At 44.4% G+C, this 144,179-nt stretch overlaps 2 protein-coding genes across 6 annotated transcripts in view; both read right to left on the reverse strand.

Annotated features, from left to right (window-relative positions):
• Window positions 1-1,487: 1,487 nt before the first annotated feature.
• Window positions 1,488-70,092, reverse strand: DGCR8 (DGCR8 microprocessor complex subunit). Its single transcript, XM_082259094.1, has 14 exons — window positions 70,021-70,092; window positions 44,928-45,909; window positions 44,463-44,622; window positions 43,799-43,941; window positions 41,422-41,686; window positions 35,244-35,441; window positions 28,692-28,793; window positions 25,219-25,317; window positions 25,048-25,130; window positions 11,698-11,798; window positions 8,265-8,371; window positions 8,030-8,157; window positions 7,517-7,630; window positions 1,488-3,054 (listed from the first exon to the last, which is right to left on the reverse strand). The coding sequence occupies exons 2-14, from the start codon at window positions 45,648-45,650 to the stop codon at window positions 2,971-2,973; spliced, it is 2,307 nt and encodes a 768-aa protein (XP_082115220.1). The 5' UTR covers window positions 45,651-45,909; window positions 70,021-70,092; the 3' UTR covers window positions 1,488-2,970.
• Window positions 70,093-127,013: 56,921 nt separating this feature from the next.
• Window positions 127,014-144,179, reverse strand: part of TANGO2 (transport and golgi organization 2 homolog) — a 281,037-nt gene continuing 263,871 nt past the window's right edge. For 3 of the 5 annotated variants that reach the window (XM_082259111.1, XM_082259112.1, XM_082259110.1), the window contains exons 8-9: window positions 133,595-133,699; window positions 127,014-127,909 (exon numbers count right to left, since the gene is read on the reverse strand). In XM_082259111.1, the coding sequence (XP_082115237.1) occupies window positions 127,789-127,909; window positions 133,595-133,699 (226 nt within the window). In that variant the 3' untranslated portion in view covers window positions 127,014-127,788. The remainder of the gene's footprint in view (window positions 127,910-133,594; window positions 133,700-144,179) is intronic. The other 2 variants (XM_082259109.1, XM_082259108.1) reach the window with 1 other exon arrangement.

Below are 144,179 nucleotides of genomic sequence, written 5' to 3' on the forward strand. Positions count from 1 at the left end.
TGACAGGGTACCCAAACATGGATCGAAATTCGGCTGGTCTCTACTGAAACGGCCAAATTTTGATCATAGCTGGCTTTACACTTATCCTTTAAATGTGATGCTTTAACACATCACTGGTTTTATACAAACTAAAATGTAATCATATCAGTACAGAACTTTAGAGATATTATTTACACACACAATGAAGATAGGTGCAGGCTTTAGTCCTGTTAAGGCTGCTATTACTAGAGACTGCTGGCTAAGTAATTGAAAGAATTATTGTCATTCCAATATCAGAAGTTAACACGCTCCTAATTTCTCATTTAATGAACAGATTCAAAAACGTTATGTGTATATAAAAGTTATTTAAATGGTTTAAAATATTAAAACCAAATAAAAAATGTAAATGAAACAATGCCATTATTACCATAGCATTTCCATTGCTGGTTTGTATCAAAGCTGGTCATAGCCTTCACAGTTCACAATGTAATCACTAACTACTTCATGTAAGGTAAGTTGTATCTTGTGGTTCTTTTACAGCAAAGTAAACACTGAACAGCAATATTATGTTACCCAGAAATGGGAGATTAGAAATTCAGCAAAAAAGTTGTCCTGTGTCATTATCTGAACAGGTCAATGGAGTAAAAAACACAATACGCTCTGTGCCACTAAATGGACCCCTCAGTCGCATGACAATTTCTACTAAGGCTGGTACTACATTATATAATTTCCTTCTATAGTTTTTGTTTAGATTTACCACAACCATATAATAGGAGGTGAAACCTAACACTTTCAATTCATATGCAATCAGGCAGGCCTTTTCAAAACATAGTTGAAGGTAAATCTAAAGGAAATTGAATAAGAAAATTGTATAATATATGGCTAGCCTAAGTTGTGAAACATCTCACAAACCGATGAAGGTAACCAAAGAATGAATTACTTGTGACACATTCACAGCATTCAATAGGGGTCCATTTCACACCTTTTTTTGGGGCTTATCACATTTTTTGTATGGTTTCCACAAAAATCGCAAAAAAAAAAAAAAAAAAAAAAAATCACCTTCAGCAGAGGTGAATTATGACCTAGTTAATATGCTTTGTGCCTAAATGGATTAAAAATAGTCCAAATTCACAACAGTTTTGAAATAAAAAGGCGAAAAGATTCCATAATATTCCCATCCATCACATTTTTTTTTCTTTAAAGCATAAACATATGGGCATAGAGAAAATGGCACAGAGATCCAGAATCTGTTGTTTTCCCAGTGTCTCTACAATTGGGAAGCACGAGGTACAGCAAAAACCTTACCCACATAAATGGTGAGCAGATCTGGCATGCCTCAAGAGGTTCATAAACCACCAGGACCTCACTGCCCATCACAAAGCATTGCTTGCCACTATGCTGAACATAAAATGTTTGGAGAGCTTGTCAAAAGAAATGGCAGCAACTCTGTGGGCTAGTGAAACTTCCTATACATTCCACAATACGTGTACATAGAACTGACAGCTACATAACATTCACTGAATCTTTACTGGATAGGCACAAAATCAATTACATTTTAATAGCTTCTTGAGGATTCTCCCCTATTGTATAATGCAGAAAAAAGAAAAAGAAAACAACGGTAGTATCTTGTTACCCTGCATTTTTAAAAGAAGCAAAAGAGTAGAATGAACATGGCCTGACAGCCTCTATTGCCTTTGGTTCACATAAGGCCTTACTAAACACACTGCAAAAAAAAAAAAAAAAAAGGTCACAGTAAAGAAAAGCGTACAATGCACGACAAGTTCACCAACATTCATATTTGTAATAGTGACAGGAATCCACTAACACTTACTGGCTATCATTCAAATCTGGTCAGACATATTTGTTAAATAGAACTGAACAAAGACAACATAAGCAGCTTGCAATATTGAACTAGGAATACAAGTAGAAAAAATGCATTAAATACAAGCACATCTGTCTTTAAAACTAATACTTAAAGCCTCGGTTATTGAGGAATATTAAATTGCTTTCTAAAAACATATTGATGCTCAACAGAACTAAACAGAGGTTTCAGATAGGGTTACCTTTGTAATTCTGAAAGAGCTTGTCCCCTTTTGTGTGCTTAAAAAGTGAACATAATCAGACAGCTTGAGCACCCTTAATGTATCTTCCTGCTCATGTGACTTCTACAATTCAAGGCAGTGTGACTGCACAGGCCCCTTACAGTGACAGAGTAGTATTTGCATTGCAGACTGATGCAGCCATTAAAGGGCATAGGACAATGGCATACCATTTGCATACGGGATGTGCTTTCAAAAACGTCCAGTGAGCAAGTATTCTTTACATGAAAAAACAGCAGTGTATTACAATGAACTTGCCAATAAATAGAAGGCACATCTGCAGCACAAAGCATTCAGTGCAGTAGATGCGACAGAGCAACATTTTGTTTAGGATGGAACAAGCAGCTGAGATGTGTGCAAAGCACTAATACCAGATAGCCAAGTATGTGCTGAATATTGTGCTCTCTGTCTCACTTAATTCAGTCACACTTATGTGCAAGGATCTTACATCATGGTTCAAATATTTATTGTGTATCCATTGTGTGTGCAGTAACCACAATGAAAAATATTGCAGTGGTTACTTAAGCATGAAGCGGTCCTTCAAATGTTGTAACAAATTGATTGAAGTTTCATATTACAAGGCCAATCAATGGCTACCAGATTTGTCCCTTGAAAGGGGAAAGTGCTTGATGTCCTAAACATAATGTATAAGCCTATTAGATGTGCACATCTCAGCAATGCTCTTTTGGACCACATACAGAAATCAAACAAGGTGAAATGGCACACAATTTCATAAGGGAGGTAATATCTCTGCAGTGTTGTGCAGACGAAGAAAAACTGACTATGCATAAGGAAGCAGCCCTGTTTGCATATCACAATCATCTTCAGCATCCTTTGAACAGTTTATTAAAGCAAGCCTCCCAAGTTTCTTATTGCTCCATCAGTACAGTAGTCAAACGTCTACTGTGCACAGGGGTTCATTTCCAGGCTGTGCAGATTCAACAATTGTCATCTTCGGCTTTTTCCTTGTCTCCTCCTAAAAATAAGAAGATAAACTGTATAAACTGTATTTAAGAAACAAATGTAAATATTTGATCTCAATATCTTCAATAGTAGGGGAAAAAAGGAGACAGGGTGACAAAACGATGTTGTACAAGCGGTGGAAACTCATATCTAGTATGATTAAAAATTAACTTTCACTATGCTACAAAAAGGTTTTTTTCAAATACAGTAAAACCTTGGTTTGAGAGTAACTTGGTTTGAGAGCGCTTTGCAAGACAAGCACATTTTTTAAATAAATTTTGACTTGATATACAAGCGATGTCTTGATATACAAGTAGCGTCATGTATAAAAAAGAAGAGAGGAGCCTCTAAAGTGTAGCATGATGGTTACATTTAATGAAGGTTCAATATTTAGCAACTCGCATGGTTGATGATTAAAATAGGCCCATCTAAGTATGCAGGCATCTGGGGTAAAGCTGTCCACATAGACCATCCTCTGCACAGCCATCTTCATCATCCCTTCCCCGCTGCACTCCACGAGTGATTCAAAGCCTCACTTTCAGATCACTCTACTGCAGGCTATTCTTCCCGGTCAGGATTGCAGACTGACAGTGGTGAGAGTCGGTGGTTCAGAAGATGGTCTATGTGGACAGCTTTACCCTGGATGCCTGCATACTTGGTTGATAATTAAAATAGGCACACCTATGTGAGTTGCTAAATGTTGAACCTTCATTAAATGTAACCATATTGCTACATTCTCATCTCTTATATTCTGTAGCTCTGCTAGATTTTGCTTCTAATCCCCTTGGGAAGGCTGCATATTGTGGATGGACATTTTATGGTTACACAACCTATCACATTGCTATAATCTTTGTATATAGACTATAAACTGAAGGATTTGTGGAACGAATCATTTGAGTTTCCATTATTTCTTATGGGGAAATTCGCTTTGATACAAGAGTGCTTTGGATTACAAGCATGTTTCCAGAACGAATTATGCTCGCAATCCAAGTTTTTACTGTACCTTTTATTAATTTAATGTGGAACCACTCTGGGCAGTTTTAAGAAAAGTTTGTTACATTTTTCTAATCATTAGTTTTAACCACTGTAGGGGGAAAACTTGAAGGAGCAGGATGGAAAACTTAAGTGAACAAATTTCTTACAGTGTATGTGGTTTTCATTAAGGAAGTTACATTCGTTCCAAAATCAAACGTTGAAAGCAAACAAAATTTTAAATTAAACAGAGAATGATAGTAGCGCTTGAAACAATATTTAAAAAGTCTCTTAAAATAAACCATAGAGATCCCCCAAAATGCCAGTCTGGTTAGTGACAAACTCCTCCCAGCATTTGGAAAATAGTCCCACAAGCTTATTAAATGATGGTAAATATGAACATCAGTCCCTTTAGACTCCAAAGCTTCAACAATTCACAAAACGCAAATCATTCGTGTAGTCCAACAGGGTCACCGCTATTCCACCACCAAGTGCAGGGGGATAGTAGGAAATGGCCACTCACCAGATCACGATGCTCACTTCCTCTCATAAATGAGCACACCTCGCATGTGTATAATAGATGCCCACATAAAGTAGATATCAGCAAGGATAAATTCCAAGATCGGTTCAGTGACTCTCTTCCTCTCAAACTCCCATGTACGTGGAAAACACAAAAACATTCTCCACTAGTGCAATACGTCTGATACCAATTTATTGAAATAAAAGCACAGCATACATTGCACTCACTTGTGATAAAAATAGTAAAAGCTTATCTCGTATAAATGGCAGGTTCGGGTCCTCCACTCCTACTCTGATTTGGCTCCACGCCAGATCGGGTAGTCCCGGAAGTCCTCCGCTGCAGTGATCCACGATTGGGTGCGTCGTCTGGCCACAAGTGAGTGCGATGTATGCTGTGCTTTTATTCCAATAAATTTGTATCAGACGTATTGCACTAGTGGAGAATGTTTTTTGTGTTTTCCACATACATGGGAGTTTGAGAGGAAGAGAGTCACTGAACCGATCTTGGAATTTATCCTTGCTGATATCTACTTTACGTGGGCATCTATTATACACATGCGAGGTGTGCTCATTTATGAGAGTAAGTGAGCATCGTGATCTGGTGAGTGGCCATTTCCTACTATCCCCCTGCACTTGGTGGTGGAATAGCGGTGACCCTGTTGGACTACACGAATGATTTGCGTTTTGTGAATTGTTGAAGCTTTGGAGTCTAAAGGGACTGATGTTCATATTTACCATCATTTAATAAGCTTGTGGGACTATTTTCCAAATGCTGGGAGGAGTTTGTCACTAACCAGACTGGCATTTTGGGGGATCTCTATGGTTTATTTTAAGAGACTTTTTAAATATTGTTTCAAGCGCTACTATCATTCTCTGTTCACTGTGTCATCAAATATATCCTATATTTGTTTAAGTAGCTGCTCTATTGGTTTAAATCTTTTACCAGCTGTGTGCTGGTGCATCCTGGAGCGCGGAGATTATTTCACAGTTTAGGCCTAAGGCTGAGAAATAGTTTACTTTTATAAAATTTTAAATTACTTTAAAAAATGCCATCCAGTCATGAAATGGACAATGATTTTTCATCTCATTCTATTACAAATATTCACATGAATGTTCATGTGAAGTCTAGTGTATAGCTAGCTTTACTGAGCTGTGCTTCCCCTCCCCTGCATTCCAGTGACTGTACTCGTCTCTGGAAAACACACATCGAAAAAATCTCTCTCGTTAGTGCAGGGTTTTCTGAAATGAGGACTGCATACAGTCACAGAATTTCAAGCTAGAGAAGCCACAAATTAATAATGAGAAATCCTTAAGGAGCAGATCTCCTTCCACCCACCCAGTCGCTCATATTTTTCTGGCGAACAAAATGACTATCGCAAAGGCATGGCAATCGCTTGAAATAATACTGCTGCAAGGGAGAACAAAAATGCATAGATAATGTTACACGAAAAGTTGTTTAATATTCTTTGAGACAAAAAAATAGATTTGAAAGGTTTGTAATTCCTGGTTAAATTCCCACAATCCACTGCATAGATTCAGGGCAGGGATGGGATCCCGACCAAAGGAGGCAATTATCTATATTCTTCGCACTCTTGTTTCTCTTGGTCATTCTTTTATCTTTTTCCCTCTTCTTTCTATCCCCTCCTGATGTTTATTTTTCTTTACAAGTCCCAAATTTTTATACACTTGAAAAGTAAAAGGTTATATTATGGATGCTATGCCTTTTGTGAATATTGATCACTTGTTCATGAATTTATGCTCCTGGAAGCTAGGCTGTTACAGGCCCTAGCGGAGTCCAAGTACTTTGGAGCGAGGATGAATGTGTATGCCATACATGCATGTATTGTATGTGGCTCAAGGCTTCCAACTTATGGCAGCTTGTCTCCTAATTGACCTCAGATATGAACAAACGTTTGCATGATGGTTTGTATCGGTCCTATTTAAGAAATAATAAAAACGTAACGAAACAGAAGACCCATGTAATGAATGTGAATTAGTCAGAAAAACAGGCATTGGATCTACCAGAAGGATAAGAGGATCAAGTGATGGGTAACATAATCAAGGCAGTCGCGGCTGAATCAGTCTACTCTTCACTGGTATACTCCTGGGATGTGGACTGCAGAGATCACTACACAGCGAGTTTCCATCTATATTAATTTGGCTTGCTTTCTTCAAAGGCTGCATGACTACTGGTGCCCCCTTAATGGTTGATGTAGGCCACAGCCATGGCATTGTCTGACTGAACCCTGACTGGGTGTCCTCATAGAAAGGCGTGTTGCATGGTTTCCAGGATGTTGATGGGGAAGCTTGGCTTCCACAAGTGACCATGCTTCCTGGACCGCAAGAGACGAAACACTCCTTTCTGGTCAGAAAGACTGGCATCTGTTCATATTTTCCAGTGATAAGGAAGAAAAGATTTAGGTGGATACTCTGGGAGCAGAAATTAGGCCTAAGGGAAGTGCGAGAAACTGAAAATGGCTGTCGCGGCAAAGCAATTGCCCATGTGGTGGAAATGGTAATATGGGGATAGGCATCTTGGATGTCTACGAATGCCAGGTATTCCCCCTGCCTCAGGACAAGGAGGTATTTACAGACCTTGGAGATTCCATGCAAAGTTTTGGAATTTGAAGGCATTTGTTTTCCCAGAGTAGGACAAATAGATATTTGATATGGGAGGGGGGGACACTTCCTGTTCCCAATATCACACAGGCAGAAAGTAGGGATATTTTGACTCTAAATTGGGGTTCTGTCCTACATCTGTCAAACAGAAGGGAGACTAAATCTTCCAAATATGATAAACATGACAATAGGAAGGTGACAGAGGCTGTAACCCTTACATACTTTATCAAAAATGTTCTACCTGGAGTGGAGTTTCATGACTCAGGTGACCTTTACGGAACTCACAAAGTCTCATTACTGACATAAAGCAAAACAGACAATAATTCTCAGAGGTAGCAAGTTCAGGATTTAAGATTACCACTTACCCTCTCCTCTGCAAGCTTTCTCATCTCCTCCTGCAGCTTATTCAGAATATGAAGATTTGGCCTATTCTTTTTAGCATACTGATGTAGTTCTATTACACTTTTATCTGAGTTTTCCTGATTGAAAAAAAAAAAAAAGACCAAAACCAAATCAAGAACTTTACAACACACACAAACTAAGTTAGGGTTGGTGAAAAAAAGGCAACACAATGGTCAGCTTTAGAGATGAGCTCAGAAGTGTTCGAGTTGCTACGTGCCCGATCCTGCCAGGAAGTCGACACTGCACTCCACTAATCACAGGCAGTGAGACATTCAGATTTGTGCAGCTGCGGATCGGGAAACGTCTGATTAGCGCAGTGCACTGTGGGCTTCCTGGCGGGATTGGGCATGTACAAACTCGAACATGCTCAAGCTCATACCTGGTCAGCTTCATTGTAAGTTGAAAGTATATAAGTGCCAAAAAGTTAATTTACATCCTACTTTTATTATTGCTGCACGAACATTGCTATAACTAACCTGTTTCACCATCTTGGTGCTCTCTCTCCCATACATACGTAATAGGGATCCCCAGTTTTTCACATGAGGATGAAGGAGCTGCAGGATTTTCTGTGATGCTAACTGTTTTCCAACCCTCTTATTTTTGCCTAGAAGACAAGACAGAAGAATCCATATTAAGAAATGGACTATCATAAGTTATTACAAAATTACAGAAATCCAAATGGCTGATGAAATAAAAGAACTCTGCACTCACACCAGCCCTTCACAGTATGCTTTCCACAAGTCATAACATATTCACTCTTCTGGTTCTTGCCAGGAATCACTTCAAACTTTATGGATGTATCACCCATTCCATGGTTTCTGCAAACAAGCATAAAACAGTCAAGCATAGTCAGTTTCATTTTTGGGGGGTTGCAACCTTGTCTCAACAGGCTGACTTTTAGGCCTCATGCCCACTGGCCGTTTTTACAGCTGTTTTAGGCGTTTTGTTTTTCCTCCTCAGCATGTTATCCTATGTGTCCAACGCACACATAGGCGGTTAGTTTTTGGCAGTGGCATTTTCAGGCTGGGAAAATAAACCCCAGAACTAGTTTTTGAGAGGAGTTTTTGAGCTGTAAAAATGCCAAAAAATGCAGCTATTCTATATTTTTTTGGGTCACATTTGTATTTTTACTTCACTTATAATTGATTTTTTGTATGGAAGCGCTGTGTTAATCTGGTTTTATATATTCTGAGTTTGTCAGCGTTTTTGAGCTATAGGCTTTTGTGGGAGTATAATTTTGCCAAAAAAAAACGCTACCGCTAAAAAATGCTACTGCAAAAAAACTGAAAAACTCCTTCTACGGCTACAGCTTTCTACTGACGTTTTTGATAACGTCCAGAGTGCATGAGGCCTTAGTATTATTGCCTAAACAGTGGTGCATTTTTTTAACTAGTGTAAAGTACTTGAATTCGACTTGATACTGCCCCTCCCTCTCCCAGCATGAGTGCATGGGATTAGAAGAGTCTAATACCTAATAACTGTAAAAACAGTCAGTAAGGTGGCTTTCATGCTTCATTTTACATTGCCATTACTTGCTATTCCTGAATCTTTTATTTTCTGTACCGAGATCTTTTTGCAACCTGGCAGTAAGCAGCAATCATTTGGGAAGAACAAGCAAGGAGAGGAAGCCTTTATCCCGCAAGCGTAGGTTTTAATTGATAAAAAGATAAAAGTGGGTTTTTAGGGATTACCGTATTTGCCGGCGTATAAGACGACTGGGCGTATAAGACGACCCCCAACTTTTCAAGTTAAAATATTGCTTTTGGGATATACTCGCCATATGAGACTACCCCCCTTCCGAAGCAAGGCAACACCATTGAAAAACATTTTCTCAGATGTAATTTTCTCTTGTAGGTCTCCAAGGTACTGTAAGAAAGTGAGATAACCATTCAAACAACACAGTAGGTGCTGCATGGCTCTGTCACAGTGTGCCACATAGCTTTTGGGTACCGATTTTTTTATTGCTAAACTGTGTTATAGTCTATCATTCAGTACAGCTATAAATTAACAAAGTTAGCACCCAAAAGCCATGTAGCACACTGACAGAGTAATGCAACAGCTAGTGCTCTGTGTCCTAATGCTAATCATCGTAAGGCACTGAGGATTCTACAGTGCGGTACTTAAGACATTAGACATTACAATATCCATTTAGTCCCTACTCACTGTGTGCTGCCAGTGCCATGCTACCCGCCGCCATCAGGATTAGTTTTAAATCTCCCGCTCCCTGCGAGTCACCTCACATACCGTAGTCCGAGTATACCGAGTGCATGACAGTCAGATCACTCCGCCGCCAGACAGAACTTCCTGAACATGCGACGCGGCGCCGATAATGTACACGCGCCCGAAATAGAAGAAAAAGTCCCTGCATTGCTCCAATCTCCTCTCTTGAAGGTACCTTGAAAATGATATACTCGGCGTATAAGACGACCCCCGACTTTTGAGAAGATTTTCCTGGGGTAAAAAGTCGTCTTATACCCCGGAAAATACGGTACATTTTAGGCTAAGGCTCACACTATTAGGGGTTAGGTTACCTTTAAGGTTTCCAACATAATTTATTACTGTATTTACCCTTTCGCTGCCAGGCCCTGTGCTCCAGTTTGAAACCTAGCTGGCCAGGCCATTTTTGCAATTTTTCCATTGTTTTTTATTTTTCCCTTTGTTAAAGACCCCCCAAAACCATATATTTTCTGAAAGCACATGACCAGTAGAATACAAATAAGGTGCCACTGATTTTTAAAGGCAAAACAATATTTGCGCAAATGTTTATCAAAACAATATATTTGCTAAAAATACACTAAAATCATTATTGGCAGATAAAAACGCAGGCCATTTTATAAAATTCCTACTAAATATAAAAGCTAACCTGCATTGAGTTAATAAATAACCACTATTTGTTAATTTTAGATTGCTCCTTTTTTGTGAAATTGGTAAAAATCAAACAAAAAACACACAAAAATAGAAAAAATCCAAATTTCTGTAAAAATCTAGAGGTTTTCATTGTTCCCTTACAGCTTTCAGAGTTTAACCATGTATTTTATGAAAGCACATGATCTGTATAGAATAATAAGAAGGTGCGATTGATTTTAAAGCCCTGCGATATTTGTACAAAGGTTTATCAAAATAATATTAATCGCTAAAAATGATCTAAAATCATTTTTAGCAGATATAAACAAAGCAAATTTTACAAAATTCCTGCTAAACAAAAAAGCTTAACCTGCATCGAGTTCATAACAAATATTTACAATTTTTAAATTACAAATAATTGAATTACATTTTTTCCACATTTTGTCATGTTACAACCCAAAATGTATATGTATTTTATTGGGATGTTCTGTGCCACAGATTCTCAATTGGATTTAGGTCTGGACTTTGACTGGGCTGTTCTAACACATGAATATGCATTGATCTACAACCATTCCATTGGAGCTTTGGCTGTTTGTTTAGGGTAATTGTCCTACTGGAAGGTGAACTTCTGCCCCAGTCTCAAGTCTTTTGCAAACTCTAACAGGTTTTCTTCTAAGATTTCCATGTATTTGGCTCTTTTCATCTTCCAATCAACTCTGACCAGCTTCCCAGTCCCTTGGCTTATATCAAAGCATATTCATGTGTCAGAATGGCCCAATCAAAGTACAGACATAAATCAAATTGAGAATCTGTGGCAAGACTTGAAAGTTGCTGTTCACAGACGCTCTTCATCCAATCTAACAGAGCTTGAGCGATTTTGCAAAAAATGGGCAAAAATGTCACTCTCTAGATGTGCAAAGCTGGTAGAGACATACCCAAAAAGACTTGCAGCTGTACTTGCACAGATGGTGGTTCTACAAAGTATTGACTCAGGGGAGCTGAATACAAATGCACGCCACACTTTTCAGATATACAATTTTCCTTCTACTTCACAATTATGAGCCACTTTGTATTGGCTTATCACATAAAATACATTTAGGTTTTGGGTTGCAACATGACAAAATGTGGGAAATTTCAAGGGGTATGAATACTTTTTCAAGGCACTGTATAGTTTGTAATTAAGTATATGTGGCAGCCATATTTGCTGTTTTTATCGCACATGTTCTGCTTTGCGTTGCTACAAAATGGCTGTGCTTTACTTTTAACAATACAAGTCTACTGGTCTGCACAAGAAATCTACCTTTTAAGGCACTCAAGTAGAATCTGATGTGGTGACAAAAGTCCAGCTTTATTGGTCAACTCATACACTCGTGAATCTTCAATACTGATATGGTTGAAATACTATAAAAAAAAAAAAAAGGAAAGAAAAAGCTAATGTTAAATATTTAATTTAATTAAAATAATTTTGCATACTCAGACACAGGAAACTTCATATGAGAGAGAGAGATTAAACCCACAACTAAGGCCTTTTAAATGGATTGCAAACAATTTTGTATAGAACAGGTTTATACTTACCTGCTCTGTGAAATGAAGTCAGTGTACAGCTTGTATAACAGTGTAAATTTGCTGTCCCCTAAAAACCATGACACTACCTGCCTGGAGTTTGCATGTTCTCCCTGTGCCTGCGTGGGTTTCCTCCGGGTACTCCGGTTTCCTCCCACACTCCAAAGACAAACTGGTAGGTGAATTGGATCCTGTATAAAAAAATTGGCCCTACTGTGTATGTATGCGAGTTAGGGGCCTTAGATTGTAAGCTCCTTGAGGGCAGGGACTGATGTGAATATACAATGTATATGTAAAAGCGCTGCGTAAATTGACAGCGCAGTACCTGAAATAAATAAAATAAAAATAAAAACACAGCCATTAATGTCTAAACCTTCTGTTCCAGGAATGGAAAATCCCTGTGTGGCTGCCATCATTTCCCAGCACTTTTGGGCATGGAGTTTATCAGAGCTTCACAGGTTGCCACTGGAGTCCTCTTCCACGACATCACGGAGCTGGCGGATATTAAGAGACCTTGCGCTCCTCCACCTTCCATTTGAGGATGCCTCACAGATACTCAATAAGGTTTAGGCCTGGAGATATGCTTGGCCAGTCCATCACCTTTACCCTCTGCTTCTTTAGCAAGGCAGTGGTGCTCTTGGAGGTGTGTTTGGGGTCGTTATGTTGGAATACTGCCCTGCGGCCCAGTCTCCGAAGGGAGGGGATCATGCTCTGCTTCAGTATGTCACAGTACAGGTTTGCATTCATGGTTCCCTAACTGAACTGTAGCTCCCCAGGGCCAGCAGCATTCATGAAGCCCCAGACCATGACACCCTCACCATCATGCTTGACTGTAGGCAAGACACACTTGTCTTTGTACTCCTCACCTGGTTGCCGCCACACACACTTGGACACCATCTGAACCAAATAAGTTTATCTTAGTCTCATCAGACTATAGGACATGTTTGCAGTAATCCATGCCCTTAGTCTGCTTGTCTTCAGCAAACTGTTTGTGGGCTTTCTTGTGCATCATCTTTAGAAGAGGCTTCCTCCTGGGACGACAGCCATGCAGACCCATTTGAAATTGTGTCGGGCTGAGCACTACTCAGACATTTAAAAGAACCCTTCTAGTTTTTTAATACAAGGGTTCCACCGATTGGCAAAAGAGGTAAAGATTGTGACAACATCCTCTCTCTCCGCCTCAGCCAATAAGGGAAGTATTGTATTAACTTATAAAATGCAAGGTTTCCTATGAGAATGGTTTAGCAGCACTCAGCTGGACTCAATTTTGTTCCAGGAATGGAAAATCCCTGTCTGGCTGCCAGAAAACTATACTGTATTACCTAAAGCTAAATGCAGTTTATCCAACGCTACTAACAGGCATATCTGTTAAAGGAAACTGTTTATTTGGGTCAGCTTGGCCCAAACAAACCATTTAAAGTCATAGTAAACCTAGGTGTTAACATTTTGGCCAAAAACCCATAACCTCATCAACAAGACTGCGGTTAAGGACATGAGGCTGTGAAATTTAGAGGGAAATAGTTTATAACGATAGTCTATTTCCCATGGTGCTGTGTACAACATGCACAAATTGTTAAGACAACTAGTTCAAATTGTCTTTAAACAAAAAATGCAGCAACACCATAATAAAAGAACTTTACATGTATGAGCGAACAATCATAAGAAGTATGGGAAGTGAGCAAACAATATATTATATATTTATTGAATATAGAATATATTGACAGCTTGTGCCTAGCAAGGCTGGGTACCCACAAAGCTTTTTCACTTAACCCAGCCGGCCTAACCAAAAAGGAGAGGTCACCGTACTAAGCAATGTTAGTTGGGCAATCTTTCCTGTTGTGCCTTTGTGTTACAACAGGGGGACTGCCCCCACCAGAACACAGTGATCAAAGCTCGCAGACATTGGCTGCAAGCTCTGAACGGATGCTGGTTTTCAGCATGTCCCCTTGACAAAAGCTTGTCTTTAGACTAGATTGTTAAGACAGCTGTACACACTGACCAAATGTTGGCCTGTTCCTGGTGAACCAGTGGGTAACCAGCCAAATAAAAATGGTCTCTTGTTTAAGGTGAGTTTTGACCATGTACTTGCAAATTTGTAGGGTTGGAGAGAAAGGGCAAAACAGTAAGCATGAGGGAACTTTGATGGAAGAAAGGCATGAGAGAAGTCCTGAAATGTGTGAGTGCGGGAAAATGGTCAGAGTTGAGGAGAATGTCACTGGTTACTACTGTAAAGCTCCATTCTCAATGTTAAACCTTTGTAAAAACAAACGCAGGAAATGGTTTTTAAATGTACTTTGTAGCGCCAGCTTTTGCTGCAATTACAGCTGTAAGTCGCTTGGGGTATGTCTCTATCGGTTTTGCACATCAAGAGACTGACATTTTTGCCCATTCCTCCTTGCAAAACAGCTCAAGCTCAGTGAGGTTGGATGGAGAGCATTTGTGAACAGCAGTTTTCAGTTCTTTCCACAGATTCTCGATTGGATTCAGGTCTGGACTTTGACTTGGCCATTCTAACACCTGGATATGTTTATTTGTGAACCATTCCATTGTAGATTTTTCTTTATGTTTTGGATCATTGTCTTGTTGGAAGACAAATCTCCGTCCCAGTCTCAGGTCTTTTGCAGACTCCGTCAGGTTTTCTTCCAGAATGGTCCTGTATTTGGCTCCATCCATCTTCCCATCAGTTTTAACTATCTTCCCTGTCCCTGCTAAAGAAAAGCAGGCCCAAACCATGATGCTGCCACCACCATGTTTGACAGTGGGGATGGTGTGTTTAGGGTGATGAGCTGTGTTGATTTTACGCCAAACATAACGTTTTGCATTGTTGCCAAAAAACTGAATTTTTGTAAAATCTTCCCCTGTAGAATTCCTTTCTCTGAGTCCTCCGACAGTCGCCGCCTCCTCTAAGTCATCACAATTGGGTATTGTCCACCTATCCGTAGGAATAGCTAGGCATATAGACTTAGTCAAAAGACATTAGCATGTACACACCCACGGGGGCTGTCCCATCTGGTCAATACCCCCCCTGCATCACCACTCCCAACTCAGTTTGGTAGCATAGCAGTAGGTAATAAGAACCCCAAAAGAGGGGCGGGGGCGGCGACTGTCGGAGGACTCAGAGAAAGGAATTTTACAGGTAAGATTTTACAAAAATTCAGTTTTCTCTTACGTCCTCCGACAGTCGCCGCCTCCTCTAAGTCATCACAATTGGGATGTCCCAAAGCAGTATAGACATGAGGGGTGGGAGACGCAACCGTAGAAAAGGCAATGCAGTACCCACATCAGAGAAAGGAATCTTACACGCACCGTAAGAACCAACCGGGCAACAGAAAAAAACAATGCTCAACAGGAGCAACAGCCCAGGAAAGCAAATGCCAACAGCCAGGGACCCAGAAAAAAATCCAAGGGTCCATCATGGAACAGCCGCACTGAGAACTTTGCGGCCAAAAGAAGCATCAGCTGATGCCAGAACGTCTACTTTGTAGAACTTGGAAAAAGTGTGCACCGACGACCAAGTCACCGCCTTGCACACCTGGGCCACCGAGGCCCGATGCCAATAGGCCCAGGAAGTACTCAAAGACCTGGTAGAGTGCGCCTTAACAGGGAAGGGCGGAACCCGGTCCTTCAAGGCGTAAGCCTGCTCAATGGTCTGTCTGATCCATTTGGCAATAGTCGCTGCGGACGCAGCCATGCCCTTCCGAGGTCCCTCAGGAAGGACAAAGAGGGAATCCGTCTTCCGAAAGGATTCCGTAGACTTCAGGTAAACCCTGATCGCCCTGACAACATCCAAAGAATGCAAGGCAATCTCCTTTGGATGTTTAGGCTTCGTACAAAGCGAAGGCAGGACAATGTCCTCATTAAGGTGATAATCAGAGATCACCTTGGGAAGGAAGGGGGGAGGTGGTCGCAAAACCACCTTATCCCGGTGAATTATCAAGTAAGGGGAGCGGCAAGACAACGCCGCCAGCTCCGACACTCTGCGAGCTGAAGTGATCGGCACAAGAAAAGCAACCTTCTTCGACAGCAGAGGCAATGATATCTCCCTGATATTCTCAAAGGGAGCACGCTGCAATGCGGACAGGACCAAGTTCAAGTCCCATGGAGGTAGAGGCTCCTTTCTGGGAGGAGCCAAATGTCGCACACCCTGAATGAATGTGCGCACCAAGGAATGAGACGCCACAGGGCGTTGGAAAAGGACGCCAGTGCTGACACCTGGCCCTTTATAGTGGCCAGCGCCAGGCGCTGATCCACTCCAGACTGGAGGAAAGCCAAGATTCTCGACACCGAGTAAGAACGAGGGGAAAACCCCCTGGACTCACACCAGGTGAAGTAGGCTTTCCAGGTACGGTAATAGATCTTCCCAGAGGAAGATTTCCTAGCCTTGATCAGGGTAGGAATAACCTCAGGAGATAGACCCTTGTCCTTCAAGACCTGGGTCTCAACAGCCAGGCCGTTAAAGCCAGCGACTGTAAAGCAGGATGGAAGATCGGACCTTGAGACAGAAGATCTTCTCGCAGAGGTAGGCGCCACGAAGGTGCCACTGCCAGGTGAACAACGTCGGCGTACCAGGACCGGCGAGGCCAGTCCGGTGCCACCAGAATCACCATGTGCGGTTCCGAGGCCAACCTGCGAAGGAACCGGGAAAGTAACTGAATCGGAGGAAAGGCGTACATCAGACGATACCGACGCCAAGGGGCCACCAACGCATCCGAGGCGTCCGCCAATGGATCGCGCGTTCTTGCCATGAAGCTTTCCACCTTTCGGTTTAGCCGGGATGCGAACAGATCCACATCTGGGGATCCCCACTTCGCACACAACATCTGAAAAACCTCCGGGTGAAGAGACCATTCCCCCTGGTCCAGGGTCTGGCGGCTCAGATAGTCGGCCTGCCAATTCTCCACACCCGGAATGTGAACTGCCAAGATCGCCGGGACATGAGTCTCGGCCAAAGACAGAATATCGGTCACCTCCCGGGCCGCTCGAGCACTCCTGGTGCCCCCCTGGTGGTTGATGTAAGCCACCGCGGTAGCATTGTCCGTCTGTACGCGAACAGGCAGACCCTGGAGACGGTCCGACCACTGGAAGAGACAGAGTTTTATTGCTCTTAGTCCCAGCACATTTATCGGAAGGGAGGATTCCTCCTCCGACCAAGTGCCCTGGGCAGACAGGTTGCCCAGGACTCCACCCCAGCCCGACAGGCTGGCGTCCGTGGTGACCACTGTCCATACCACCGGGCGGAAGGACTTGCCTTCCGCCACCGCCGGGGACTGGATCCACCACAGAAGAGCCAATCTGGTCTGGCGACTCAAGGAGACATCCAGATCCAAGGACTGAGGAAGTCTGTCCCACCTGGCCAAGATCTCCATCTGGAGAGCCCGCGGGTGGAATTGGGCAAAGGGAATCGCCTCGAAGGGCGACACCATCAACCCCAGGCCCCGCATGCAGGTCCTGAGTGACGAGGACGGATTGTCCCTGAGGGACCTGAGTTCGTCCCGCAAAGTCCGGAGCTTGTCCTCTGGCAAGAACACCTTTGCCTGAGCAGAGTCCAGAACCATTTCCAGGTAGGGAAGGCGAAGCGACGGAGACAACGCTGACTTCTGAACGTTGATGGTCCATCCGAACTCCTGGAGCGTCTGTACCGTGATGGACAGGTCGCGCACAAGGTCCTGGCTGGCCCTCGATCTAAGAAGCAGATCGTCCAGGTACCCCAGGACCGCAATGCCCTGGGCCCGTAGCAGGCCCAGGACCGGTGCCAACACCTTGGTGAAGACCCTTGGTGCCGAAGCGAGACCGAAAGGTAACGCCACAAACTGGTAGTGTTCCTCTGCGATAGCAAACCGAAGGTACCGCTGATGACCCTCGAAAATGGGGATGTGCAGGTACGCATCCTTCAGATCTATCGACGCCAGGAATTCTCCAGGACTCAAGGAGGCCACAACCGAACGGAGAGACTCCATCCGAAACTTTCGAACACGCACAAAGCGGTTCAGCGCTTTCAGGTCCAGAATAGGACGCACTTTGCCCTCCTTCCTGGGCACAGTGAACAGATTTGAATAAAACCCCCGAAACCTGTCCCGATGAGGCACCGGGACAATCACTCCCTGAGCAAGCAGGTCCTGCACCGCCCGATGCAAATCCTGCAGACGCCCCGGAGGCAGATGGAAATTGGAGGGAAAGAATCTGTCCGCCGGCCTGGAAAGGAATTCGATCTTGTATCCCGATCGAACGATTTCCTGGACCCACCTGTCCGAAATCCGGAGCAGCCAAGGCTGGAGGAAACCGCGCAAACGTCCCCCCACCCCTGAAACGGGCTTCTTCTGGTTGCTCTGGGCCTTGAAGGGCTTGCCCTTGGATTGGTTCCGAAAGGCACAAAAGGACCCCTGACTGGATCTAGGCGCAGAACCCCGCTTGCCTCGGAAAGACTTGTTCTTCGGGTTCTGGGGCAGCATAGTGCTCTTGCCCCCCGTGACGCCTTTCACCAGGGTATCCAACGCCTCGCCAAAAAGGCGAGAGCCAGCATAGGGAAAATCAGCAACTGTCTTCCGTGAGGACTGGTCGGCAGACCAGCTCTTCAGCCATATCAGTCACCGGTTAAGCACCGCGACACTCGAGAGGCGCGCCACCAAGGGGGCCTCATTTAAGGCTGCATCACACAAATACATGACTCCTTGGTGGATCTGATCCACCATTTCCAGTCGGGCAGGCGGCACGTCATCAGACACAAGGTTGCTTCTAAGCACCTTGATCCAATCAGCTACCGCCTGAGCCACCATAACGGACGCGAAAACGGGTTTGAGCAACGAACCCGCCACCGTATAGGAATGGCGGGCTAGAGACTCCAACCGCCGGTCCGTGGGATCCCGGAAAACTGGAGTATCCTCAGTAGGAACCAAGGTAGCCTTGTTCAGCACGGCCACAGTGTGATCTACCTGTGGAGGCACACACCATCGTGATTCTGTAGCCGGCGCAAAAGGATAAAGCAATTTGAACAGACTAGGCACCACGAACGGACGTTTTAACGTGCACCACAGTTCATTAACAGTGTAATGAAATTCAGCTGGGCAGGGAAAAACCTGCGCAGACTTGCGGGTCCTGTGCGTCCCAAAAGAGGACACAACGCCCGGAGGATTGGGCTCATCCTCCAAATGCAGGGTTTCCTTAACAGAAACAATCAACTCATCCATGGTCGCCCGTTCTTCAGGTGACCCAGGGGAGGATGTGTCAAACACCCTCAATTTCAGCCTCCCCCTCAGACCCCGGGGGGTCCAAGGATGAGCGGGACCCTGAAAAGGGCACGCTTGCAGCAGCAGCAGCCATATCCCCATCTGAATCAGAAGAGAGAGACAGCCTGGGCCGTTTTCTCTCAGCCTGTTCAGACATCAGCATTTCCATATTTACCACTAAAGTCGCAACCACAGCAGCCAGATCAGGTCACAGCGGAGCCACAGGAGAACTGGGGCCCCCCACTAAAGCTGGAGGAAACTTGCTTTCCTGAGAATCCATGGCTCAAGACAAGAAAAAAAAAAAAAAATTACAGTGCAAAAAAATGATGTACTGTTCCCTTAAATAGCGCTGCGGAGTGCGCAGCCCACCGCTACTGTCACAGCTATGAAGACCCCCAAAAGGAGAAAGAAAACTGAGCCAGAAGCAGTATACAGAAGGAGACAGAGAGATGCAGTGCAGAGCCCGCAGATCGTTGCTACCTGTGTCCTTGCTGCCTGAGAGGAAAAGGAAATGCTGCTGGAAGGGGCTGGCTATAAGCCAGACCTCAGGGAAAATGGCTGCCCATAGGAAATGCATTGGAGGCTTCACTAAGATGGCCGCCGACATGCGGCCGAACCGATCGTTCTACAGCCCACAAAATGGCGGCGGAGGGCGCCAAAACGATCTGTATGCTTGCCCCAGAGGAGCCATAACCATGTGCAGTAAAAAACATGGCGGACCGCGCGAACATACCCCCGCAGCGGTCGCCGCACAACACGCACGTCTATACCCCCAAACATGCACCTAAGGTGACACAGGGACCCCCAGTAACAAAACATACAGATTTGTACAAAACGAACCCCACAGGGATCGTACAGGGAGTCACACAGGCACAGACATGGGGACACACAGCAACACAGACTGCCACCCCAGACAGAGGCCCCACACAGAAAAGTACTTACCTGTACCCGATGGCGTGGGGGAGCCTCTTTGCACGGATAAACCTCTGTCCTCTCCTGACAGGGAGTGCCGTGAGCCAGGGACATGACGCTGCAGTATCGCAGACAAGTCCTGTGAGGTAGCCACCTCATGGCTGCATCCCTGCAGCGAACAGGGATGGGTCGTTCATAATGCCAGGGCGAACCATAGCTGAACGCTCGATGGCGGGCTGGGGGTCCATCTGACCCTCAGTGCCCTGGAGAACCAGGGCGGCCAGTCTGAATCCCAGCACCGCAAGATCCATCTTTATCCGAAGAATAAACGAACACTAAAGCTGACAAAATAAACAGCTAGTAAAGTGAGAGAAAAAAATGACATTTTTCAAAGAAAATCAAATAAAAGATCAGGAAGGCTGAGACTGAAGCCCCAGCACAAGGTAAGCCTGACTATTCCTGAAAGCTAGGCAAACTAAAACTGAGTTGGGAGTGGTGATGCAGGGGGGGTATTGACCAGATGGGACAGCCCCCGTGGGTGTGTACATGCTAATGTCTTTTGACTAAGTCTATATGCCTAGCTATTCCTACAGATAGGTGGACAATACCCAATTGTGATGACTTAGAGGAGGCGGCGACTGTCGGAGGACGTAAGAGAAAGTTTGATTTTGGTTTCATCTGACCAGAGCACCTTCTTCCACATGTTTGGTGTGTCTTCCAGGTGGCTTGTGGCAAACTTCAAACGACACTTTTTATGGCTATCTTTAAGAAATGGCTTTCTTCTTGCCACTCTTCCATAAAGGCCAGATTTGTGCAGTATACGACTGATTGTTGTCCTATGGACAGAGTCTCCCACCTCAGCTGTAGATCTCTGCAGTTCATCCAGAGTGATCATGAGCCTCTTGGCTGCATCTCTGATCAGTCTTCTCCTTGTATGAGCTGAAAGTTTAGAGGGACGGCCAGGTCTTCGTAGATTTGCAGTGGTCTGATACTCCTTCCATTTTAATATTATCGCTTACACAGTGCTCCTTGGGATGTTTAAAGCTTGGGAAATCTTTTTGTATCCAAATCCAGCTTTAAACTTCTCCACAACAGTATCTCGGACCTGCCTGGTGTGTTCCTTGTTCTTCATGATGCTCTCTGCGCTTTAAACGGACCTCTGAGACTATCACAGTGCAGGTGCATTTATACGGAGACTTGATTACAAACAGGTGGATTCTATTTATCATCATTAGTCATTTAGGTCAACATTGGATCATTCAGAGATCCTCACTGAACTTCTGGAGAGAGTTTGCTGCACTGAAAGTAAAGGGGCTGAATAATTTTGCACGCCCAATTTTTCAGTTTGTTAAAAAAGTTTGAAATATCCAATACATTTCGTTCCACTTCATGATTGTGTCCCACTTGTTGATTCTTCAAAAAAAAAATTACAGTTTTATATCTTTATGTTTGAAGCCTGAAATGTGGCAAAAGGTTGAAAAGTTCAAGGGGGCCGAATACTTTCGCAAGGCACTGTATGTTTGGGGGTTCTAAGTAATTTTCTAGCTAAGAACGAAGAATACTGATTTTAACAACATGTTTCAGAAATAGGCTTGGTCATTAAGTGGTTAAGCAAGCTCATGACCATTTCAGGGCTCTGAAAATGCAGCCCTCCTCCATGCTTCTGCCTGTTGCCTGTGGTGGTTCCTAATGTAAACCCAAGGCCACAGTAAATGGGTGTAACTTTGAGCCAAGGAGAAAAAAATGCTCCCTGATCCCCTATGTATCTGCAGAAGCTGGAAGCGACAAGAGAGAAGTCACTTCTGGGTTTAGAGCGGTAATTTCCCAGCTACTATAGCTGGGGTAGCAGCAAGTCAAGTAAGATCTGTCCTTGACTGGCTGCAGTGGGGCAGGGAGATTTTAGGGGTGTATTTTTAATAAATCATGTAAAAGCACCCCTAAATGCAACACACGGCATATGGCGTGCACGTGTAACTAAAAAAAAATAAAAATTGCCATACATATGTCGTATTGTCACAAACATTTTGGTGAGAGCATTAATTCTAGGGCCATAATTCATGGTCAAGTCTCAACTGATAACCTGTAAAGGATTTAAAAGTGTTGCCTATGAAGAATTTTGGGAACCCTAGTTTCACAGGCATACACAATTTTAAGGCTTCACGTTTGGCATCTAGTTACTCGATGCAAACCCATATTTTCATATGATCTTTTATTTTAGTTTGCAACCCCATAATTGTATACATTTTCAAAAAAAAATTATTTCATTGTGTTTGTTTGCACTTTAAAAATTTTTATTGAATTTGTCCCTGAAAAATATGCATTTGATAACAGCTACGCAAATATCATGCTACTAAAAAATTCATCTATCATTTTATTCTCCAGGAACCTTCTCCAGGAGCTTCTGATGACGCCCAGTGGGAGGGGCGAAACGCGTAAAGCAAGGTACTAATGCCATGCCATATATAATGCCTGATACACACACACACACACATATATTATATATACACACACACACACACATATACACACACACCTTATGGCAGATGTCCCCAATGTAACTTGGAATGTTAGAGGACTTGGTAGCCCTTTGAAAAGATCGATGGGGGGGGAATGTGCGCATTTTGTTACACATTTTGGTACAAAGATCCTTCGACTTCCAGGAATTCCAAACGCATGTTGACTCGGGGGCGCTATGTATTTTTATATTGCAAATTGTATACTGTAAATTGTGTGCTTGCCATAGTATATTTTCCTCCTCCGTTCTCCTCAGTGGTGCTGCAGGAACTGGTATCTTTTGTACTTACCAAGCCCATTGTTTCCATCTATGATCTAGAAAACTTTAATGGTATTCTAGACCCGAAAACGGATAGACGCCCTCTTTTCAATTTACGTCCTCACTCACCTTACAGAACTGGGATGGGTTATGTGGCGTATGAAACATCCCAATACAACTCAATTATCAAGCTTCTCTAAAACCCATTCCTCACTCTCCTGTATAAACTTATGTGTGGGATCCGCATCTGCTCTTCCCCCTAGTGAACAAAATAGAATATGCACATAGAGGAGTCTCCAATCAGACCCCCTTGGTGGTGTGGATCAAGGCAAAATTGCAGGTTAATCCTTTGAGAGACAATTGGCTATTAAACGCCTTTTGGCTGAAACTACTACCCTCGGACAATAACATTAGGTCCGAAATTGAAAACTTTGTTTGTGATAACGCCTTGTTACTCCTTGGCCTAACACACTGGGATGCATTTAAGTGCTTTTCCAGGGGAGTTTTCATCTCTACTATAAAGGGTTTTAAGACTAATACAAAACACTCATAAGGAGCAGTTTACTTGACGCGCTCGCAGATTGGAGGAGGAATATATAGCTAATCCTACAGAATGTTTAAATGCCTCCTGGCCGTCTGCTCAAGATGTCTTGACCAAAGCAATTAGTCTAAAGACAGAGAGGAAACGCTTCTTCTCCAAAGTGACTTTTTATGAGGGGGAGCAGACAGGCCACCATTTGGCTGAAATTGTCAACATCCGCCCTTCAGTTCCCACCATTGGGGCTCTGAAATTACCGAACGGATGGATGGTCAATACACAAGATGGTGTCATGGCCGAGCTGGTCTGTTTTTATACAAACTTATATGCCTCCAATGTATTGTATACTCCGGAGAACCTTGACTGTTACTTACAGTCGGTGTCATTGCCCCAGCTTTCAGAATCCGAAAGGAATAGCCTAGACGCACCCCTCATTTTGGATGAACTGCAGGAGGTGGTTTGTGTGTTCCCTACATCCAAGCCCCCCCCGGGGACAACGGGTTGCCAATGAAGGTCTATCAGACGTACTCTGATTTATTACTGCCAAGGTTACTAGAGGTATTTAATGAAGCCAGACTCAGACAACAGTTCCCTCTCTGTGTCAATAGCTAGAATTGTTCAGCTTTTGCAGGCTAGCTACAGAGCCCAATTCCTACAGGCCCATCTCACTTCTCCAGGTGGATGTTAAAAATCCTAGCGAAGGTACTTGCCAGGAGAATAAAACACTTTCATAAATGGGATTATTCATGATGACCAGGCAGGATTTATGCCAAGTAAGTCAACTGCCGTCAACTTTAGAAGGTTGTATGTTAACGTACATACTCCAGGAGACAACGTGGGTACCAGGGCCTTGCTGTCATTAGATGCGAATAATGCATTCTACAGCGTTGAATGGGGATACCCCTGGGCCATATTGGAGAAATTCGGGTTTGCCACCTTCAAATCCTGGGTGCGCTTGTTATTATACCATCAACCGTAGGCATCTATCAGAGAGGGAGGCAAAATATGACAGTTTTCATTTAAGGAGGGGTACCAGGCAGGGCTGCCCCCTCTCAGTGCTTCTATTTGCCTTAACAATAGAGCCACTGACAGCACGCATTAAGGTCAACGATCACATAGTGGGGTTCAGGTATGGCAGTATACAGATGACATTCTTCTATTAGGGGACACCCACACCTCTTTAACAACCGTCATATAAATTATAGTGGACTTTGGGCGATTCTCCAGGCTTACAATTAACTGGACCAAATTCGCCCTCTTGCCACTAGATCAAGGGGTACATCCCCAACTAGGAACATACTGACCAGTGCCTGTAGCGACATCATTTAAATACCTGGGAGTAGTAATATCCCCCACCCACTAGATTTTTGTCACCTAAATATCCTACCCTTCTTGGTGAAATTTAAAGTAGGAAAAGCTAAAACATGGGTGCTCAACCTGTGGCCTTCTAGCTGTTGCGGAACTACAAGTCCCATCATGCCTCCGCCCTTGAGTCATGCCTTGTAACTGTCAGCCTTACAATGCCTCATGGAACTTGCAGATCCGCAACAGCTGGAGGGCCAAAAGGGTGAGCACCTATGATCTAAAACAATAGAAAAAATGTCCTGGGAAGCCAAAGTCTACTTTATAGAAGCGTCTCACCTCCAGCTCATCACTGTCTTTAGGTTTTTCATCAGCAGTCTGCTTTATAAAATCAGGAATAAGGATTTCCAGTGTAGCCCGAGCTGAAACAAGATTACACCAAACTGTTTACTGAAATCTGTACTGAAGCAAGAATTATGGACAATTTAGGAAACATTTAATGGACCTTACCAGCTTTATTTTTTGCCAGTTTTTTGCTGCTTGCTGTCCCACTACCATAGGTCACACCATCTATAATTACAGATGCTCCAAAAGGCTCACTTGGGTTCTCTGTAGAATTTTTTAAAACAAAAAGGAATACAAATCAAACACATACAGATTTGCAAAACCTTTAATAAAATAAAGTAAAAAAAAAAAAAAAAATGGGTGTTGCTATTGCTGACCTCCTGAAAAAGTTCACTTCCTGGCTATTATGCTATTCCTCTGGTAATACTTTTGGTTACTGAACCAGAATAAGCATACAGATCAGGAAAGTCACAGAGAAGAATATCCATGAGCTACTTTTGAATAACTTGACAATCTTCAAAGTGAAGAGTCTTCTTACTGCCCCTGACCCCTATAGACAGGGTTTTCACCCAAATTGCCCTGTGCAGGACTCAAATTAAAAAAGGACAAAAAAAAAAAGTGAAAAAAAAAATAGGAAAAGAAAGGCTAAGAGCCCATTCACACAGGGGCGATACGACTTGCCGGGGCGACCTGTGAAGTCGCGGTGCACAGCGTGCACCGCGACCTCGGCACGACATGCACGGACTTCATATCATTGAAGTCAATGCAAGTCGCCTACAGGTCGCCCCAAAGTAGTACAGGACCCTTTTTCTAAGTCTTGTGTCGCTCCTATTAGAACGGGTCCTGTGCTAATCAATGGCAGGCAACACCAACGCGACTTGTCAGGCGACCAAGTCGCCTGACAAGTCGCGCTAGTGTCAATGGGGACTTAATGAAGCCCTTTAAAAAAAAAAAAAAACCTGTCAACACAAAATCCAAGTAGGAAAACAAGATATACAGTATACAATTTTCAAGTGTGACGTTTACTTCTTCACTCTGAGCCTATGCAAATCATATTTCATTACTGCCTCACTGCTGTCTAACAAAATCTTGAGTAGCGAATGCTACTTTTGATTAAAAAGTTTTATAAATCATTACAGTAACAAAAACATACGGAAAAATACAGAGTAGGTAATTTGCACAGCAGATGATTTCAGAATACTGCTCGCAACAATCATTTCAGGTTAAACAACCCAAACTTTTGCTTGGAATCATTAGGAAAATGCCCTGCTGATGGAAGCATAGGAACTTTTACCTATTCTGAAAATACTAGGTGATTGGCTACTGTGCTAATCTAGATAGATATATTCCACTCGTGACAATGGACATGGTGCATACAAATAAATACTTGATGTGACCAGTGATGAAAAGCAGCTGCTATGGACAAACTAAGATGTATGATAAACGTACGTGTGCCTATTGTACACTTCCCAGAGCACTTGCTAAAAATAAATATAGTTGCATCAATTTGATCAAATTATTGCATAGTGATAAAAAGTCATAAAAACTTTACTTTTCACATAAAAACTTATAATCAATATACTTTAGATATGTGAAATAAATAAGTGTAAAAAAAAAAAATCCCACCCACTAGGAAGATTATTTGGTGGATGGCCTATCTATTTTCCCAATTTTTTGATACACGGAGCACTTTATATGTTTAAGCACTTTGATTGTTACAGACTTTACGAAGCACTTTCTATTAATATACATCTACTTATATACGAAGCACTTTCTATTAATATATATCTATTTATATACATGTATATGCACTTTATTTCACTTGTATGAACTTTTTGGGATTTTTTTTACACTTATTTCACATAGCTAAAGTATATTGATTATAAGTTTTTATGAATCACTATGCAATAATTCAATCAAATTTATGCAACTATATTTTTAGCAAGCGCTATGGGAAGTGTACAACAGGCACACGTACTTTTATTACTGTGCTAATCTGATTACTTTAGTATACACCTCAAGATTCCCAATTTTACTGGAAGCATTCTTGTTTTTCATAGGGGAAATAGATGTATTTGATTCATTAAAGTACAACTAAAGGCGACACTTTTTTTTAGTTTTGGAGTGGAGAGGGATTAGAACCCCTGTCATTTTTTTTACTGCTGTCTGTGCCTTCGATTCAACCTATTTTTTCTGTGTACAATTATCATTGAATTTAAAAGAAAATAAAATTTTGGGTTGTCCCTACAAAGGTAAGAGGAGAAATCTTCCATTGGGGACACTAGTTCTGGTGTCTGGGGGGTCCCCAAGGAAGTCCCTTAATTTGCAGGGATTTCCTCTCACTTCCAGTTTGAACAAAGGAACAGAAAGTGAAGGGAAAGCTCTGCAATAGGACGATGATGGCAACAAAAACTGAGTTATATCCCCCTTTAAAACCTATCCAGATTGGGAAAAAAAATGTGCCTTTAGTTCAACTTTAAATAAAAAAAACATCAACTTGTGTTTTAAAGATAAAAGTACAGAGCAGCCTAAATCCTTCCAGAACAAGCTTCCTTTAACAAGTCCAGTTGAACTACTACTAGCTATTCCATGATCTGGATAAATGAGAAGCTTTCAGACAACCTCTAAACATTTCCTGAAATTTTAGTGCCAGTTCACAACAAAACGTCCTTCAGATCTTTTCCGGATGCGTTTCTGCATGTGTGTTTTTGATGCATTTGCGGATGCGTTCCAGATGATTTTTTTCTTTTTCCTCACTGTACTGAGGTCCAGTGCATTTTTTATGCGTTTTACCTCATTCCAGTATTTCTGTGCAGGAAAACTGCAGCATGTTCTACACTGGATCTGCAAACACTGGTGTGAACTACGCCATTGGAAACCATATAACCTACTTTCTATGCATTTTGGATACAGAAAGAAAAGTGCTGGAAAGCATGTGGTGTAAACTAGCCCTAGGAGCTCAATCTATTTCCTTGAAAAATCGTTTTGATTTGTTTTTTTAGGGATGCACAACTGGGTTGAGGTATGGATTGTGACTTGGCCTTTCTACAATATTAATTATTTTCCTGCTTTATGAGCAAGTCCAGTTATTTACTTGTGTTTGAGCGATGAAAACCAGGCAAAATGGCCACTGTACAGCTTATATGTAATGTGGGGCTACAAAAAAAAAAAAACACACAACAAAACACACACACAAAAGAGGCAGCTGACAAACCACTTCATTATCCCTTTGCCAATCAGGAGCCAATGGTCATACCAATTCCTTTATTGTAAGCACCTCACTCACACCACTACACCTAAACATATGGGGCTGTTGAAGCTGATCCTGAAACATCTCTTTAGGCTCTGCATGCACTGAATTGCTTACAAGTATTCTAGATTATGCAACTTGTCACCTTGTTAGCAGTTTATACTAGATCAACATAGAGAAACAGCACAGCTCCCATAAAAAAGACAACTACAGAGCAGAAGAAGGCATCCTTCCTCAGACACTAGGAGATAATTGGAGGGATTTTAGCCCCTCAGATTTTTTTTGTTACACGTAGCATCCTCCTGTAGGTGATGATACAGATCCAATTGGCTTCTGAATGAGCCGTGTCCCTCAATGGACGACAGAGAAACACGTTTACATTCCTTACCACATTCAAAAAAATTGTAAACAGGGCGAACTTTTAGGACTCTCTGCATATATTCATGGAGAATGCAGACCTCAGACTTTCCATTAGGATTTATAACAAATTCTAGGAGACAAAAAATAGTGGTTAGTTGCAAAAGAAAAAAAAAAAAAGTCAAACAGGTTTAAAAACTCAGACCATTGAAGAATATTTTAAAAAACCATCAGGCAATAAACTCTTTTGCCACCAGCCTACTAGTACATTATACATATTTATAAATGGAACCTCCTTCCTGTAAAATAAAAATGCCCAGCGAGTAAAGCTGTTATTAAATTTGGTGGTATACCAAACAAACAATAAATGTGTTCCTTATGAGGCGCTATTACAAACAATGGTATTCCAAAAGAGCAATATATTCAATATTAAAAAAAAAAAAAAAGAGAACTATGAACATAATGTCCATAGTCTCCTGTGTTTCTTCCAATCACCCCGTGGTTAAAGTGCTTTGAATTCTTCTTAGTTCAAACATAAGGTGCTCATATATAGCGATCCGCCACCTAAATGGGAATGAGCCACTCACCAGATAATCCCAGGCCACCAGGATCCAAACCATATAAACTAACTTCCTTGTTCCCCAAGGGTAGGGTATTTTCCAACATGGATCAGCAAAAGACCATCAAGCCACCTCCTGATAGCCAGTCCAGGACTGGCCTGATGGTCTTTTCCTGATCCATGTTTTACCCGACCCTTGGGGAACAAAAAATGGATTTTTGTAAAATCTTACCGTAAAATCCTTTTCTCTTAGCTCATTGACAGACGTAGTCCTCGGTGATACAGCACCTTCGGGTTATGTTGCCTCCACAGGAGCAGGACTAGACAGGAAATTAAAATGCTCTGGCCACACCCTAGGGGCAGTCCCAGAGGGTATATCCTCTCTCTCTCTGCCTCAGCAAATCAGTTATGTCAAAAAGCAGTCTTTAGAGATTTTAACCCAACCCAACTCCAAAACAGAGGGGCGGGGACTACGTCTGTCAATGAGCTAAGAGAAAAGGATTTTACGGTAAGATTTTACAAAAATCCATTTTTCTCTATCGCTCATTGACAGACGTAGTCCTCGGTGATACAGCACCTTCGGGACGTCCCAGAGCAGTATCACAAATGAGGGGTGGGAAAATGGAAATCAAATCCCAATCTAGAAGGCCCAACCGGTGCCAACTAGAAGTTTACAATGCTCATCCTTAATGATGAGACTCAACAAAAAAGAAATTTTTCAAACAGAAAAAAACTCTCGAGGTAGACCACCGGTCTCCTCAAATTGCGGCCTGCAAAACCTTGCGGCCAAATGAGGCATCCGCCGATGCCATCACATCAATTTTATAGAATTTTGTAAAGGTATGTACCGACGACCAGGTGGCCGCCTTACATACCTGGACCACTGACGAGTGGAGTGCGCCCTAACAGGGAACGGAGGACTCTGACCCTTAATAGAATAAGCCTGTACCACCGTCTGTCTAATCCATTTGGCAATGGTCGCGGCAGATGCAGGCAAACCCTTTCTGGGGCCATCCGTGATCACAAAAAGTGAATCCGTCTTACGGAATGATTCCGTAGCTTTCAGGTATACTCTGATTGCCCGAACCACATCCAAGGAATGCAACGCATGTTCCCGATGATGCTTGGGCTGAGGACACAAGGAAGGTAGTACAATATCTTCATTCAGATGAAAATCTGAAACCACCTTAGGAAGAAAGGATGGCTTAGGATGAAGTACTACCTTATCCCTATGAATCACTAGGTATGGGGACTGGCATGATAATGCAGCCAGTTCTGACACCCTGCGAGCAGAAGTGATAGCCACCAAGAAGGCCACCTTCTGGGATAAAGTAAACAAGGGAATCTCCCTGATGTTTTCAAAGGGAGGTTTCTGTAGAACCGACAAAACTAAATTAAGATCCCAGGGCGGTAAGGGCGCGCGGACTGGTGGAGCCAGGTGCCGCACCCCCTGGATGAAATTCCGCACCAAGGACTTGGTAGCTAAAGGTTTCTGAAAGAAGATTGCTAATGCTGAAACTTGACCCTTGATGGTGCTCAAGGCTAGCTTCTGCTCAACCCCTTGTTGCAAAAAAGCCAATATTCGAGTCACCGAATAGGTACGTGGAGGAAATCCTAAAGATTCGCACCACGCAATATAAGTCTTCCAAGTGTGATAATAGTCGCTTTCCTTGCTTTAATAAGGGTAGGAATGACTGAAGCTGACAAACCTCTGTCCTTCAGTACTTGGGTCTCAATGGCCAGGCCATTAAAACCAGCGACTGTAAAGCACGATGGTAAATTGGTCCTTGAGACCACAGACACTCCCTGAGACGAAGTTCCCACGGAACGTCTGCGACTAGCCTGTCCAAGTCGGCCAGGCCGGCTTGACGAGGCCAGCCTAGAATTTCTAGGACCACTGGTGCTGACTGGATCTGAACCAGGCGTCCCTAGAGCTATCTGGCCCCAACCATCCGAGAAAGTCTGGTCGTTTTCTGTTCCCACACATTTATCAGATACCTGATTGCTATCAGGAAGGGTGATCTTTTCTGGTTGAACCTCAGGGACCGAAGTCACCCGGCTAGAGGCTTCTTGGCCTGTCTGGTCAACCAGATCTGATTCCTGTGGGGAATAGAGACTAATCTTAGGAAAAAGTAAAGGAAAAGATCTATTCAGGGAACGGTGACTACCGCTCCCTGTAGTACTTAAATGTTGGAAGGGAAGAATCGCACCGGTAGTAGTAGTTGATGCTCGATCTAATGTCCTGAATACCGGTGAAAACGTCCCCCCACCCTCAAACCGGGTGGGGGCGCACCTTCAGGCTGTGTACTCCTTTGCTTCGGGTTTGGCTGAGTTGGTCCTCTGTTTGTCCGACCAGCCTTTCTTGAACCCTCCTGGAGGAGTCTTGCCTTTCCCGCTTGTTCCAGCCGGGCGTGCGAACCCTTTATGGGCGGTAAAGAAAGGTCCTCGCTTGTTGCGAGGTCCCTTAGCTTTAGCAGCCTGTGGCAAAAAAGTGCTCTTGCCCCCAGTGGCATCCTTAATGATTTCATCTAGGGTGGCCCCAAATAGACGATTCCCCTGAAAGGGGAGATTCGTCAAGGTCTTTTTGGAACCTAGGTCAGCTGACCAGCATTTTAACCACAGCACACGTCTGAGGATTACCGCTGACATAGATGCATGCCCTAATAGGGCAGATAAACTGTAGCCCTTGTATAATCTGTTCCATCAAATCAGATGTTTCCTGGGGAATATCTTTTCCCCTAAGGTCTTGGCGTACCAATCTCGCCCATTCCGTAAGTGTCTGGGAAACTAGACCAATAACAATTACTGGTCTAAATGCTGACCCTATCAGAGAGAAGATGGTGCGGGACTCTGCTTCCATCTTTCGATCCACCGGATCCTTAAAGGACGAAGTGTCCTCCACTGGGATAACCGTGGCTTTATTCAGCCTGGAAATAGGTGGATCCACCACTGGTGGTACCGTCCATTTCTTAGTGGTACCACCACTCCTATATAATCGGACGCCGTGCCGTAAGGTTCACGCCCTTTGAAAAAGTCGGAAATGACGAAACGCGTCAGCGCATGAACCTTACGGCGACCGGAAGTGCACGGGGGACACGAGCGGCAGCTTTGGAGATCCGAGACACCAGCGTGGAGAGGGTGAGCCGGATCGACACAGCATACCACGGTACCCGTAGCACTGATATCTACTAGGATATTGAAGGCATATGGTTTTAATGCGTTTGTGAGTACATTTGTATTGGGGTTTTTTTGAATAAATTATCTGATGGGTGAAACAATATCACACTAGTGCGGTTCCTTCTTTCCCCCTATGTTCACCATTTGAGCAATTATCGGGAGGAGAAGGGAGACACGTGACTACCCGAGATTGAAATCCAGTAATAGCAGCAGTAATCGCTCCTGAGTGGGATTTGTGTTACAACAGCTTGTTTGCCTGTCCTATGCAAATAGGTGGGCCACAGCTTCTGGTGAGTTGCCATTCCCCCCATTATCACATCGGTGGAGGTGTAGAGCAGTGGTGACCCCAACACTTGGTGGTGTTTCTCACTTGGTGGATTGGACTATTGCTGGAGGAATTAACCCCTTGTTTTGAAATTTTGCCACTGATGGACGTTTAAGGACTATAATAAGATGTGACTTATACCATTGTATATGTTCCAAGGGACGATATATATTTGAGTATACTTCTACACGATTCCTCAAACGGATAGCGTCTAGCAATACGCTTGGAAATAGTAAAGGTACGTTTAGAATGCTCCCATTCTCCTTTAATCTTATTACCAAAACACTTGGGTACAGGAAAAACCTTCACCGTTTTGATGGGCTTGTTAGTACCAAAAGGAATCTCTGTATCAGTTGCTTCTGCCGGTAAAACCTCAAGTTTTACGGTTTCCTGCACTGCCACAACTAGTGCGTCCACCAATGCTTCTTCCTGAATTATAACGGGAGAAGAAACGTCCTCCTCACTGTCTGAGGGAGCTTTACCTGAGGTAACAGCCCTTGCAGAGGGACCTGCAACTGAAGTGACCATCTCTGAATCTGAGTCAGAGGTGTCAGATAATATAGGGGTAGGCGGGGGTCGCTTCATTGACCCTTGTCCCTGACAGGCCGCCTCCACCCGAGCCACCATAGACTCCAAAATTGCTGTAAATGCCTCTACACTCTGTGCACCGGCGGGTCCCGTGGCCCCCTCGAGGGAAACAGGTGGGGGAATTTGTGTGGCAGGGTCCATGATTATTCCAGTAACTTCCCGGATAATATAACTCAAAAATAAAAAACTTTTTTTTTTTTTTTTTTCACAGACCCCCAGCGCCACAAAAGCCCCTTAGTGTTACCTGCTAGGGATCCCTATCGATCGAGAGAGAGAGATAGACCCCCAGGCTCACCACTTGATGCTCAGAGTTTAACTGCAACAGGTTACAGCGCTGTCTTGACAAACAGGAAGTCTTTTGGCTGGCTGCCCAGGAAGAAAGGAGGCGGCTCCGCCCCTCTGCACGCCTTCCGGCGCCTCCCCTAGCTCCACGAGGTGTTTGGATCACCTCAAACATGGCCGCCCCCATGCTGGAGACACAAGGCTACGCCAAAATGGCGGCTCGTGCAATCCAGCAAAAAAAATGGCGGCGGCCTGTACCGAATAGCGGTGTGCTGCAGGGCACACAACACTATCTCTGCATGGGGATTTTTGGCGTGGTTGGCGGTACCGGCCCTGGCGGACCTCATGGCCGTTCGGAAGGCCTGCTATAGCTGGAGATTTGACTAGGAAGGCAGTCTACATGTCCGTGGCTTCTGACTGGTAGGTACCTTATTCTTATCACAGTAAGATTCCCAGACTGCCACTGATTACAATCTTTTAAACATGTATACAATTAGATTGTTAGCTCCCAAACCAAGCCTCCTGGCTTTTTGCACATAAAATCACACTCAAAGTAGGAGGATCTGTGCCATGTTATAGGATAGAGGGGGACTCTATCTTACCATACAGAGAGGGGCCCGCGTTCACCACAAGACTCGTCAGGGGGAAAAGGGGGAACATACTACTCACCATACCGGAACCAGGCGGGCACCAACTCCTGACAGTACCCCTCTCCACCGGGGCGGGAGGGCTGTCGACCAATACGGACGCCGTGACTCATGGTCTTTGGCGTTTCAGCGAGACGTTTAACTCGCGGGGTCAGTCCCTTAATAGGACTTTGTCGCGGCCGACCCAGCGCGGAGCTATGGCCTGCACGCGCTCGTAGGCTGAACTGGGGTGACCACCGGATCTCAACATCCAGCCCGTCGCCCAGTTCAGCTTTCTTGCTTGAAGATCTCACAGGAACACTGGAGAAAAAAGCTGTCTAAAAAATCTTTTTAAGAAAAAAAAATCTTGCCAGGACCGAAGATCCCAGCAAGGTATCTAGGTCCTTACTCCTAACTAGACAGAAAATAACTGATTTGCTGAGGCAGAGAGAGAGAGGATATACCCTCTGGGACTGCCCCTAGGGTGTGGCCAGAGCATTTTAATTTCCTGTCTAGTCCTGCTCCTGTGGAGGCAACATAACCCGAAGGTGCTGTATCACCGAGGACTACGTCTGTCAATGAGCGATAGAGAAAAAAATTTAAGCGGTTTGGGTCCTGGTGGCCTGAGATTACCTGGTGAGTGGCTCATTCACATTTAGGTGTCAGATCACTATATATGAGCACCTTGTGTTTGCACGAAGAATAATTCTAAGCTCTTTAACCACGGAGAGATTGGAAGAAACACAGGAGACTATGGACATTACGCTCTCACTTTTGGAATATCATTTTTTGTAATAGCGCCTCATAAATACCACATACTAGTACATTAGGCTATTGTCTTGCAGGTTTTTTTTTTCCCCAGCAGTTTACTACCGCTTTAACTATACATGATTGGTGGCAGCTTCTTAAATAGATACATTAAAGAAAATAAAAAATGACCTAATCATGTTGGTTTAGTGAAGTACAGGCTTAAGATGATAAAATTTGTGGTAAATACAAATACATGCACTCTTGGATTATGCAAACCTTTCTTTGTTGGCGCATCTTGAACAGCCAAAGTTATAAGTTTCTGATTGGCAGGTAGAATTGGTCTTTCAGATTCCGCTAACTTGCGTTTTACTTCACGATTAAACTGTCTTCTTTCTGCCCATGTCCTGAATTTCTTAACAGTAACCTGTTCAAAGTCAAATCTTTTCTCCAAGTAGCCTCGGAAATCTTCAAGGTCTGATATAGAATTAAACATTTAAGAATGAAAATCGAAACTGACACTTTATTCAGTCTCTTGACATTATATACTTATAAGTAAGAGATCACATTAAAACACCAATGGAAGGAAAAAAGTCTCAGTTTACAGACAATAGGGCATCGATGACTACTTTATTTTCTAAAAGGGAGAAAATGCAAATAGTCATCACACATACAAGCATACACAATCTTACCAACACTGCACAAAGACCCATAAAAAGCACAGCAGGCCATAGGGAACTCTTGAAAAAAAACATTTATTTGAGCTTTCAAAATTCAATAAGATCTTAATATACAGAAGAGGATGGAGCAAAAAAACAGAGTTGTGGAAAGAACCTGTAACTTTGTTCACATTCAGTATTTTGAACCTTGTGTAAACTAAGTGTCTAAGATTACAAAACATTCTTAGGGCTCTTTCACACGGGCGATCCGATCAGATCCGCCTGTCAGTTTTTTAGGCGGATCTGATCGGATCCTCCATGCAGCTCTATGGGGCCGCGGATGTCAGCGGAGACACCTCCGCTGACACCCGCTGCCATCCGTATCCGATCCTGTCCATGAAATCTGGACGGATGGAAACCCTATTTTTCCATCCGTTCAGTGATCGGATGAGAGCGGACAGGCGGTCCGCTCTCATCCAATCCCCCATAGAGGGCAGTGGGGGCTGAGACACCTCCCTCTCCGCTCTGCAAGCGGAGACGGAGCTGTCATCCGCCGGCTCAGCTGGGATCGCTGATCGATCCCCACTGAGCAACACGGATCTGCCTACGGAGGAGGACCGTGTGAAAGAGGCCTTAGTAGGGATAACAAGGTCTTGAAAAGTCCTCAACCAGAATGCGACTTTTATTTCCATAGCAGGGCACATAAACACAGCTGATTAAAGTAAGCCCCCCCGGAATACCAATGGGACAAGGATTTTAAATCCATGGTGGTCAGCTGCCTAAAATGTGTAGTGCAAGGCTCAGGGGGACCCCCTGAGAAGGATTAAAGTCCAAAAGAACATATCCCGGCCGGGGAAAAGGATCATTAATCCGGGTTAACGGAGGGAGCTCCGTGAGCTGCTTCTGCTCACATGCCCGGTCGGCCATGCCCTCCGGATCAGCTGCCTAAAATGTATCCCACAAAAATAGTCACAGTTATATTTTACACTGAGAACCCACTATATTCTAAAGACTTTACAAAATGGGTACCCTTGCTGATCCACTTTGCAGAAGATGCAGGAGAGACCATAGTGACATGATTCATTTAAAATGACGTTGCTCTTTATTGGAAGGATATCTATACTGGAAGAGGGTGGTGGATACACTTCATGAAGCGTTTCATGCTAATTTGCTGCTCAACCTGTAATGTCTTTTGGGAATTCTAAGTGAGGTGGAACCTGAGGAGTACACAAGGGAGGTGTTAACTCATGCCCTCTTCCAAGCTCTTAAACAAATTTTACACTTCTGGAAACATCCTGACCCACCCTCTCACAAGGCTTGGGTAAACTATGCGGTCAATGACATTCTTTTGGAGCACCACATGTCCAGGCAACTTGAGAAACTGAGGGCACTATGGCTTGACACACCGGGTCTAAGTCCGAGGGAACTGGAGTAGGGTAGTGATATTGGTGGTATGGGTGTAGGGTTAAGCAGGGAGCAGAGTACTGGCCTATTGGGTAGGTAGGGTGGCGTCCTGTCTGGAGGTTGGCCAGCCCTTGGGACCAGAGCTTGTAGTGCAACTTTTCAGAAAAAAAAAGTGCTGATGTGTAATGGAAGCCCTAAAGAATGAAGAGGGAGAAGAGCAGGGACTCTAAATCCTGAGAACGCTACACCAGCTAAGTGAGCACTGAGAGCACCACCCATGGGAGGCAAGTACGGGGGGGGGGGGGGGGGGTGGGCGGAGAAATAGTGAAAAGGTTAACACTAGAATCTTGTTCCCACGCTTAATGCAATTGTTTGCCTCCATAGGAGGATGAGCGCAAAAAGTTTTCTTATGCATGAAGATTTAACTGTTTGATAAAGCTTCTCATGGATTTTAAATATTGGATCTTAATAGATTCCAGACCAACACCCACACTAACTTTAGAGCAACTTCACCATATACATATATAGTAATGTTCTACTACTTCTGCAGCCTCAGAAAACTATTCAGGTACACTCCAGCTGTGAATCTGGTGATTAAATTTGGTGCTTGAGTGCTTGATAGCACCTTAATTTAACCAGCTGGAAGTTCTTCTGGGAATACATGTGGAGCATTTAGTCCTAGCAGCAAAATCTTGTCTCATTCCAAACCATCCAAGGTTTTTTTTTTTTTTTTTTAACTCCCAAGACATTCAACACCCTTTCCCACTCAAAGCTACGTGCCTTGTCTTTGTGGTGGAAGTAAAAGAGTGGATAGGAGGCCTGCAGAATAGAGTTTTTTTTTTAGGCAGCGCTCCACAAAATTTTTAAGCATTGGAGGAAAATCATCATGCTCCAGTTCTTAAAAAGGATATCGGGAAAATGGAGAAAGTGGAGAGAAGGGCAACCAAACTGATAAGAGGCATAGAGGAGCTCAGTTATGAGAAAAGATTAGAAGAACTGAATTTATTCTCTCTTGAGAAGAGGAGATATGGGGGGATATGATCAACATGTATAAATACATAAGGGGTCCATATAGTGAACTTGGTGTTGAGTTATTCACTTTAAGGTCAACACAGAGGACAAGGGGGCACTCTTTACGTCTAGAGGAAAACAAATTTAGTCTCCAAATACGGAAAGGTCTCTTCACCGAAATAGCTGTGAAAATGTGGAATAGACTTCCTTCAGAGGTGGTTCTAGCTAGCTCACTAGATTGCTATAAAAAAAAGGCCTGGATTCTTTCCTGGGTGTACATAATATAAATGGGTATTAATATTTATAGGTAAAGTTGATCCAGGGAATATCCGATTGCCTCTCGGGGGATCAGGAAGGAAATTTTTTCCCCTGCTGTAGCAAATTGAATCATGCTTTGCTGTGTTTTTTTTTCGCCTTCCTCTGGATCAACTGCCGGTATAGGATTGTGTATATGGGATTGTATGGTTGGGTTTTCTTTACCGTTTTTTTTTTTTTTTTTTTTTTATTGGTTAAGCCAGATGGACCTGTGTCTTTTTTCAACCGGACTATGTAACTATAGACAGGAGTTGTCTTGAGTTTGAGCGTTATTCCAACTGAAGTGAACAGGAGGATTTCCATTGGTGGTAAACCCAGGTATCCTTTAGGGCAGTGGTCCTCAACTCCGGTCCTCAGGGCCCACTAACAGGCCAGATTTTAAGTATTACCTTGTGGAGATGCAGACTAGAGTAATGCAATCACTGAGCAGCAAATTATATCACCTGGGATGTATTTCAGTTATCTTGCAAACCTGGCCTGTTAGTGGGCCCTGAGGACCAGGGTTGGGGACCAGGGCTTTAGGGTATTGAAAGATTTTGATTCCAGTTAGGGTTAGCAATTATGCCTTCTTGAACCTCTATGGAAAACTTGTGAATCATATGTATGAAAAAATACACCAAGGTATATATTACCTGCGCCAAGGAGTGTTTTAGCAATTATAATAAAGTATATGGTGCAGCAGCAGCTATAGAGTAAGAAGGTAAATTAAAATTTAGCCTTAATAGTAAGGCCAGCTACAGCGCTCGCTGAATGTAACCCTAGTGGTGAAATCAAGTAATGGTTCACTAAACTGACAAATTATTATAAAATAGGCAAATAATATATGACAAGTGATAAATTTCCTAATTTACATCAGTGACTTTTTAAAATATAAAGATATTACAAATTAATCAATATATAGTAGTAATAAACATATAGTGAATGATCAAATATGAATAAATCAAGTCCAAAGTAAGTGACTGTTGTGCCCAAACAGTTTAAATAATAAAGTCCCCGAGTGATTGTGTTTATCCAGTAGGTTCAAAAGTGGGTATCCATAAATCCTGTGACATCGATTTGTTTCACCGTGGTGTGGGTAAATTAAATGACTTACCAGATCCAATGGGTCCTATATGCCTTATGGCATTGGGACCACTCACGCTTAATTGCCCCCCTGGGCTGGGATGGGTTCCCCTTTAGATTTCCAGTGGGCGGGTACATGGTTCTTTCTCTCACCGTCCTCTGACGTCACAGGAAGTAACGAAACATGTTAGATTGGAATGCATAGCGTAATTACGCCACATCAGATGGAACGCAAGCCGGAAGCTCCGCTCGCCACTCTGCAGAGAGGACGTGCAGCTCACTAGCTGACCGCCGTTTTTTACTACCTGTACAATTTTACCTGCTTTTAACCCACATTGTGGGTAATAAACATTTAACCTTACTACACCATCTGGAGCATTTTCTTCTCCCACATACCCTTGGTTTGCTTGCCCCGGTGAGAGGAGGAACCCTGTACCAGCCCAATGGAAATCTAAAGGGGAACCCATCCCAGCCCAGGGGGCAATTAAGCGCGAGTGGTCCTAATGCCATAAGGAATATAGGACCCATTGGATCTGGTAAGTCATTTAAATTACCCACACCACAGTGAAACAAATCGATGTCAAAGAATTTATGGATACCCACTTTCGAGCACCTGCACTTTTGAACCTACTGGATAAACACAATCACTCGAGAATCATTATATACCATTAAATATTAGGAAGATTTGGAGAACTTTACTATTCCCCATCTTTTTACGTAGTGCCATGTCGCCAAGGGGCCCAACAGTTCTTTAATAGAGAAGAGTATTTTGAACCAGAAGGATTCATAAGTTGGGGCAATATGAACTCACAAGTATGGGTGGCTGGGGAAGCACGCAAACTGATAATTGGATTGGTTTTGTTGTAGAAGTTAAAAACTTAACCCCTTCCAGCTGACCGCCTCCCAGACCTTTAATGGTTCTAAAAGCCGGGAGGAGGAAGGCATTCAGATCATATGACCGGTGTGATTGGCTGTCACATGATCGGAAAGCTCCTGATCGCTAGTATGCATCGGGAGCTTTCCGATAACCACCGGCTACCGTTCTGGGAGCACACTCTGAGCACTAAGTAGTTTACACAGGGCCGCTCAGTGTAACGGGCCACACCCCGAGAGACTGCATATATGCATTCACCTGCAGTGAGAACAGGTTGAAGTTTGGCCATTGCTTTCGTTTTTGCCTAATGTGCAGTGCCAGCAATACAGCTAAAACTATGCTAAAGAGGTTGGGTAAAAAAAAAAGGGGGGGGGGGGGAATGTTTAAAAGTATATTGTCAACAAAAGAAACTGGTTTTGTGATGAACTCTTGCCATTTCTAGCCTCTATATCGGGGTTGATTAGATGTCTGACTCTAAAAGGTTCCAAGGCCAAAACCAACAACACTAACAAGAGGAGATTAGGAACAATCGGACACTGACTTTTGTGGGAACTGCCATTATTACACTGATCAATGCTAATATGCACTGTCACTGTACTAATGACACTGGGCAGGAAGGGGGGGGGGATAAAAACTAGAGGGATCAAGGGGTTAAATATGTGTCTAACAAGTGTTTGTGCATATTGCTTTTACTGGGTATCTGCAGGGAATGAAAAAACAACTAGAGCCCCTGTCGATAATCACAGCTCTGTGTTGTTTACACTCACAGAGCTGTATTCTGTGAAGCTCAGAACTGACCAATCACTGGTAAATAGCATGTGCTAAGATAAATACCAGCACAGCCATGTGGGCACCCCCCCTACCCAGAAATGCAGATCAACGTGTATATATATATATATATATATATATATATATATATATATATATATATATATATATATATATATATATATATATATATATATATATATATATATACACACACACACATACGATTCTTCGCAGCTGGCCCACACTGTAGCAGTAAAGCTACACTGTGCAGTCAGCAAATGGTTAAATCAACAAAATTTTCAACCTTTAAAATAATGGTGTCTAAATTAGGTCTAGACTTGGAATATTTAGGTTAGCTCACCAATAGATTCATCTTTGCAAACTTCTACTTTGGCCTTGACTTGTCCCAGGGCTCCTTGTGCAATTTCACTTGTGCGTTCTCTGCCGTCAGGAACAATGCTGTCTGCAACAGCTGGATCAGCTTCCTCAGAATTGGGCTCTGATGACTTTTCACCAACAGACTCTAAGGGGGCAGGGCCTGGTATTAGTTCATTCTTCTTCTCTTCATTATCCTTCATTCTCTTGTAGTGCAAGCAAGGAATACTGCTTACGGGAGGATCATGTCTCTGGAAGCAAACATTGCACCAGGTGGCAAATTAATTATACAGAAGAATCATCCAACCAATGAGAAAAGACAGTAGTCAGCATACATTATCAAAGATTCCACACCTAAAGTGTGTTGAGTAATCTGTGATGAGAGAAATATGAGAAGAAAAATATAAAAATGCAGGGCTGACACTGCTGACCTCCTTCTGCCAGGTTCTGCCTTCAATAACCACCATTGCACTGATTAGGAATAAGTATCTAGCCAGCAAAGTTGTGCAAAGTGATAACTTTTGACCTGAATACTTGTTCCAGGTAAGTGACATTGTCTAAGCCACTGAATAAACCTGACAGTCTGCAAGATAGCATTGCCAATTGTTAAGCAATAGCAGCACTCTCTTTTCTCGCTGAAATGGATTCCTTTAACCACTTAAGCCCCGGAAGATTTTACCCCCTTCCTGACCAGGCCCTATTTTGCGATTCGGCACTGCGTGACTTTAACGGACAATTGCACGGTCGTGCGACGCTGTACCCAAATTAAATTGACGTCCTTTTTTTCCCCACAAACAGAGCTTTCTTTTGGTGGTATTTGATCACCTGTGCGATTTTTACATTTTGGCTCAGCCTTCTAGTGCACCTGTGAGAGCCTGAAACATTCGCTTCCATTCCCTGAACAGCCCAGAACACTAAAGTGGCAGAAAGGAGTTGCTGGCTATCTGATTTTGAGGCGTCAGGGGACAGATGCAGCATCTAAATAATGCTGCATCCACGTAGGCGAATTTTTTTTGTTTTTTTTAATTCTCAAACTTATTCTGGGTTATGATCTTTGTCCATTTTGATTGGCCGGGCTGGGATGAGGTTACTCCTGGTGCATGAGAGGGGAGTCCAGTTATCGGGACAGATGGTAAAATCCTATCGTTGTGAACAGGCTAGAAAACATTATCCTGCCTGTTTATCCACGCACACTATAAGCTAAAAAAAAAAAAAAAAAAAATCCAGAACAACAATGTATGAAAAACGCTCATAATAGCGTTTTTGTGCCCGCGTTTAGCAGTTTTCAACTTTTTTCTGCTTCAAAATTGCGTCTGCACACAACACTTTTTGCGTCTAGAAGCAGAGAAAAAAAAAATGCTCAAAAGCGGATGTTAGGAAAGTTTTTTTAAACTAGTGTGCATGGAGCTTGAAGTTGCAGTTTGGGTCTTCATTTTTGATCTGTGGGTCTTAATTTTTGATGAACTGAACAAACATTAGTAAGGGTCCTTTCACACGAACGATCCGATCTGCCTGTCAGTTTTTTAGGCGGATCTGATCGGATCCTCCATGCATCCCTATGGGGCAGCGGATGTCAGCGGAGACATGTCTGCTGACACCCGCATCCAATCCTGTCCGTGAAATCTGGATGGATGGAAACCGGATTTTCCATCCGTCCAGGGGATCGGATCGGATGAGAGCAGACAGGCGGTCCGCTCTCATCCGATTCCCCACAGAGAGCAGCGGGGCTCTGACACCTCCCTCTCTGCACACAGAGCGGAGAGGGAGCTGTCATCTGCCTACTCAGTGGGGATCCGTGTATCGATCCCCCGCTGAGCAGCACGGAGCCCACCGACGGAGCGGACCATGTGAAAGGAGCCTAAAAGGGCTTGTAATAGGCAAATGCAGTTTGCTTTTAAAATCAGTTTGAGATGCTTCTGAGACCACAATTTAGATTCTGAGATCCAGAATTGCATCAGCTGCTTTTGAATGATCAGGCTGGTATAGGGAGAGAAAAAAAAAAAAAAAAGTGTGCGAGTGAGTCACACTAAATAGGCATATAATGTGAAATTTAGTTGAAACAATCCAATTTGTGTCACAATTACAAAAAGTAACGGAGGGTGGTACCTTTAATAGGTTAACTGCAGTGGAAATAAAAAGCAAGCTTTTGAAAGGCACAGAACCCAATCTTGAAGTTGATAGGCATTTGACATTTACTGTATGTAACAGAACATTAATAGCACATGTGGATACACCTGCTATGTAATAAACAAAAAGGTGCATAAAACAGCCAATAAAGTCTACATTTACATTAACATAAGTCTAACACGTCATCTAATCGTTAAACGAAAGCAGAATTGGAATGAAGTTCCTTGAGAACATACTCTGATGCTTCCAGTTCCCAAGAAGTAAGGTCTGGACCAGGTCACCACTCGCGTTTCTCTGTGCAGGTAGACAGGAATGCCGGAATTATGGAATGTCATTATCCATCCTTCAGGCAAGGGCTCAGTTGGAGGACGTCCACGACCTACATAATGGAATTTAAATAAGAAAAAAAATAAATAAATATGGCAAGTGGTTTAACAGTTAGGCCTCATTCACAGGGATGCTGTGGCCCATAAAGCATGAATCCACCATTTGTTTATGCATCTGGAGTTGCATACGGGGAACATATGTGCAAGCCTGTCAAATTAGGATGATCAGCTGTGTCATAATAGAAATGCATAGGCTGCCTACAAGCAGCTCCAGCCATGAAAATGGCAGATTAATGCTGTACAGACTACGGCACCTCTGTGATGGGGTCTTAAAAGAGTTTACATTTTTATTCCTTTATCCTGTTAAGTACAAAACACATGGAAACATAACATTTAAGAAATGGGAATACACAAGAAAATCTCACTGAAACATTTATGAACCTTACTGCTTCCTCCTCCTTTGCTATAGGTTGAGAAGCAGCTCAGTGCATTCATTCAGCTTCTTTCTTAGTAGGTGTAGAAGTTTCTATGCTTTAGCATTTACAGTTGATGCATAGCACATGAAGTTGCTTACTTTTCAGAACAGTTTTTATCCTGGTTATCATTGGTTGAACACCGGTCTCCCCGTCAGAATGGTGGTCACTGTCTTCATCGAATTTCTCTTCTAGTCTTCGCTTTTTTGGAGTATGAAGACTCTCTTCCAACAGTGCATCCACATCATTATCAAAATCATCCTGCAAAACAAACTATCAGGCACGTCCCCTCTTCCAAAAGGTGGGAGAGGTCAAATCCCCTTTACACTTATCACACGCATGTACCTCCAATCTGGAGCTAGAGATGGCAAAGAATGGGTCTACAAAATGCTGCTGACTGCACAACACTTTGATACAACTGGGAAAATACAGTAAACATATCTGACCAGCGCATGGTTACGATGCATATGACAAAGCACAACAATTCAATACACAGGCAGGCTGCTCAAATAAATGAAATGTTAGTATTTAGTAAGGAATATGTTTGGTTAGGATTACAAACATACCTCATAGTTGTAAATAAGAGATTCATCTTCGATCTTATCCCTCTGTAGGATAGTTTCTGATACAAATTCGGCTCCATCCTCATCCACATCCATCACAATCTCTGTAAAATCCTCAAGATCATCCAGAACAGCGTATTCCACTTTGTTCTCCTGATCGGTTTCTGGGTCTTCATTTCTGTTACTTGCAATTTCATCATTACCCAAAATTTCACCATTGCTACTATCAGCAAAAGGACAAACATGCAAGTCTCCATTGACAGTTTTATTGCTACCTAAATCTGTTGGACTCTCTGAACCTGTTCCAGTGTATAGCACCTTTCTATCTTTGCTTTTACAACTCTCTGTAAAGCTTACACTAATTTTAACATCTTTAAGTAACTTAAGATCAGGGGTAAACCTCTTAACTGGTGGGGCATGGCGAGCAGTTCTGGGGCTTTGGTCACTTTGCAATGGATCTATTATTGTAGGATGGCTCTTGTATGTAGATGACCCTTTAGTAAGTAGCTGTTCTCCGTTGATTAGCTGCAGGTCCCCAGCTGGGGTTTGTGACTGTCCATCACCACCAGAGCCAACGTCCATTACCTCTGCGTCACTGGACGTTTGCAGGGGAGGTGGTGGAGGCTCTTCATTTGGCGGCAGTGGTGGGGGACAAGCAGGTGTGAATTCCATTTCCTTGCATCCAGGTTCATCAGGGGGAGGGGGGATATCCTCACATTGCTCCATGCTTACTAATAAATCTAAAGACTAAACAAAGTATGTACTTAAATTACTAATTTTATCTTTAAAAAGCAAATGTCCAGCTTGTATAAAGCATTTTTCAACTGGGAACTCAGATGATTCAGTTAAGCTGACTACATTGCTCTTTTCATTAATGTAGACAGCCTTCAGAAATACTGTCTCTATTACTGGAAATCACAATGTATTCAGCTTAAGATGAGTAATCATTAGGCAGACATTGTTGTTCTTGAAGCTTTGTTCCTTCCTGTAGAGAGGGAGAAAAAAAGAAGAGGGTAGAGAGAGAAAAGAGTAAAGTATTAAAATTAAAAAAAAAAAAAAAAAGTAAAAACCATATAACATGGCCAAACCATCCGTTATGAAACTAAAATGGTAAAAACAAAATATTTAAAATTTTCTTTAAAAACAAACAATGTTCCTACAGCCAAGATCACCAAGCATTTTTCTGCAGAACAAGACAGAAAGTCTGTTGGTGCAGGGAAAGTACATTTCAACAGTTCATAACCAGAAAGAAAATAGGTACAGGAACTCAACCATGACCCTCCCCCACACACATGCACCACCAAACTGTATTAAAATAGTGGATGTGGTCATATTTCACTAACAGAGAAGCATTTAATACCAGGAGACAAGCTGCCACCATTTGTAAACACAAAAGCCGGACTTTTGCGTTTACAAGTGATAGTGGTAAGTAGGCCTGAGCCAAAGGTGGTGGAGTTCCACCAAATTCCATATTATATATGTATATATATATATATATATATATATATATATATATACATACACACACATACGTGTATATATATATATATATATATATATATATATATATATATATATATATATATATATATAGCAAATTGGATCCAATCTGCAGCACCTTGTATATTTATTAAGAGAGTAAGATACTCAAAAAAGGAGACCTCAAAATAACAACAAATGTGTATGTATATATATATATATATATATATATATATATATATATATATATATATATATATATATATATATATATATATATATATATATATATATATACACACACACACACACACACACACACTTTAATGGGTCCGAAAGGTTGACATCTGTTGTTATTTTGAGGTCTCCTTTTTGAGTAGCTTACTCTCTTAATAAATATACAAGGTGCTGCAGATTGAATCTAATTTGCTATATATATATATATATATATATATATATATATATATATATGTATATATATATATATATATATATATATATATATATACACACACACACACACTTAGGTGGGCAGCACTGGTCCAATACTGCACCTGTCACCCGCTGGTTCTAACTTCTAAGACCAAGAACTGAGCGACCAAACAACGCTGATCGCTCGCTCAGCTCTCAGCCTGCAGTGAGTTGGTGACTGTCAGTTAGCAGCTTCCTGCACCACCCCCTCATCAGCACTCATTGGAGTGCTAGGCTGTGGAGGGGGCAGGAGTAGTTGTCTCAGGCTCTCAGCAGGTAGCTGAGAGACTGAGCCAGCTGCTGGTCCAGGCATCTGGGTGGATCTTGACCATATGGTTGGGATATTTTCAGAGTCTGGACTGGCTCCGACATCAGCTTTAGCCTGCTGTCGGCTGAAAATGGGCCAAAGGGGTCCAGAACGAACTGCGCTCCTGTGATCTATAACCATTCCACTCTGGGGGCAGTAATAACCAACCCACTGCAGGGGGTTATACATGCTTGTTTTTATCTGCGGTACCAGTAACAAAAATCAAAACCAGTTCTTTGGCGCTTGGTCCAGTGCTTGAAGCTGTGACATTACTTACAATACAGGACTATCTGTTCTGCACTGGGAGGACACCGAGGGCCCACCTACAACCAGAAGTGTTGGAAGAAAATACATGAACCAGCTGTCAGAGGAATGAGGTGTAAAGGGAAGTAAAGTCCTTTTTTTTCCCCTGGTACACTAGGCAAGAGGAGCATTTAACTTTTCTCAATTCCCTGGGGTTTAGCTGAAGAAAAAAATACATAATTCCTAACAGAAATATGAAGGACTACCATTACTAACCCCTTTCTGAAAATGCTCACTGTAGTTTTCTCTTCCTGGATTTCCTTGGTCCCCCTTTGCTGGTTCCTCCTGGCTGACCTCCATCTTCCATGCCACTACAAGACACAGCAGATGTCAACATCTGCCTCTAGCATGTCTATAAGGATTCATGCACATGGGTGAATTCGCCCATACAGCGTAAACACACTGACATATTTTGGTGTCTGGTGCAATACTTGCGTGACACAAACGCACACATTTAAGGTCCAAGACATATCTGTGCACACGAGACACTTTAAAACAAGTAGCAGCGCATTGCTGCCTTCAGGCATTCTAGTTTAGCACCAGGAGATTCCAGGCACAAAAATACAAAGTGTTTACTCTGTACAGACGATTGTGCCCATGTGCACAAGTACTAACCTAACCTAACTTAACTTGATACAGGGTCTCCCTGTGCACCAAGACCTTCTAAAGCAGACTGAAGTGCTGCACAACAGGATCAATGTGCTGGCAGCCTGGGCAGCATAAACTAGCGTTAGATTATCTCCAGAAACTGTTTATATTTAGACTGCTGATGAAAAGGGTGGCAAAGAACTGAGAGCGCTTAGAGTGTTAGTTTACCTTTAATTATTCTTTGAAAATTCCACATGCATTACAGCTTGAAGTGTACAATAACGTACTAACCTCGTTTTTTTTAAAAAAATGACCTTTACTTTTAACGCTGCTGCTACCAGAGCTTCCCCTGTCCATCCTGCCTAGATAGCAGGATGCCCAGCTGTTGGATGCACAGCCCAGCACAAACAGGCAATTGGCTACATGAAAGCAGGTTGCTTAACAGCGCATGTGCACTTCACTAGGCACGTTTAGCACTTGAGGGGTAATTTATTTCAAGGGCCAGAAAAAATTGAATTATGAACAATGAAATTAATTAACACCCAAGCGTTTGACGTGACAAAAAGTGTTACATCAGTTTACAAGTGTCAAGTGGTTTTTCTGCTTAAACGCTGCTACCAAGAGTAAAAAGGAGTCTAGGAGAGTTAGCAAAACATACTGTGTGCATGAGACCTAAATAGACATAAAAATGAAAACATAAAAATAACCCGTTACCAACTTAAGAAAAAAACAAAAAAGGATACAAGTATCAGGTATGTTTGCTTATCTTGGAGCATTTTCCCTAAACATTTTTTTTTTAACTAACTTGCTATGGTGCCTCTGAACTTACTAGCCAATTCAACAGGTCAGCTCCCTATCATAGCCACCTCCCTCCTTTCAAATAATAGTCTTCTCCTCTACTAGGTGTGTGCAATAACTGTTTATGCTGGCCCAGCTCCTCCATCCGCTCACTAACACCATCAGAATTTAAGCAGCTGGGGATGATTAAAGTGGCATTCCAAGGAATGTCACTTGAGTGACAGCTCAAAGTCTGCTGGTGGTGCTGATGGCACATCAAAGATAGCAGCATCAAGCAGCAGTCTCACCATTTTTGGATGTCTATACAATAAAAGGTTTTACAATTAACATGCCTAAAATGTGTTAAATATCTATATAATACTTATAGTGAAACCATACACATCAAAATTAAAATTGTTCATTCTGTTCACATACGAGAAACATTTTAGAGAGTTTGTCCTTTCAAAAAAATTGGATTTTTGTTGAACCGTAAAATCCTTTTCTCTGAGGTTCAGTGACAGACACAGCTCATGTCTTCAGACCATTGGGCTTTATGCTGCTCTCTCTTCAAAAAAACGGAAACCTTTTTTTGGTTAGGCCCCTGGGGCAGTCCCAGAGGGTATACCATCACTTCCTGCTATATGACTTCGGTTTGCAACAAGCAGAGTCAGAAGAACATATAACAACCCAACAGAGGGACGGGTGCTGTGTCCCGTCAGTGAACCTCAGAGAAAAGGATTTTATAGCAAGACAAAAATCCAATTTTCTCTTCCGTTCACTGACAGACACAGTTCCATGTCTTCAGACCATTGGGATGTCCCAAAGCAGTGTCAATATGAGAGGTGGAAAAAAACACAGCAATACGCAGAATTCCCAACAAGGCTAAACAAAGTCAACCAGGTAAAAACAGGAGCTCAACTAGTAACAGGAGTGCACCCAAGGAAAAAAAATGACACCCTCAAGAAGCCGAAGCCGCTGCAACTGCAGCCTGCCAAACGCGACATCCTAAGATGCAAGTACATCCACCTTATAAAACTTTGTAAATTTGTGTACAGATGACCACGTAGCCACCTTACACACCTGAACCACTTACACCTGATGACAGAAGGCCCAGGAGGCACTAAGCGCCCTCGTAGAATGCGCTTTAAACAGGGAAAGGAGGAACCTGACCTTTAATGGAATAGGCCTGCACCACCGTCTGCCGGATCCATTTTGAAATGGTCGCAGTAGATGTGGTCTGTCCCTTATGAAGTCCATCCGTAAGAACAAACAAAGAAACGGATGTTCGAATCGGTTCAGTCACTGCAAGGTACACTCAAATCGTCCTTACCACATCCAAGGAATGTAAGGCAATTTCCTTAGGCTGTTTTGGCTTAGCACATAGGGACAGCAACACAATAGCCTCATTCAAATGAAACCCCAAGACAACCTTAGGAAGGAGCGCCTGACAGGGTCGCAACAGCACTTTATCTCTATGAACCACCAGGTAAGGTGACAAACAGGACAAAGCAGCCAACTCCGACACCCGACGTGCAGAAGTAATAGCTACTAAGAAAGCCACCTTCTGCGACGGTCAGCAGAGGAAGTTCTCAAATAATTTTCAAAAGGAAGGCTTTTGAAGCACCAACAGTACCAAATTGAGATCCCACGGAGGCACCAGGGATCGCACCAGAGGAGCCAGATGGCAAACTCCCTGCACAAAAGTGTGAACCAAGGACTTCGCCGCCAACGGCCTTTGGAAAAATATAGCCAAGGCGGAAATCACCAACTCCGACAGCAATCTGTCCTTCAGCACCTGGCTTTCAACAGCCAGGCAGTTAAAGCCTGCGACCGTAAAGCAGGAAGGAAGATTTGTCTCGGAGACAGAAGATCTTCCCTGAAAGGAAGTTTCCAAGGGACGTCTGCTACCAGCCTTAACAGGCCTGCGTTTATAGACCGGCGAGGCCAGTCTGGTGCCACCAAAATGACTGGAATCTCTTCTACTTCGATTCTGCGTAGCAGTCTCAACAGAAGTTGTATTGGAGGAAAGGCGTAAATCAAACGATACAGACCACAAGGGCCACCAGGGCGTCTGCGGCGTCGGCCAGAGGATCCCGAGACTTTGACATGAACCTCTACACCTTCCTGTTGAGATGCGAGGCCAGCAGGTCCACATCATGGTCTCCCAGGGAAAACAAAGTTGATGAAATACCTCCGGACGAAAAGAGTGACCATTCTCCCCGATCCAACGTCTGCCGACTGAGATAATCAGCTAGCAAATTCTCTACCTCCGGAAGGTGCACAGCAGAGAAGGCCAGAACATATTCTGTCCACCTTAAGATACCGGCCACTTCCCGGGCTGCCAGGGCACTCTTTGTGCCCCCTTGATGATTGACAATTGCCACAGCCATAGCATTGTCTGAGAGGTATCCGCACAGGGCGTCCCTGCAGACGATCCATCCCCATTGGGACAAAGTATGATAGCCCGGATTTCCAGGATTTTGATCCACAGCCTGGACTCCTCCCGAGTCCAGACACCTTGGGCCGAAAACACTACCAAGACACCTCCCCATCCAGACAGACTGGCATCTGTGGTGATTACAGTCCAATACAGGGGAAGAAGGGATTTTCCCAGACGCAGGGCTGGGGAGCAGAGCCACCATAGAACCACCAAGAGACTCCCTCGAACCCTGACTCGACAGGATCAAATTGTCTAATGACAGCGGATCCTTGTTCCATTTTGTCAGAATCTCTCTTTGCAGTAAAACGGAAGCATCTCGAAGGTGGAATCCATCAGACCAAGCACTTGCATGAAAGTCCTGAGTGATGACCGATGGTTGGACAACAGGAACCGAACCGCATCCTGTAGCTTCAGAAGTTTAGTCTGAGGAAGAAAAAACCGGGCCAACGCTGAGTACAGCATCAGACCCAAGTAGTCCAGCTTCGTGGACGGAGTCAGTGCCGATTTCTGAAAATTCAGTGTCCACCCGAACGAAGAGTTCACACAGTCGGCTTCTAGAGCAGAGGAAGACTGCACGCAGAAGCAGATCGTCCAGGTAATCCAGTACCGCAATCCCTTTCTGCAGTAGCAAGGCCAGAACAGGGGCCAAAACCTTGGTGAAGACGTGAGGAGCTGAGGCGAGACCAAAGGTCACAAAATTGATAGCGCTCCTCGCCCACAGCAAAACTAAGAAAAGGTTGATGCCCGACATATATTAGAATATGAAGGTAAGCGTCCTTGAGATCGGTAGAAGCCAGAAGATTCAGGATCGGACGAGCCTTGCCTTCCTTCCTGGGAACTGTAAACAGGTTTGAATAAAAACCTTGAAACCGTTCCGACTCTGGAACAGGCACAATAACTCCATGTGCTAACAAGTCCTGCACTGCTTCGTAAAGGCCCTGTAGCCGCTCTTGAGACAGGCGTAAGTTGGAAGGAAAGAACCTTGCCCGAGGCAAGGACAGAAATTCAATCTTATAACCGAACCAACTTGTGGACCCATTTGTCCTGAAAGAGCAAGGTCCACGAATCTGGAAAAAGACAAAGAGGTCCCCCCACCCTAGATGCAGGTGAGGGCGCCCCTTCAGGCTTGTGAAGGCTTGCCTGCGGAACCAGAAGTGCTCACTTTTGACTTACCATTCCAGGGTCTCTTGGAGCCTCCCGCAAAGTTACGAGTGGATCTAGAACCCTTTTCCTGCGATCTAGACGGATGAAAGGGCCGCTTGCGAGCCAAGAAAAAAGGACCACGTTTACGATAAGGTTCCTTGCCCCTAGCAACCTGTGGAAGTAATATACTCTTACCTCCCGTAAGACCCTTAATGATCTCTTCCACAGAAGCACCGAACAACCGGTCACCTACAAACGGAAGATCAGTCAGCACCTTTTTAGAAGCCTGGTCGGCCGACCAGTGCTTCAATCATAACATGCGGCGAAGAATTACCGCCGTCACAGATACCCTGCTGGCCAAGGGGGCCGCATCCAAGGAAGAATCACAAATATACTGTAACCCCTGGATCAACTGATCCACCAGCTCAGGAAGGTGTTGACTCCCTTCCAGATCCTGGCGTAAAATCTTTGCCCATTCCGTTAAGGTCTGAGAAACCAAGGTGATAGCAAACACCGGTCTCAAAATTAAACCACCCACAGTGAAAAGGTACCGGACCAGGGCCTCAGCTCTTTTGTCCACGTGGTCCCTAAAGGATGGAGAATCCTCCACCGGCAAAAGTGTGGCCTTATTTAGCCTGGAAAGAGTCCACCGACGGTGGAACCGTTCATTTCTTCAGAAGAGACTACTCAAAGGGATATCTCCTAGTGAAACACTTAGGTATGTCCAACCATGCGTTTTGGGGAACCCAACTGACTAGTGACAATTTCTTCAAAATAGAGAGGAAAGGGAAACACCTTAGTCACCTTGGAAGATTTGCGGGTGCCAAACTGCACCGGCGTCACCGACTCAGCACTAGCTGAGTCCTCCAACTTTAAAGTTTCCCGCACTGACACAATTCCAGCCTCCAACAGCGCTTTTTCATGAGCGGCTGCGGAAGACGACGACTCATCCTTACTATTAGAGCAATCAGCGTGCGTGGATGCAGAACCAGTGGGCTGACTTTAATCCACGGCGGCCAGATCCACCTCAGACTTTGGGGACGCAGAAGATACAGGTGAAGGCGGGGGACACTTCTTGCTAGGCCTCCTTTGCAGGACCATATCTACTTTGGATATTAGTGACTGCAGGGCTGCCGTCATGGCCGCCAGATAGAGCTGCACGATTAATCGTAAAAAAAATTGAGATCTCGATTCACCCCCCCCCCCCCCACGGGCGATCTTAACATGACATTTGCTTGATTATTTACATAGCTGTGAGGGAGCAGAGAACAGCTGTCAAAGAAAAAAAAAAAAAAAGAGCCTCCCGCAAATGCCTATCAACATTATTCTCCCAGTTAAGTATAAACACAATGAATACAATGTATCTTTTAGTTCCGTCTGCCGCAGGAGGGAAATTTAACCTCCTAAAGATTTAGACTCGGTCAACACTACCGCGACTTGTCATGCGACTTTTCAGCCTGACAAGTCGCGGTCCCTCGCGGTCCATTGACTGCTACAGGACCTGTTCTAGTAGGAGCGACACAAGTCGCTCCGACTTAGAAAAAGGGTCCTGTACTACTTCGGGGCGACCTCGGAGCGACTTGCATAGACATTATATGAAGTCCGTGCAAGTCGCGCCGAAGTCGCGGTGCACGGGACTTCACAAGTCGCCCCCGAAGTAGTACAGAGTCGTGTCGCCATAGTGTTTGCTAGAAAAGTACTTAGAACCCCCAAACATTTATATATATATTTTTTTAGCAGAGACCCTAGAGAATAAAGTTGCGATTGTTGTAATATTTTATGTCACGCTGTATTTGCGCAGCAGTCTTTCAAACACAATTAATACACTTTAACCACTTACCGCCCCCCGTCATATGACGGCGGGACGGTGCGGCTATTATCCTGGGCGGACGTCATATGACGTGACCCAGGAAATGCAGGGCAGGCGCGCGATCGCGGGCGCGCCGCCGTGCACTGCCGGTGTCGGCGTGTCCCCGGGACACAGCCGGTCACCGGCAGGGGGGAAACAGCCAATAGGCATGGCTGTTTCCCACGTGATCGGCTGTGTTCCAATGACACAGCCGATCACAATGGAGGCGCCCGGGAGATGACCGTGCATGCGCGATCGGGAGCGCGCATCGCGGTCATGTCGGTGGCACTGTGTTCCGTAGGAACACAGCTGTCACCGGCGGTAGTAAACAGTCACTGACAGTGACTGTTTACTATGTGATCGGCTGTGAATCCATTCACAGCCGATCACAAAATGTAAATACAGAGCAGTAACTGACTGTTACCACAGTTACTGACAGTTTCCAGTATGAGGAGAGCAGAGCTAGAAATAGTGATTTACTGCTCTGTACACCTGTAAAAAGTAAAAATCACACCAATAAAGGTCCCCACACAGTCCTCAGCCCCCCCCCCAATTGCACCTGTCACCCAACAGTCACCTCATCAGTGCCCAGAAATTGACACCCATAACGTTCACATGTGAGCGCAGCGATCGCGGGCAGAATCACCGCGATTCTGCCCGCGATCCGGAGATCATTGCAAATTGCGGGACGCCTGTGCGTTGCCCGTTTTTTGCAATAGCACCCCAAACGCTGTGCGATGTTGCCGCCATTTCCGCCTGCCGAATCGCGGTAACATCGCGCAAACATCGCATGACGCCCAAAAAAGGTACAAGAGTTTCTTTGGGGCGTCATGCGTTGTTTGCGTGATGTTACCTCGATTCGGCAGGCGGAAATCGCAGCAACATCGCACAACGTTTGGGGTGCTATTGCAAATCACGGGCAACGCACAGGCGTCCCGCAATTTGCAATGATTTCTGGATCACATGTGAACATAGCCTAAAGTTCACCGGTCACCAGAGACTGCCATCAGTACCGCCGTGCACCATCGCCCGTCACCTGTCACCCATCAGTGACCATCGCCCGTCACCTGTCACCCCATCAATCCCCATCACCTGTCACCCCATCAGTCATCGTCATCTGTCACCCCATCAGTCATCGTCATCTGTCACCCCATCAATCATCGTCACTTGACACCCCATCAGTGATCGTCACTTGTCACCCCATCAGTGATCGTCACGTCACCCCATCAGTGATTGTCATCTGTCACCCCATCAATCATCGTCACTTGTCACCTCATCAAGCATCGTCACCTGTCACCTTATCAATCATCATCACCTGTCACCCCATCAGTCATCGTCACCTGTCACCCCATTAGTCATCGTCACCTGTCACCCCATTAGTCATCGTCACCTGTCACCCCATTAGTCATCGTCACCTGTCACCCCATTAGTCATCGTCACCTGTCACCCCATTAGTCATCGTCACCTGTCACCCCATCAGTCATCGTCACCTGTCACCCCATCAGTCATCGTCACCTGTCACCCCATCAGTCATCGTCACCTGTCACCCCATCAGTCATAGTCACCTGTCACCCCATCAGTCATCGTCACCTGTCACCCCATCAGTCATCGTCACCTGTTTGCCATATACATGCAATCACTTACTGACTGCCTAACGACTATATGCGTCGGCCATTAAAAGCTAAATACTGGGGTTATGGCAGCAGATAGCCCCCATAACCCAGGTATTTTTTGAAACGGCGGGCGGTCGGCTTTCAGATGAGGGTGGTCCCAGTGCACCAGAGAGCTTGTTCTTCTGAAAAACACACTTACTGCCTGGATCACCAACTTAAAATAAAAGAAAGCCTAAGGCCCCTTTTACACAGGCAGACCGTTCAGATCCGCCTGTCAGTTTTTTTGGCGGATCTAAACAGTCCCCCCATGCATCCCCATGGGGCATCGGATGTCAGCGGAGACATGTCCGCTGACATCCGATCCATCAAATCTGGACGGATGGAAACCCTATTTTCTATCCGTCCAGCGGATCGGATGAGAACGGACCGACGGTCCGTTCCCATCCGATTCCCCCATAGGGATGTATATGGCTCTGACAGCTGTGTCTCCGCACACAGCACGATCCCCCGCTGAGATAAACGGAGTCCGCCGACGGAACAGAGTGTGTGAAAGAGCCCAAAAAATTAAAGCAGCCATCACATCCAAGTTTAATACCGCTTATATTTTTTTTTAAAAACAAGTGATGCATAAAACAAAACCTATACATACTCTCACGCATCATTCAGCTTTAAAATGGAAAAATGTTTTTGCTTCTCAAGCACCTCAGGTCAATCTTCATTCTGCTGTAATCAATACTCCTGCACTGATATTAATCACAACGGGGGCTGCTTTTTGTTAGAAACGAACCACACCTCCTACAACATTGTATTTAATGGGCATTTTACCTAGCCGTGGGAGATGCATGTGCACATCATCCCACATGATTTCATCCTTGCTGTGATTAAATTAGGAAAGGTCTGTTGAGAGCAGGCAATAATCAACAGATCTGCCTGGCTGGTCAGGTGCAGGGTGTTCTCTGCCTTCAAATACCTAATCATTTGCTTAAACCTGTCTGGAGAAGATTATTCTTCTATAGATATGTTCACAGTAAAATAAGCCTCTATACCAAGGGTATTGAATTAAAATTCATGGAGGTCCGAATAGTAAAAAATTTCTCCAGCAGAGGTCCAAATCGCATTTTTGTGCTATGACTCAGATTGTTTACATCACCGCCCAGGTGTGCAGGCACGACAGCCCATTCATTTGAATGGGCTGCTGTGCCTGCGTTTTCTGCCGGGAAAAGGCCCTGGCACCATTTTAAAAATGCAGCCCCATAGAAACTCAATGGTGCATTTGTACTATGCAATTTCCATGTGCGGGAAACTTCACATATCCTCCCCGCAGCACTGCCCCCTTCACACCCCCCCCCCACAGCGCTGCCCCCTTCACACACACCCCCCCCACACAGCGCTGCCCCCTTCACACCCCCCCCCCCACACAGCGCTGCCCCCTTCACACACCCCCCCCACACATCGCTGCCCCCTTCACACACACCCCCCCCCACACAGCGCTGCCCCCTTCACACACCCCCCCCCCCACACAGCGCTGCCCCCTTCACACACCCCCCCCACACAGCGCTGCCCCCTTCACACACCCCCCCCACACAGCGCTGCCCCCTTCACACACCCCCCCACACAGCACTGCCCCCTTCACACACCCCCCCCACAGCGCTGCCCCATTCACTTCCCCCCCCCCACAGCGCTGCCCCCTTCACACACCCCCCCCACAGCACTGCCCCATTCACCCCCCCCCCCACAGCACTGCCCCATTCACTCCCCCCCACAGCACTGCCCCATTCACTCCCCCCCCCACAGCACTGCCCCATTCACTTCCCCCCCCCACAGCACTGCCCCATTCACTCCCCCCCCCCCACAGCACTGCCCCATTCACTTCCCCCCCCCACAGCACTGCCCCATTCACTCCCCCCCCCCCACAGCACTGCCCCATTCACTTCCCCCCCCCCACAGCACTGCCCCATTCACTCCCCCCCCCCCCACAGCACTGCCCCATAGAAACTCAATGGTGCATTTGTACTATGCAATTTCCATGTGCGGGAAACTTCACATATCCTCCCCGCAGCACTGCCCCCTTCACATCCCCCCCACAGCGCTGCCCCCTTCACACACCCCCCCACAGCACTGCCCCATTCACTTCCCCCCCCCACAGCACTGCCCCATTCACTCCCCCCCCCCCACAGCACTGCCCCATTCACTTCCCCCCCCCCCACAGCACTGCCCCATTCACTCCCCCCCCCCCCCACAGCACTGCCCCATTCACTTCCCCCCCCCACAGCACTGCCCCATTCACTTCCCCCCCCCCCCCCACAGCACTGCCCCATAGAAACTCAATGGTGCATTTGTACTATGCAATTTCCATGTGCGGGAAACTTCACATATCCTCCCCGCAGCACTGCCCCCTTCACATCCCCCCCACAGCGCTGCCCCCTTCACACACCCCCCCCCACACAGCGCTGCCCCCTTCACACACCCCCCCCCACACAGCGCTGCCCCCTTCACACACCCCCCCCCCCCACACACACAGCGCTGCCCCCTTCACACACCCCCCCCACACAGCGCTGCCCCCTTCACACACCCCCCCCACACAGCACTGCCCCCTTCACACACCCCCCCCACAGCGCTGCCCCATTCACTTCCCCCCCCACAGCGCTGCCCCATTCACTCCCCCCCCACAGCGCTGCCCCATTCACTCCCCCCCCCCCCACAGCACTGCCCCATTCACTCCCCCCCCACAGCACTGCCCCATTCACTCCCCCCCCCACAGCACTGCCCCATTCACTTCCCCCCCCCACAGCACTGCCCCATTCACTTCCCCCCCCCCCACAGCACTGCCCCATTCACTTCCTCCCCCCCCCACAGCACTGCCCCATTCACTCCCCCCCCCCACAGCACTGCCCCATTCACTCCCCCCCCCACAGCACTGCCCCATTCACTCCCCCCCCCCACAGCACTGCCCCATTCACTTCCCCCCCCCCCACAGCACTGCCCCATTCACTTCCCCCCCCCCACAGCACTGCCCCATTCACTTCCTCCCCCCCCACAGCACTGCCCCATTCACTCCCCCCCCCCCACAGCACTGCCCCATTCACTCCCCCCCCCCACAGCACTGCCCCATTCACTTCCCCCCCCCAGCACTGCCCCATTCACTTCCCCCCCCCACAGCACTGCCCCATAGAAACTCAATGGTGCATTTGTACTATGCAATTTCCATGTGCGGGAAACTTCACATATCCTCCCCGCAGCACTGCCTCCTTCACATCCCCCCCACAGCGCTGCCCCCTTCACACACCCCCCCCCACACAGCGCTGCCCCCTTCACACACCCCCCCCCACACAGCGCTGCCCCCTTCACACACCCCCCCCCCACACAGCGCTGCCCCTTCACACACCCCCCCCCACACAGCGCTGCCCCCTTCACACACCCCCCCCACACAGCACTGCCCCATTCACTTCCCCCCCCCACAGCGCTGCCCCATTCACTCCCCCCCCACAGCGCTGCCCCATTCACCCCCCCCCCCCACAGCACTGCCCCATTCACTCCCCCCCCCACAGCACTGCCCCATTCACTCCCCCCCCCACAGCACTGCCCCATTCACTCCCCCCCCACAGCACTGCCCCATTCACTTCCCCCCCCCCACAGCACTGCCCCATTCACTTCCCCCCCCCCCCCCCACAGCACTGCCCCATTCACTTCCTCCCCCCCCACAGCACTGCCCCATTCACTCCCCCCCCCCACAGCACTGCCCCATTCACTCCCCCCCCCCCCCACAGCACTGCCCCATTCACTTCCCCCCCCCCCACAGCACTGCCCCATTCACTTCCCCCCCCCCCACAGCACTGCCCCATTCACTTCCCCTCCCATAGCACTGTCCCATTCACTTCCCCCCCCCAGCACTGCCCCATTCACTTCCCCCCCCACAGCACTGCCCCATTCACTTCCCCCCCCACAGCACTGCCCCATTCACATCCCACCCTCCCCCCCCCACAGCACTGCCCCATTCACATCCCACCCCTGCCCCCTTTACATGACCCCCCCTTTACATGACCTTGCTCCCCATCCTTTACAGCCCTGTCCTTTCCTCCATTCACTCTCCTACCTTAGACAGAGCGAGGAGAAGGAGGCGGGACAATCTTGAACTGAAGGCACAGACAAAGCAGCACTGGATGGGGCGCGGGAGCTGCCGAGTTATCCTTTCATATTAGCAAGCTGGTGATTGGTTGCTAGGACCTCCTCCTAGCAGCCAATCACCTCCTGGTTAATGTGTAAAGGTAATTCAGGCAGCTGACTCTCTCCAGGCAGTGCTGGTCCCGCTCCCAGTTCAGAATTGTCCCGCCTCCCACTCTGCTCTGTAATGACAGCGGCGGAGGCTGGGGGACAAAATCATCAGCTAAATGGCAAGTGAAATTTAAATGCGACCAAGTTGATCCAAAACGCACACTTTACTAAGAGCTGTATAAACTGTATACAATGCAGTGTTCCGTCTGTGGTAGGGAAACTTCCTGTTCCACGCCTGGAACATAATCAAGCCAGGCTGAGTGGCACTCAGCCTTTCTAAAGTGATCTGGCTCAGCCAATCAGAGGATGCTTTATATTCATTCGTAGAACACAAAGTTCCTGGTAACAGGCTGCTGCTCCAGAAGTGGAATAGAAGTTCTGGTCCCACTGCCAGAATACAGCACTGCATATACTGTATGTAGCTGAGGCTAAGTTCATACAGTTTATACAGCGCACACAGCCACTGCATCCCTTAGTGAAAAAGTCAATTTGGCTCAGCTTGGTCCAAACAACCCATTTACATTTCAATAAAAGCTGGAGATGAGCTTTGATCCACAGGAGTTTGGGTTATCTTCTACCCAACTGCTAACCCATCAAACAGCTCCCAAATTCACTGTATGCAACTTTATCCATGGGGGTTTAGGAAATTATATCACAGACTTTCCATAGTCACTGGCTTTCTGCTGAACAGGCACAAACTACTTACAGTGAATATAAAAAGTCTACACACCCCCTGTTAAAACGTCAATTTTCTTTGACGTAAAAAAAAAAAAAAAATGAGACAAAGTTAAATCATCTCAGAACTTTTTCCACCTTTAATGTGACCTATAAACTGTACAAATAAACTAAAATAATGTGGTTGCATAAGTGTGCACATTGTCTTATAACTGGGGATGTAGCTGTGTTCAGAATATGGCCCCTTTCACACGGGTGTACCGCCCGACGGAGTCCGTTCTGCTCGATCCCCGCTGAGCAGGTGGATGACAGCTCTGTCTCTGCTCTGTGTGTGGAGGCGGAGCTGTTAGATCCCCGCTATCCTCTATGGGGAGATCGGATGAGAACGGACTGCCTGTCCTTTCTCATCCTATCTGATCCTCCAGACGGATGGAAAATAGGGTTTCCATCCATCTGTATTTCACGGACCAGATCGGAATCAGATAGCAGCAGGCGTCAGCGGACATGTCTCCGCTGACACCGGCTGCCCCATAGGGATGCATGGAGCATCCGATCAGGTCCGCCTGAAAAATTGACAGGCGGATCGGATTGCCCATGTGAAAGAAGCCTTAAGCAATCATTTTCAAACTCATGTTAAATAGGAGTCAGTACACACCTGCAATTGTAAGTGCTTCTGATTAACCCCAAATAAAGTTTAGCTGTCCTATTTGGTATTTCCTGACATTTTCTTAGTCGCATCCTACAGCAAAAATCCATGGTCCGCAGAGTGCTTTCAAAGCATCAGAGGGATCTCACTGTTAAAAGGTATCAGTCAAGAGAAGGGTACAAAAGAATTTCCAAGGCATTAGAGAAACCATGGAACAAAGTGAAGACAGTCATCCTCAAGTGGAGAAAATATGGCACAACAGTGACATCACCAAGAACTGGAAGTCCCTCCAAAGTTGACAGGAAGAAAACTGCCCAGGGAGACTGCGAAGAGGCCTACAGCAACATCAAAAGGAGCTGCAGGTATATCTGGCAAGTACTGGCTGTGTGGTATATGTGACAATCTCTCCTAATCTTCATATGTCTGGGCTATGGGGTAGAGTGGAAAGACTGAAGCCTTTTCTTAAGAAAAACATCCAAGCCTGGCTACATTTTGCAAAAACACATTTGAAGTCTCCCAAAACATGTGGATGCGTTATGGTCTGATGAAACCAAGGTTGAACTTTTTGGCAAAAATTCCAAAAGATATGTTTGAAGCAAAAACAACACTGCACATCCCCTTAAGAATACCATACCCACAGTGAAGCATGGTGGTGGCAGCATCATGCTTTGGGGCTGTTTTTCTTCAGCTGGAACAGCTCTAGTCAAGGTAGAGGGAATTAGGAATAGTTCCAAATACCAGTTGGCACATTGACCCAAAACTTTCAGGCTTCTGCTAGAAAGCTGAACATGAAAAGAAACTTCGTCTTTCAGCTTGACAACCTAAAGCATACATCCAAATCAACAAAGGAATGGCTTCACCAGAAGAAGATTTACGTTTTGGAATGGCTCAGCCAGAGCCAAGACCTGAATCCAATTGAAAATATTTGGGGTGATCTGAAGAGGGCTGGCAGGAGGTGCCCTTGCAATCTGACAGATTTGGAGTGTTTTTTGCAGAGTGGGCAAATATTGCCAGGTCAAGATGTGCCATGTTGATAGACTCATACTCCAAAAGACTGAGCGCTGTAATAAAATCAAAAGGTACTTTACCAAAATAGTAGTTTAAGGGTGTGCACACTTATGCAACCATATTATTTTAGTTTATTTTTACTTCCCTTCACCTAAAAGATTTCAGTTTTTTTTTCAACTGTTTATAGGTTGCACTAAAGGTGGAAAAAGTTCTGAAATTATTTATCTTGGTCTAATTTTTTAAATCACAAAAACCTGACATTTTAACAGAGCTGTGTAGACTTTATATACACACTGTATATATTAAAATCTTCTAGTGGTCAGCAAAGGGCAGTAAGGAGCAACTACATCTGCACAAAATTAAGATGACATTTTACACAGGGAATACAAGAGAAAATGAAAGATGTATGTATCCCTGACACAGACTTCTCGCTCTCAAAACTATGTAGTGCATGGCCAGTGCTGGCCCAGCTAAAGACTCAAGCACAAAGAAAGTCCAGTACTCCATGTCAGATTGAGCTTTCACTGCAAACAAGCTGTATATCTGTATCTTACATGGAGTCCGGGCCTTCACTCCAACACAATGTGCTGATATTTGCAACAAGCCCTACAGCTGATGAAGAAAACTGAGTTAAAGCGGAGTTCCGGCCACAGAAAAAAAATTTCAATGAACATAGCCCCGGGACAGTCAGGGCTAGTACATTCCACAATGGATAGCCTCTGATCTGTCCCGGTTCACACTTACCTTTTAGAAGAAATACTTACTTTTAGAATTTCTTCTCCAGCGCTGCCATCTCAGGTGTGGGAAGCTTGAAGCCAGCACGATCCTCTCCTGCGTCCTCTTCCGTCCCACGATGCACTGCGCTGGCCCCGCCGTCACTTCCGGGTCTGCAGCGTCATCCCTGCACAGCTTCGGGGCATGCCCAGAAGCTGTTTAGCAAGGTGTGACGGCGCCTGCACCGGAACTGACATCGGGGCCGGTGCAGGCGCATTGATTCCTGGGAGCGATGACGTTCAGCTCCCAGGAATCATTGAAAAGCGGAAGTGACGGCGCGGGCCGCGTCCGCCGAGGGAGGAGGTGGAAGAAAGGTGAGTATATTTTTCTGCAATTACAAGTAAAAAAAAAAAAATCGTAACTACCCATTTCTTTTTCAGGTGACCTATAGCAAGCGGATGGCCCAAAATCGACTATGTCGATTTTGTGGCCGGAACTCCGCTTTAAAAAATGTATCTGACACTTATCAAAGAATCCAGTCTACTATGATGGTTAAGGCAAGCCTTACACTGTTAGAATTTCAGCTGGTTCAGCGGGAACTGGCTGAGATTGGAACCGTGTATGGGCAGGCTAAATACCAAGTTGATCGATCAACTTGGGTACAAACCAGCCAGCCGGGTTTTAACGACGATTATCGCTAGTGGCTGATATAGCTGCTAGCAATCATCACTGTCTTCTCCCACTGGGAGAAGACAATGGCCCGGCAGGAGGGATTCCTGCTTCAACACTGTGTCGAAGTGGGAAATCAAGCGAATTTCTCTCCTGCAATTCATATTTGCAGGAAGGAAATTGGCTCAGTGCATGGCCAGCCTTTCCCTATAATAAAATCACATCTACATGCCGATTTTAAATCCTACATTCATGTTAGCAATCCCCTGCCAGCAGGAATAAAACCAAATAAAATAAAACCAAATACAAAAAAAAAAAAAAGAAAGAAAACACTGACCAGAGGGATTTTTAAACAGAAAAGACCCTATAGATCTCTTCTGTCATAAAACTTCATCAGCATTTGTGTACACTGACCAGGAATAGCGAAGTATACATTCATGGCACGGATCTTTGCCATTACGACGTGACTCCTGTCTGTGCGAGTGAAGTCATCGAGACCCAGCCAATGAAACAGCTGAAGAGTCAAAACCCAATTACCAAGCAAGTCTGCTATGCATAGTGTAACTCTGTATAATGGAACCACTCCCCATCCGGGGAGGGTGTACGTCCGTTGCAGCATCTATTATCTGTGTAGTCCTCTTACGGTGTGCTTGGATTCGGTACCGCTGTGGCCCCGTATATTACTGCATCTTACTTCTACATTAAACTATACAAGAATCTAATACGGTCTTAAGATGGCGGTATCTATATCCAATCTGTCTCCAATATAAATCTTTACCAGATACCATCTACACACCTGTTATTTACTTTGATGCTGCTTACAGACCCTACACCTTCCTTGTTAGTTCTATGCTTCTGGTATTCACCTGTTCTACTGAATTGTAACATTATACAGAGTTACACTATAAGCTCCCGATGAAGCTAGCAAACTAGTGAAACATGTCGAGCATGTAGTATTATCTTCTATATATGACATCATGGGATCCTGATGGACGGCAGATCCTTCCCTGTCACCCCTCATGAGACACACTATTTTGTGATGTAGTATGACAATTTTATATTTACTACAGTAATGTCTAATATATGTAGATTGCATTACTAGTTGGACGCTGTTTCGGCCTCCCCCCTTTTTTTTCACCCCCTTTTTCTTTGTTCCTTTGGGGGTTTATGTACCACTATTTATGGTTTTTAATATGCTCATGAATAAATTGTTTATTTTATAAAATTACCGTTGTGCCGTGAAAGTCCTTGCCTGAATCATTTCAATATTTTCCTAACATTTTGGGATGAGGCACTTGATTGCGTTATGCAACTTTCATTCTAAGCCTTGACAAAAAATCCTGGAAGCTGATTGGTTTCTATGCAGAGCTGCACCAGATTTTGCATTCTCCAGTTTTAGTAAATCAACCCCTGTGTGATTGTGTAAGTCCTCTTAATCACCATCAGCCTGGCCAGAGAGAGCTGTGAGATCCTCCTCAGGTCCAAAGGGAGACACAGACACCTCAAAGAAAACCATGCTGCTGTCAGACAAGGTCCTGCCCTCCAATATTATGTCATACCAGTCTAGGACCATGTAGGGACGAGTTTCTAGGAAACACAGAGCTGTGTCCAGGAAGTGAGATGTAAACTTCCCATCTCCTTCCTGTAACAAAAGAGAGTTGGGCTGAGCGGTGCTCAGCCTTTTACAGGATGCTTTGTACTCCATGAATGAATACAAAGCTTTCTCTGATTGGCTAAAGCAGAGAGGCGGGAAGATGATGTCACAATCTCCAACTCAGAGGAAGCTTTGTAACCATTCATAGAGTACAAAGCCCCCTGTGAAAGGCTGAGAGCTACTCAGCCTGACCCAAATTTGTTCCAGGAATGGGACAGAAAGCTCCTGTCTTAGCCCTGGTTCACACTAATGTGGCACACCACATAGCAATCATATGGTGTTCATGCGAACTGCTGGGGGGGTTAAAAGTTCATAACACCTGAAAAGCAAGGCGAAAAATGCAGAGTGTTTGCCTGAACCAGATTGCATTGATGTAAACACCCATATGACCTGATTCTAGGCACGCAAAAAAAAAAAAGCTGCCTTCACCTTTCTCAGGTGGGTGCGGTGGGACTTAGTCATTCAAAATGATTGGGCTCAAATCACACCACACCAAATAGCATGTGATTTGCGCAGCAAAGTGGTGAGAGTCCTGTGCGAATCTCATAGTGTGAGCAGTGTGGATTTAGGCTGGGGCACAGCACTGTATACTGGATGTAGCTGAGGATTAATTAAAACCTATATGCCACACAAATCTATTAGTGAAGGTATTACACAGTTTGGGGTAGGCAGGGAGTGGGTACCTGGTTTTGACAGGTACCTGCTCCCACTTCTGACTGACTTCATTGCGGCAAACTGAGCTAGAAGTTTGCCCCCCTCCTCCTTCCTCCGGGCCATTCACAAAGCACAGCAGGCTTTGCGCATGCACAGTAGGGAAAGCTGTAAAGCCGCAAGGCTTCACTCCCGATTTGCCATAGCCGAGATGGTGGCCGGTGAAACCACAGCTGGATTCGTGGACAGGTGTCCTAATAGTTAGGTCTCATGCACAGTGGAGGTTTTTACAGCTGCTGTTTGTTTTCAGATGTTTTTTTCTACAGCCAATAAACTCCCTGGCATGTTATCTTATAGATCCATGCACACTTAGGCTGTTATCAGCAGTTTTTTTGGCAGGGGCATTTTCTGGCTGGAAAAAAAACAGAACGACTGGGTTTTGAGAGGAGTTTTTCAGCTGTAAAAAGTTCTAACTCTGATAAAAGCTTAAAGATGCTGAAAAATGCAGCTATTCAGCCGTTATCAGTGTTTTTGAGCCATAAGCTTTTGTGAGAGTATAGTTTTGATAAAAAAAAAATCTAAAAACGCTACTGCAAAAATGCTCAAAAACTCATACAGCTTACAGCTTTCTACTGGCGTTCTGATAATGTCCAGTGTACAGGAGGCCTAAAAGTCAGCAGTTACAGTATTTGTAGCTGCTGACTTAATCTTTTCTGAAGGAGCCTGGAGCCCTGCTTTAAAGTTATCGTAAAGGTTTTTTTTTGGGGGGTTTTTTTGTGCAAAATAACAAACATGTTATACTTACCTGCTCTGTGCAAGGGTTTTGCAGAGCAGCCCCTATCCTCCTCTTCTGGGGTGCTCCAGTGTCACTCCTGGCTCCTTCTCTTCATTGGAAGAGCCGCTTTCTATGGGGGGCACCAATGCGGGCATGCTCATATGTCCCGCTGCTGCGTTCATTGACACAGACAGAATTCGGCCCCACCCCCGTGTCCCTGGATTTGAGTGACAGCTGCAAGAGCCAATGGCTGCTATCAATCTATCCAATGAGGACCCGAGACAGCAGCTGGAGCCGCTGAGCTCGCGCTTGTCGCTGGAACGATCGGGTTTAGGTAAGAAGGTGTGGGGGGGGGGGGGTCTGGGGGGCAGCTGCAACACCAAAGATTTTTCACCTTAATGCAATAAGGTGAAAAACGCTGAGACTTTACAACTCCTTTAAATATACATTTTCACCTTCACTTACAATTACTATTAGTGGTGCACCGAAATTTTGGCAACCAAAATTTTCGGCCGAAAATGGGCTTATTCCATTTTGGCCGAAAATGGGCTTATTCCATTTTGGCCGAAAATGGGCTTATTCCATTTTGGCCGAAAATGGGCTTATTCCATTTTGGCCGAAAATGGGTTAAAGATGCCGAAATTAGTGATGGCCGCCGCGGGCACAGCGCAGGTTTCAGAAATCCTGCATCTGGCCGGCGGCCCGCCTCCTGTGATGTCACTACTACGTCTATGTGTATGAATGAACTAACACACCGGGCAGGCGAGTGGCCGCTAATAGCTGTGACTAAGTGAGCCCTTCACTTCCCTGTCAGGTGGGTATCTCCGGTGACAGGGAAGTGAAGGGCTCACTTAGTCACAGCTATTAGCGGCCGCATGTTAGTTCATTCATACACATAGTTGTAGTAGTGACATCACCGGGAGGTGGGCCGCCGGCCAGAGGCGAGATTTTTGAAAGGAAGGACACAGGAGGAGGAGAGAGTTTGTCTGCCTGTGACATGGAGATGCCCACAAGTAAGGAGATTGCCATCGTTGGGGTGGGTGGGGGTGCTGAGGCGAGGTTCCTAATGGTATTTGTATTATGCAGCATGAGGGGGTTAATGTATTGCCACTGGTCACTGATGCATTAGTGACCGACCAGTGGCAGTTAATTAACCCCTTTGTACTGCATTAGTGCAACCAGTATCAGTGCAACCAGTGTTAATTAACACTGACACTGGTTGCACTAACGCAGCACAAAGGGGTTAATTAACTGCCACTGGCTGGTCACTAATGCATCAGTGACCAGTGGCAATACATTAACCCCCTCATGCTGCATAATACAAATACCATTGGTAATTAAATTAACCACTTGCCAACTGCCACAGTACATATACTGCGACAGGGTGGCAGCTACAGATGTACATTGCTGCCTGTTTCTGGTTTATGCCCCTTTTCTATCCATTTTAAAATAATTTGGGGGAAAAAAGTAATTTTCGGTTTTCAGCCAAGGGCATCCTGCATTTTCGGTTTCGGCCCAGAATTTTCATTTCGGTTCATCCCTAATTACTATTTGTCCACTTCCTGACTGGGTGAGGCACTGGCTTCACAGATGCATCCTGGGACGTTCCTGTGACATGTTCCAGGAGGCAGAACTAGCATTCTAGGTAGAGTTCAACGAAGTAATGGTCATGTGCCATTAATGAAAATGGCCACTGTGAGAAGAACAGAGGGGCCGGCTAGGTACATACTTGCGTTTGTGTGGGAACAACAGCCCGTTCATTTGAACCTACAGGAAAAGTCAAAGACACTTTTTTTTTTTTTAAAGCCGTGGGCAAACGGAACCACATTGTGCCACGGCACCATGCAGTTTTGTGCATACAAAATCATGCCACATTTTCCCATTTGTGGTGGGTGTCAATAAGAATGGCATCCCTGTACATCTGTTAAAAGGCATTGTGTTTTTCTATACAAAGATACATATGCACACAGAGGCTGCCCAAAAAAAAACGACAGAGTTTGGGCCAGGTGGCTCTCTGATCCCTCCACGGCCACGGGTGACTGATGTGGGCCCGCCTCTTGCCCCCCGTGCACCGGGTGGAATGCAACTCAGCCTTTGCGGGGCCTTCCAAGGGATTCCGGAGCGTAAGCGCTTCGCTGGCAGCCCTAAACGGGTTGCCAGGCGTATGAAGAGAATGTGATTGCCATGTCTGCTGTTTTATTTTCCTGATGTTCTTGTTTTTCATCTGGACCCCTGCCTTATTCTTTGAGTATTTGGGAAGTTACGCTGTGAACCACTGCACCTTGTTTGTTGTTGTATTTTTTGCGTTTTGTTTTAAGACTTAATAAACAGATAAAAAAAAAGGCATTGTGCTTTGCATGTAGATCGGAAACACGTGTGGTGACACATGGGATCCAGACCTGCACCTGTGTGAACATTGTGGAAAAGAAAAATACGGTACATAGCGAACAAAAAGTCTGTGATTATCTCTAGATTCCGTTACCTAAAACATTTCTAGCAATGGAAAAAATGGAGACAAATCTACATGGTACTGCACTTCTCACAAAGCTCAGTGACAACCCTTGCCATATACCTACCTGAGATTTGCCCAGCCCCCCTATATAAACAACCCCAATTCACAGTCTACAGGACACCTACTTTCGCCCAACCTCATCCCCCTTCTTACAGCCGGTCAGATTCCTATCACCTCCACATACATTACTATGTGAGCATCGTCTGCGAGTACTGCAAAGCATTATGTAGTGATCAGGCTCCAAAGCACCCCCCTTTCTTGTCAGCTATGGTTTATCCTGAAGAACAGGTATGCCCTATCGGATACACTTCACAAACTGGCCTGTACCAAACAATAAACGTGGGGGTCAGGATATTGCATTCCCCTCTCCTGGTGCTCTCGGCTCAGTGATGGGTAGCGGGGTGAGCCGGCATTGCCCTTACCTGCCAGAGATAGGGCCGGCCCTTCATCTCAGGCCCACACTCACCGGCTGCCTCTGCATCCTCACCCCGCTACCCATCCATGCTACAAGAACGAGGTGTACATGAGAAGGTGCAATACGGCTATGTACCTTGGTGTCGGCCATAAGGCGGAAGATAGAAGTAGATTACGCGGTAATATCCTGCATTTTCTCTTGCAAATCCGCTGTTTTTTCCACCCTCCCACTTGCCGCAAACGCCGTACGTACTATGCCCTGAGAAACGTCACGCCGCCGGACCCTACCAAGATGGCTCCCGTAGGCTTCATCGGTGCCGCAGGATGATGATGCCGCCTGTGGCCTCTCTGGTGACTACAAGTCACGAGGGTTCCCGATCACTCCTCCGTGTGCTGGGTGACAGTGTTCTGCCGGGGACAGCTTCTGTTCCGGGGATGTGAGAGCTAGTATATTAGTCATGTCATTTACATGGTTGCTTGCACTTCAAAACCGGCACAAGTCTGACTTTTCTCATAAATTACTTATTACAATATATATTTCTGAAAGTAAGGGCCTTCGATAATAAAATAGTGGTAGCTGTATGTCACACAATATCTGCACAGCAATTTATCAAACACAAATTTTGCAGGAAAAAATAGATCCAACAGTTGGAAATCAGGATCTAAAAATCGATTTAACACTTGAGACCAGGATCTAAAAATAGATTGAACTCTTGAGACCAGGATCTAAAAATAGATTGAACACTTGAGACCAGGATCTAAAAAATAGATTGGACAGTTAAGATCAGGATCTGTAAATAGATCCAGAATCTAAAAATAGATTTCAAACAAGACCAGGATCTTAAAATAGATTATACAGTTGAGATCAGGATCCAAAATAGATCACACAGTTAGGACCTGAATTTAGAAATAGATCCAGAATGTAAACATAGTTGGAACAGTTGAGATCAGGATCTACAAAAAGATCTGGGATGTAAATATATATCGAACATTTGAGATCTTTTATATATTACCAAACAATTGGGTATTCTATTGGGTTTGTGTGCACTAAAATTCATTTTTCGAGCCTGGCCTCAACAGCTTGATTTTGACCTAGTTTTAGAACGTGAATCTATTTTTGGATCTTGGATCTTCTTTTTTTTAGATGCTGGTCTCAACAGTTTGATCTATTTTTAGATTCTGATCTCAACTGTACAACCAATTTTTGGATCCTGATCTCAACTGTGCAATCTATTTTTATATCCTGGATCTATTTACAGATCCTGATCTTAACTGTTTGATCTATTTTTAGATCCTGGTCTCAACAGTTTGATCTATTTTTAGATTTTGGTCCCAACTGTTCAATCTATTTTTAGATTCTGGTCCCAACTGTTCGATCTATTTTTAGATTCTGGTCCCAACTGTTCAATCTACTTTTAGATCCTGGTCTCAACTGTTCAATCTATTTTTAAATCCTAGATCTATTTTTAGATCCTGGTCTCAAAAGTCTGTTCTTTTTTTTAGATCCTGATCTCAACTGTTCTATCTATTTTTAGATCCTGTCTCAGCTGTTCAATCTATTTTTTAGATCCTGGGTTTAGCTGTTCAATCATTTGTTAGATCCTGGATCTGTTTTTAGATTCTGGTCTCAACTGTGTGATCTATTTTTAGATTCTGGTCTCAACTGTTCGATCTATTTTTAGATACTGGATCTATTTTTAGATTCTGGTCTCAACTGTTCGATCTATTTTTAGATACTGGATCTATTTTTAGATTATGGTCTCAACTGTTTGATCTATTTTTAGATACAGGTCTTGACTGTTAGATCTATTTTTAGATATTGGTCTCAACTGTTCCATCTATTTTTAGATCCTGGCTAAAACAAATAATCAACATAATCAATAATAAAAATAGTTGTCAACAATTTTAATAATCAATTAGTTTGTCATCCGATTAGTTGGCCCTCATACAGAATTTCTTTGCATATCAGTATGAACAGTGTACTGAGCTGTATTTGTGCTGCACAGTGTATACTGGCATGTATGAACAGTGTACTGAGCTGTATGTCCATATACACTCATATATACATATACATTCATGGATCAAAATAGGGCTGGTTCTTGCTGAAATTTTGATCCATCTATGGCTTGCTTTAGAAGCTCCCCCTTCATTTTATCTTTTATTCTTGTTGCTTATAATTCAAGAGGGGCTCTTAAGTAGAGATGGCCTTGCAGTTCACCCGGCGGTCGGTTTGCGGCCGCCAATATGCTTTTACACTGTGAAGAACTTTGACCCATGACACATCCATCAAGTGGTACAGGACAGCCAATTGAGACATTTCAGCACATGGACATACCCCCTACCTTATAAATAGACCTGATCTGGCGGCCATTTTACATTCTGCCTTTTGTCAATGTAGGGAGAGGTTTGCTGTGTGCAGCAGGGACAGATTGTCAGTGACAGAGTTTGCTCTGTTATAGGCCCACAAAAGTCCTTTTAAGGACTGGTATTTGGTATAGGTGTACTATCTATATTCTCTCTTTTGTCAGTGTAGGGAGAGGTTTGCTGTGCGGAGCAGGGACAGATTGTCAGTGACACAGATCGCTCTGTTATAGGTCCACAAAAGTCCTTTTAAGCACTGGTATTTGGTATAGGTGTACTATCTATATTTTCTCTTTTGTCAGTGTAGGGAGAGGTTTGCTGTGCGGAGCAGGGACAGACTGTCAGTGCCGATTCACACTGATGCGATGCAGGAACACTGCGAATATATCTGCGTGTTCCCGCATCGCATCCGCAGCACAGGCAGTTCACACTGCCATATGCAATACGCTGGGGGTGTCAATTCAAAGTTAACGACACCCCCAGCTCAGATCGCATATCGCAGTGCGATCTGACAGTTCGCACAGAATCAGATCGCACTGGTGTGAACCACCATGCGATCTGATTCTGCTGCTGACCAAAAAAAGGGTCCTGTGCATGTTCACTGCGATTGCGGTGCGAATTCAGCCATACAACTCTGTGGCTGATTTTGCACTGCACAGACATTGCATGTAATTTTAGAAGCAGTGCACTCCGAATTACATGCGATCTCTGTGCTCCTAAAATTACATGCGATGTCTGTGCGGTTCAAATTCAGCTATACAGTTTGTATGGCTGAATTCGCACTGCCATCGCAGTGAACACGCACAGGACCCTTTTTTTGGTCCGCAGCAGAATCGGATCGCATGGTGGTTCACACCAGTGCGATCCGATTCTGTGCGAACTGTCAGATCGCACTGCAATATGCGACCTGAGCTGGGGGTATCGTTAACTTTGAATTGAAACCCCCAGCATATCGCATATGGCAGTGTGAACTGTCTGTGCTGCGGATGCGATGAGGGAACATGCAGATATATTTGCAGTGTTCCCGCATTGCATCAGTGTGAATCGGCTCATAAACCTCAGCTCATAAAAGGTTTTTTTTGTCCCTCAGGATCAACTGAGAAGGGCTCAAAGCCTTTCGAGGCCTCTTCAGGAGGATCAAAACAAACCTGGTCTGGCAAGCCAAGATCAGGCTTCTCCAGACCTGTGGACAAGGCTCCTTCAGCATGAAGCTGTGCCCTCACCAGTATCAGGGGCGGGGGGACATCTTCGCTGGTTTCCCTAGTGCAAGACAAAGGGGTCCACAAAGCCATTCGGTCCGGCTACAAGATCGGCAAGGTTTTTTCCTTCCAACTTGTGCCTGTCCCCAGACCACTTACAGGGCCTGTTTGGGGCAGTATAAGACCTGTTTCCTTCAAGGGTTGATTGTCCCATTCTGACTTCGGAACGTTTTTAGGATATTTACTCAAACCAGTTTACAGTCCCTAGGAAGGAAGGCAAAGTGTGTCCAATCCTGGACCTTAAGGCGCTTTGTGCGGGTACGGAAGTTCAGAATGGAGTCCATTCGAATCATGGTGGCATCCCTGCGTCAGGGGGATTTCCTCGCCTCTATCGATATCAAGGATTCCAACCTTCACATTCCAATATGTGCCAGTCACCAGCATTTTCTCCACTTTGCTGTGGGAGAGGAGCATTAGCTGCTGAGTCGGGGAACGAGGGAGTCCGTGATATGGTGGGTTCGTTCTCTGGCACTTCGGCTGGGAAAATCCTTCCTCCCCTTTGTATTGGACAGTGGTCACCACAGATACCAGCCTGTCTTGCTGGGTAGGCTTCCTCGGCAAGCATTCTGCTCAGGGTATCTGGACGCTGGAATAATTCCGACTACCGATCAATGCCTTGGAACTCCAAGCGATCAGGCTGTGCCTGGATCATTGGATGAATCGTCTTCAGCTTTGTCCAGTGCGTATTCAATCAGACAATGCCACGGCCGTGGCTTATGGCAATCATCAAGGGGGCACAAGAAGTGTCCTGGCGGCTCTGGAGGTAGCCGACATTCTAAAGTGGGCAAAACGGTTCGTTCCAGTCGTCTCCGCCGTAGACATTCCCGGGGTGGAAAATTGGCAGGCGGATTATCTCAGTCGGCAGGAGTTTGACCACAGGGAGTGGTCCCTTCATCCGGAGGGGTTTCATCAGCTATGTTTATGGTGGGGCATCCCCGAGGGTGATCTGTTGGCGTCTTGGCTCAACAGAAAGGTACAGAGTTTGGGGCTCAGTCAAGGAATCCTCTGCCGGACGCCACAGACGCACTGTTGTCTCCGTGGGGTCAGTATCAGCTGATTTACGCCTTCCCTCCTCTCAAGCTTCTGCAGGATGGAGGCAGAAGGGATTCCGGTTATCTTAGTGGCTCCGGACTGGCCTCGCCGGGCTTGGTATTCCGATCTAGTGCAGCTGGTCGGCAAAGTTCCTGGGAAGCTTCCTCTCAGGGAGGATCTTCTGTCCCAAGGACCGATCTCCCATCTTTCTTTACATTCGTTGGCTTTGATGGCTTGGCTGTTGAACACCAGGTGCTGAAGGATAGGGGTTTATCTGAGTCGGTGATTCCTACCCTGTTGAAAGCTAGGAAATCTACTTCTAGGAAGATTTACCATCGTACGTGAAAGACGTACATTGTGTGGTGCCAGTGTTTTGGGGTTCCTCCTCGCTCCTTCTCAGTGGCTCGGATCTTAATCTTCCTTCAACGGGGGTTGGACAGTAATTGGCCTTGAGTAATATCAAGGGTCAGGTGTCGGCATGTGTGGTCTTCCTCCAATGACCTTTGGCCACACACTCCCCTAGTGCCTACCTTTCTTAAGGGTGTCCGACATTTGGTTCCTCCAGTGTGGGCTCCATTGCCGCCTTGAGATCTTAATTTGGTGCTTTCAGCTTTGCAGAAGCCTCCTTTTGAAAATATTTAGAAGATTCCCCTGCTTACATTGTCCTAGAAGGTGACCTTTTTAGTGGCTATCACTTCTACGCGCAGGGTGTCAGAACTGGTGGTAGGGTAATTCACAGGGAGAAGGTGGTTCTTCACACCTGCCTGTCGTTCCTTCCAAAGGTTGTCTCAGACTTTCATTTGAATGACGACATTGTGTTGCCTTCCCTGTGTCCCAGGCCTAAACATCCAAAGGAAATTGCCTTGCATGCCTTGGATGTGGTCCGGGCAATTAGGGTGTACCTGGCAACTACGAAGTCTTTCAGGACGTGAGACTCTCTATGTGTGCTCACGGATGGACCTCGAAAAGGGTTGTCCGCTTCCTCTGCGACCATTTCCAGATGGATCAGATGGACGGTGATTCAGGCCTATTACATCAGGGGTCAGGTTCCTCCTTTCCCTGTCAAGGCGCACTCTACTATCATCATCAGGCGCCAGTGACGCAGGTTTGCAAGGGGGCCACCTGGTCGTCAGTGCATATTTTTACAAAGTTTTATTTTTATAAAGTGGATGTGTTGGCATCTGTGGATGCTTCCTTTGGCCGCACGGTTTTGCAAGCTGCTGCTTAAGGGGACCTGATCCTCTTTGAGGGTGTATTGTTTTTTTCAGGTGGGCTCCGGTTGTTTGGTTGAGCCCCTGTTGCCTGATTGGCTAATGTTTAGCCTTGGAAATTTTTTGATTGTTCCCACCCCTCATGTTTAACACTGCTTTGGGACATTTCAATGGTTATAAATACCAGGAAGTCTGTCCGTCAATGAACGAAAGAGAAAATGGGAATTTTGACTTACCGTAAAATCCATTTCTCTGATGTTCATTGACGGACACAGCACCCACCCCTCTGTGGAGTTAATACTCTCCTGACACTGTTTGTTAAAAAACTGAGTGGCTATAGCAGAGAGAGAGAGTATACCCCCTGGGACTGCCTATGGGTGTAGCCAGAATTTTTTCTACCTAGTGTCCTACATCTGTAGGGGGCAGTATAACCCAATGGTTATGAATACCAGGAGCTGTGTCCATCAATAAACATCAGAGAAATGGATTTCTTGGCAAGTCAAAAATCCAATTTTTGTGCTGGTGGACACGGACCTGGGGTGGGGGTGGGGGGTATCTTGAGCTTTGGTAAAGAGCGATTAGTGCTTAGTCCCCGCACCTCGGGTGAGACCGCATAATCTGCCAGGATGACCTACTTGTGTACTTTTCCTGCAAGTTAGTGGGAACCTCTCTACTGCTATAACAGTGACATAGGTTCTCTTTAATGAAACATCAGGGGTCCTAAAAAACCTTATATTGGTGGTCAGTGACTTGATGGAACAATGACTGCCCCAAAATTGGTGGTCAGTGACTGGCTGGAACAATAATGTTCTCCACCATTCGGGGTCATTGGCTAGCTAGAAGAATAACACAATTAACTTTCGTGGTCAGTGGCTGGCTGGCTGGAAGAATACCCCCCCCCCCCCCCCCATCCCAGGCCCATGTTCCCTGCGCACACTGCATACATGATGAATAGACCCCTGTTGATTCTCATTAACAGTTAAAAATCCCCACCGAATAAAGAACGAAATGTAATTATAAATGTATCATGGATTAAAGCTGGACTAGAATAGTGGACCATTAACCAGTTTTATGGTAGGCTAAATTTCAGGCAACAAGTGCAGCAAACTTCCAGAAAACACCTCATAGGACCTCTGTGTTGCTATTCACATTCATACACAGGCAGGTCTGAGCCTGTAGTTGGTGTGTTTTTGAATAGCTCTCCTGCATCAAAAGGAGGGGTTCTCAGATCTCCAGATCTTTGACAAAGAAGGTAAAGTGGACTGGATCGCTGTTTACCCGTGTGTGTGCACGGATATGGCTCCTCTGGCTTCTATAATCCCCTGTACCCCTGAAGACACCCAGGGGGTTTAAATTCCACTGTTTCCCATTCTCAGGTGCTTGGAGAGACCATGTCAGTTGGGACAGCGGAACTGGGTATGTTAGCTGTCACCGGGATGGGGTCTTCTTCTGCCATTCCCGGCGTGTGAGCCACCTAGAGATTGCAAGTGTACAGATGAGAGCACAAGCTTCATCCTAAGCCCCAGTGACTGCGACAGGCCCTGTGCTAGTTGGCCCTGCAATACTGCCTCTCCAGTGGGGTGACCCTGTATCTTAAGCCGCCTCCACCAAGCATCACTGGGACTTCTGCTGCTACCTGGAAATCCAGACCAGAGACTCCCGCTGCTTTACCTCTGTGGAGCCATTCTGGAGATCCCTGTGGTTAACCACATGGAATACCAGCTACAGCCAGCCTCCTTGTGTTACACACAACACCCCCCCCCCCCCCCCAGGGAACCACAGGACTCAAGTCTACTGTGCTGTTTACTACTGGTGATTTCTTTTCATACTCTTTTCTCTTTGATACGGTTATACTGCTGCCACCTAGTAGCCTTCTTGGTAACTACCCTTAGGGCTCTTTCACACGGGCTTTCCGTGTGAGAGCTCCGCTGCGGTCCTTTTTTTTCTTTCACGGAGCGGATGACATTTCTGTCATCCGCTCCGTAGGTCCGCATATCATCCCATCCGTTTGCGGATGATATGCGGACCTAATGTAAGTCTATGGGGATTGCGGATGTCAGCGGATGACACTGCTGACATCCGATTTTCCTTCCTTTCCGTTTTTTGAACGGAGGAAAAATAGGGTTCTGTTCCGTTTCGAAAAAACGGAACAGAACTGAAAGGAAGGAAATCGGATGTCAGCGGATGGTATTCCACTCACATCCGCAATGCCATAGACTTACATTATGTCCGCAAATCATCCGCAAAAAAATAGGATGATTTGCGGACATACGGAAAGCCCGTGTGAAAGAGCCCTTAGGCAGCCATGTACTACATTAGTTACAGTGCCTGGTATACTTTGCCATATTCTTGCTACATACCCATTAACTATTTTTGGATAACCTTGCAGTTGCACATTACTCTTTGTCCTATACCACTACATAATAGCACATATAAAATGCCAGTTCATTGGAATACATAACCTGGCTGTATTAATCATGTGCATTGCTAAAGATTTACAGTACAACCGAGCTGGCATAGCCAAGAGGTGTAGAGAATACTGAGTTGGGGTATAATCAAAGAAAAATGTAAAGACATCTTTAAAACAGTACATTGGATTAAACAACAGAAGTGCTCAAGTGTTGGCCAAGCCCACCATATATGGAGCATATTGCCTTCCTCCTTGTTGCACGTCCAGCAGCGGTTAGATATTGAGGGGGAAATTATGTGTAACAGGCTTGGCCTTCCATACCACCAGGATATGACTTTATAACAGTTTTTTGAATTGTTACATTCAAGGATCCCTTGTGTGTCACTGTGTTCCCAATTGGTCTCTGATAGATCAGTATCCATTTATTTTCCCAAGCAGACTCTTACTTAACAGTTTGTTTGCTAAACATACATGAGTGCAATAATAAGATCAAATGCCACTGCGATAGTTCCCTAGCACATATGTACTCAAAGGAAGTGAAGGGATGTGAAAAGGAGGATCCTAAGTCCAAATTTGGTTGAAAGGATCTGACTTAGATATACATCCAATAGGGAAAGGACTTCATTTTTGAGATAGCTGCTGACTTTCTTTGTAGCTCCAGAACCTACCTCCAGGATAGAAATGTAGTACATTAGGGTATGGTCAGATGTCAGTCAGGAAGTTGTTCAATTACTGTTGTTTATTGTCTGCTTTGTAATTTTTATCTGTAAATATTTTCTAGCACCATTTCCTTGTCCTTCAATAAAACTATCTTTACAAATTTTTAGGCTGAATTCTCTAATCAGAAATAAAAGAATGTTGCCTCTGCAGGGAGCTACCATATTGTAAATGTTACTGTTACATTCCTGTCTGGGTGTGGCAGTGAGTGATAGACATTTTCTTTAAAGGTCAGAAATACCACTGTATGTACAGGATTAACCTTCTCTAGTGCCGATCCCTTAAAGGATAAGTTCACCTCTGGGAACAGGTAACATGTTGCCACTGCTGCAGTTGAAATTTTTGAAAACACTTTTTAGTTTTCAAAAAAGTTTTAACATTTATTTTTATCATTATTTTATTTATTTATTTTTTTATTATTTACTACTTTCTGATGTTTTCCAGGGGCTGCAGAAAGCCAGTAGTGACGTGTGCGGTTCACCACGGCCAACATTCCGGCTTCCTGCCTCAAAGTCGAGCGGGGATAACGCTACTGGGTGTCTCCGGAAGTGACATCTGCGTGTCATCACACCGGCGCCTGGAGCTCAAAAGACGGCCATATTCTTAGATCCGGCCCGCATGCGTTCCAGAAGACAACCTGTCAGACCCCCCTTTCATGAGTATCATTAGGATTGTTGCCTGAAAGTACAGTCTGGTTCATTATGCACCCCAGTCGATTGGACATTCTAGATGATGAGTATATGGTAATTACCCGATGATGAGTAACATTGCATTTCACAGATTCACCTGCCTTTATGGAAATTTGTAGGTCTGAAGCCAAAACATTAGTTTTATTTTAAAATTGTGCTACTTATTTCAAAGTCGTACTTCTGATTTTAGGAATGAATATGTGGAATGCATGTGCATTTTTGAATGTTTTTCTGACATAATGCTTTGTGATGTAAGGCCTATTGCATTAGATTTACAATAAGTTTGCTTGTGTGTATCTATCTATCTATCTCTATCTCTCTCTCTCTCTATATATATATATATATATATATATATATATATAAAAATTTAAAAATGGGCGCTGGCAATGGTATGGGTTTGTGGAATTGCTTTAAATGGCTAAAGTAGTTGTGATGGAATTCTGAGTGATTATCTGTGGTATGGATAATCCTGGTAATTATGTTGGTGTCATTTGGTCAAATTAAAGTGCAACCAGTGAATAAATATGATAATACCCTTTTAAAAAAAACATATTTGGTATAAAACTTAAAATCTTTTGTCTCCAGCAATGTGCGATTATACGTGACTATTTAGTGAGAACAAAAAATTATAGTGAAACTGGTGATATATATGTGAAAATTACAAACAATAAATGGTATATTTATACATGAACATATATTGAACAATAAAATGTGTAAACACAAAATTATTGTGCAGCAAGTGAAGTAGTCCGTGAAAATGAAAAGATTCTTCAAAGTGATTGTTGTGCTCCAATGTGCTCTTGATAAAATAAGCAATATCTGCCTCTTACCAGATGGTTTTGGTTGCCAGGACCTAAATCGCTTTTGATCCCTTTTTAGGATGGATCAGTCCTACACCGAACTCCTCCTCGCCACTCTCTGGATATCACTCAGGTATATGTAGGAAAAATAGTGGGGAAGCCGAAATATAGTGTAATACTGTTTTTATTTATAACCTAAATGTAAAGATAAAAAATGGCTGCTTACAGGAGATAGTGCCTATCCTGGCACTAGGTGAAACCGCTGTATATACAGTGGGTACGGAAAGTATTCAGACCCCCTTAAATTTTTCACTCTTTGTTATATTGCAGCCATTTGCTAAAATCATTTAAGTTCATTCTTCTTCCTCATGAATGTACACATAGCACCCCATACTGACAGAAAAACACAGAATTGTTGACATTGTTGCAGATTTATTAAAAAAGAAAAACTGAAATATCACATGGTCCTAAGTATTCAGACCCTTTGCTCAGTATTTAGTAGAAGCCCCCTTTTGATCTAATACAGCCATGAGTCTTTTTGGGAAAGATGCAACAAGTCTTTCACACCTGGATTTGGGGATCCTCTGCCATTCCTCCTTGCAGATCCTCTCCAGTTCTGTCAGGTTGGATGGTAAACGTTGGTGGACAGCCATTTTTAGGTCTCTCCAGAGATGCTCAATTGGGTTTAAGTCAGGGCTCTGGCTGGGCCATTCAAGAACAGTCACGGAGTTGTTGTGAAGCCACTCCTTCGTTATTTTAGCTGTGTGCTTAGGGTCATTGTCTTGTTGGAAGGTAAACCTTCGGCCCAGTCTGAGGTCCAGAGCACTCTGGAGAAGGTTTTTGTCCAGGATATCCCTGTAATTGGCCGCATTCATCTTTCCCTCGATTGCAACCAGTCGTCCTGTCCCTGCAGCTGAAAAACACCCCCACAGCATGATGCTGCCACCACCATGCTTCACTGTTGGGACTGTATTGGACAGGTGATGAGCAGTGCCTGGTTTTCTCCACACATACCGCTTAGAATTAAGGCCAAAAAGTTCTATTTTGGTCTCATCAGACCAGAGAATCTTATTTCTCACCATCTTGGAGTCCTTCAGGTGTTTTTTTAGCAAACTCCATGCGGGCTTTCATGTGTCTTACACTGAGGAGAGGCTTCGTCGGGCCACTCTGCCATAAAGCCCCGACTGGTGGAGGGCTGCAGTGATGGTTGACTTTCTACAACTTTCTCCCATCTCCTGACTGCATCTCTGGAGCTCAGCCACAGTGATCTTTGGGTTCTTCTTTACCTCTCTCACCAAGGCTTTTCTCCCCCGATAGCTCAGTTTGGCCGGACGGCCAGCTCTAGGAAGGGTTCTGGTCATCCCAAACGTCTTCCATTTGAGGATTATGGAGGCCACTGTGCTCTTAGGAACCTTAAGTGCAGCAGAAATCTTTTTGTAACCTTGGCCAGATCTGTGCCTTGCCACAATTCTGTCTCTGAGCTCTTCAGTCAGTTCCTTTGACCTCATGATTCTCATTTGCTCTGACATGCATTGTGATCTGGAAGGTCTTATATAGACAGGTGTGTGGCTTTCCTAATCAAGTCCAATCAGTATAATCAAACACAGCTGGACTCAAATGAAGGTGTAGAACCATTTAAGGATGATCAGAAGAAATGGAAAGCACCTGAGTTAAATATATGAGTGTCACAGCAAAGGGTCTGAATACTTAGGACCATGTGATATTTCAGATTTTCTTTTTTAATAAATCTGCAACAATGTCAACAATTCTGTGTTTTTCTGTCAGTATGGGGAGCTGTGTGTACATTCATGAGGAAGAAGAATGAACTTAAATGATTTTAGCAAATGACTGCAATATAACAAAGAGTGAAAAATTTAAGGGGGTCTGAATACTTTCCGTACCCACTGTATGTATTAGAGGGTCTGTATTTCTAGTGCTCTATATTAAGTATAGAGTCTCCTCCACAGCCCTGGTAGCGTGGCAGCGGCGGCGTGCGCTCCAAGCAGACAGGAAATGACGTCGCTGTCTCTCTCTGTTTCCGGGTATTACGAGGGACCACAATGCATTTCGCGTCATCAGGTAACCAGGCTACCTGATGATGCGAGATTAGACGCGAAATGCATTGTGGTCCCTCGTAATACCCAGAAACAGAGAGAGCCAGCGACGTCATTTCCTGTCTGCTTGGAGCGCAGGCCGCCGCTGCCACGCTACCTGGGCTGTGGAGGAGACTCTATACTTAATACAGAGCACCAGAAATACACACCCCCTCTAATACAGGGGTCCTCAAACTTTTTAAACAGGGGGCCAGTTCATTGTCCCACAGACACTGTTGGGGGCCGGACTATAGTTTGAAAAAATATGAACGAATTCCTATGCACATATTTTATTTGTAATGCACAAAAAACAGTACAATATTTAAAGTGCAAAAAACTAAAGTGCAAGCAGAGCAGCCAAGTCCTTGTATGAACCATTCAGAGCTGAAGACCTGACCCCCCCCCCCCCCAACTAGTGAATGACTACAAGTCCCAGCATGAACCCACGAGCTCTAAGGGGTCACATTCTTAAATCTCAGGGGCTCATGCTGGGACTTCACTAGTTGGGGGACTGTCATGTCCTCAGCTCTGAAGGGTTCATGCTGGGACTAGTAGTCCTTCACTTTTGGAGGGTGGTTACATTCTTAGATTTCAGGGGGTCATGTTGGGACTTGTAGTCCTTCACTAGTTAGGAAGGGGTGTCACGTCCTCAGCTCTGAGGGGGTTAATGCTGGAACTTGCAGTCCTTCACTTTTAGGGAAACCATACCTCACAAAATTAATGGACTTCAAGTCCCAGCATGAACCACTGAGATCTAAGGATCAATGCAGCATCACCAGTGCCCATCAGAACAGCCTCATCAGTGCTCATCAATGCAGCCTCAGCAGTGTCCATCGATGCAGCTTGATCAGTGCCCATCAATGGAGCCTCACCAGTGCCCATCAGAGCAGCCTCATCAGTGCTCATCAATGCAGCCTCAGCAGTGTCCATCAATGCAGCTTGATCAGTGCCCATCAATGGAGCCTAACCAGTGCCCATCAGGGCAGCCTCTTCAGTGCTCATTAATGCAGCTTGATCAGTGCCCATCAGTGCAGTCTGATCAGTGCCCATCAATGCAGCCTCACCAGTTGGTCCTGCAGGCCGCTGGCCTGTAAGTTTTGCTGGGAGCTAGCCATGGCCTGTGGGTCCTGCTGGCCGCTGGCCTGTAAGTTCTGCTGGGAGCTAGCCATGGCCTGTTGGTCCTGCTGGCCGCTGGCCTGTAGTTTCTGCTGGAAACTGGCCATGGCCTGTGGATCCTGCTGGAAACTGGCCATGGCCTGTGGATCCTGCTGGAAACTGGCCATAGCCTATGGGTCCTGCTGGCCATGGCAAGCTCGCTGCTTGGGGTGCAGCACCAAAACCATGGCCAGATCCCAGCAGGACCTACAGGCCAGCAGGACTCAGTGGCCAGCAGGACCCATAGGCCATGGCCAGCTTCCAGCAGGATCCACAGGTCATGGCCAGCTCCCAGCAGGATCTACAAGCCATGGCCAGCTCCCAGCAGGACCAACAGGCCATGGCCAGCTCCCAGCAGGACCAACAGGCCATGGCCAGCAGGACCAACAGGCCATGGTCAGCAGGACCCACATGCCATGGTCAGCAGGACCCACAGGCCATGGTCAGCAGGACCCACAGGCCATGACCAGCTCCCAGCAGGACCCACAGGCCATGGTCAGCTCTCAGCAGGACCAACAGGCCATGGCCCGCTCTCAGCAGGACCAACTGGCCATGGCAAGCAGGACCAACAGGCCATGGCCAGCAGGACCAATAGGCCATAGCCAGCACAGGACCTGACAGTCAGACAGTGTTTGGGGCTATTTCCTGTTTTGAGGTTACTGGGTGGGCAGGGTAAATGGGGTGTATGTGTGGGGGTGAGATGGGATGTGGGGTTCAGCTGGGGGTGTCAGGGTGCCTAACCTCAGCGATGCCAATGACAGCTCAGCAGGTCCTTGCTCGGCCTCCTGGGGTGCGGACCCCTTCAAGCTGCAGCCAGTGCCCAGCCCGAGCCAGTACCATGCGTCCCCTGGCAGGCTGGCGCTCCCTGTCTCCAGTCCACAGACTCTCATTCCAAAGTAAGCTGCTCTCACTCTTTCTAAAAACTTCAGGCTGCACTGTTGCAGCCATCCAGCGGTGAGCCTGTGCGGGTCATGTGATGTGCATAACCTGTTCCCTATTGCGCCGTGTGCCCCACCTTTTCCTGCCTTCAAAGTCTCCGGGAGTTGTAGTTTCCTGCTGCACGCCGCTGCTCAGTTCTCCACACCCACCGCCACAAGGAACTTGAGTGCGGTCAGGACTACAACTCCCAGAATGCAGCGCGGCAGTAACACAGCCAATTGGCGGCCGCCGCAGACGATTTCCTGCACACAGAAAAAAAAATGTCAGCCGTGGAAATCTCCATCCTGCCCCGCAGCCCAACCCCTGGTTCTGCAATTGCTGGCGGGCCGGGTCCAGGACCCTCACGGGCCGTAGTTTGAGGACCCCTGCTCTAATACATATATACAGCGGTTTCACCTAGTGCCAGGATAGGCACTATCTCCTGTAAGCAGCCATTTTTTATCTTTACATTTATGTGATAAATAAAAAACAGTATTACACTATATTTCAGCTTCCCCACTATTTTTCCTACATATACCTGAGTGATATCCAGAGAGTGGCGAGGAGGAGTTCGGTGTAGGACTGATCCATCCTAAAAAGGGATCAAAAGCGATTTAGGTCCTGGCGACCTAAAGCCATCTGGTAAGAGGCAGATATTGCTTATTTTATCAAGAGCACATTGGAGCACAACAATCACTTTGAAGAATCTTTTCATTTTCACGGACTACTTCACTTGCGGCACAATAATTTTGTGTTTACACATTTTATTGTTCAATATATGTTCATGTATAAATATACCATTTATTGTTTATAATTTTCACATCAATATCACCAGTGTCACTATAATTTTTTGTTCTCACTAAATAGTCACGTATAATCGCACATTGCTGGAGACAAAAGATTTTATGAAGTTTTATACCAAATATGTTTTTTTTAAAAGGTATTATCATATTTATTCACTGGTTGCACTTTAATTTGCCTAAATGACACCAACATAATTACCAGGATTATCCATACCACAGATAATAGCTCAGAATTCCATCACAACTACTTTAGCCATTTTAAACAATTCCACAAACCCATACCATTGCCAGCGCCCATTTTTTTTTTTTCATTTTCCTAATTGCATTTTTTTGGTATTTTACCATAAAAATAAAAAAGGGCAGCAGGCATCTATAAGTTATATAGGGGTTTCTTTACAGATATACAGTATATATATATATATATATATATATATATATATATATATATATATATAAATAAAAAAACCAGGCGCATTCATCTTGAAAATAATCTCTAGATATATATATATATATATATATATATATATATATATATATATATATATACACATACATGCATACAGTATCTCACAAAAGTGATTACACCCCACACATTTTTGTCAATTTTTTATTATATCTTTTCATGTGACAACACTGAAGAAATTACACTTTGCTACAATGTAAAGTAGTAAGTGTACAGCTTGTATAACAGTGTAAATTTGCTGTTCCCTCAAAATAACTCAACACACAGCCAATAATGTCTAAACTACTAGCAACAAAAGTGAGTATACCCCTAAGGAACAAGGTCCAAATTGGGCCCAAAGTGTCAATATTTTGTGTGGCCACCATTTTTTTTCAGGCACTGCCTTAACCCTCTTGGGCATGGAGTTCACCAGAGCTTCACAGGTTGCCACTGGAGTCCTCTTCCACTCCTCCATGATGACATCACGGAGCTGGTGGATGTTAGAGACCTTGCATTCCTCCACCTTTGGTTTGAATATGCCCCACAGATGCTCATTGGGGTTTAGGTCTGCAGACATGCTTGGTCAGTCCATCACCTTTACCCTCAGCTTCTTTAGCAAGGCAGTGGTCATCTTGGAGGTGTGTTTGGGGTCGTTATGTTGGAATATTGCCCTGCGGCCCAGTCTCTGAAGGGGAGGGATCATGCTCTGCTTCAGTATGTCACAGTACATGTTGGCATTCATGGTTCCCTCAATGAACTGTAGCTATCCAGTGCCAGCAGCACTCATGCAGCCCCAGACCATGACACTCCCACCACCATGCTTGACTGTAGGCAAGACACACTTGTCTTTGTACTCCTCATCTGGTTGCCACCACACACGCTTGACACCATGTGAACCAAATAAGTTTGTCTTGGTTTCATCAGACCACAGGACATGGTTCCAGTAATCCATGTCCTTACTCTGATTGTCTTTAGCAAACTGTTTGCGAGTTTTCTTGTGCATCATCTTTGGAAGAGGCTTCCTTCTGGGACGACAGCCATGCAGACAAATTTGATGCAGTATATGGTGTATGGTCTGAGCATTGACAGGCTGACCCCCCCACCTTCAACCTATGTAGCAATGCTGGCAGCACTCATATGTCTATTTCCCAAAGACAACCTCTGGATATGACGCTGAGCACGCGCACTCAACCTCTTTGGTCAACCATGGCAAGGCCTGTTCTGAGTGGAACCTGTCCTGTTAAAACGCTGAATGGTCCTGGTCACCGTGCTGCAGCTCAGTTTCAGGGTCTTGGAAAACTTCTTATAGCTTAGGCCATCTTTATTTAGAGCAACAATTCTTTTTTCAGATCCTCAGAGAGTTCTTTGCCATGAGGTTCCATGTTGAACTTCCAGTGACCAGTATGAGAGAGTGAGAGCCATAACACCAAATTTAACACACCTGCTCCTCATTCACACTTGAGACCTTGTAACACTAACAAGGCACATGACACCATGGAGGTAAAAGGGCTTATTGGGCCCAATTTGGACATTTTCACTTAAGGGTGTACTCACTTTTGTTGTCAGCGGTTTAGACATTAATGTGTTGAGTTATTTTGTGGGGACAGCAAATTTACAGTTATACAAGCTGTACACTCACTACTTTTAAATTGTAGCAAAGTGTGATTTCTTCAGTGTTGTCACATGAAAAGATATAATAAAATATTTACAAAAATGTGAGGAGTGTACTAACTTTTGTGAGATATATATACTGTATATATATATATATATATATATATACAGTATTTTTTAATCTCAGTAGCCTGCCCATTGTGGGAGGGGCTTGCACTAGAAGTCACATGTTTTCATGAGTATATAAAGACCAGCTACCTGCATGCCAAATCCAGCTCTAAAGAAGAGGGGATACCCCTTGAAACACAGCAGCTCTATTTGGATGTATCATTCCACAACTGTGATTAATCAGCATACCATGCTGAGTGGAGCATCTGGTGGACTTTGTACACATTTCACTTGACATTTTATCCTGTTTGTGATGTGTATATATTGCCATTTATAATAAATGGTCACAAAGGTAATGCGCTAGGTTGGTATGCCCTCTATTCCTGTGTACTACAGGTCTCTGCTCCCTTTGTTGCTAACCACACTACAGCAACTCCATCAGCTGCAATAGCTAGTGGAAGCTCTTTGACACCCTATTGTTTCATTATAGATGCTGTTCTTAGGTGCACCCTGGACAGAAATTAGTTGGGAGTGCCTGCAGTGTTCTTTTTTGGTGCCAGAATGGCCTCAGCAACAAAACACTCCAACCCCTCCTTTCCAACACACAACAGCTGCCTTGGTTCTGCCATTCAGGGGCTACGGAGACAGTAGGCCATGGAACCATGCTGCCTGGACACCAATGACAATTGCATTGGAACATCTGCTTATAAAAATAATTCAGATCTTGTAAGCCTGATTAGATTTCAAGTGGAAGATATGTGTTTCCACTGCCTCTACCACCATTAAAGAGGTTGTAAACCTCAGAATAAAAAAAAAAATACCTGAAAGACAAACACATAATGAGTGAGTATGCATAGCATACTAGCTCGTTATGAAATACTTAAATTAAAAAATAATAAATTAAAAAAGTGCAGCGCCAAAATATCAATGACATAAGGTGATGACTTAAAGTTCATTCAAAAACAAAAAAAATGAAAGGGACTAGAGAGCCCAAAAAAAAGTCCAGTGTTGAAACAAATCCAGGAGTGTAGATAAATAGCAATCCTTCCTCCTTGTGACACCCAGGGATTGTGTGAAAAGGGGACACCTCAGTGCACTAGTGTGGGAAGCAGCTTACCAAACAGCCATGGCTACTCAAATGAATGAGACAGCCTCGCCAGATACAGCATAAATCTCAAAGACTCCAACAGATCATAGGTAGCGCCGAGAGACGGTAGATTCCTCAAAGTAGCTCCATAGAAGTGAGATGGGAGTATGGAAAATAATTGGTACAAAAGGCCATAGCGTAATCCCGTAAGGCAATAATAGTAAATTTATTAAAAGAACTACTCACATATAAGATGTAAAAACAGGCATATAGAAAATGGTGGCTGGGGATCTGGCCGCCCAGATGAAGTCTTTTTTATGACGAAACGTTGGCGACTCCAGACGCAAACGTCCACACGCCCCTTCTACGAGCCGGCTACTTATTTTTAATCCGAACTTGATACATGCGGGACGCCGCCTTTGGATCCCCAGCCACCATTTTCTATATGCCTGTTTTTACATCTTATATGTGAGTAGTTCTTTTAATAAATTTACTATTATTACCTTACGGGATTATGCTATTGTCTTTTGTACCAATTTTTTCCCATACTCCCATCTGACTTCTATGGAGCTACTTTGAGGAATCTACCATCTATTGGCGCTACCTATGATCTCTTGGAGTCTTTGAGATTTATGCTGTATCTGGCGAGGCTGTCTCATTCATTTGAGTAGCCATGGCTGTTTGGTAAGCTGCTTCCCACACTAGTGCACTGAGGTGTCCCCTTTTCACACAATCCCTGGGTGTCACAAGGAGGAAGGATTGCTATTTATCTACACTCCTGGATTTGTTTCAACACTGGACTTTTTTTTTGGGCTCTCTAGTCACTTTCATTTTTTTTTGTTTTTGAATGAACCTTAAGTCATCACCTTATGTCATTGATATTTTAGCGCTGCACTTTTTTAATTTATTGTTTGTGGATCATTGTCTGTGGATCTTGTGCCAGCTGTTTTTTACACTGTATCACTTGGATTGTCTCATTTTTTACTCACTTGTTTTAGCGCAGAAATTTTTCTATTTTTTATATTCGTTATGAAATACTTACCTTAGAACGAAGCCCCGCTATGCCGACCGTGCACCTCTCTCACGGGTGACATGTTTGGTTGCCCTTCTTCTGGGTTTGCAGCATCCGGCCATCTGATTGGCTGGAGCCACGATGACGTCCCTCCAGCGCATGCGCGCGGGAGCTGACGTTCACGGCACAGGGCTCTGAAGGAATGGCCCGAGCGGCCGTTCCTACAGAGCGCATGAGCCAGTGATGTCACTGGCTGCATGCAAAGTAAATATCTCCTAAACGTGCATGTTTAGGAGATATTTACAGTACCTATAGGTAAGCCTTATCATAGGCTAATCCTATAGGTACAAGTTGCAGAGGAGGGTTTACTTCCTCTTTAATTCTGTTTAAATTCTGTTGCTTTCTTTACAGTGATAATAAAGTAATTTGTAAAGTTTCATTTTCTTGCTATTAAAAAAGCAAACACATCATACTTACCTGCTCCGTGCAGTAGTTTTGCACAGGGCAGCATGAATCCTCCTCTTCTCGGGTCCGTGGCTGGAGCTCCTGGCCCTTCCTTCCTGTTGAGTGCCCCCACAGCAAGCAGCTTGCTATGGGGGGCACCAAGCCAAGCCGCAGCTCCGTGTATGCATTCAGACAAGGAGCTGTGATTTTTCCCTCCCCTCATTGGCTGAGTTTGATTTACAGCAACTGGAGCCAATGGCGCAACTGCTGTGTCTCAGCCAATCAGGAGTAAGAGTCCTGGACAGACAAGGCATTTGTGGACATCGATGGATCGAGAGGGGGATCGGGTAAGTATTAGGGGGGCTGCTGCACACAGAAGGCTTTTAATCCTAATGGATAGAATGCGTTAAGATACAAAACCTTCTGCCTTTGCAAACACTTTCATCAGAATGGGGGCTACTTTAGTCAGAAACATTATCACACCTGCTACAACAGTGTAACTTTTATTGGGCATTTTAGCTAGCTGTGGGAGATGTATGCGCACATCCCGCATGATTTCATCCTTGCTGTGCTTAAATTAAAAGATGTCTGTGCAGAGCAGCCAATAATCAACAGATCTGCCTGGCTGATCAGGTGCAGGGAGTTCTCTGCCTACAAATACCTAATCATTTTCTTTGCCAATTTTAAATCACAGTTACAAGCACATCATTTAAACCTGCCTGGAGAAGATTGTTCTTCCCTAGATATGTTGTTATCCATGGCTTGCTAACAATAAAAGCTAAAACAAGTCTCTGTACACATACAGTGCAAAATGTGATCTAATGTGTGGAAAAATACAGGCCAAAGAAACAAAATTATGCTTGCATTAATATGCAATAAATCCAAATTCTAAAAACTAGAGCAAAGATGTGTATCTGACTGTAGTGGCCATTGCAAACCACTTTAATTGTCCAACCTGTACATGTTAAAGTATTTCTAAAGCTTAACGTTTTTTTCTTTAGTTTTGGATAGACCAGACAAGGGTTAGAACTCTTGTCAGGATTTTATTGTTAACTGTATTTCTACTAGAGAGATAGCTAGCCCAGAGTTTCTCGACCTTTTTTCAGTCAAGTCACCCTTTAAAATTCTAGACAATCTCGAGGCACCCCATTCTAAAATGTAAAAAACTATAAAGGGTAGGCTTCATCCACCTGCTGGCTTGTATACAATTTTTGAGAAGTTTTTAGGCATTTTGCCAAGGCACCCCTAAAGAAGCCTCAATGCACCCTGGTTGAAAAGGGCTGATCTAGCCTATTGGCTCCGATGACCATTGTCTCTGGTAGAGAAAGTGAAAATGTTTGCATTGTCACAGGAACAGGTGAGGGTCAATATTCATATAGGGACACCTAATTCCAGAAACAAGTGTGTAAGGGAATTTCCTTAATTTTGGGGGGATTGCTTCTCCTCCCTCCTTTTCTGTCTTCAGGACAGGAAGTAAAGGGAATCTCCCCCCATTGGGGCATCAAATACTACACAAGCCTTTAGTTTTAAAAATAAACCTTTGTGTCACTGTGGAGTCCTTTAGATTCCAAATCTAGTAGAGTGTTTCTTAACCACTTGCCGACCGCCGCGCGACTATTTACTGCGGCGGTCAGCCCCTCACAGGCAGAGCGACATAGTACTACGTCGCTAGCCTGTGAGGGTCTAGGGAGCGAGCACGCGCCCCCGGAGGTGCGCTCCCGCTCCCGAGTGGTCACGGACTCCCCCGACCCGATCGTCCGCCGGTCACTCGCGATCGTCAGTGGAGAGGGAGAAAGGCAGGCGGCTAATGTAAACAAGCCGCCTGTCATTCTGCCCGGTGTATGAATGATGATCGTACGGTTCTACTATGTAGAACCGTTGATCACTGTTCATACATCTCAAGCCACAGCCAATCACAGTTAGAATCACGCCCCTAGGGACACACATAGCCCCTCCCTCTCAAAAAAAGTTAACCCCTTCACTACCAGTGTAATTTTACAGTAACAGTGCATATGTATAGCACTGATTACTGTAGAAATGTCACTGTTAACCCCAAAAGTGTCAAAAATGTCAGTCAAGGGTCCGATCTGTCCGCCGCAATGTCGCAGTACCGCAAAAAAAAAATCGCAGATCGCCGCCATTACGCGTTAAAAAAAACAACAAAAATGACAAAAAATTTCCCTTTGTAAGTAAACGCGATAACTTTTGCGCAAACCAATCAAAATATGTTTTACCAAACATATGTAGCATAAAACAAATTGGCCGAAAATGTTAAAAATTTTTGATTTTTACATTTTTTTGGGGGAATTTTATATAAAAAAAATGTGAAAAATATTGTTATTTTTGCAAAATTGACGCTCTTTTTTTTGTTTATAGCGCATGATCAAAAAAATTGCACAGGTGATCAAATACCACCAAAAGAAAGCTCTGTTTGTGGGAAAAAAAGGACGTCAAATTAGTTTGGGTACAGCGTCGCACGACCGCGCAATTGTCCGTTAAAGTCACGCAGTGCCGAATCGCAAAATAGGCCCTGGTCAGGAAGGGGGTAAAATCTTCCGGGGCTTAAGTGGTTAAACTAGGGGTCAGGACCCAAATTGGGTTGCGCAACTGTTTGTGATGAGTCACTACTTGACTGTGTAAAGCCTAGTTTGCTCAAACCCAAAATCTGTAGATTAGTGGGGATCGATGTGGCACACTGTTTATAACGGACAGCACAGACACTAGAGCGAGAGGGAGTAAAGCAGGGTGTGGGGGCTGAGGACATAGCAGACAAGGTAAAATTCAGGTACATAATTGATAAAATATTGCATTTGTTTATCTCTTTTAAACCTGCCTGGAGTTCCACTTTAACCACTTCAGGACTGCCCACTGTATGTATACCTTATTACTTTAAATATCTGGGTTTTGGCAGCAGCTAGCTGGGCGATTTGGCTGGGTGATTGCCACAGGATCACTTTTATAGGCTTTCTGGTCATTTCCCCGCTTACCGGAGCAGTCAGTAAAGGGGGAAATGATCCAATCCCCCTGGAGCGATGGGCAGGAAGTCGAGTGAGGGCAAGATGGCCCCCATTCAACTCTATAGAGAAAACAAACAGAAGGCGTCTCTAAGTGCAGAAAACAAAAGACTTTATTTGCCAAAAAAATGCACTTGCTAGCATTAAAATATAGGAAGGGTCATCATAGGATGTGGCAGGGAATCCAGTAACAGGAGGTCCCAGGGTGGTCCGGTGTGCAGTACGATGGTGAGAATCCCAACCGACCAACAGAGAGGGGCCGCAGGAGAGGGGACCAGGAAGGACGACCGCGCTGCCGGGACCAGCGTGAAATGCAGGACCTGGATGTGATGTCTGCAGGAGGCGCCAGGGGCCAGTGTGGAATGCAGGTGCCAGGAAAAGATGTCAAAGGGGCAGGACACGTTTTGGAGTGTCAATTGGCCCCTTTTTCATGCCCACTCAACTCTATGCCCCTGGAGGACTGGGGCAAAGTCTCATATAATACATCATAAAGGGTAAATTTTTTGGGGGGTTAGATGTAAAATTAGATTTTTTTTTTTTTTTGCTTTTAAGTGTAAATGTGAGTTCTGAGGTCTTTTTGACCCCCAGATCTCACATTAAAAAGGCCCTGTCCTGCTTTTTTCTTCTAAAAGGGATGCTTACAGTACATTCCTTGTAATAGGAATAAAAGTGATGAACTTTTTTTTTTTTTTTAAAGGGATAGTGTAAAAATAAAAAATTAAAAGTAGAATAAATAAGAAAAAAAAATTTAAAGCACCCTGTCCCTCCAATCATGCGCAAAGAAGCGAATGCACACGTAAGTCGCGTGCACATATGTAATTGGAGTTCAAACCACACATGTAAGACATGGCGATCGTTAGAGTGAGAGCAATAAGTCTAGCACTAGACCTCCTCTGTAACTCTAAACATGTAACCTGTAAAAATGTTTAAAGTGTCACCTTTGAAGATTTTTAAGTACCGTAGTTTGTTGCCATTCCACGAGCATGCGTAATTTTAAAGCATGACATGTTAGGTATCTATATACATCTAGATTAACATCATCTTTCACTCTATACAAAAAAATTGGGCTAACTTTACGGTTTTATTTTTTTTAACTAAAAAATATATATATTTAAAAAAAAAAAATTGCATTTGTAAGACCCGCTGTGCAAATACGGTGAAACATAAAATATTGCAACAATCTCTATAAAAACATAAAAAAAAAAAAATTATATATATATATATATATATATATACAGTGGGTACGGAAAGTATTCAGACCCCCTTAAATTTTTCACTCTTTGTTATATTGCAGCCATTTGCTAAAATCATTTAAGTTCATTCTTCTTCCTCATGAATGTACACATAGCACCCCATACTGACAGAAAAACACAGAATTGTTGACATTGTTGCAGATTTATTAAAAAAGAAAAAATGAAATATCACATGGTCCTAAGTATTCAGACCCTTTGCTCAGTATTTAGTAGAAGCCCCCTTTTGATCTAATACAGCCAGGAGTCTTTTTGGGAAAGATGCAACAAGTCTTTCACACCTGGATTTGGGGATCCTCTGCCATTCCTCCTTGCAGATCCTCTCCAGTTCTGTCAGGTTGGATGGTAAACGTTGGTGGACAGCCATTTTTAGGTCTCTCCAGAGATGCTCAATTGGGTTTAAGTCAGGGCTCTGGCTGGGCCATTCAAGAACAGTCATGGAGTTGTTGTGAAGCCACTCCTTCGTTATTTTAGCTGTGTGCTTAGGGTCATTGTCTTGTTGTAAGGTAAACCTTCGGCCCAGTCTGAGGTCCAGAGCACTCTGGAGAAGGTTTTTGTCCAGGATATCCCTGTACTTGGCCGCATTCATCTTTCCCTCGATTGCAACCAGTCGTCCTGTCCCTGCAGCTGAAAAACACCCCCACAGCATGATGCTGCCACCACCATGCTTCACTGTTGGGACTGTATTGGACAGGTGAGGAGCAGTGCCTGGTTTTCTCCACACATACCGCTTAGAATTAAGGACAAAAAGTTCTATTTTGGTCTCATCAGACCAGAGAATCTTATTTCTCACCATCTTGGAGTCCTTCAGGTGTTTTTTAGCAAACTCCATGCGGGCTTTCATGTGTCTTACACTGAGGAGAGGCTTCCGTCGGGCCACTCTGCCATAAAGCCCCGACTGGTGGAGGGCTGCAGTGATGGTTGACTTTCTACAACTTTCTCCCATCTCCTGACTGCATCTCTGGAGCTCAGCCACAGTGATCTTTGGGTTCTTCTTTACCTCTCTCACCAAGGCTTTTCTCCCCCGATAGCTCAGTTTGGCCAGACGGCCAGCTCTAGGAAGGGTTCTGGTCGTCCCAAACGTCTTCCATTTGAGGATTATGGAGGCCACTGTGCTCTTAGGAACCTTAAGTGCAGCAGAAATCTTTTTGTAACCTTGGCCAGATCTGTGCCTTGCCACAATTCTGTCTCTGAGCTCTTCAGGCAGTTCCTTTGACCTCATGATTCTCATTTGCTCTGACGTGCATTGTGATCTGGAAGGTCTTATATAGACAGGTGTGTGGCTTTCCTAATCAAGTCCAATCAGTATAATCAAACACAGCTGGACTCAAATGAAGGTGTAGAACCATCTCAAGGATGATCAGAAGAAATGGAAAGCACCTGAGTTAAATATATGAGTGTCACAGCAAAGGGTCTGAATACTTAGGACGATGTGATATTTCAGTTTTTCTTTTTTAATAAATCTGCAACAATGTCAACAATTCTGTGTTTTTCTGTCAGTATGGGGAGCTGTGTGTACATTCATGAGGAAGAAGAATGAACTTAAATGATTTTAGCAAATGGCTGCAATATAACAAAGAGTGAAAAATTTAAGGGGGTCTGAATACTTTCTGTACCCACTGTATATATATATATATATATATATATATATATATATGTTTGGGGGTTCTAAGTAATTATCTAGCAAAAAAATACAGGTTTTAACTTGTAAACAACAAATGTCAGAAATAGACCTGTCCTTAACCACTTGCCGACCAGCCGCCGTACATATACAGAGACAGGTTACCACAAAATGACATACCCGTACGTTGCTTCATGGGAGCGCTCCCATTCGCCAGAGGGGAAGCTGAACTGCAGGGCCAGCGGTCGTGATTGCCGCCTGTTATCCACAATCACTCCCTGTGGAGACAGAACGGCAGTCTGCTGTTCTGTCAGCAATGAACACAGGGATTCTGTGTTCCTCCTATTTAGGAACACAGGTCCCGGTGTTCATTCCATAAGTCCATCCCCCACATAATTAGTAAGCACCCCCTAGGGACACATTTAACCCTTTGGTCGCCCCTGGTGTTAACCCCTTCCCTGCCGGTGTCATTAGTACAGTAACAGTGCATACTTTTAGCACTGATTACTGTAGTAATGTCACTGGTCCCCCCAAAAGTGTCAAAAATGTCAGTTAGGTGTCCGAACTGTCCGCTGCAATGGCGCAGTCCAACTAAATATCGCTGATCACCACCATTACTAGTAAAAAAATAAATAAATAAAAATGACATAAATCTTTCCCCTAGTTTGTAAACTTTTGCACAAACCAATCAATATACTCTTATTGGGATTTTTTTTACCAAAAATATGTAGCAGAATACAAATTGGCCTAAAATGATGAAAAATTTAGATTTTAATTTTTTTTTTTTATTTGGAAAGTTATATAGCAGAAAGTGAAAAAAATATATATTTTTTTCAGAATTGTCGCACTTTTTTTGTTTATAGCGCAAAAATAAAAATCACAGAGGTGATCAAATACCACCACAATAAAGCTCTATTTGTGGAAAAAACAGACATCAATTTTATTTGGGTACAGCATCACACAATTGTCAGTTAACCACTTCAATACAGGGCACTTTCACCCCCTTCCTGCCCAGGCCAATTTTCAGCTTTTAGCGCTGTTGCATTTTGAATGACAATTGCGCGGTCATGCAACACTGTACCTAAACCAAATTTATGTAATTTTCCCCCCACAAATAGAGCTTTCTTTTGGTGGTATTTGATCACCGCAAGGTTTTTTCTTTTTTGCTAAACAAATAAAAAAATGACTGAAAAGTTTGAAAAAAAAAGTTCTTTTGTTAATGCTATACAATTTTGTAAATAAATAAGTTTTTTCCTGCACTGACAGTCACTGATGAGGAGGCACTGATATGCGGCACTGGTGGGCACTGATAGGTAGCACTGATATGCAGCATTGGTGGGCACTGATAGGTGGCACTGATAGGCGGCACTGGTGGGCAATAATGGGCACTGGTGGGCGGCGCTGATAGATGGCAATGATGGGCACTGTGTGGCAGCACTGATGGGGAGGGCACTGGTGGGCAGCACTGATGGAGAGGGCACTGGGGGGCTCCCCCCCTGTCAGGAGAGCCGCAGATCGGCGCTCCATTACTCGTGCCTGTCAGGCACGTACTGAGGAAAGCCGATCAACGGCTCTTCCTGTGTACTATGTGACCCGCCGTGATTGGACACATGGCCATCTTTTCCATTGGGCACGCCTGGTGGTTGCCTGGGGGCCCCACTTGCCAAGATGCCCCACACACAGGGTGGCAATTACACTGTCCCCCCAGGCCAGTCTCCAGATTAGTTTACCTGGTGGTCTAGGGCCCCCTCGTTGTCCGCCCCCCCCCCGCTGTCCGCCAGTGGCTCTGAGTCTCCCTGCACACTGGTTGCTAGGAAGGCCAGCCGATTGGCATCTAGCAACCAGTGACGTTCTGAGAGGACCCATCATGCACAGCGGAGGATCCTCCTCGTCGGCTCGTCCTCCTCTCTCCGAGCCTAGAAGATGGGCTCCACCCACCTCCTCCCTTCATGTGCTGTGCAGCCGTTGTGGAAGGTAAGCAGACTGCTGCAGCTGCTTGATTTCTTTTTTCTCACTCTCTCTCCATCGACTGTCTGTGCCATCCTTTTCCTGCCCTATATATCCTCTGTGTGTGCCATCCTATTCTCTCTCTCTCCCCCTCCCCCCCTCTCTCTCTCTCTCCCTCTCTCTCTCCCCCTCTCTCTCTCTCTCGGGGCCCCAGTGCACTGCATTACCCGGGGGCCTATAAGGCTCTTAAGATGGCACTGATTGGACACGGCTGGTCACATGGTAAAGAGCCTACGTCAGTAGGCTCTTTACCGAGATCGGAGATGCGGTGTGTCAGTGTGACACGCCGCATCACCGCTCTGCCGTCATATGACGTCCGGTCAAGATAATGCAACCACATTCCCGCCGTCATTTGCCTATAGGGCGGGCGGGAAGTGGTTAAAGTAACGCAGTGCCAAATCCCAAAAAATGGCCTGGTCAATTAAGTGGGAAAACCTGCCGGTCCAGAAATGTTTAAAGGAGTTGTAAAGTCAGGAAGGTTTTTTAACTTTATGCATTGAGATAAAAAGCCTTCTGTGTGTAGCAGCCCCTCTAGCACCCCCTAACACTTACCTGTGCCCCCTCTCTGTCCAGCGATGTTCACGAGTTCCTTAGCCATACTGGGACTCTCCCTCCTGATTGGCTGAGATACAGCCGCGGTGCCATTGGCTCCCGTGGCTGTCAAAGTCAGTGAGCCAATCAGCAGATAGAGGGGGCGGAATGGCAGCTTCATGTCTGAATGGACACACGGAGCTGCAGCTCGGCTCGAGTACCCCCATAGCAAGCTGCTTGCTGTAGGGGCACTCGATAGGAGGGAGGAGCCAGTAGCAGGAACGAGGGACCTGAGAAGAGGAGGTTCCGGGCTGCTCTGTGCAAAGCCAACTGCACTGAGGAGGTAAGTACAGTTTAACATGTTTATTTAAAAAAAAAAAACGAAACTTTACAATTACTTTAAGTGGTTAAGTTGTTTTTGTATATCTATGAGCATTTGCAATGGGATAACAATCAAATCTATTCTCGCTTTGAATTAAAATTGTTTTGTTAACAGTAACTTTTCACTGTTCTCCTTTCTCATGCCGTGTTAGAAACTTGAGTTTTGCAGCGTTTTTGCATTGGTGTTTTTTAGCAAAACTATACTCCAACAGAAGCTTATGGCTCAAAAACGCTGAAAAACTTCTCTTCAAACCCACTAGTTCTGGGGTTTTTTTTCCTGCCAGAAAATGCCCCTATCAAAAAACGCTGATCAAAGACTGTGTGTGCATAGGATAACATGCTGGGGAGTTTATTGGCTGCAGAAAAAAAAACACCTGAAGCCAAAAACAGCAGCTGTAAAAACGTCCAGTGTGCATGAGGCCTAACAAACAAGAAAACACTTAGAACTATACTTGAATGAAAACAAATACAATTACAGTCTGTGTGTTTGCGCTTTTTATTACATGGTCATGGTTATTTGTGTTTGTATGGCCTTGCTGGCATTTATGTAATAGTTTTCCTCTTGGGTCCCAGTATGGTAACAATGTTCTTTTTTGGATCCTCAGAAAAAAACATTTAAGAATTATACAGGGACTCCACTTTCTCGAGTAGAAAGTAAGCAGAAGCCTTGACATACTGTATGAAGGCACACCTCGCAACTTTTTGAGGTGCAAACGTGGGACACCTATTAACAAAAGTATGTAGGCATAGGACACACACCCTGCCATGCCCCCTTAAAGGAGAATTAAAAAAAAAAAATTCTTAAATCCACAAGTGCTTTTTTTCTTTACCACTACTTTTCCTTTATACTGGCTTTTGAAATTTACAAATGCAGCAATTTAGAAATTGGATTATAGGATTAGCACTGTGAAACACTTTTTGAAAGATAAAAAATGAAAAGAATTTACTGTAAAATCCTTTTCTCTTAAGTTCTTCGACAGACGCAGCTCCATCTAGTCAGAGACTATAGGGCTATGCTCCTCCTATCAGGAATAAGCACTAGGCAGGAAAAAAGCTTAACCACACCTATAGGGGATGTCTCTGTAGGCATAACCCCACACACCCTGCTATCATCAAACAGTTTAGTTGCAAGAAGTGTTTAGAATAGAAAAAACCCCATTCACTCAGAAGTAGAGGGGCGGGTGCTGCGTCTGTGGATGAACTTCAAAGAAAATAATTTTACGAGAAGTTCTTACAAAAATCCAGTTTTCTCTATCGTTCATCGACAGATGCAGCTTCGTCTAATCATAGACTATAGGGATGTCCCAAAGCAGTATATTCATGAGGGGTGGGAAGACAAGGCAAAAAGAAATGTAACTACCCAAAGGCTAAACTTAGCTAACCAGGTAACATGGAGCTCAACCAGGAACAACTGGAGCTCACCCTGAAAACATAATACACCCTCAAAGAGAAACAAAAAACTGTTCACTTTAAACAGCAGCCTGCAAAACCTTGCGGCCAAAGGAAGCATCCGAAGATGCCAACACATCTACTTTGTAGAATTTTGTAAACGTATGCACAGACGACCAACTTGCCACCTTGCAGACTTGCAGCATCGACGCCTGATGGCGAAAAGCCCAAGAGGCACTCATCGCTCTTGTAGAATGTGCCTTCACTGGGAAAGGAGGAACCTGAATCTTCAGTAAATAAGCCTGAACTACTGTCTGCCTGATCCATCTGGATATGGTTGCCGCAGATGCAGCCAATCCCTTACTAAATCCTTTAGTAAGGATAAAAAGAGCGTCCGATTTTCTAAAAGACCCCGATCGCCCGAACCACATCCAAAGAGTGCAACGCAAATTCTTTAGAATGTTTGGGCTTACGGCAGAGTGAAGGCAACACAATGTCTTCATTCAGATGAAACCTTAAGAAGAAATGACTGATTAGATCGAAGTACCACTTTATCCCTGTGTATCACCAGATAAGGTGACCGGCAAGACAACGCTGCCAGTTCAGATACACTGAGAGCGGAAGTGAAAGCCACCAAGAAGGCAACCTTCTGGGACAACAAAAGCAGAGAAATCTCCCGAATGTTCTCAAAAGGAGGCTTTTGAAGAACAGATAATACCAGAGGCCCCACGGAGGTAGCGGGGACCTTTTCGGAGGAGCCATATGGCGCACTCCCTGTATAAAGGTACGAACCAAAGCATGCATAGCTAACGAGCGTTGGAAATATATAGCCAAAGCCGACACTTGGCCTTTGATAGTGCCCAAAGCCAACCTCTGTTCAATTCCTTTCTGCAGAAAGGCCAAGACCCTAGCTATCGAAAACAAGCAAGGGTGCACCTTCAGTGATTCACACCATGAAATATACGATTTCCACATAGGATGATATATCTTCCTAGAAGACGATTCCTAGCCTTCAACAGCATAGGAATCTCAGAGTCAGAAAGACCTCTATCTCTCAACACCTGGCTTTCAACAGCCACGCCATTAAAGCCAGCGACTGTAAAGCAGGATGGAGGATTGGACTTTGAGACAACAGATCGTCCCTGGGAGGAAGTCTCCAAGGAGTATCGGCAACCAACCTTACTAGGTCTGCGTACCAAGACCTGCAAGGGCAGTTCGAAGCCACCAGAATGGCCAGAATCCCTTCCACCTCTATCCTGCGCAGAAGCCTTGGCAGGAGTTTCAGGGAGGAAAGGCATAAATTAGCCGATACTGACCCCCAAGGAGCCACCAGAGCGTCTGGTGCATCAGCATCAGCCAGAGGATCGCGAGACCTGACTACGAATCTCTGAACCTTCTTGTTGAGGTGAGAAGCAAACAGATCTACCTCAGGAGTCCCCCACCGAACACACAGGAGACGAATCACCTCCGGGTGCAGGGACCACTCCCCTTGATCCAACACCTGATGACTCAGGTAATCTGCTTGCTAGTTCTCTACACCTGGAATGTGTACAACAGAGAGGGCTGGAATAAATGTTTCCACCCAGGCCAGAATCTCGGTCCCCTCTTTGGCTGTCAAGACACTCTTGGTGCCCCCCTGGTGATTGAGGTAAGCCACAGCCGTGGCATTGTCTGATTGATTCCGAACGGGAAAATCTTGCAGATAAATCGTCCAATGGCCCAGACAAAGCTTTATTTCTATGAGCTCCAAAACATTAAATCGGTAGTTTTGACTCTTCCATCGTCCAGGTACCCTGGGCACAGAGCTTCCCCAGCACCCCGCCCCAGCACGATAGGCTGGCGTCCGTGGTCACCACTGTCCGAAACAACGGAAGGAAGGACTTGCCCTGGCATAGTGCTGGAGACTGAATCCACCACAACAGAGCAGACCTTGTGTTGTGGCTTAACCGAATCAGAGTCCAAGGACTTTGGATCCTTGTTCCATTTGACAAGAATCTCCCTTTGCAAAGATCTGGTATGGAACTGAGCAAATGGAACTGCCTCAAAGGTAATACCATCAGACCCAAGGCCCGCATGCAAACTTGGAGAGCACAGATTGTTCGCCAACAACAACTGAATCGCCTCCTGCTACTTTTGCAGCTTGTCCAGGGGAAGAAACACCTTGGCCAAGGCTGAATCCAAAGTCAAGCCCAGATAATCCAGTCTCAAGACAGGTGTCAGCAGATTTCTTGAAATTGATGTTCCAACCAAAATCCTGCAGAGTTCTAACAGTGACCGTCAGATCCCCCAACAAGACTGAAGGAGAGTCTGCTCTCAACAGGAGATCGTCTAGGTACCCCAGTACCGCAATCCCCCGCTGGCGCAGCAATGCCAATACCAGTGCTAAAGACCTTGGTAAACACTCTGGGAGCCGAGGGGAGACCAAAGAGTAACGCCACAAATTGATAATGCTCCTCTGCGACCGCAAAGCGAAGACACCGCTGGTGTCCAGCGTAAATAGGGATGTGTAGATATGTGTCCTTGAGATCTATAGAGGCTAAGAAGTGGCGCAACGATGCCACTACCGTGCGGATGGATTCCATCCGAAACTTCTGTACCCGCAAAAGCGGTTCAGGGCCTTGAGATCCAGGATGGGATGCACCTTGCCTTCCTTCCTGGGCACGGTGAAGAGGTTTGAACAAAACCCTTGAAAACGTTCCTGAAAAGGATCCGGTACAATCACTCCTTGTGACAGCAAATCGTGTACTGCCCCTCGCAAGTCCCTTAACCGGACTGGGGATATTCGAAGATTGGATGGGAAGAACCTGTCCGACGGACGAGACCGGAATTCGGTCTTGTACCCAGATCAGATCAGTTTGTGAATCCATTTGTCCTGAATCAAGAAGGGCCAGGGTTCCAGAAAGAAACAAAGACGAGGACTTGTCTGCAAGTCCAGATTGGCCGGTCTTTGCTTTCCCTGACCACAGCTTCTTGGAACCCCCAGAAGACCTGAATGATTTACCTTTTTCTTGCGACCCGAAGGCACGAAAAAGACGTGTATGAGCATTAAAGGAAGGCCCCCGCCTAGGACGTGGTGCCTTGCCCTTAGAGGATTGGGGAAGATGAGTGCTCTTACCCCCCCCCCCCCCGTGATACCTTTGATCAACTCGTCCAGAGAGGATCCAAACAGCCTCTCCCTTAAGAAGGGAAGATCAGTCAAGGCCTTTTTAGAAGCCTGGTCCGCCGACCAGCTTTTCAGGCACACCATGCGCCTAATAGCAATCCCCACTGTCGATGCCGTGGCCACCAACAGGGCTGAATCCAGGGAATTATCACACATGAACACCAGGGCTTGAGCCAACTGGTACAGTAGTTCCAATATTGCAGGGGGAGCCGTTCAGCTTCCAAGTTACTTTTAAGTAACTTCCCCCATTCCATAGCAGTCTGTGCTACCAAAACATTCACAAAGGTAGTCTTTAATATGTGACCTGCTACCATGTGTAAATGGCGGGACAAGGATTCCACCTGTCTATCCACGGGGGGGGGGGGGGGGGCGCAAAAGTTGGAGACTCTTCCACTGGTACCAGAGTTGCTTTGTTCAACCTGGACACAGGGGAATCCACTTTTGGTGGTTCAGTCCACCTAGTGGACACTGCCTCTGCAAAGGGGTAATGGCGTGCAAAACACTTGAACATGTGCTTAATGCGCCACCATTGTTCATCCACAATAGTATGAAACAATTCTGGGCAAGGGAACACCTTGTCCAATTTACGGGATCTGTAGGAACCCCTGCTAGGGGTAGGGGGAATGCCGAGGGGTACACAGGACTAGTCCTACGAGGTGTCAGGGGAAACGAGGGAGACCCCATGGTCCGACTATTCCAGGGAAGGGCTCACGTCCGCCCTCAGACTGCCAGGGGTTTTTGGAGGGACAATTTACTCACCATACCACAGTACCAGGTGGGCGCCATTTCGAAACAGGTCAGCTCCTACCAGGGATGGGGGTGCTGTCAGCCAAGGGGAAGCTGCGACTCCAGCTGTTTCAGGTAGTGTGCGTCCCAGTGAGACGGTCCACTCGACGGCTCCTCCCCCTCCATTGGGGCACTGTCGTGGCGAGGCCTAGTTCTGGACTATAACCTGCTCACACTCGCTGGCCAGGCTGGGAGACTTTATGGATTTTGATTATCCAGTGCGAAACCTCAGCCAGCTGTTGTCTGTAGTTCCTCTGGATCTTGGTCCTCAGGAACTAACTAGTGAAAATAAAAAATTACAAACTAACAAACTTTCCTGTAATAGCTAAGATCGAAGTCCCAGCAGGAAGCTAGGTCCTATTCCTTAAACTAGGCAGAAAAAAAATGATTTGATGATAGCAGGGTGTGTGGGGTTATGCCTGCAGGGACAACCCCAATAGGTGTGGGTAAGATTTTTTCCTGCCTAGTGCCTATTCCAGATAAGAGGAGCATAACCCTATAGTCTCTGACTAGATGGAGCTGCGTCTGTCGATGAACGATAAAGAAAAGTGAATTTTATATACAACTATATGATTCAGGGGGGGCGTGGCTAGCGGCCGAGATGTAAGCAGCGCGGCTTCTGAGCTCCGGCAGCACCCATCGATCCTACAGCGATCCTTGCACAGATCCTGACTTTTGATCCCCCAGATCTGCTTCCTCAAACTGCCTACTATCTCCTGCTGCTGGCACCATGGTGATGATCGGCTCGCAGGGGACGAAATCCTCCATGGCCTTGTCCAGGCCGCGAAGCCTCCCAAGGTTGCTCTGGACCGTCCTCACAGCCTGCGCTGCCGCCCAGGGAGAAACAGGGCCGCACCAGACCAGGTAATGTGCGGATCCCAGCGCCCTCTGGCAAGCCTGGCACCGCACCCCCGACCCCCTGCCACTATCAAGGAGCATTTTGCGGACTCTCCTGTGTCCTCCCGCGGGCCTTTCCACTGCCTCCCTGGGTCTGCTTGAGGGGCCGGATCCCTGGGACGCTGAGGGGACGTGGGATGTGGGGGTGCCTCACATTGCTATTACTCAGGACAGGACTGCGGAGGTGGGGGAGTCTGATTGTGAGGGGCTCACGCTACAACACATTATGGAAGCTATACATACTTGTCTGGCAGCCCTGACTACACAAATAGAGACTGTCCGGCTGGACCTTTCTATAGTTAAACATGAAATGCCAAAAATCTGTGCTAGGATTTCTACTGCTGAACAGCGTATTAGTGATATGGAGTACACTGTTTTTTTTTTTTTTTTTTTTTTTTTATTTTATTTTATTGCTTGATTTTCAAAAGTACAAAAAATATAATAGGAAACACCATCAAATTACATTTTTCTCCCATTATCTCCCTCTTACCCTCCCCCTCCCCTTCCCTCCGTCTCCTCTCTCCCTAACCCTCATCCTCCCTCCTTACTCTCCATTTAGTATAATCACTTGTTTTCTTAAAATCATTCCAATCTTCCCATATATTTACCCATTCCACTGTCACATCCTCTCCCCCATTTCTTAAGAATTCCATTGTTCTTATACTTTCCACCCTATTGATCCAGTCTCCCACTGTCGGAGCATCTTCCCTCTGCCAATACAGAGGAATCAGGCCCTTTGCAGCATTCATTAGGTGGGGTATAATGGTTAGCCTATATTGCTTTATTGAGTTCTTTATACCATGGAATAGGCAAAACCAAGGCTCCTCTGGAACCTCTGTATTGGTAACTTTCTTAATTTGGGCAAGAACTTCCTTCCAGTATTTTTTAATTTTTGGGTAATCCCACCATATATGTGCCATTGTGCCGACCTCTTCACATCCCCTCCAGCAGTATTTTGATTTTTCTTTCTGGTAGTTATGGACTTTATCTGCGGTATTATACCATCTTGCGATGCATTTGTAATTAATTTCCGCTGTATTTATGTCTACTGCAGACCCGTGTATTAACCTCAAACATTTTCCCAAGTCAAAATCTCTCCTTTGTGTTCCTAATTCCCTATCCCAGATACTATTCTTATTACCCTCAGACAAACAAATTTTCTCAAAGGGTAACAATTCTTCTTCTGATCTTAATGGTTTTGGCAAAGAAGCCACAAAATGTTTCAACTGACAGTATCGCCATTCATCAATTTTCCATTTTTTTTCTTTTAGCTCACCCAAAGTGAATATTTTACCTTTAACAAAAATGTCTTTTAATCTTGTATCTTCCCCTCCAATCCAATTACCCCATACTTTCCCCTGTCCTGGTGGAAAAAAAATTGGTGTCTTTTAGTGGGATTAATGGCGAATTATATTTCAATTTTTCTTTTTTATGTTCTAAATCCCAAATTCTAAGTGCTTGGTGAGTTAATATATGTGTACTTGTGTTTAATTTCCTATATTGAGGTGGTATCCACATGATTTTACCTAAGTTTGAGTTACTCAAAAAACATGCTATTTTCACCCAACTCTTTTCACTCTTTGTCTTACCCCATTAAAAAACTCGTGCCAGTAGTGTTGCATTCTAATATTTTTTAAAGTCTGGTACTGCTAGTCCTCCCCATTTTTTCTCTCTAGTTAACACCCCATATTGTATCCTAGGTTTTCCTTTTTTCCATATGAATTTTGTTATTAGGGATTTTAAGATCCTGAAGTATGTTTGAGGTATCGGTATTGGCAGCATTTAGAATTTATATGCTTTTTGGTAATATTGCCATCTTTATGATATTTATCGTTCCTATCCATGAAAGGGGTCTGTGTGATATCCTATTAATTTCTGCTTTTATCTCATTTAATAAAGGCATATAATTTATTTTATATAATTTCTCTGGGGTGGTTGTTAGTTTAATTCCTAAGTATTTTAATTCAGATTTTCTCCATACGAAGGGAAATTCTTGTTTTAATACTTCTACCTCTTGATGTTTAATATTAATATTTCTGATTTTGCTAAATTAATCTTTAAATTAGACAGTTCTCCATAGTCTTTTAATATTTTCAATACATTTGGTAGGGTTATCCTAGGTCTGGATATGTACAACAGAACGTCGTCGGCAAAAGCCCCTACTTTATGTTCCACCCCGCCTATTTCCACTCCCCTTACATTCGGATTACCCCTTATTGTTGCCAAGAGGGGTTCCAATGAAAGGACAAACAAAGGTGACAGCGGACACCCCTGTCTTGTACCATTATGCATCTCGAATGGCTCTGAGTGGATCCCATTTATCTTTACTCTGGCTGTGGGCTGGATGTATAATGATCTTATCCACCTCATCATCCTTGCTCCAATTCCCAGTTCCTCCAGGGTTCTTAACATGAATTCCCATCCGACCCTGTCGAATGCTTTCTCTGCATCAATCGACAATATTAACCCTGGGGATCCACTCCTAGCCATCCACTGCATCAAGAGTATTGTTCTTACCCCGTTATCCCTACCTTGTCTTCTTGGTATAAAGCCTACTTGATCATTATGAACCCACTCTCTTATCATGTCTTTCATCCTACCTGCTAACACTTTTGTAAATAGTTTTATATCAGTATTTAGAAGTGAGATGGGTCTATAACTAGAACAGTTTATAGCCTCTTTATCTTCCTTCAATAGGACTGTGATCGAAGCCCTAAGGGCCTCTTTACTCATTTTGTACTGCTGTCCCACCCCATTGATGTAATCTTTTAATTTGGGCATTAACAGTTCTTTAAATCTTTTATAGTGATTAATTGTAAACCCATCTGGCCCTGGGCTCTTGCCTGACATTCTGACATTGTCTCTTTTAGGGATTTTCCTAGCTCTTCATCAGTGATCGGATTATCCAGCTGATCTAATTATTCCTTCTGTAATTTGGTCAATTTTACCTCATTCAGGTATTTTTTTATTTTTTCTGTTCTGTTAGTACCCATCTCACTCCCTCCCTCTTTTTTTAACATTATAAAGACTTCCATAATACTCTTTGAATACGTTTGCTATTTCAGGTGTGGAAAAAACGAGTTCTCCCTTTTTGTTCTTTATTTTCTCTATAAAATTCATTGATTTCTTTTTTTTAAGGACCTTTGCCAGTGATTTCCCAATCTTATTACTCCATTGATATCTCTCCTTTATTATCCTACTGACCCCCTGTCTAGTCTCCTGCTCTAGTAATACTTTTAGTTTGTCTCTTTTTATTACCAATTGATGTTGAATCTCATTTGTTTGTGTCCTTGTATGGCTTTGTTCTAATTCGTGTATCTCTTTTATTAGTTTATCTTTATTTAATGTTCTTTCTTTTTTTCCTCTGTACTCCTTTCAATATCAGGATCCCCGTAATGTATGCTTTATGTGATTCCCACAATATATCTTTGGGCATTTCTTCTTTTTCGTTAATTTGGAAAAACAATTCTAATTATTTTTTAATTTCCTCCCCCCACTTTTTATCTCTTAATAATTCCTTGTTTATTCTCCAGATGTTAATTTTTGATTGTCCATCCTCTATCTTCATCCTCATTTTAACTGAGGTGTGGTCTGCTAAGGATTTTATCCCTATTTTTACCTCTAGGACCGATTCTATCCCTCTGTGTTCTATCAACATATAGTCGATCCTTGAGTACATCCCGTGCACAGGGGAATAGAACGTGTAATCCCGCTCTTCTGGGTGAAACACTCTCCAGGCATCTTGTAATTGACAATGATGTAATTTCTTTTTTATTGTTCTTAATTGTGTTCCCCTACTCCTCTGTGCACCCGACGTACTGTCCTTCCCGGGATCCAAGCAGAAGTTAAAGTCCCCTGCCATTATCACCCACCCTTTTTTGAAGTCTATTAATTTATCCAAGATTTTCCCTAGATAATTTATTGGTTTGTCATTAGGGCAGTACAAATTTACCAGTGTTACCTCTTTATTGAATAACTTCCCCTTCAGGAATAAGAATCTCCCTTCAGGGTAGGTCGGTCTTTCTTCCAATACGAATCTTATCCCTCTTGCCAAACCAATAGCTACTCCCTTTGATTTATTCATTGGGGAATCCGTATAGAACAATGTGGGGTGGTCTTTGGAGTAGAGCCTAATATTGGATGAATGTATTATATGGGTTTCCTGTAAGAATATTAATTCAGCTTCCATATTTTTGAGTTCCCTCAGAATTTTTTGCCTTTTTTCCGGTGTGTTTAGTCCTCTGATATTATATGTTACCAGGTTTATAGCTGACATTTGGTCTCGTGGAGATCGTTATCTAACTTCTTTTGAAATGGGGGAGCATATCGTTCAATTTTTTCTTTACTGGGTGGTATATGACAATTTCTGAACTCAGGTAGAGAGGATTTACCATATAATTTTCTTTTCATCTCCCACCCCTCACTCTCCCCTCCCCACCATAAAGAAAAAAGGGTTTCTAGGCCCTAACCCTTCGGGCCCTTTTAGTTGATATACTTCCTCCCACCTCATATCAACACTTACCCTAGGGTGAAGCTCCGATCCTGCTCGCCATGCCCCTAATCCCCTCCCAGGGGATGAGGGTTGAGTGTATAGCAAAACCCCAGGGTACCCATCCAATTACCTATGTTCCTCATTCCCTCTCCTCTCCCTTTCCCCCTCCCCCCACCAGCCCCCCCTGTCCCTCTCTTCTTTTTCTGGCTTATGCCAATAGTGCTTTCATTTCTTCTTCACTTTATCGCTTTTCTTAGTCGATGTTTGCCACAGGTCTTCTGTTACTTCTATTCTCTTTCCTCCCCTATCGGACCATTCAGGAATCTCTGGTATGGGTATATTTAAACTTTCACAGAAAACTTTTAGTTCTTCTGGGAATCTCAGTTTCACTATTCTTCCCTCTTTTCTGGCACCTAGGCATGCAGGGTACTCCCAAAAATATTGGATGCCATGCACTGCTGTATTTGTGTCGGCCTAGGCCTAGGGCGGCACTTTGTGGGGGGGCGGCAAAAAAGCCGCCCCCTGCATGAAAAAACCTCCGTACCACTACGAATACATGAAAGGAAAAAAAATGGCCGCGGCCGGCCCGACATGCGCACTGCGCATATGCCGGTGCCGCTCAGGAAAACCCGAACCTCTTCGGCTATTCCCGGGCAGGCGGCGCGTGCACGGTGACTTAATGGCGCCGGGCGGCGCCATTTTCAAATGGAAGGCACCTCAAGGTAAGTGAGACTCGGACTCCTCCGCAGCAGATGCCGGTGCTGCGGGCATGGTAGAGGAGATTTCCCTGTACCATGCCCGCAGCACCTGCATCGGCTGTACTATGCTGATCAGAGCCCTGCATCTTCTGTATTATGCTGCTCAGTGCCCACAGCCACCTCCTGTATTACGCTGCTCAGTGCCCACAGCCCTGCACCTCCTGTATTACGCTGCCCAGTGCCCACAGCCCTGCACCTCCTGTATTACGCTGCCCAGTGCCCACAGCCCTGCACCTCCTGTATTACGCTGCCCAGTGCCCACAACCCTGCATTTTTTGTACCATGCTGCCCAATGCCCACAGCCCTGCATCTCCTGTACCATGCTGCCCACAGCCCTGCATCTCCTGTACCATGCTGCCCACAGCCCTGCATCTCCTGTACCATGCTGCCCACAGCCCTTCATCTCCTGTACCATGCCTGCACCATGCCCACAGCACCGCATCTCCATGTCTGCAGCCCCTGCACTATGCCCGCAACTACTGCATCTCCTGTACCATGTCCGCAGCCCCTGCACTATGCCCGCAGCCCTGGAAGATTTTCCCCCTTAATGACCAGGCCAATTTTTGCGATTCAGGACTGCATTACTTTAAAGGACAATTGCACGGTCGTGCAAAACTGTACCCTAAAAAAATGAATGTCCTTTCTTTCCAACAAATAGAACTTTATTTTGGTGGTATTTGATCACCTGTGCGATTTTTATTTATTGCATTATAAACAAAAATAGAGCGACAATTCGGAAAAAAAATATTGTTTTTCACATTCTGCTATATAACATTCCCCCATAAAAATGTAAAAATCAAATTTTGTCATCCTTTTAGGCCAATTTGTATTCTGCTACATATTTTTGGTAAAAAAAAAAATCCCAATAAGTGTATATTGATTGGTTTGTGCAAAAGTTATTGTGTCTACAAACTAGGGGAAAGATTTATGTCATTTTTATTTTTTAATTTTTTTTTACTAGTAATAGCGTCAATCTGCGATTTTTAGCGGGACTGCGACATTGCGGCGGATAGATCGGACCCCTAACTGACATTTTTGACACTTTTGGGGGGGGGGACCAGTGACATTACTACAGTAATCAGTGCTATAAATATGCCCTGTTACTGTAATAATTACACTGGCAGGGAAGGAGTTAACCCGGGGGTGATCAAAGGGTTAAGTGTGAGCCTAGGTGGTGTTTTCTAACTGTATGGGAGAGGGGCTTGTGAAATGACCATAGAGACCTGTGTTCCTATATAGAAGGATCACAGGCGCTCTGTGATCATTTCAGGGAGAACAACGGTCAGCTGTATTTACAACAGCAGGCCGTCGTTCTCTCTCAGCGAGGAGCGATCGCGGGTGCCCAGCCGCAATTGTGGCCACTGGCCCCGTGGATTGGCATCCCCGCTGCCTAGTGGGGGCCCCCAGGAGTGCTCCCACGAGCCAACGTACCCATATAAAACAACAAAATATACAAGAAGGCACTTTGTACCCACTTTTAATGTACAGAGAGGAAGAGGTGAGGCCTAAAGAGGAAGGGGTGTGGTTTACAGATGATAGGGCGGGTCTGAAACAGGAAGGGGTGTGGCCTTGACAGGAAGGGGTGGGTCGTAGGTAAATTAGGGGGTGCATAGGTTTAGTCCGACCTAGGGCAGCACAAAACCTAAATACACCACTGATGCCATGTTGTCTCAAAAGCTCTACCACTGGTTTCAGTGTTCTTTTCCTAGTCCATGTCTCCCATGAGAGGTCCATATAGACCTGTATGTCCACTCCATCGAATCTTAACCACTTTACCACCGGAGGATTTTGCTGTCTTCCGTCCAGGCCACTTTTTGCGATTCGGCGCTGTGCGAATTCAACTGACAATTGCGCGGTCGTGCGACACCGTACCCAAACGAAATTTACGTCCTTTTTTTCTGATAAACAGAGCTTTCTTTTGGTGGTATTTGATCACCTGTGCGATTTTTACTTTTTGCACTATAAACAAAAAAAGAGCGTTTATTTTGAAAAAATAACAATATTTTTAACATTTTTTTATATGAAATTCCCCCCAAAAAAGATGTAAAAACCAATTTTTTAAAAATTTTTGGCCAATTTGTTTTCTGCTACCTATGTTTGGTAAAAAAAATCACAATAAGCGTATTTTGATTGGTTTGCGCAAAAGTTATTGCGTTTACTAACAAAGGGAAAGATTTCTGTCATTTTTGGTGTTTTTTTTTTTAACGCGTAATGGCGGCGATCTGCGATTTTTTTGTGGGACTGCGACATTGCGGCGGACAGATCGGACCCTTGACTGACATTTTTGACACTTTTGGGGTTACCAGTGACATTACTACAGTAATCAGTGCTATATATATGCACTGTTACTGTAAAAATGACACTGGCAGGGAAGGGGTTAATTTTATTGGAGAGGGAGGGGTTAATGTATGCCTGGTGCTTACTGACGTGTAGGGGGGGAGGGGCCTGAGTGAGTCATGGACAGATCGGATGTCCAGCTATGCTGAACAGTCCGATCTGTCACTCCCTGTCACTATGGAGATCCGCCCGCTGTGTTTACACACAGCGGGCGGATCTCCACACTAGATCCCCGGCGATCGGGGCAGAGCAGCGGCGATCGCCGCTGCTCCTCCCCTGGCCCGACTCCCGCTGTGAATGAAAACAGCGGGAGCGAGCCTCCGGCGGCGCGCAAGCGCCGCCCAGAAGGGGGAGTGTCCAGTCACGTTAATACTACGTGGCTGGACGATAACGAACCACTTTGCCGCAGTACTATTACCGTACTCGGTCGGCAAGTGGTTAATGGGGGTCTACTCTTTAGTTTCTCCCATATCTGTGCCCGTGTTTCATACTTATGGAATCTCACAATAACATCTCTTGTAGCATCTTTTGGTGTATTTTGTGGTATCCTGATTCTATGTATCCTTTTTTTTTTTCAATTTTCCCCGTCTTTTCTTTCCCCAGGAGAGGATTAAATACTGTTTCCAACATTTCCGCTAATTTTTCTTCTTTCCCCATCTCTGGGAAACCCCGAATTCTCATTTATTTTCTTCTATCCCCATTTTCTTGGTCTTCCAATTTGTATAGTATGTCTCTCTGCACTGTCTGTATTCTCCTTATTTCGTCTTCAAATGCTCTCATCTCATTTCCATGTCTCATTGTTTTTTCCTCCACCTCTTCTACTCTTTTCAGCATTTGACCTAGATCTTCATGTAAGGTTGCCATTCCATTTTTAATTGTTTGTTCCAACTTGGTAAACATCTCCATCATTTCTGTCTTTGTGGGCAATTGGTCTTTTACAATATATTCCTCTTCTCCTCTCACTTCCTGTTCTTTATTCATCTGTACACTATCTTTAGGTGGGCTTAAGCTACTTTCTCCGCTAGTTCCTGTTGTTTTCTGATTCCGGGTTCTTTTACTTAATTCCGGGTTGTGTTTTCCTTTGGGAATTGTTTGTCTTTCCCCTATTGTATTATCTCCTGTTGAATCAGATGTCATATACATTTTAATCGACCCAGGGCTTGCGCTTGTTCTTGTAGCTTTGCTGCCTCCCTCTTTTGCTGGTTTATTTTTCATTTTAAGACCACTTTCCTATTTTGCTGCCCCCACTCAGCAGGTATGCCCAGTATTTTTTTCCCTTCCGTAAATGAGTTCAAGGTGTTTATGAGTGGAACCAACTGCACTGCTTGTTTGTATCACTCCCGCTAGTCATTCCGCTTTTTGTGGGAAGATTTTACAGACTTAACCTAGGAAGGCCATATACATATGTCCCCCCAATCCAGTGCCCATTCACCTGTTTCTTTTACAGTCACACTTCTTTTTTTAAGGAACAGAGATCCATGCCATACTATATAAGAGGGAAGCTATTTCACTTTTATAGAGCATTAAATATCATTCAATGATTAAGGGGGGGTGGGTTTTTCCCCTCTCGCTTCCACCGGACCCCTCCAACCTCCAGGGTCTTCCCTATCCTGGTGGATTGGCCGGTTTTCTCCCTTGCTGTGGAGCCCCTCCCCTCCCTGGTCTCTCCCCTGAGTGTCCCACCTCCTCTGTGTCAGACTGATGTCCGACCTCCACACAATGGGGGGGGGAGGGAAACCTCTGCACGGTGTGTATGCTCTTAACTTTTTCACAGTCTCAGACACAGTCACAATCCTTTTTTCTTTAAGATCCATGTCAAACAGTATAAATAGGGGTAATACGGATAGTGAGGTTGTTATATTACTCTTTTTATAAAGCACAAAAGTAAAGCATTTAATTATGGTTCAATCTTTATGGGGGGGCTTTCCCCTCTCACCTCCTCCGGCCACCGGGATCTTCCTGTCCTGCTGAGCAAGTCTGGCTCTCCCTCTTGCTACCGAGTCTCTCACCTCCTTCCCCCTTGTGTCTCTTCTCCTCTATGGCCGAGCGCTGTCTGGCTGACTGACATGCTGAAGGGGGGAAGGGGACATCCTCCGTGCTGCTCTGAGTGCCGGGTGCCTGGTTAGCAGGCTCTCCCGGCGTCCTGCGGCTGCTGCTACCATCTTCCTTGGAGCCTCTGCAGTTGTCCTGGGAGGTCCGGTTTCTGGTGCTAGGTATCGCTTGGGCTGGGGCTGGTGGGGGTCAGAGCCGAGGGTGGTCTGGGTCGCTGCATGCAGCCGCTCGGGCTTGCATGTTCACCTCCTCTTGGATGGGAGTTCCCTGGTGGTTAGCGTCCACCCATTGCTGGCGCCATTGTCAGGCTCCTCTCCCTGGAGTACACTGTTAACCCATTGAATGTTGAAGTACGCTCTCAGCAGCGGGATTTGAAAGACCATTCTGATAAATTAGGGGACCTGGAAGATCGAATGCGTAGAAACAATCTTCGCTTCATTGGCTTTCCTGAAAAGTCTGAGGGCAGGGATGCTGAGGATTTTTTGGAGACCTGGATAAAGAAGGTTATTGGAGTCGATCACCTTTCCCCCCTGTTTGCCATAGAGAGGGCGCATCGGGTCCCCATTCGCCCCCTCCCCCCAGCGGCTCCCCCAAGATCTATGTTGGTGAAATTTCTTCATTTCCAGGATAAGGAAAATATTCTGAGAGCTGCTCGTAATATCCCTGACCTCCAAAAGAATGGTGTCAAGATTTCAATCTATCTATCTGTATTACTCAGCCTCTACCCAGAAGCAGCGCATGGCCTTCAACGCAGTCAAGCGTCGACTTCGGGACAAGCAACTAGGTTACAGTATGCTTTACCCTGCTTAACTTTGGATGATTCATGTGAAAGGCCCATTTTTTTCTTTCACCTCAGGAGGCCTCTGCCTGGCTTGATGGCCTGGAATAAAGCACCCCCTTGTGTTCTCCTTTTGCCCCACTCTCTGCCTCACATTACTTGATTGGCCTGTTGCCCCACTCTACTTTGTCAATGTTTTTGCTGATGATGCTCATGTCTTCTTGGCAACCAGGACTTCGGTGGACTGAGTACTACCTGATGGACATATCTGCACTGTTATCCTGTGAGTTGGTGATGCCGCCTCGGATCTCACACCTTCTTCCCCATTTTTCTTACTTTGACTCCTCCTCTTTTTGTTCTTATTTCAAGAATTCTCTTTTTTGGGATGTTCGTGCCCCATTTTCCTCTTTTTTAGGTGGCTTGCCCCCCCTGGGCACCTTCCTGTGACTTCTCCAATTTTTCTTGTCCCTCTTTTTTAGGGGGGGGGGGGGCGTAGTTATGCCGTTTTGGGCGGTTATGGTTTTTGGGCTAAAGCTCTGTGGTATGTTGTTATTATGGTCTTTATTTCTTTTTTCTACATAGCCTTATATTCTATAGCGGTGGTCAGATTTTCCTATGGTCAGTTATTGGCAGTGTTGCGGACCAGATGGGCCCTCCCGGGGTGTTCTTTGCCCGCGCGCTCCTCGGGTCTTGGTATGTATTTCATGTTTCTTATGGGTGCGGCTGTACCAATGGGGGACCCCTCCTCGGGACATTCTGTTCATTCATGTCTTTTATTGCCTACTTATGACTCTCAAACTGTTAACCTGGAATGTTGGAGGTTTAAACTCCAAAATTAAGCGGTCCCTGGTATTTGACTATTTTAAAACGCACTAAGGCCAACATCCTCCTTTTACAGGAAACCCATTTAATGGACCCCAAAACGAGGGCGTTGAAAAGGCCTCGTATTGCTCATGCCTTCCACGCCACCTACTCCAGGGGTGTGTCCACCCTGATTTCTAGAGACTGTCCGGGGCAGGTGGTGGAAGTGAAAACTGATCGGGCTGGGTGCTATGTTATCGTAGTGTTGATATATATGGATCAACTGTATACTATTGTTAATTTATATCTCCCTCCACCTGTTGAAGCTCGGCGACTTGATGACTGTATGCGAGCTGTGTTCTCGATAGCTCAGGGATCTATAATTATAGGGGGTGATTTCAACACAGTGTTGGATCCCCTGCTGGACCGGTTCCATGGTTCTGGGTGGCCTTCGTTGGCCCTGACCGACTGGCAGCCCCGTACGGTCTGATTGAAGCTTGGCGCTGGAAATATCCCCGGCGGAGGGAATATTCATGCTACTCCGGCTCTCATGGTACCTTCTCAAGGTTGGATATGTTCTTTGTCACCTCGGAACTGCTCTCTAAACTCACTGGGGTAAAATACCTGCCGAGGACGATCTCAGTCCATTCACCCCTGGCGATGGACCTGGTAGTGGCCAGCCGTCAAAGGCAGTGTGGCGTATGAGCCCATATTGGCTTGTGGAGCCGATCATGTCGACTGAGTGCGCTACTGCTTTGTCCCATTACTGGGAGGTGAATGCTGAAGGGGTGGCAGATTTAACTTGTTTGGATGCTTCTAAGGCTGTTCTCAGGGGGGCATATATGAAGGGTGTCGCTACTTTTAAGAAAGAGTGTCCTGTGCAGGTGGTGGAAGTGAAAACTGATCGGGCTGGGTGCTATGTTATCGTAGTGTTGACAGATATGGATCAACTGTATACTATTGGTAATTTATTTTTCCCTCCGCCTGTTGAAGCTCAGCGACTTGATGACTGTATGCGAGCTGTGCTCTCGATAGCCCAGGGAGCTATAATTATAGGGGGTGATTTCAACGCGGTGTTGGATCCCCTGCTGGACCGGTTCTGTGCAGCCTTCGTTGGCCCTGACCGACTGGCAGCCTTGTAAGATCTGATTGAAGCTTGGCGCTCACCTGCCGAGGGCAATCTCAGACCATTCACCCCTGGCGATGGACCTGGCCAGACCCATTCCGGAACCGGTTACTATACCTGTCATTTTTGATCATCACGGGCAATCGTGTTCTTCCACTGCCGATATTCTACACTCCTTTCACCATTTTTATACTGAATTGTATACTTCTAGTGCCCATTATACGCCCCCTGAGCTGTATGACTATGTTAACTCTATTCCATTTCGCAACCTCACCAGGGCCCAGAGCTCGAGTCTCGACAAGCCGTTTACTTTGGAAGAGATAGAACTTGCTCTCAAAACCTTTCCTAAACATAAGACCCCGGGCCCGGACGGCTTTCCTGTGGAGTGGTATCTACATCACAGGGAGCTTCTATTACCCCGTCTTTTGCTACTATACAAGACAATCTACGATACGGGCTCTCTACCCAATTCGTTGCACGAGGCCCTTATTGTCCTGATCCCCAAACCACATAAGGTCCTACACTATTGTGACTCTTACCGACCGATATCGCTCATTGACGTCAAACTTAAAATATTTTAACAAAAATCCTTGCGCTATGGCTTAATAAGGTGATTAAATCCATAGTGGGGATAGATCAAACAGGTTTTATTCCGGGTCGCTCCGCTTATATGAATATCCGTCGTTTATTCACTAACCTTCAAACTCCGAACCCTTATCCCCTTCCTAGAGTGGTGCTGTCACTCGACATGCAGAAGGATTTTAATTCTGTGGAGTGGCCGTATCTGTTCTATGTGCTGGAGAAATTTGGCTTCAGGTTGGTCTATCTAACCTGGCTTCGGATTTTATATGATCGACCGCTGGCAAGTATTCGGGTGAATGGTGTTGTATCTAATCCGCTTCATATACGTAGGGGTACGTGACAGGGCTGCCCTTTGTCCCCCCTCCTTTTTGCGATCACCATAGAACCTCTTGCCTAATTACTCCGAACTTCCACGGACATCCAGGTTATGTGTGTGGGGACTCTTGAAGAGCGTGTTTCTCTTTATGCGAATGACATGTTGCTCTATTTGTCTGACCCTCATGGCTCACTTATGACAGTGCTTAAACTTATTCAGGACTTTGGGTTTTTCTTCGGTTTTCGGGTTAATTGGACCAAGTCCAGTTTGTTTCCGGTGGACGTGGACACCCCTACCTGAGGGATGCCCTCTGCAGCTCAGCATGTCCTTCCATTATTTAGGTATTAAGGTTCAACAACCCCTCTCCCTATATGTGGCTAATAATCTCCTTCCATGCTTGGCTCTGTTTTAATCTAAAATGGATCACTGGAAGCATCTGCCACTGACTCTGACCGGTAGAGTAAATTTGTTTAAAATGGTCATGCTACCTAAGTTTTTGTAGATATTGGCCAACTCCCCGGTCTTTATACCGAAAAAGTTTTTTGTGGAGCTTGACTCTCTCCTTTCTGTGTTCCTGTGGTACCCCAAGGCACCCCGGCTCTCCATTGCTATGCTTCAACAACCAGTGGCGCTTGGGGGCCTCGCTCTCCTGAACCTGTGCCTGTATTATTATGCTGCACAGCTGGTGCATATTCATTGGATGGCTCTTCCCTCAACGGGGCAATTCGGCTACGGCTGCTGAAGCTGCGGTGGTTTCCTCATACGAAACCCTCACTAACCTTATTTACCGCCGCACCGTTGCCTCCCTTGGGGGTACGGCGCTTTTGGAATCCTCCCTTAAGGTCTATGCCAGGTGTGAACTATTTTCTCTGAATCAGCCTCTGTGGTGTAATCCTAGTTTACCTAATTTTTCTGAATCTCAGGATGCTGTTTTGTGGGCGGGGAGGAGCCTCGAGTATGCTCACCAATTGTTTGCGGAGGGGATTTTTTAACACGTTTTAGCGATTTCGGATGGACTTTCGGATATCCGGCTCCTAGCACTTTGTACAATTGCGGCAAGCGGCCATGGCCCAGTCTCTCTTGTCAACTGCTAGAGATCGACTGATACAGCTACGTATCTTTCATAGAACCTACTATACCCCTTATAAGCTGTTTTTGATGAAACAAAGACCCAGCCCGGAGTGTTATAAATGCTGTGCTGCGCCTGGTGACTTGCTTCATATGCTGTGGGGCTGTGCTAAAATTAGACCCTTCTGGTGTCAGGTTATCCACTTCATCTCAACATCTCTTGGTCTTCTTAATGTATGTAACCCCAAATGGTGCGTATTGGGGATCCTTGGAGACACTGATCTTGGGTCTCGCCAGAAACAATTTCTTAGACTCCTGTTGTTTTATGCCAGGAAAACGGTGGTAATGCAGTGGATACATAAAGACAGGGTCCCTCTCGATCTTTGGAAGAATTTAATTAATCAGGTTCTGCCCTTATACAAGATAGGGGCTGCCCAGAGAAATTTACAAAGATTTGGGGAGGATGGGTTGACCTGGCTGAAACTTGCGATTTCGCTCTGGTTTAACTGAAGAGGGTCACACGGGCAAGGGGGGACCCATCCCTGGTTCTGCACACCGCGTGGAGGTATGTTTGTTGTACTGACCAATTTCTAATGTTCTTCGTTCTTTTAGTTGATTTGCCTGTAGTGATATAATACATCATACCACTGCCTCTTTGGCTGACATTATTTTATTGTTTTCGCTCTACAGTTTTTTGATGTTTATAGTTATGCGACACAGCACTCTCTGAACTTCTGCCATTGCTTTGTATATCTGGTTATGGTATCTGCATGTACAGTATTATATGCTCTCTGTTATTGTGCTGTATGTTTATTGTATAACAAAACCCAATAAAGTTGCAGTTTAAAAGAAAAAAAACTATATGATTCAGACCAAAATTAGGGATAAGTGAGGAGGAAAGAGGGACAGAGGGGAGGGACTTTGTTCCAAATTAGGGACAGTTGAGAGCTATGTGAAGGATTGGAGGATGGGAAAAAGCATTGTGCAGCACCATTTTTATGAAGGAGATTTGGAGAGAAGTCAAGGTCTTGCATACAGCCTAAGCAAAAGCTTTGAAGACTAACACACACATGTTCTGACATATTGTCACCTTCAGGAGGAATTGGGGAATTGGACACTGGCAAACAAAAATCTTTTGACCAGCCAGGTATAATCCACCCCCCCCCCCCATTTCCCAGGATGCCTCAGTTTTGTAGAAAAGCAGTATTTAGGAGTGGATTATACAGAAACGGGTCAGACCTGTGTCCCTTAACTCCAAGAAGCAAATTTTATTAACCATAAAGGAACGCAGAAGCAGTAGTTACTCTGCTAAGATTGAGTCATCCAGAAGCAGTCCAAATGAATAGAGGGCAACACAGCAAACAAAACACTACCAGCCCCACAACAAAACAGTGTAATAAAACCAAGGACAACTTGGAGAGCTGCCTGAAGGACCTTACATCTAAAGCTGACATTAGATGAGGCTTGAATATTGACTTGGTAAAACCTTGAAAACATATGAACAGAGGACCAGGTTACAGCCTTGCAATTATTGTGATCTGATGCCTGAAACAATTCTCTGAGGCACTGAAGAATAGTGGAATGAAAGGCTTGTCCCCTCAGAAATGACAAAAAGAGACAAGTTTTACTAGTGAAAGCAGTGTCTAAAAGGTAAAGCCGCACAGCACAAATTTCAGTGAGACAGTGAAGGGAAATTTTCTTCTAATATACTGGATCTGGACAAAGAGATAGAAGAACAATGTTCTGGTTGGGGTGAAAGGTCAAAACTACCTTAGGAAGAAAGGAATATCTAGGTCTCACTAGTACCCTGTGTAAGACGTAAAAATGTTCTTTACAGCAGAAGAATGCCAGCTCAGATATACATCTCCCAGAGGTGACAGCAACAAGAACACAACCTTGTGAATAGGAGTGGAAAGGGGAATATCACTTATATGATGATCTTTTAAAGCCAATTTGGTCTCTGAGCTTAGGAGGTAATTTAGCTAAGGCTCTCCAGGAATAAATTGTCCATCAAGGACTTGTGAGTTCCCAATTCAGAGATAACTTCTGCACAGGAAGAAGGCATGGAAGCAGCTACAGCTAGGTCAGAAACGGAGTCTGAAGGGAAAGGTGTGGAACCACACTTACAGTCGCTGCATTCTACTATAGAAAGCCTATTAGCAAACATGCCTAATTTGTTAGTGGAGTGTGAACCAGAGAAACACGATGCAGCGAGACTCTGGGTTTGGGATTCAATGTTTTCTACATCTTAAACAAGAAAGCAAAGTGTCCCTTGGTTCACTCACAACCAGCTGTGTAAGCAAGAGAGGTGGAATGGCCAGAGGTGACTTGGTCACTGTAGGCAGCAGCAAGGAACAACCAAGGAGTGTCCAAAGCAAGCAAAACAGTGGGAAGAAGCTACCTCATGGTAAAGTAAAAAAGAAAGGCAGATGCTACGCTCTACCTGGGGACGCATCAATAATTTCTCAGCACATTACCCTTTCCTCACAGACTGATGGAATAGGGAAATAGTGGCAACAATAAAAGATATCAAAGCATAGCAGCTCCCTATATTCCCTTAATGTGGCACACTAATAGAAGCCAAGAGAGACTTGGCACAGTGCCACGGCTCTGTACCTGGAAAGCAGCTTGCTAGAAAACATAGTTCCCATAAGTCTGTATAGTGCCACTGGAAGAGCACAGTGCCCGAGGGTAACATTCCAGGGTCCCCACAATTTTCAGTTCAGCAGAGTTTGGGTACAGCCTTTAAGATGGCACCAAATATTAGCTGATCCAGGTAGTTGCATGGTGTGCTCAGGTCAGCAGAGCAGAGAGTACATTTTAATTGAATAAAAAAGACCTTGGGAAAAGAAAAAAAGGGCTAGTAAAAAAGGGAGAGTCTTTTCTTAGAAAAAAAAAAATAAAATAAAAAAGACATCCATCCTTAGATACTAGCAAATAAGGATCCTGAGGGGTATGCTGAGAGTGGGAGGGCTTATTTCTGGCTGGCCAGAGGCTATTTTGTTTGCCAGTGTTTAACTCCCCCGAAGGCAATGTTATAACCTAATCGTAAAAGAAGAACCACTAATCCTATGGAAGGAAGGAAGAAGAAGCTGGCGACCATTTTTTTTTTTATGGCAATGCAGGATTCCAGCTGCCAGTGGTGACAGAGTAGCGGGACAGGAGAAAACGTGCAAAAAGAATGCAAGTACTACTAACATGATTACTTTTACTAGTTAAGTATGTTCACATTTAATAAGGGGGGGTCCTTTCTAAGGCATGGATTTGGTGAAGTTCCTAATGTTTGGAGTGATCAAAATGCAACAGAGGCTGGGTTCTGTTCCTATAGGTGGTATTCCATTCTGCCAACATCCCTATATAAACATAAAAAACGAAAATATTTGACCGCAACAGGAATTTTAAGACAGAATGAAGAATTGTAACCATATGTAATAGAATAAAGCATACCAATCTTTTTTTACAAACAATATAAAAAATATAAAAAAGGATGAAAGTCTTTGTCATTTATTTTATTGTTTGTAAATAAAGATTGATATCTTTTTATTCTATTACACATGGTTGCAATACTTCATTCTGCCTTAGCCCCTGTTCACATTGGAGCGACTTGTCATGCCATTTGATAAGTCAAATCGCATGAAAAGTCGCACCCTATTGCTGGAAATTGCACTGTTGAAATCGGTGCGACGCCGACTGTGGTGCCGCATTGATTTGTGAAATTAGTTCCTGCACTACTTTTGGCAATTTAGGTGCGATTTGCATAGACACCTGTACATGAAGCCACACAGATGTCTTCCAAGTTGCACCTGAAGTAGCACTGACATGTGGCTTTGAAATTCTGAAATTTCAGATGAAGTCGCACGATTTCAAAGATGCGATCAATGTGAACGAGGGCTAAAAGTCCCATTGGGGTCAAATATTTTTGTTTTGCAATATCTGAGTGAATGCTGAATACTGTATATAGAAACCAAAGCCAATTATATATAACCTGTTAATTACAGCTTTTGTCATTTTGTTTTCGATAAGAACAAATTAGCAAAAGAAGTTTGGAGAAAGTCTATTTGATGAAGCTTTTCAATTACGTTTTAGAATATCACTCAAACGCCATAACAATTTCAATGCAAATCCTGGCTCAAACAAAAGACAAAATACCACAAAGGATTCTAATGAGCAAATTTTCTTGAGTTGAAGTTTAAGTACATTCTGCAATTAAATGAAACACCTCATAAATATCACAGTAAAAGCAGGTAACATTTGGCTTAAGGTGGAGCAAAGGAAAGCCCAAAGTATGAAAACTGGTATAATAACAAGCTGATCGCCTATGCGGCACTGCAGAAAAGAAGAAAAAATGGTTTATCTAATATGCCCAAAACAATAATTTGCATGGTTTACATTATTTTAGTGCCATATCAAGTATGATTAACACATTCTTATATGCTGAATACACAATTGTAAATTTAAAATAACTGTATATGCAACTTTTAAAATAAATATTTATAAAACAAAAAAAAAGGAGTGCATTTTGTTGCTTAACATGTACCTGTCTCTTACGGGGACAGGAGGAGGGGCTGGGGAGTTTAGCAGTTTTGTGAGCTCACTTAATATTAAGTTTAACAATCCCTTATGAAATGCTGACCTCACAACGTTGCTCTGATAAAAAATAGAACCAAGAGGCTGGATTTTCATGAACATTCATTTTGCTCACAAAACAGACACTTTGAATGGATGTAGGAGACAGGTACACTTTGATCATCATTGGGCAAAAGATACCAGATCTTTCAGCCATTAGCAATACCATAAAATGTAGCATACAAATCATAAATTAATTCCTTGATCCATTGTGCATAAGGCTGTGGTCACAAGAGAGCTTTTCAAGCTTGGAATCCTTTCAGATTTAGACCTGTGTGATTTTCTGTAATAATGGGGAATAGTTAAGTCATAGATGGAAGTATCTCATGGGATGCCCACATCCCGAATTGATACAAAGCATACAGAAAGAACCCTCTACTGGGACTTTGAAGAGCATCACACTTCTAAAAATGTTTAACTTTTATTGCACACATAACATGAAAAAAATATATACAACCACATATTAAAAATATTAGCGACTAAATAGCAAGCATGACCAGATTGAAGCACGATGATCCCTACTGGGCTGTAGAGACCCAACGCGTTTCGATGTATTTTAATATAATAATAATCTTCTTCAGGGGTCTTATAGCACAGAACCAAAATAGGGTATCCAAATGTAGTCAAGTTCAAAAATATAGTCGCATGTTTAAAAACATATTGTCCAGGACCATCAGAGGGGCCGCCAAGAACTGTCCACCACCACTACCAGACACGCATACCCCAGAATCTAGAGGGGGGCCGCAGAGGAGGCTCCACAAGGGGTCTGCAAGAGTAGCTGCAAAAACATCACACCCAGGGCAACTATTCCTGATGTCCAAATGGATCAATGATTTAGCTTGGGCTAGAAGTTATTCAGACAAGTGGGGGTCCTCAAGACATGAAGCATGCCCAGGGTGAGGCAGGTTGCTGATTATAGTATATAATCCTTCCTTGTATGATGTTGGGTCTTCCGCTGTCTCACTCCTAGTCTGGCGTCATATGAGGACTCTCCTGGAGATCTGCCAGCCATGTGGAGTACTCATATGACGCCAGACTAGGAGGGAGACAGTGGAAGACCCAACATAATATAAGGAAGGATTATATACTATAATCAGCAACCTGCCTCACCCCGGGTGCGCATTATGTCTTGAGGACCCCCACTTGTCTGAATAACATCTAGACCAAGCTAAATCATTGTTCCATTTGGACATCAGGAATAGTTGCCCCTGGGTGTGGTGTTTTTGCAGCCACTCTTGCAGACCCCTTGTGGTGCCTCCTCTGCGGCCCCACTCCAGTTTCTGGGGTATGTGTGTCTGGTAGTGGTGGTGGAGAGTTTTTGGCGGCCCCTCTGATGGTCCTGGACAATATGTTTTTAAACATGTGACTATATTTTTGAACTTGACTACATTTGGATACCCTCTTTTGGTTCTGTGCTATAAGACCCCTGAAGAAGATTATTTTTATATTGAAATACATCGAAACGCGTTGGGTCTCTACAGCCCAGTAGGGATCATCATGCTCAAATCTGGTCATGCTTGCTATTTAGTCGCTAATATTTTAATATGCGATTGTTATGTGTACAATAAAAGTTAAACGTTTTTTAAAACACATTTACCTCAGTGTGATGCCCTTCAAAGTCCCAGTCGAGGGTTCTTTCTGTATGATTTTCTGTAGTAAAGCAACCCAGCAGTGGTTTAAAAAATCATTTGAGCTACTGTATATTTATGGGTAAATACATGGGATGCAGGGCCTTTGCAATTATTGGAAAAGGCAACAAAAAAGTTATATAATTTTTTATGGCACCTGCACTATAAAAAAAAAAAAAAAAATCTCTAGGACATGTAAAAAAAACAGGTGATAAATAGCATATAAAAATACATTACTGTATTCTTCTTGCTATGAACTCCTATTCCATCATTATATGTTCTGTGATGAATTTGCACATTCATTTTCAAAAACTGCATACATGAAAGCGCTCATGTGATCCGGCCTTGATACTGTTTTTCTTATGTAACCTAACTTCATATGGGTTCTTGTGCTTATGGCTAGGGTTACATGAGAGCTTTTTATGCCTGAGCGCTTCGATAACTCCTTACTGCAGAAATTGACTCAACGTGCAACTTGTATGAAGTGAATTAAAAAAAAATCACTAAAATGAAAAGCTCTTTTGTGACACTGCACAGAGGTGATTGCCACTTTATGTGGAATTGCCTCATCTTCTAACCTCTCCATGCATTTAAAGTGGTCTCCTTCCTAAAGCTGCTGAGTTTTTCCAGTCTTAAGAGATGCTTTTCCAGATTTTACCTGTAGGTGAAGTCTACTAATGCCGATGCTGCTTTAACATTTATAATATCATGCCATGATAGAATAAAAACTGTGCAATATACACAAAAAAAAAAGGGTTCGGCAGCTGTTGGCTAGGGAGCTCTTTAAGTGGGAGCAAAGACAGATGAGAGATCCTTTTTAACTACACAACACAATAATACCTTGAGGTATTTACACCTCTAAACACAAATTCAGTCTTATCATTTTACAGTTCATATTTTTCTCGTGTTACAATACTAAGACATGCATCCTGCTGTCTTTTACTTACAAGGAACATGCCCTTCGTTTACTAGCACTGGAGAACCGGAATAATACAAAAACCCACAATAAAGTAATTATGTCTAAGGCATTGCTAATATGAGGCTGAAGTAGGTAAGCAGGACACTGGTGTCTGTGTATGCATATCTTCTCACAAAAGAAACTACTATGATAATGTAAGCAATTATTCTGAGCTCCTTGTGCTATTTTATTAAATTGTAATACCCTTGGCCACTTATCTTGTTGATCAGATATCAGCTTACAGATGACTGTAGGTATGGGCAGCTAGGAAACTACAAGTCATATAAATAATAAAACCGAAATGTAGTTAAATTAAAAATACAAATTAGCACAAGGGACAGTACTGAAAAATCAGCACAAGGGACAGTACTTACATTAAATGCAAAGTGTCTCTTGTACTGCTGTATGTTTCCTAGTTTAAATTCGAAGTCTTCTGCCAACCCACCTATATACCCCCCCCCCCCCCAAGTTGGATGCTTTGTAGAAAATAGAACATGCTGCAGCACAAACAAAACTGCACCCATTCATATGTACGGTGAACATGGCTGTCATGCACACAGCATAGGAGAACCCTGATGCACTTCCAACAATGTAATCTCCAAAATATTCCTTGTGTCTGCTGGAGTGCTATGGAGCACTGACCTGTGCTGCTTATACAAGACAACCCCATTCAACTCAGACATGTATCGGGGGCTGCATCTACATATGTCCCCTACTGAGCATCAAGCTACATCTTCTGCTAACACATTTATACACCTACACTTAGATACTACCCATAAGAAGAAATCACAGATCATTTTCGTTATCTTATTCATGAAAGATAATTGCTGCTTAGTTTTTGTGAGTTGCTGCCTGCTGCCAATTGCATTTATTAATTATAAGCCTTCGTTTTATTTTGTTGGAGGTTTGAAACATGAGGTTTTGTGTTTGAAGTAGTTGATATATCAATGCTTGCTATAGTGAGGATGAAGCTAGCTGTACACAGTGTAAATAGACAAAGTAGAAGATTATTGACCACAAGGCTTGTGCTTTCAGTTGCGCTGCTGGCTTCTTTTTTTTTGTGGTTTTGCAACTGTTGTGCTGGTTGATAAGTTTTAAAACCTACAGCTGCTAACACAATATTCTAGGCACCATAAGTTCAATGAATTTGATATGTATGTTTATCCTTGGTTAACAAGTATGGAGGTGGTGCTATTGCTGCAGCTTAAACTGGTAGGTGCTTGTTTTCCACTGAGTGATGTCACAATTCATCATTGTGCGCTCTGTGAATGTCACATGTCCTTCATTATCGATGAGCACAATGGTGTTGGTCCTAGAACAAAAGAGGAATATATATATATATATATTATAAAACACAGTGATTCAATGACGTTAAGACAATTATACCAGGAAGAAAAGCCAACTTTTCATTTCACTTGGTCCCATGATGCTGCAACCAAATAATTAACTAGCAGAGTTTTTCCAACCAATTTGTCACTGACTATCTTCTCCCTAGTAAGGACTCGTATGAGAAATAGATGAAGGGGCATTCCACTTTCTGCAAACCTAGAAAATCAGTTCCACCAAACCTGTGTAATTAGTTATTTCCTAACACAGTTCTTCTCCTAGTGTCTAGAGAGTTTATGTTGATGTCTGACTTTCCTGACCACAATCTGTACAAATACCTTTTTTAGGAACAAAACATACACAGCAGTCAAAATAATGAAAAGGTTGTAGAAGAAACTAGAGGATAAAAGTAAAAGTATTATGTGAGCATGTCAAAAGAATCCACAGGGGAATACAAGAGCCGAAAACAGAACAAAAGGTGAAACTGGAGTACTCAGACTGAAACTGCACAGGGAAAGTCCAGACAAAGCAGCTAAACAAGTGCTAGAACACTTAGAGATGCATAGTACCATGGACATGCACCCCCCCCCCCACCTGGTCCCAAACCAGATGCTTTTTTTTTGTATTTATCTTCTTCGACTTTAATCTCTTTCCACCTATGCATTCACCTAACAGATGTCTATACTGTGAGGAAAAGGTAAGCTGCTATTGCTGACAGTCTTCTGAAAAAGCTAGCTGTCTGGCTTTAATAATTAAATCAAATAGACCGTTCAATTTTCAAGGAAAAATGCCCCAGAGCTTGGGGAATGCTGTGAAGTTTCACTTTGCAAAGAATTCCTAATCATGTGCATGGAAAAAAAAGGAGCAATTTTGCTTGCACATAGCTAGATGATGAAGCTCTAGGGCAAAATCCCTTGCAAAGTGAACAGCCTATTTGCCTTTGGTAAATTAACTCTACTGACTCAAAACAAGCAGACAGCAGATGATGTAAGAACATATAATCAGCAATTCAGAAAGGGGGTTAACTGGATAAGCATAACAGCCAACAAGTATTTTCAAAAAGAGGTCAGCAATGACAGACCGTATATTTCTCACAGCACAAGTTCTCTTTTATACCCTTGTAATAACCTTTGCATTTTGTCTCAGATTTTTCTCTTTCTTCTCTCTTGCCTTTCCTCATTAATAAGTTTTAGTCACTACATTTGACTAAACATCTAGCAGACTTTAAGCTGACTTCCTAATGAAAGATCATTTTCATTTTAACTGCTTTTTCTTTAATCATTTTAAAAAAGTCAAATAATATGTGATTTTTGTCAAATCACATTCATCTCTTTCAGTCTGTAAACCTTTCTAAATTAGGCTCCATGTACACGGGACGTTGTTAAAAGTCCCTTTGAATGCTGGAATTTTTAGGACGTTTGAAACGTCCGTTCAGTCGCGTTTGTACCCGCGTTTAGCGGGTGTTTAGCAGCGTTTGCGGGCGTTTGCGTTTAGAAGCGTTCCTAGAGGTCAAAAAAATTATTCCCCTTTAAAATGGAAAAACGCGAACGCTAAACGCGGGTCATCGCGTTCAGACGCGTTCGGACGCGTTCGGACGCGTTTGTGCGTTTGAAACGCCGGGAAACACACGTTCGAACGCAAATAATTGCGTTCTAAAAACAGTCCCTGAACGCAACTGCCTGCAAATGACTGTAAACGACCTGGTGTACATGGACAGATAAGATAAAATGTAGATGGGTTCAGGGGCTTCTGAAAAAAACGCCCAACTGCTCCTAAACGGCCATTTCCAGCGTCCCGTGTACATGAAGCCTTAAACTATCAACACAGCAATAATTAAAATGGATTATATATTGCCCCTTCCTATATCAAAGCTCTCATACATACAATATACTCATCTGGACTAGATCTATAGAACTTCGCAACTGCCCTTCCACACTAGCAATTGTTCTATGGTTTAGGAATGGCCTCATTAGTAGGGTGGTCAAATCTTCTTCATTACATACTGTGTCCCAGACTCCTGGCAGCGCTTAATAATACATGACATAAATGAGATATTCAAACCAATTTGATAATCGTGGTAGTGTTACATAGCGTAAGAAGCAGGTACGTTCCTCCTGCGTTTAAGATGCCTTGGAGGCTTAAACTTTGTGTAAAAACATACCAGCTTAGCTAAAACAGCTTCAGGTGTACTTACTTACCCTGTCATTCATTAGGTAATTTCAGAGCCCCAATAGCAGCAGCCAAGGGTCTAGAGCAGGGATCTTCAAACTATGGCCCTCCAGTTGTTAAGAAAATACAATTCCCATCATGCCTAGTAATGTCAAGAGTTTTACAATGCCTCATGGGACGTGTAGTTCCACAACAGCTGTAGGGCCGTAGTTTGAGGATCCCTGGTCTATAGTTTACAATTTTGGCGAGAAGGCAGCCAGTCTGCTCCCCCTCCTTGTAGAAAGTGACCTTGGAAAAGAAACATTTTTTTCTCTGCCTTTGAATTAATTAATTTAGTTAGGGCATCCTGAGCTGATAACCAGGAAGCTTTTGATTGCTCTGAAGAGTTGGCTAGATACTCCTCCTCCAACTTACGGACAAGCTGGGTAAGCTGCTATTCATGGGCCTTGGCTTCAGTTTTAACCACTTTAATACAGGGCACTTCCCTCCCTTCCTGCCCAGGCCAATTTTCCCCTTTTAGCGCTGTTGCAATTTGAATGACAATTGCGCGGTCATGCAACACTGTACCTACACCAAATTTATGTCATTTTCCCCCCACAAATAGAGCTTTCTTTTGGTGGTATTTGATCACCTGTGCGATTTTTACTTTTTGCTAAACAAATAAAAAAAGACCGAAAAGTTTGAAAAAAAAAAAAAGTTTTTTTGTTTATGTTATACAATTTTGTAAATAAATAAGTTTTTTCCTGCACTGATGAGCACTGATGAGACTGCACTGACAGGCACTGATGAGGAGGCACTGATGGGGTGGCACTGATAGGCGGCACTGATATGCGGCACTGATAGGTAGCACAGATATGCAGCATTGGTGGGCACTGATAGGCGGCACTGCTGGGCACTGATAGGCGGCATTGATGGACACTGATAGGTGGCACTGATAGGTGGCACTGACGGGCACTGATAGGCAGCACTGGTGGGCACTGATGGGCACTAATGGGTGGCACTGATGGGCACTGATAGGCGGCACTGGTGGGCAATAATGGGCACTGGTGGGTGACACTAAAGGATGGCAATGATGGGCACTTGTGGGCAGCACTGATAGGGAGGACACTGGTGGGAATCACTGATGGGGAGGGCAATGGGGGGCTCCCTGAGCCCTGATTGCCATCCCTGGTGGCCATAGTGGGCATCCCTGGGGTCATACTGGGCATCCCTGGGGTCATAGTGGGCATCCCTGGGGTCATAGTGGGCATCCCTGGTGGATCTAGTGGCATCCTCCCCCCCGAGGGTCTGCACTGGTAATCAATGATCTGATTACCAGTGCCGACCCCCCCCCCCTGTCAGGGGAGCCGCCGATCGGCGCTCCTTTACTCGTGCCTGTCAGGCACGAACTAAGGAAAGCCGATCAACGGCTGTTCCTATTTACTATGTGACCAGCCGTGATTGGACACGGCTGATCACATGGTAAAGAGCCTCCGTCAGAGGCTCTTTACCGAGATCGGAGATGCAGGGTGTCAGACTGACACCTCGCATCACCGATCGCCGCTCTGCGCGCCCCCGGGGGGCGCCCAGAGCCGCCATCATATGACGTCCGGTCAGGATAACACAACCACATTCCCGCCGTCATTTTGTAATAGGGCGGGCGGGAAGTGGTTAATGGATTAAATGGTTGAGATAAAGATGCCTCTAAGATAACATTTAAATGCATCCCAACTGATTAATTTGTCCTCATGCTGCAAACCAATTTATAATATTAATAAAATATTTTCATACTATATTAATTCTATTACTTGTCACACCTGTACATCCCCAAATTTCAAACTCAAATTAACTGCTTCCGGACCGCCCGTCGCAGTAAATGACAGGCTGGCTCTCCTGCGCGAACCGACGTAGCCCTACGTTGTTCACGCGCTTGGTGCAGGGGGGGTGAGGGTGCGCCGCCGGCAGCCGCGATTGCCGCCGGGCACCCGCGATTGCTCTCCGCTGAGAGAAGAACGGTCAGCTGTTGTAAACACAGCTGACCTTTCTTCTCTCTGAAATAATCACAGAGCGCCTGTGATCCTTCTATATAGGATCACAGGTCTCTATGGTCATTTTACAAGCCCCTTCCCCCACAGTTCCTAAACACTCCCCCTAGGCTCACATTTAACCCTTTGATCACCCACTAGGTTAACTCCTTCCCTGCCAATGTTATTATTACAGTAACGATATATAGGATGTGAATAGCCTCAAAGTCAAAAGACAAGGAAGTACCACATAAGCAGCGCTTAAAATAAATGCATACATAAAATAATATGTGCAAAAATACAACAGTGAGGTAAGAAAGATGTGCTAGAAGTATGCACAACAGTCCATCTGACAGCTCCAAAGGGATGACCAGTCACCACAAAGTGAAATAGATATGGATGACAAACTTCCACCACACCGCGTGACCCCTTAGGCAGTCAACACTCACCAAATGCCTGCAAACAATGAGCCTTCAAATAACAACATGGACCCAGGATCGCTCCACCGGATGCTAGACACTAGCAGGTGTCCAGAGGAATCTCACTCGAGAATGGCTCAATGATAGCTGGAATGCTCGTACCGGCATCACATGTGTGCCTCCAATTTCCCAGCATTTGACCCTCACAGCACCGTGTTGTCATTGTTCAGCCTTGATGGTCATTTCACCATCAAACAAACATGGCGGCAGAAGCCATGTGCTCACATCTGTAGGCCAAAGGGTCAGTGCATATTTATACAGTAACAGTGCATATTTTTAGCACTGATTACTGTAGTAATGTCACTGCCCCCCCCCAAAAGTGTAAAAAATGTCAGTCAGGGGTCTGATCTGTACCCCGTAATGTCGCAGTCCCGCTAAAAATCGCAGATTGCCGCCATTACTAGTAAAAAATAATGATAAAAATTACATAAATCTTTCCTCTAGTTGTAGACGTGATAACTTTTGCGCAAACCAATCAAAATACGCTTATTGCGATTTTTTTTTTTTACCAAAAATATGTAGCAGAATACAAATTGGCCTATAATGATGAAAATTTTTGATTTTAAATTTTTTTGGGGAATGTTATATAGCAGAATGTGAAAAATATTTTCAGAATTATCGCTCTTTTGTTTGTTTATAGCGCAAAAGATAGAAACCATACAGGTGGTCAAATATCACCAAAAGAAAGCTCTATTTGTAGGAAAAAAATGACATCAATTTTATTTTGGTACAGCGTCGCACATCCATGCAATTTTCCGTTAAAATAATGCAGTGCCGAACTGCAAAAATTGGCCTGGTTATTATGGGGGCAAATCCTTCCGGTCCAGAAGTGGTTAATGAACAATGTGCATTATTGATTTTTTTTTTTTTTTATAAAATGCATATTAATATGCCAACCAAGTGTAGATGAAAGGGCTGCAAACACACATTCAGACTGGCTGCTTGTCTGTTTAAAATCAGGTAAAGAGTAGTTAAGTACCCCTCTAGTGGTCAAGTGTTCTTATGGGCCTTTAACTATACCTTGTTCCATAGCCTGGGCAGCGTACAGAGACTGCACAGTAGCTTGTAAGGATTGGGCGGACAAACTCTTTTCCTTGCACTTCTATAGCTGGGTCTGGGATTTGTCTGTGAGAAAGATACAAAGACATCAGTCAAACCATCAAATAAATAGACACAATAAAAAAAAAAAAAAAAAACACAACCGAAGACAGTTTACATTAGGATATATGGGCACATGGGTAGCAATGCTGCTATTCACAATTTCTCAGTTAGAAAAGTAGAAGAGTGACGGCAGAAAAAGACCAAATTGGTCAATTTCTTTCTTCATTTTACTCATTGGAATTGTTGTTGTTACCTTTTTGGTCAGCACTGTTTTGAAAGTACAGACCTATATTTATCCTCAATATGTTTAAAATTACTTACTGTCGACTGATGCACTACCTCTACTGCAAGTCTGTTCCAAGCATCCACTAATCTTTCAGTAAAGTGCAGATTGTTGTATATGGGATTTTGTTAGCAACCAAACATATAACCATTGAAAATGTATATAAAAATAATTTTTATTAGTTACATTGAATAAAATTAACAAATGAAATTGCCCTCATTATAAAACAATAAATGTATATTTACAAGAGAAACAAAGGGATCAATATTGCAGAAAATGTACTGTAAATGGCAGATAGTGGTATAACCAGTTGTTATCCTCAGATGATATCACCACAGTAGGTTTCATTTGGGAAAATTCCAGCGCGTTTCGAACATACAGTAAACAATGTTCTTAATCAGGGAAGTACCACACTAAAAGGTAATAGTATAAATGCCAAAAACATGCATATTCAATGTATTTGGGTATATAAAACTTTTTTTCAACTTACATCATATACATCTGCAGATTCACCTATGATCCTGAAAAACACCAACTGGGGCCCCCTCTCCTCGCTTCTCCTCTGGCGGGTTGATATTGGATTGAGGTAGGCATTGTGGTGTATGTGTGTGTGTGTGTGTGTGTGTGTGTGTGTGTGGGGGGGGGGGGGGGGGGTTGTATGGTGGAGGAATGAGGGAAGAGGGTTGGGGTGGGGGCTAGTGGTTGGATGGGAGGATGAGTTGTAAATTTGTTGAATGTTGTGGGTGTTCAGGTAGGTGGAGTTGCTGGTTGGGTAGGTATGTGTGGGGAATCTAGGGGTGATTATCAAGTCAGATTTTGGTTGAAAGTCTCGATGTATGTGGGGATGGGGGTGAAGGTGTACTGTTGGATGGGTGTGGTTGGGTGATCTTCTGGATATTTAAGGGTTAGATATATGGCTTGGATGGTATGGAAGGGTGAGTGGATGGGTAGATAAGTGATGGGATGAAAGTATAGGCTAGAGAGGATAAGACTGTGGGTATCTTAGGTGGTCACCCTTTAGCTTAGATTGGATAATATCCCTCCATTATACAAACCCAGTTCCAAAAAAGTTGGGACACTGTACAAATTGTGAGTAAAAAAGGAATGGACTAATTTACAAATCTCATAAAAATATATTTTATTAACAATATAATATAGATAACATATCAAATGTTGAAAGTGAGACATTTTGAAATGTCATGCCAAATATTGGCTCATTTTGGATTTCATAAGAGCTACACGTTCCAAAAAAGTTGGGACAGGTAGCAATAAGAGGCCGTAAAAGTTAAATGTACATATAAGGAACAGCTGGAGGACCAATTTGCAACTTATTAGGTCAATTGACAACATGATTGGGTATAAAAAGAGCCTCTCAGAGTGGCAGTGCCCCTCAGAAGTCAAGATGTGCAGAGGATCACCAATTCCCCCAATGTTGCGGCGAAAAATTGTGGAGCAATATCAGAAAGGAGTTTCTCAGAGAAAAATTGCAAAGAGTTTGAAGTGATCATCATCTACAGTGCATAATATCATCCAAAGATTCAGAGAATCTGGAACAATCTCTGTGCGTAAGGGTCAAGGCCGAAAAACCATATTGGATGCCGGTGATCTTCGGGCCCTTAGACGGCACTGCATCACATACAGGAATGCTACTGTAATGGAAATCACAACATGGGCTTAGGAATACTTCCAGAAAACATTGTCGGTGAACACAATCCACCGTGCCATTCGCCGTTGCCAGCTAAAACTCTATAGGCCAAAAAAGAAGCCAAATCTAAACATGATCCAGAAGCGCAGGCGTTTTCTCTGGGCCAAGGCTCATTTAAAATGGTCTGTGGCAAAGTGGAAAACTGTTCTGTGGTCAGACGAATTAAAATTTGAAGTTCTTTTTGGAAAACTGGGATTGCATGTCATCCGGACTAAAGAGGACAAGGACAACCCAAGTTGTTCTTAGCGCTCAGTTCAGAAGCCTGCATCTCTGATGGTATGGGGTTGCATGAGTGCGTGTGGCATGGGCAGCTTTCACATCTGCAAAAGCACCATCATTGCTGAAAGGTATATCCAAGTTCTAGAACAACATATGCTTCCATCCAGACGTCGTCTCTTTCATTGAAGACCTTGCATTTTCCAACATGACAATGCCAGACCACATACTGCATCAATAACTACATCATGGCTGCGTAGAAGAAGAATCCGGGTACTGAAATGGCCAGCCTGCAGTCCAGATCTTTCACCCATAGAAAAATTTGGTGCATGATAAAGAGGAAGATGCAACAAAGAAGACCTAAGACAGTTGAGCAACTAAAAACCTGTATTAGACAAGAATGGGACAACATTCCTATTCCTAAACTTGGGCAACTTGTCTCCTCAGTCCCCAGAGGTTTGCAGACTGTTACAAAATGAAGAGGGGATGCCACACAGTGGTAAACATGGCCTTGTCCCAACTTTTTTGAGATGTGTTGATGCCATAAAATTTAAAATCATCTTATTTTTCCCTAAAATTATACATTTTCTCAGTTTAAACATTTGATATGTCATCTATGTTGTATTCTGAATAAAATATTGAAATTTGAAACTTCCACATCATTGCATTCTGTTTTTATTCACAATTTGCACAGTGTCCCAACTTTTTTGGAATCGGGTTTGTGTATATATATTATATATATATGTATGTGTGTGTGTGTGTGTGTGTCTTATAATGGTCGTATGATCCTATGATCCCTCCTCTTGCTATCTCTGTAGATTTAATGAGTGTCCCCACTCGGCTTGGTAACATTTGGGTGCAGTGATCATTCCCTCTCCTAGCCATTTAATGGTCCCAGTGGAAAATTTTTGGGGCTCACAGATTAATCTGCAGATATACAAGATGCAAGCTGAAAAAAAGTTTTATATACCCAAGAATCTCAAAGATAAATTGAATATTAAGTTAACATATATGTTTTTGACATTGATACTATTACCATATGGTGTAGTACTTCTCTGATGAAGAACATTGTTTACTGTATGTTCGAAACGTGTTAGAATTTTTCGAGTTGAAACGTACTGTGGTGAAGTTATATCAGCTTGTGGATAAGAACTGGTTGTATAACTATCTGTCAAGTAAATTTTCTGCAATATTGATCCTTTTGTTTCTCATCTAAATGTAAACCTATTGTTGTTTTTACTATGAGGTCAAGTTCATTGGCCAATTTTATTCAATGTGACTAATAAAAACTATTTTTATACATTTTTTCTATGGTTACAGTTGTGTTCAAAATTATTCAACCCCCACTGAAATTGATTGTTTTGGCCAGTTTGACATTGATTTTGATCATTCAGTCATCCTGCTTACAATTAAATCAAAGAGGCACGTGTAGGTCAGACAAATATAACATAACATTTATAATGAAATAACCACAAATGTCTTTTCTGTGCTCACATCATCAGTTTTATTCAACCCCCAAGTGACATTCAATCTTAGTACTTAGTACAACATCCTTTTACAGTTATAACACCTTTTAAACGTGAAGCATAGCTTGACACAAGTGTCTTGCAGCGATCTACGGGTATCTTCGCCCATTCGTCATGGGCAAAAGCCTCCAGTTCAGTCACATTCTTAGGCTTGTGCACTGCAACTGCTTTCTTTAAGTCCCACCAGAGGTTCTCAATCGGATTTAAGTCTGGTGACTGTGATGGCCACTCCAAACTGTTCCAGCCTTTAATCTGCAACCATGCTCTAGTGGACTTGGAGGTATGCTTGGGATCATTGTCCTGTTGAAAGGTCCAACGTCTCCCAAGCCTCAGGTTTGTGACGGACTGCATCACATTGTCATCCAATATCTCTTGGTACTGAAGAGAATTCATGGTACCTTGCACACGCTGAAGCTTCCCTGTACCTGCAGAAGCAAAACAGCCCCAAAGCATGATTGACCCCCCGCCATGCTTCACAGTAGGCAAGGTGTTCTTTTCTTCATAGGCCTTGTTCTTCCTCCTCCAAACATAGCGTTGATCCATGGGCCCAAACAGTTCTAATTTTGTTTTATCAGTCCACAGAACACTATCCCAAAACTTCTGTGGTTTGTCCACATGACTTTTGGCATACTGCAGTCGGCTCTTCTAATTCTTTGGAGACAGCAAGGGGCTGCGCCTGGGAGTTCTGGCATGGAGGCCTTCATTACGCAGTGTGCGCCGTATTGTCTGAGCAGAAACTTCAGTACCCATATCTGACAAATCTTTTCTCAGTTCCTCAGCAGTCACACGGGGACTTTTCTCCACTCTACACTTCAGGTAGCGCACAGCAGTCGAAGTCAGCATCTTCTTTCTGCCACGACCAGGTAGCGTTTCAACAGTGCCCTTTGCCTTGAATTTGCGAATGATGCTTCCTATGGTGTCTCTTGGTATGTTTAACATCTTTGCAAACTTCTTATAGCCATTGCCCTTCCTGTGAAGAGTAATCACCTCTTCTCTTGTCTTCCTGGACAATTCTCTTGACTTCACCATGTTTGTAACCACACCAGTAAATGTCTAGAAGGAGCTGCCTAATTGGTGCTTATTAGGCTTTATTGCTGCTCCCTTACATCCACAGGTGTTTTCAATACCTGATTGAAAACACTTCAATGAACCTCTGTTCTTCAGAGTGGTAGTCTTTAAGGGGTTGAATAATTGTGTCAATGAAGAATTCACAAAAGAAACATTTACTACTGTATTACAAATCCAATTGATGTCATTTTAGTTGCATATGGTTCTTTAAGAAGTCTTTGTAGGATTTCATTCTGAATACAATTACAAATGTACACTAAATTCCCTAAAACCCTTTACAGCATTGGGGGTTGAATAATTTTCAATACAACTGTATATGTTTGGTTGCAAACAAAATCCCATATAAGGTCTACAATAATCTGCATTCGATACAATACGTATGGTGGCAACTCTCACCTACATTTGAAAGGGAAACCTGTTGTTTAAAGTAAATGTTACCCCCCCCCCCCCCAAAATAAAATGATGCTCCTGTCTCTTTAAGGTACAAGCTGTAGCATAGTGCTTTTACAATTGCCCCTTATCTTCTACAATACCTGGTTGATCCTACCTGGTCCTGACTTTCCCTCTGAGAGCTGACCACATTTATCATGGCTGCTGAGCTATGAAAGCGTGGTCTGAATACGTGCCTCTGTCATTGCAGCTCTCCTCTGAGCTTCTCTCCATCTCCCCCCCCCCCCCCTCCCTGTCAGTTCTTAGTCAGCTTCGGAAATATGATACCCTCCAATGCCCGCCCCGCCTCTCTCCACTACTCTCCTACTGTCTTCATTCACTATAATTTGTACCTAAAGCTGCTCCTCCCCTTCTTGTAGTAAAAGCTGCATTTTCTCACATAGTGTAATATGGAGGGAGAAAGCAGCTAGCAGCTCAGTCTTGTAGGTTCCCTGACCTAAACACTTTCAGAGTCATTGACCTGGAAAAAGCATAAAGCAAAAAAGTCAGACTGAATCAGAAAACCTGATTTGTATGTATATTCCAGGTTGGCGATTCTGAATGATCTACATATAATATGACAGCCAGGCAGCTAATACTTTTAGAAGAAGAAGGCAACAATGGCAGCTTCATATTTGTCTCAGCACAGGTTTCCTTTAAAGTTTTTTTACAGTTAGTTCATGTATACCTGTCAATAGCTTAAGGGTAACTAACACTGCAATGCAGGTTCATGTTGTGCCTACACTTGTTGACAGCAAAAAATAAATAAATGAAAGGACACCACTCTAGCTAAAATGAAACACACACACACACACACACACACACACACATATACATATATATATTATACACATATATATATATATATATATATATATATCTATATATATATTGTGACAGGGCACATGGATCCGTGATCGACGGAAGATACGTGTCACCGTGGTTCCTGGCCTCAGTGAGATAAGAGCCGGTAAAAATAAGAGCTAGTGCTGCTTGATACTTTTCTATTTTAGTGTGGCTGCAAAGCCGAATCCGGGCCGGCTCTTATTGGGAGCAGTCAAGGTGTGGGTGGGTGGCTGCTCCCCACGTTCCAGGCCGGGTCTTACCTGGGGTTTGTAAGGCAGACAGCCTAACAGGTGGAGGAGAATGATCTCCATACACCAGAAGGCTGGAGAAGTCAGTGCTGAGGCCGGAAGGGCCACAAGCAGGTGAACCGATCTGTTACTATGCGTGAGCAGCACCAAAGAGACACAGGTGAATGGACTTGTTGCAGTGTTTAAACCTGCCTCAAAGACTGTCGTTTTCCTTTTTTGTTGGGTGTGAATTAACACCAAAAAAGACTGTTACTTTTGTGTTCCTGAAATGTGAATAAAACACTCCTGATTTACTTGAAGAACCGTCTGTGCTGCACCCGCAAACCCTTCTTACAAGAGCAACCCCCACTATATATATATATATATATATATATATATATATATATATATATTGTGACAGGAAGTCAGGTAAATCTGTGGATGTAGTCACAGACAGGAGATACATTTCCACCTGGTTTAGAAAATTCACCAATTACTATAGGGTGTCGGCTGCAGAGGTAGCCAGGACGGCTTAAGGAAGTTGAAAGGCCTTCAGCGGTTCGGAATGAGGAAGTTAAGGCCTCTATAATTTGTCCAAAGGAATTCTAAGGATTGCTGCCTCCTGACGCTGTGTGAGCTTGGGAGAGGGGGACAGTCAGATGTGTGCCTCCCGACGCTCTGTGAGCATGGGAGAAGACCTCCTGGAGCGATGTGCGCTGAGGAGGGTAAAAAGTGTGAAGACTACTCAAGGTGAGGTCTTGGACTATTTCTATGTGGAAAGAAATAAATGCACTGTTTGCTATGTGAAGAGACAAACAAAAGGGACATGTTCAATGTGAAGAGGAAAAGGGACATGTTCAATGGACATTTGTTATGTGAAGAGAAAATAAATAGAGTATTGAGTGCCTGCTGTAGGATCAGCAAAGTTTGCCCAACAGTAGGTTGGAGACAGACTCCGTAGGTAGGTTCCTGTATGTGAGAAGGTAGCCGCCCACAGTGGCAAGGATTTATTTTGTGTTTTATTTTATTTTGATGTTTTTGACGCTTGCACTTGTGTGAAGAAAATTGCATGAATAAACCAAACTGTTGTTTGCAACCATTTCTCGGCTATCTCCCTGTGTAACGAACCCCCCCAAGGGCTCATCCACACCCGCCATTGAGCTAATCTCCCACAATATATATATATATATTTTTTTTAAGACTTTCCAGTTTACAACAAGCCAATAGTTCTCTATTTGTTAACAGTTCGTCTCAGACTGCAAAAGAAAGCAATCAGGCATCATTGAGAGAATAAGGGGAAATATACTTATCCCCCAGAAACTAAGGACTCCATAATTTTTTGTACTGGGTAATTAATCATTTTTTCCAGCATAACAGGGAATCGGTAAAACAGTGGTCCAAACGTTATTAATTCACTATTGCAGAGTGCTCAGTAGCCCCCCAAATAGGATCCCCCCCCCCCGTGTGGGATCACTGCCACAATAGAAGAGTACCTATTAACATAGTATTCCTCTTCCTTATTAAGTCACTGACATCGAAGGGGATGAGGATTATTACCTCATAAGCCCCAGCAAACCACTTCCATTTTTCCTAGTTCTGGGACTTTTAAGGTGCCTACACAGTGATAAATCAAATTATTAAAATCATGTACACCTTAATAAATACAAAAAAATATATACACATAATTTATACATCCACATATACCTTTAGTCAACCACCTATATGCCAATTGCCAATATGTTATGATAAAGTGTAAAAGTGGGATTTTTGTGCTTACCGTAAAATCCATTTCTCTTCCATTCATCGACGGACACAGCACTGCATAAATCATAACTACTGAGTTATATTGCCTCCTCCAGTAGTAGAACAAGGCAGAACAAAAAACACTGGCTATGCCCATGGGCCATTCTCAGCTGGTATAGAACACCTTTCTCTGCTATAGGTAATCAGTTTAGTCATTGAAAGAAGATTGCCAAGGCAGACACCTGGCCCTTGATGGTACTCAAGAAAGGTTAAGATCCGAGCCACAGAAAAAGATCGATGATGAGCACCAATGGACTCACTCCAGTAAATGTATGCTTTCCACGTAAGATGGTATTTCTTGCTGGAAGACAACTTCCTCGTCTTTACCATAGTAGGGAATCACTGATCCAGACAGACCTCTATCCCTTCAGTACTTGGCTTTCAATAGCTAGGTCATTAAAACCAGCGACTGTAAAGCAGGATGGTAGATCAGCCCTTGGGACAAATGGTTTTCTCTGAGAGGAAGCCCCCAAGGGACATTTACAGCCACCAGAATGATTGGAAGATTCCCGCCCTTGATTCCTTGCAGGAACAGTGGAAGAAGCCTGAACCGAGGATCAAACTGGCCTTACCATCGCCATTGGACACCTGCGTTGTCTGCCAGAGGAACCCATAACCTTGCCACGAACCTTGGTATCCTCCTGTGGAGCTGAACCTGCTAAAGGAGCTACTTGTAGGACTGTGCAAACAGAACTGTCTTGAAGGTGGATACCACTAGACTTAGAAACTTTATGAAAATCGGGAGAGAGAACTGTCTGTGTGACAGCAGCCAGTAAATCACAGCCTGTGGTTCCTAAATTTGGTTGAAAAGGAAGGACCACCCTGGCCAGAATTAGAATCAGATCTAGGTAAATCAATTCCCAGGACAGGGATAGGGGGGGCCTTAGGTAGTTCAGACATCACCTGAACCTTTGCAGGAAATAAATCCGCACAAGGAGACTCAGAACCTAAAAAAAACCCAAAAAGAACAAACTTTGTCCCCCTTTCTGGGTATCCCAAAAAAAAACTTTTTGCGGATCTCCTTGATGCTCACAAATGAAGTCCACAGGGCGGGAACCAGCGAAGATGGCTTGGAACCTCCCGGGGAAGATTTGAAAGATCGATTTCCCCTATTCTCAGTCCCGGAAGCCTGAAAGAATTTTCTCTCCTCGCCTTCCGGGACGGCCCAACATGAGATGATAGGCTCCTCCTACCGGAAACACAATCAATTATAGTTGTTAAAAGGCCCCACCCTTCCCTCTGCCCCTCAGTTTAGATTGTGTTTCTTCCTACGAAACATTTGTTGTTTTCACTGACCTGCAGACTTTGGAAGTCAGATGGTCCCCCTGTGAGCCAGGGTCAGCAAACTGCCGTGAGAGCTGAGCTCTACCTGCCACCTCCTCAGGTTTCTCACAGGTCGCCCCCGTGATAGCAAACCGTCGGTCACCCGGTGTGCCCCTCTAGGTTTTGCTCCGGCACCAGCAGCTCTCCTCCACAGGAACCTTTTTTGAAAGGCCCGCCGGACGGGCGTCTCAAACCTCATTCTCAGACCGGAACTTCCGGTGACGTCAGACGCTACCGCACGGATGCGGAAGAGGAAGGTGGAGAAGACGCCGGAACCGCTAGCAAGCGGCAAAGCAGACTCCCAGGCTACAGGATCCCGGACAGCTGCAAGGGAGATGAAGCCCTCCACGACTCACCCTCGGGGGAAGGAGGAAGGGCTGGGCAGGTGTTGGCAGCCAAACCCAGGTCGGAACCGGGTAAGTGCTGCAATGTATCCTTGATGGTGCCTTTTCCAAGTCTGCTGGTTTCTGACATAGAAATGCCTGGTAAAAAAATCCCTTCTCCCTGACCTTAGTCGGACTTACTGAGTGTCCTTTCTATGGTCTTTATACATGTAGTTAGGAAGAGTGATACTTATTTGATGTTGTATCCTGTCTTCCAGAGTCCCAGAGCGGTTCTCAAGAAACCTCCATTACTACACCAGCCTTATCAGGTTCCATTGCCTCTAAGAAGTGTGGTAATTGTGCTGAGAGATTACCAAGTTCCCACACAAAGCCTTTCTGCTACAAATGTATTTACAAATTAGCAGGAAAAGAATCCTCGGCCCTAATGAGACTTTTTAAAGTCAGTTCAAGAGGAAATGCTGACTACAATTCAGTCAGTACGGTCTTCATTGGGAACTCCAGCAACCTCAGAGCCCAGGGAACCCCCGGTAGTGGAGGGTGCCTCTTCGCAGGAAAGCTGTCTATCTAGGGCAGGACCCTCGGGTCTACTACCCTCATCTCAAAATCTCCCTTCAGCTCAGCCCAGAAGTAGAGTGTCAGCAGAAGAAAACCACTCAGACTCCCAAACCAGTTCAGAAGTCCAGTTCTATCTGGCAGATGCAGCAGTGGAATCTGTTATAGCATCCGCCAAGACT

The sequence above is a fragment of the Pelophylax lessonae genome, assembly GCF_965119305.1.
Source record: "Pelophylax lessonae genome assembly, chromosome: 1".
Classification (NCBI taxonomy): domain Eukaryota; kingdom Metazoa; phylum Chordata; class Amphibia; order Anura; family Ranidae; genus Pelophylax; species Pelophylax lessonae.

Coding starts and splice junctions, on each gene's coding strand:
- DGCR8 (XM_082259094.1), bottom strand. CDS start 45,650: ATGGAGCAATGTGAGGATATCCCCCCTCCCCCTGATGAACCTGGATGC. Junction 28,794..35,243: donor AGATGCGCCAACAAAGAAAG/GTTTGCATAATC, acceptor TTTGTCTCCTAG/AATTTGTTATAAATCCTAAT. Junction 25,318..28,691: donor TTACAATTTTTTTGAATGTG/GTAAGGAATGTA, acceptor AAAATTCTACAG/AGAACCCAAGTGAGCCTTTT.